This window comes from Aquarana catesbeiana, linkage group LG02 (assembly GCF_042186555.1).
Source record: "Aquarana catesbeiana isolate 2022-GZ linkage group LG02, ASM4218655v1, whole genome shotgun sequence".
Classification (NCBI taxonomy): Eukaryota; Metazoa; Chordata; class Amphibia; order Anura; family Ranidae; genus Aquarana; species Aquarana catesbeiana.
The window spans coordinates 451,991,214-452,109,031 of NC_133325.1; the positions used below are offsets into that span (position 1 = coordinate 451,991,214).

A 117,818-nucleotide genomic window follows, 5' to 3' on the forward strand; every position below is an offset into this window, starting at 1 on the left:
ATAACAGATTTGCCAAACGTTACCCCTAAACTTCTGGGGTGCTGCCTTGTGGGAATTGCACCAGTGGTGGATGTGATGTGTTAAAGAGATTAGCTATTTGTCCCCGGATAATTCAGCCTCTTTAAAAGATTCAGTTTTTATAAGAATGGATCTCTGGAAAGTTTTAACTCAGTGGATCTGGCCTATGGTTCATAGTTAGCATTGCCTTCGGTGGGAAAACCTTTGCAGTCCTGGGTCGTCAATATTGACATGGCGCTGGGAACAGAAGTGAAGTCCTCTTCCATTCTGACGGTCTTAAAAGAGCTAAAGCTGTCAGCGTATTTCATTGCTGAGTCTGCAGTGGATTTGGTTTGTCTTTCAGTTTGCTCATATTGTATTCTTTAATGGTGCCGCAAGTTTTGTGGCTCAAGTATTGGAATGCAGACTATGAGACATCACCATTCATATAACCCAGTGTTTCTCAACCTTTTTTCAGTTAAGGCACCCTTTAAATGTATGCATCTTGTGGCACCCCATTCTAAAATGTAAAAAACTAAACTAATTATTTTACATAATGCAGCAACATCCACGCATGTAGGACTCCCAACATGAGGTGATTTATTCCTCCACCTTTGCACACTGGTACTGACTAGTATTCCAGCTTTTCTCTTCCCCCCCAGTATCTCTCCCTCACTCAGCTAATGTGACCCCCAGTGCTGACAAAGAGGGGCAGGTGAGGACCAAACAAGGATGCTGTGCAGGCGCCTGAAGTCACTATTATCAACAGATGATGTCTGTGGTTGGTAGGTTGACGGTGGCTGGAAGATTGTAGTGGTGCACAAAACCTGTGGCTTTGTGTAACTAAAAGGGAGGCCCGCTGGCTTTGCATATAGTTTTTGGGCAATTTTTAGGCATTTTACCAAGGCACCCTTGATGAAACCTGAAGGCACCCTGGTTGAAAAAGGCTGATATAACCTTAGGCTTACCACAAGGAAATTACATGATAAGCTCCCATGAATTGCAGTACTCCAAAGGGACGACTATCATATGGCATATCTGCAAACCCCCACCAAAACAGGTTGGGGGCAGCATCACAGGCATTGGACTATCCAGAGGGGAGACAAAGGCCACGACCAGCCAGTCCACAACAGCTGCAAAAATAAAAGACCTCAAAGGTCTATCTAGTAACCACCATATTAGCATAGTAATACAGAAACTCCCAATATCTAAACGCACTGATAACCACACAACCCACCACAACACAAACATCCACATGAAATTTCACAGGTCCCAGAAGGCTGCGGGACCATTCACAAAGCACAGCCTGGCTTGTGCATGTGCAGTGGGAAGCTGGCTGTGAAGCTGTCAGAAGTCACACCCGGCTTCATTAGTGAACACGCTGGTGCCAGTGACACAAAGAACTGGCCCAGGTGAGGACACATCTGGATCCCTGGACAGGTAAGTGTCCTTTTATTAATTTATTTCATTTTTTGGGGAGAATAAAAATCCTCTTTAACCACTTGTTACTACTCTGCCTTCCAGACTTCAGGACTCAAAAAGACTGGCGACAAGGATGGCTTTCTATCTTTACAGCAACCTGCTCCTTTTCTCCATCACCCTAGTGAGCCTGCAATAGCCTTTACTGCTCAGATTTGTATGTTTGAGAATTGCATACTTGCTGCTAATCACAAGGACTTAGCGACTGCTATAAAGTGTGATTTATTTATTCAATGCTTGGAAGTATAAAGACAGTGTGTTTTCTCTACTCTAGCAGACGACACTTATCATTCACCTGTCACTGTATTATTGAACTTTTTTTTACCTATAAATGTGGTTCCAGAACAATGGAAATTCTGACAATGTGAATAGCTTAATGTCAAATCCACAGTACATTTTATAGCAGTTTGTGGAATCAAAAAAAGGCTAACCGCTCCAACCTTCAAAGCGCTACCCTCGTATACTGGAATCAGGTGCTGGCTTGGAGTCCACAACTTTCCACGCATAGCTAGGAAAATTATGTCTTCACAGGTAAAACTTTTATCAGACGACAAGCTTCACCACATGGCCACCTCCCAGACCACCCCTTTTAGGAGGGATGCTGTCACACGCATTCCGCCACTTCATCCATTGACATTTCCTGATTCTGCTTGTAAGAAGCTTGCTATTGATACTGTAGGTCCATTTACAGAGGCAGATGTGGATTGCTGATTTGCTGTAACATTTATGGATCATTACGGTAAATGGCCAGAAAGTACATTTGATTCAAATATATGCTCTGCTATTGTAATTACATTTCTTTCCATAGCATTCAGCACTCAGCAGGCAAGGTAACTTAAAGGAACAAGTGTTTGACAATGGAGCACAATTTGTTTCATGTGAATTTGAACCCTTTCTAAGAGAGAGACAGTTCATACATAGGATATCCTGAGTTTTTTTTTACCCCCAAGCAAACGGAGAGATTGAGAGTTTCAGCAGAAGCCTTATGAAGCTTTTCAGAATGCAACGCTTGTAGGAAAATCTTAGAATGTTATGACTACAGAGTTCTTACATGTCTACAGAGCACCTAGACATTCAACCACACAAGCTTTACTAGCTGAACTACTATATGGCAGACTGAGCACTAAACTACATGTTGCAGCCATACAACTCCTATAAAGTCATAAGTTGCTAAGACTGCTAAAAATCAACAAGATAAAAAGTATAGCATATACTGATTGGAAACGTGGACACTATCAGCCTGGCTCTCTAATTAGGGTTAGGAAACCTAGCTTATTGAAACAGGGACAATCCATATTTTCCAATCTGCTTGGAGCGACAAGTCAACCAAGATCTTACACCTACAGTATGACCTGTCTGATGGATGCTCATGGAATGCTAATTATCTTGCTCAGGACTCTTTAACTTTCATTTGATGAAGTACATTTTCCTTTTCCTACTGATTACAGCTAATCTGGAGATCAGGAATCGCAACTACCTAGACATATTCAAAGAATCAGAAGTCCTTTTGCGTGACCTAAGTTATATACAGTATGATGTGATTAAAATGCATAGTACTCCTTTGCGATATTATATACACCGTTGTCTGTATTTTTCAATTTAGGTAAAATACTCATTTGTACTATGAAGGGAATATGTGTTGTGCATACCTCTGACCTATATGCAGGTATATGCCCCTATTTGGAGTGGTTATATGTACTATACTTTGTATACTTGTACGAGTTAGTTCGGGTTTCTGTTCCTGTTATAGGTGGCTGAAACTGGTAATAAAACACCCTATAATTACTCTATTTATTAGACTACAGGACTGAACACTATGGAGTCAAAGGGGTCAGAGAGTTGACCCGTAGTATGCTGACAAGTGCATAAGCCAGAAACGAAAATATATATATATTTTTTTAGGCTGGAAAATGCGCAAAAATATTTTATTTCAAAAACCTGATCTTTTGTTGCACTTTTTATTAATCTGACTACAATGTTTAAAAAACAATAATTGTATACAACAGAGAAACAAGAGATTCTGCCACCTCCATGCTGCAGTTGGATTATTATATTAATGAAGCCGACAGACGGCGTGTGACCACTATGTCATAACTGAAATAGTGAATACTCTAATTGCGTCCCAATAATCAGTGGGAAGCATAGGCATGCGCACGAGGTGTGCCTCGGCACACACTAATTCGGGGGGAACCGATCTGTATTTTCCTTCTGCTGTAGCTGAAAGCCTGCTTCTCCTTCTCTCCCTGCTGCCAGCATTCAGCTGCCATGGGAGAAAAATACAGGTGATTGGTTCTAATAAATGCCACCTCTTCTGTCCCTGTTTCTCTTCTTTCTGCTGGCTGGGCCTCCATGTGCTGCCTTTGGTTGGTTGGTTTAGAAATGAAAAGCATTAATAAAAAAAGAAATATTAATATACAAATTGTGGGAATTTTTCAGAGCTGCCTGGTGCGGAAAAGCAGTCACACAGCTGCAATGGCAATTATGAAAAAAGACAGTCCGCAACTCCTTGTTGCTCTTTAAAATCTTCAGAATTTATTGGTTCTCTATAAACGATACAGTGCTAGACAGCAAACGTAAATGGGTTTCAGCCTTGTGGGCCTTGCTCACTACCAGTGAGCAAGGCCCACAAGGCTGAAACGCATTTACATTTGCTGTCTAAAGCCTCGTACACACGCTTAGATTTTCGGACGACCAAACGTTAGTTTTTTGTGGCATGCTAGTCTCATGTCAAAAGTGAAGAGGTTACTCACAATCTGAAAAATTTTGTATGACAGAATACACACACAAGTGACGTAATATGTTGAGTAGTTTTGTATGTATTTTTTAGTTTCTGAGCATGTGTAGTCTTGCTCTTATGATTTTGATTACTGATTAGAAATTAGAAAAGAAAATCGGATTTTGAGTTTACATCCAACAAAAATGTTATGCACATCCAGCTTTTGTCTGACGAAAAAGCAAAATCGGCTGTCAAAAGCAACGTACTAACAATCCAAAAGCTTGTCGTACGAATTTTTCCATCCGATTTTCGTATCGTGTGTACGAGCTTTAACACTGTGTCTTTTATAGAGAACCAATAAATTCTGAAGATTTAAAAGAGCAACAGGGAGTTGTGGACTATCTTTTTTCAGAATTCATGTAGATCTTTTGTAATCCTTTACAGAAGATCTGAGACTGAGTTAGATGGAAGGACAGTACTTTGTGCCAGTGAGGCTTTACTACATGCACATGCTAAGAAAAGACCTGAACAGTTAATTACTGATCCTTCATTGTCTAATCACAAACTTAGATCAGGGGGTAACCAATTTTTCTTGCTTAACTGCAGTGGAGGAAGTAAGGTCACCAACCTGGCTGAGCTGTCTATAGGGTTACGTAGCTCCTAGGGCTGGCTGAACAAAATTACATGTCGTTTGTGGGTAAAATAGCTTCCATATATGTATTTTTCTGTTCCACTATTGGCCTGGAGTTAAACTTTAAATTTATATTAAGTCTACAATGAAATATTCTACCTTTTGAATATAAACATATTTTCTTATTAACCAGTGCTATGTTTCCATCAATTTATTGGACAGGTGAGCTGTTTCTCAGAACAATGGGTATCAGTTCTAAAATACTGTCTTATTCCCCCAGGTGTGATATGCAGGGCATCTTTCCACAGTCTTGTATAGTCTTGTCCTGACTTATGAAGTAGTATTGAACACGCACAACACTATTTTGTTTCTGCTGAGTAGCCTGTGAAATTTTTATGTCACACAGATTTATTTCTACATAGCTGTGCACTAGTTTCTGATGTTGTTTTAATTTTTTTTTATTCATAAATATGAGATTTGGGGTGCTACAAACGTGTCTCTGCCATACACCCCATCAAGTTAGAAGGAATTTAATGTTTTTTCTTTATATATTTATTTAGACGGGGTCTTCTACTTAAAAAAACCTTAAAGCCAGCCATACATGGATCGAAATTCAGCCAGGTCAGCAGGGACCGGTGGAATTTTCGATCCATGTTTGGACAGGCTGGTTATACAGAAGTCGATATACCTATCGACTTCTGTACAACAACCTGCTGATTGAACGAAAAAAGATGATCAATGTATGGGCAGCCTTAGGCTATGGCTGCTTACTGTAAACTTGCTTTCCACACCTTAAAGCAGTGGTCATCAACCCTGTCCTCAGGGCCCACTAACTGGCCAGGTTTGCAAAATAATTGAAATACATCATAGGTGATATCATTTACCGAAGGTAATACATAAAACCTGGCCTGTTAGTGGGTCCTGAAGACAGGGTTGATGACCACTGCCTTAAAGTACAACTATCGCCTCCCATTAGAAAAATCTGCCCTTACAGTTTTCTCTCAGCCCTTTTGCAAACTCCCACAAATACCTGTTGATCCTTCTAGTAAATGCAGTTTGCAGTGATCTTTTGGCAGAGTCACATGGAGTGAACCATATGTGCCTCCATACCCAGAGGTACCAGGTATTAGTTCTTGGCAGCTGAATGGAGTGGGATGGAGATGTATTTAAGTAAACTGGTTTCTTTTGTTTGCAAGAGCAAAGCACGGGTTTCCTTTTAAGTTACTCTCCCATCAGATATACAAAGCAATGCATCCATATATTCAATAATACAAAATTAAATGTCTTTTTTACATTTAAGCAGTGTACATACTGGAATTTTATTTGGTATCAGCCTTTTGCAGTCCCCATCATGGCAGAGCTCAGCTCATGTATGCTTTGTGTGCATACAAAGCCGCTGCTCCCATTGTCATTAGACAGTGAAAGGGTTTTAAAAAGCCACTGACTACTAATAACTGAGGGCGTTATTGATAAGCTATTATACAGACCAATATTTTGTACAAAAAGGGCAATAGATTTGGCAAATGTTTGCTGCAGCCTGCTGTGGACAATATATTCAAATATCAAATTCCCACACCTATAATACACACCATATGGGCCATCTCAAGCACCCTCTGTCTGTACTTTATTTCACTTTTTTCAAGAGTTCCAGCTAATTCACTAAGATAAATCCAAATATATGAAAATATGAGTTTAAGACAATCCATTTTATTCGACTGTCTCACAGGATTACACTATTGTAAATTACTCATACTTACTTATTCATAGTACCTACTGTTCATACAAAATTAATTGAATGCAAATACAGAATTAAAAATCTGTAGATTGTACCACATGCTGAATCAGAAATCCAAACATACAAAAATACATGAAAATTCAGCTTCGCCTCTCAACTGAATCCCCATTCCCATATAACTCACATAACAACCTCTTTGATGAAAAAGCAGACACTCCTCCCTAAAATGTTACTCTAAGCAAATGGCTAAATAGTTGAAATACAGATACACAGAATTACTGTAACAGTCAGTGGGAAATATTAACATAAACTCTTAGCAGATATGATTTATCTTCTGTTAAGTCCTTTCAGTACATCAGTACAGCCCAGAGCACTACCGCTGCTTCTCCACTTCTCTTTAGGCCTCATTTGGAGTTTGGTCCCGGTGCATGAGGTTCTGATGTTTAGCTGTGGCTGGAGGGCACAGGGCACTGTCCAACCCCCGCTGGCAGCAGCCTGTTAAACTCTTTGAAAGTCTGACAGTTGCTGTGGCAGAACAGGGGCTGGGCCCAGTATGTATGAGGCCTATGATGAGGTATATACCGCTCAGCCCCATCCAGCCAAGCATACTAGTTACCTCCATTCCACAGTGCAATTCTAAAAGGTCTAAGGATCTTTTCACTGGGTTCCAACATTGTCCTGTGGGGGTATGTGTATATGTATGCAAATAGCGACCATCAGAAAGTCGCATATTGATTTTAGGGTTATGGGAAGTGCTGGAGGCACTATCGTAAAGGTATGTTTTATTTTCTGTCAGCTCACTGACCCTGTTGCATGTTTATTGCCCCTTCACAGGTTTTTGGGCAGGGTCAGAAGCTAAGGTTCCCAAAGCACACATAATGGCACACACAGAGACCAAGAAGAGTTAACAGTTCTTGTATTTGAGCAAGTGGTAAGACAGGGGAGTTACAAAAGTACCTGCAACAACACAGTTGGTATTAGCACTCGTGGGAACAGGCACAAAAACTGGTGCAGCAACACTTTCAGTAACCAAGGGAGCAATACTTGTAGTAACAGAGGCAAAAACACTTGCAGCAACAGATAGGATTAATGATTCTTTCACAGAACAGTCCATAACAGTATGCAGATGCAAGCACTAATGGTCCAGAGGTAGCGTGAGCAGTAGTGGTGTTACCGGTAATCCCATCAGATCACATAGACATTAACACATACAATATATGCGGAGGTATTCCAGACACTGTTAGGTCACTATCAGCAAGGCCTACCTGACTGGGACTACATCTGCCGGTGGGGTGGCTGACTGGCAGGGCGGCAGATTCACCTGCAAATTCAGGGAGGCTATAAAGAAGGTGGTGGCAGAAGCTCCAGCCACCGGTGTTTAACGATATCCCTACAATTGCCCTCCTCGTACTGGAACCTTTCCCTAACGCTAAATGACTGTCCCTAACAAGGGGGCTTCTGTCCCTACTCTATCTACACACAAATGCGTGCCTAATCCCAGCAAGGTCTCCTATTTAAAAGAGCTGCCTCATCCAAGATGGAGTCTCCACTCCATCCACACAGCTGCAAGACACCACCGACTAAATTGAGTGAGAACTGTACCTGCCACAAGTTTCCTGTACTGGAAGCCTGCCATTTCTGACCCTAAAGTGCACTTGTTTGTTGAAAGCATCAAACCTGGCCAGCAAATTTGAATTTCAGCAAAAGGTTATCAGTGCTGTTAATGGGTTTACTTTAAACTACATTCTTTTATACACATGTTTTTTTTTTTTAAACTGTCCAAATAGACATTTCCTTCTTTTACATGCTGTGGTGCCTTTATTTGCTCAGTTAGAGAATTCTAAAGTACCTACTAGGTGCCTACTTATTATTTTAAAACGTGTATGACTGAAGCATGTAAGTGTAATTTCAGTGTCCAACCTACAAGATATGGCTGTATCAGATGCTGATTAGGTGATAGTTGTACCAAAATAAACCATCCAATGACTTATATAAGCACCTTCAAAAAAAACCTTAACTAAACACTATAATTTTTTATATATATATATATATATATATATACATATATATATTTCGTATTACACATAAAAAGAAAAGATGAGTCCATTCAATCATTATGTACTGTATAAGTACGACAAAACAGAAATATACAAATATTACTTGACATAGCAGTGTTTTTATAAGTCCAGATCTGTGTTACAATACAGTATGAAATTAATTTCAGGAACAGCGACACTGATAATTTTTCTGGAGAGTCAAGTTGCAGAGCATGTTCAGAGTTCCTACAAGTTTTCTGCCATATAATTGGTAACTTAGAGCCCAAAGTGTGAGCTTGAATTTAAAATGTGAAAGCAATTTCAGTGTAAAACAAATTCTGTCACCAAGCAAACAGCACCTGTATGAATGTTTATAAATGTGCATATTTTTGCTAAGCCCCTGCCTGGATTAATGTTACAACATAACAAAAAATCTACTTGTGGTGTGGACTGAATCTTAGAAACACCGTATGGTATAATGATATTATCATCCCTTGCAGTAAAAAGCAAGGTTCACGTATAATGCAGGGGCACTCCCCTCCATTATCAATCAATTGCTGTTAGTAGGTTCAAAATGTACCTGTAAAACAAAAATTTGATTTATACTTACCTTATCCCTATATTCTGCCCGAGCCACCTAGGAGAGAATGACTTTAATTATCTTCCAGGGACTTCTTGGGGAATACAGAGCAACCAAAATCTCATGAGAAAATGATCTTGCAATCGACTGGAGTATTGTCTAGGGAGATTGGACCTGCTCTCATTCCCTAGGAATTTTTGTGGAATGATGGTGATATCACATCAGCAATGTGATGTCACCATCATGAAACTATTTTTTTTCTTTACAGGTACCTTTTACACCTTCTAACAGCAAGTGATTTTTAGAGTTAAATAACTTTTTATTCGGACAAATACCCAGGGTAAAAAACATACATAAGGACATAAATGTCAAAACTTTTCATAATAAGTCATACTGTCAGGACTATATACGAAAAAGAGTGCAATGGAAAGATAATGTACAGTATATGGTACCCAAAAACACAGTACAAAATAATAAGCTGGATCAGGATGGGAGGTAACAGACCCTTTTTTTATGCTTTCACAATGAAAAACAGGACAGGAAAAGGGAAAGAGAAAATAGAAAAAAACAGAGAAGCCCTCAAAAGCCACCACAAAAAGGGAATGGTACATGCCCCAGTGAAACCATAAGAAGAGTGGACACACTATCCCACTATTTGATTTTGGAAAGTGACGGAATTGCTATAGGCCTGCCAGCACATCCACGAGGTGCGTACTTTCTCGGGGTCCAAACTATCCTCTGCAACCAGTGTTTCCATAGCCATGATGTCCTTAAGGATCTTGGCCCATTCCAAGCAAGTAATTTTTACAGAGTGGGAAATCTTCCTCTGCATAAGGATTGGATCAAAAAAAGTGTAGCGCCAAAATTTTAAGCAAATCAGAATAGCAAAAACATAAATCAGCTAAAGACAGCTGCCTGTGTTAGCTGCCTTCATTATTATTATCTTTAACACAGCGCAGAAAGCTAAATTTTTTTACATAAGGATTAGGGTCACCCTCTACCCATAAAACAGCTTTGGGTTTTTTTCTCATGCTGTCTCACAAATGGGTGAAAATTACCTTGCACTTTGTACTACACAACCCTAACCGTTCCATAGTCGGATCTGATGAATTAGGAGACCATGGAAATGAATTGACTTCATGCTGGTGTTCACAAAATCACTCCTAAATCTGTATAACAATGTCTATAGGAGTACTATCATGACTGCTATGACTGCTGAGGAGCAGGGGCACAAAAGCTAATCTGAAAGAAGTTGTTTGTTCAATAACATCACATAAAACAGATTAAGGCCCCTTTCACACAAACTAACCGTCTTTCCGTTTTTCTTCCATCCGTCAACGGACGACAATGCATTCCTATGGGCAAACAGATGACCATCCGTTAACCTCCACTTCCGATTTTATCCGTTTATTTAAACATACAAGGCTATGTCGAGATCCGTGAAAATGGATATTAACTGACCTCTACGGATGATGTACGTCAACATCCGATCAGTTAAGATCCTTTTTGAAGAAATTTTTTTTTTTTGTTTATCTGTGAACTCAACCTATGACCCAGGCAGTAGTTGGACAATAGGAAGTACATCCCCAGTACATCCCCAAGGGGAAACATGGCCAGAGATGTTGCCCAAGAGGAACTAATAAACCTGGTGCAAGAAAGGCCAGGCTTGTGGGACTCAACCTGTCGGGGCCACAGTGACAGAGTAAGATGAAATTTCTAAGCTTGTGACACCAAATTGGTCCATCATGACTCCTAAACAGTTTGATCATGCTCTCTTGTCAGTGTTTCTATGTAATCATGAGATTATGGAAATAAGTGAGTAATGTACTGTTCAGTCTCTTGCTGCAGCAGAGCCAAACCATGTGGCACTCTGCTTTGTATGTATTGTTATTTACCGTTTGTAGTAATGCATGCGAATTTGAGGTCAGTGCACATCCTTTCTGGCCTCTCTGAAGTGTATGCACCTTGTCCCAGAAGGACATAATTTTGTGTCTATTGCTGTCCTTGTTGCACACTCAATTTGTGGTGACCTAAGCATAAAAATATTGCTGTCCATCTGAATATGTTGATATCATTCTGTGCACATTTTTAATATTGTGAATAGGCAAGGGCATGCTGACTCCTCAGACTATGGTGTTCTATTGGTTATAGGTTTTTTCTTGGCCACTTTACTCAAAATCAAAATCTTTACTCAAATTCTTTCTCAATGTGTGTTTACAGGATTCGAAATTAACAGAAGGTGGGGTTCCCCGAGAGCCCGTTTTCAAAGAGATTTGAATGATGAGGCAGAGTGTGCAAGCGGTTCCGGAGCTACCACAAAGAAATAATCAGTCTTCTTTGAAATGTTGTCCTTCCTAAGGAAAGTCATGGACGTTAGACTGTAAGTGACGTTTGGATGTTCCATCTAGACAGTGAAAAAACTAGGTCTCCATATAGTAAAGTTTTGTGACCAAATGTTCCTCCTTTTTATTGTAGTACATCATCAAACATCTCAGAGTGTGAGGAGAACACTGAAAATAATGAGACAGAAGCAGTGCAGGAAGGTGAGCAAGCCACAAGAGGGAGAAGGCCAGTCTCAGTCTGTGGATGATACAGCACGTCCGCATGCACGTCCAAGCTCTTTGCAAAGATCCGTACATGTAGGCATACTATTGATTACTAAGCTTTATCTGATGTACACCAAGGCATCATTTAATTTCTCAATCAGCATATTATTCTCTACAGGTTAGTCATGACAGGCAAACAACATCACGATCCTTGCGGCATGGCAAAAAAGCCTAAAAATCCAGAGATGGACAAAGCCATGAAGTCCTTCATGGATGAGATGACCTCCTTTAAAAGACAGGAGAGTAAGGATCCATTCTGTGATCCAAATAACTCAAATACATCCTTCCTGGGGACAATTTGTCATACACTTCAAAAAGCACCAGCAGAGAGGCAGATGGAGATACATATGTGTATATTTAATTATGTGGGGGATGTATTAGAGCTGCTGAGTCAGGAATGCCATTGCCCACTATTAGCCAGTATGAACCCCCTCAGAGGTCATACCGTCAATATTCCTATGATTCCCCATGCCTTCCAGCCCAGCCATATCTACCGCCCTATCCACAGACCCCTGTGCGTTCATACAGCTCAATGCACAATTCCCAGATGCCTGCTTATGCTTCCTCTCCTGCTCATTCCTCACAGGGAACATATCCTCCAAGTGTAAACACTAGCTCAAATTCTGCCGATGTTTCTCAAGCTAATAGCCAAACCAGCTCTGGTTCTTCTTCCCAAACTTCTACTTCATATTCCCCACCCCCACCTCTTTTTATCAGGATTTGTAACCTGGTTTTTATGGTAAACTAAGAATTTTTTTAAAGTTTGCATATTTTACGCTTTGTTCAAATTTTGACAAATAAAAAAAAAGTTAAGTGAAAAAAACCTTTATTTTAAACGGGTTATGCAGAATAATAAAACTAAAACCGTTTTGAACATATCATGTGCTTTTGTGTCTTTTTATGCTATCAAAACAGAATGAAATAACAAAAAATAGCAAACATAACACAAGTTATTTTCATATGGCATCTTTGGACATATTTGTACACTTAATGAAATTTGCACTGCATTATGTATATATATTGATATTGCCATGAAACATCTCCTGATGGAGATAGTAGTCGGCAAATTGTTCCCGCATGGCAATGTAGGATCTCCTTGTGCGTACCCTGCTGTACTGTACGGAGGGCAGGTGGAACTCTTCCTCTTCCTCAACGTGGATGCCCTCCTTATCCTGGACAATATTATGCAGAATGTAGCAGGCCTGAATTACTAACTCAGCATTCTCAATACTAAGTTGCATGGGTGTTTTGAAAACACGCCATTTACTGGCCCTTATTCCAAATGTACATTCAATGAGGCGTCTTCTTGTTGTCCAGATAACTTCTGGCATAAGGCCTAAGCAGATATTGAGAAAGTGTGAAGGCCTCATCTTCAACAAGCACGAAAGGCAGGTCTGGTCCTTCAGTTCCAGGCAGAGGCTGATTAGATGGTATGTTGAATCGCCCTCCTCGCAGTCTTCAACCCATTACAGACTCACGGAACAATCTGGAATCAGAACTGCTGCCATATGCCCCAATGTCCACAGTGATAAATTTATAATTGCTATCACAGATAGCCATGAGGACCAATGAAAAATATTTCTTGTAGTTATGAAATCTGGACCCGGAATGTGGAGGCTTTTGGATACGGATATGCTTTCCATCATGAGCTTCGATACAATTTGGAAAGTTTGCTCGATTCTAAAATCCATCTGCTATTCTTCGCCACATGTTTCCATCTGGTAATGGCATCACTGCTGGACACAGCTCTTCCCATATGGCTAAGCAAGTATCATGCACTATTTCCAAAATAGTTGAAATGCCCAGTAAAAAATAATGGTTTAAAGAGGTATAGGACTGGCCAGTTGCAAGAAACCTAGAAAAAATTGAACATCTTTTTAGCTTTTTAGGTAAAACAACATTCTACTGGCACATAAATGGATACAATATTAATGATCTATACGTACTGTTTATACACACACACACAGTAGACCAGGGGTAGGCAACCTCCAGCTGTTTTGAAACTACAAATCCCATCATGCCTCTGCCTCTAGGATTCATGCCTGTGATTGTCAGGGTCTTGCAATGTTTCATGGAACTTGTAGTTTCACCACAGCTGGAAGGCCGACATTGCCAACCTCTGCAGTAGACATCTTACCTCAAGGTCACGAAGAGACGTTCATCTGCAGGTACACACCTTCTCATGTTGGTATGTCTCCGCTGCAGCCATGGGTGCAGCTAGTCCAGTAAGTAGTCGAATGTGGCTACGGTCATCCTGGTGAAGTTGAAAAACTTAGTGGGATGCTGTCGGAGATGAGCGTAGTGCAGAGCCACAAAAACTTCAGAAGGCCGCTTCAGTAGCATTGGGTGGGTCCAAAATCGACGTCTCCTAGCCACAATCTGCTTTTTCTTATCGTACGTCACGGGACACAGAGCCATAGTAGTTACTATGTGGGTTATAGGCCACCTTCAGGTGATGGACACTGGCACACCCTAAGACAGGAAGTCCACTCCCTATATAACCCCTCCCACTGCTGGGAGTACCTCCGTTTTTTCACCAGTGTCTAAGGTGTTGGTCACGAGTAAAGATGTGCTGTGCTGAGCTGCACTGGAGCAATCATTGCTGGGGCTAGCTATGAAGCTGGATACATTAAAAGTGTCTTTTAGGCCAAATTGAATGGTACCCGGGCTTCGTGTCCGAAGAAATAAGGTTTTACCTGTAACGCTTCTCTTTTCAGAGAGCTGGACCCCGGGATCCAGTACTTTGGTATTTTAGAGCCATAAAGTTTTACTGGTGGGGTGCTATTACAGGGCCAGGAGTGTGGGTTCCCCAAAGGTCCCCAGTTCCTGAAGGTTTGTTAACGGAACCCACCGTGAAGGGTAAAGATTGGGTCTGCCGGTTTTTACCACAGAAAACCCTGCAGCGGGAAAGGTAAGTGGAGTTTTTCTAAAAATTTTTAAAAATTTTCTTATGAAATGTCTCCTTTAAAAAGTAAAATGTTGCCATGCCTAAGTGTCATTACTGGGGGCTGTATGGAGCACGTACTTTCTCCTGCTTTCCTCAGAGATCACGCTGTGTCACAGAAGCAATAGGCTTTTTTCCTCCGGCTAGCAGGCAGACCTCCGGTAAGTTCGGGTGGGGATTTTGCTTCAAAAGACACCCCCCACCTGGGCTGAACTTTCCCCCTCTTCACGAGGCTGAACATTAGGAGAGCGCCAAAGCACGATCGGCTATGCTGTTTTTCCTTTCACCGCCCCTAGCACGGCTGCAGCTTTCAGGTCTCCTCCCCGCCATCCCTCCCTCCCACGCAAGCCGATCCCAGCGGACCAGAGTCCCGCGCTCGCGCAGGAAAACTCTCTTTTTAAAAAGAGAAAGGAGGGGGGGTGCAATGCGACGGAGGGTGCGGGGCTTAGCGCGGCGTTGGCATCCTCCAACGCCGGTGTGGGAGTGTGTTGTAAAAACTCCATTTGTGCTGGCTGCAATTTGTCGGAGGGACACAAGAGCTAAGAGGGGCATGAAAGAGGTTTGGTGACACAGGCATTTCCTATTTGACACATTTAATATTTGCATCAGGCTGAGCATTAATAGCAGCGGCAGTGGCTGAACTATTGCTCAAGCAGTGGATGCGATTTCTTCTGATAGTACCTCTGCTTTTGTGCATTGGGCTAAGGTCAGAAGGGGGGTTGAAACACCGCCAAAAAGGGCTAAAAGGGTCTCCCTCAAGCTCTGGAAAGCCTACTCATCTCTACAATGGCATCCTGCCCTGAGAGGGGGTAGCTGGTCAGAGTGAGCATGGGGGCCATGAAATGTTTGCAACTGTTTTCAACACAGGTCTTTTTTCCTCAGCCATGATAGGATTAAAAAAAAAAAAGGTTAGCGGCTTTAATCGCATCCCAGTGTGGGGCAAAATGCGACAGGTTCTCTTCCATTACCCAGGACCCTCAAAGTGAGGAACTAGGGGCAGGAGAAGATGAATTCCCTCAGGGGACCGTGGTGATGCTAATGACTCCTCTTCTGAGGTGTCAAATGTGGGTGGATCAGCTTTCACAATCTGTAAGATTGATGGTGTAATTTCTTGCTGAATGGTCCGCTCCACATTTATGTACCCTTAACTGAGTGTTTGGGTTCGCTAAAGCCTCCTCAAGCTGTGTATACCTTTCCTGTCCATTCATGGCTGGAAAAGCTTTTTTGTATCTTAATGGATCACCCAGATAAGCATTTTTTCCCTCCTAAAAAGTTTTTTCACACTTTAACCTATGGTGGAGAAAATTCACTAAAAGTGGGGTATGCCAGCAATTAACACTGCTATATCCTCTGGGAATAAGAGTTTGACTTGTCCGGCAGACAATGCTCAAATGCTTAGTGATCCAACCGATAAAAAGTTGGAATTCCTATTATTAAAAAAAAAAAAAAAACACTTTTTTTCTCTGGCAGATTGAGTGTCTCAGCCTGCACTGATAGTGATTGGTTAATCACTGAGAGACCAGTTTAAACAGGTGTTCAAGGTTATCCTGCTCAGCAAGCTCAGGATATGGCAAGCTACTAGAAGCTTTATGTTTGCAAAAGTTGCTATGAGAAATTCTATCCTTCAGGCCTTGCGCCCTTCGCAAAGCACCATGCAAGAAGCTCCTGGCTAGTCTTCCTTTTGCGATAGCTATTTGGGGATGATTTGGGTAATACAGCCAAAGAAATTCTAGTGGAAAAAGTACCCCTTTGCCATTTAAGAAAAGGAGTAAATGTATTTTCATTTTAAAAAACTCCAGGTAGTCACGACGGCCTCCGCCGTCAAGTTCAAAAGGTAATCCGCAGGGTCAACCCCAGGGACAAGGAGGTCTTGAGGAAACCTACAAAATACTGAAGCCTCCTTATGAGGAGGTGCCCCCGCTCGCTCAAATAGGGGGAATTCTTCTGCAGTTCTCAAGGATCCGGGGAAGAGTGCCGAGACAGATGGGGGACTTCCTCAATAGCTCCAAGGTACAAACTGGAGTTCTGAGAGTTTCCGTCTCCTCGTTTTCTCAGATCAAACGTTCCTAAGGATCCAGAGAAAAAGAGGTCTTTCTCTCAAGCGTTGGACCATCTTTTGGCAAAAAATGATCATGGTGGTTTCCATGCAAGAGCAGAGGTTGGGGTTTGGTTCAAACCTTTTCTTCCAAAACCGAATGGACATTCTGGATCTCAAAAATCAACCAAACTAGTTTTCTGGTAGCCATATCTCCTGCAAGAAGGGTATCAGAGTTGGCTGCTCTTTCTTGTAAAGAGCCATATTTAATTATTCACAAGGATAAGGTTGTATTGTGTCCTCGTCCTAATTTTCTACCTAAGCTAGTCTCAGGTTTTCATTTAAACCAGGATATTGTTCTACCTTAATTTTTTCCCCAGAACCCCGTTCTGCGGAAGAAAAGTCACTACATACTCTTGATCTGGTGAGAGCAGTCAAAATCTGTTTAAGAATGACTGTTCAGATTCGAAAAATGGATGTTTTGTTTGTGTTACCTTAAGGTCTTAAAAGAGGACAGGCAGCATCGAAATCTAATATTTCTAAATTATTCAACAAGTGATTGTTCAAGCTTATGGTTTAAGGAGAAAAGTTCCACCTTTTCATATTAAAGCACACCCCACTAGGGCTGTTAGTGCTTCGTGGGGGTGCATCACCAAGCTTCCATGGTTCAAATCTGCAAGGCCTCAACTTGGTCTTCAGTCCATACATTTACCAGATTTTAGGCATGAGGATATCGCCTTTGGCGTAGTGTGCTGCAGGCAGCAGTATAATTCCTCTAGTCTCAAGTTGCCCTAATTCTGTTGTGTCTCCCTCCCCTCAGCTGGCATTGCTATGGGACATCCCACATAGTAACTACTATGGCTCTGTGTCCCGTGATGTATAATAAGAAAATAGGATTTTTGTAACAGCTTACCTGTAAAATGATTTCCTTTCAAGTATATCACGGGACACAGAGGTCCCTACCTTCTTTCTAGCATACACGTGTATTGCTTTGCTACAAAAACTGAGGTACTCCCAGTAGTGGGAGGGGTTATATAGGGAGTGGACTTCCTGTCTTAGGGTGTGCCAGTGTCCAACACCTGAAGTTGGCCTATAACCCACATAGTAATTACTATGGCTCTGTGTCCTGTGATGCACTTCAAAGAAAGGGATTTTACAGGTAAGCTGTTAAAAAAATCCTATTTTCTTGCTCTCCATTCTCCTCATATAGGCAAATACGACAAACAATGTCATGCTGTCCCAAAAATTGTTGGGATCCATCGCACAATGCAGATAGCACACACAAGGACAAGGACAAAGGAGGACACAGCAAAAACAAGTAACTAACTGAAAACTGCAATGCAGCATGGGAGGAACACCCTTTCTAGGTAATGTCATCAAAGCCACAGAAACTGTTGTAAACGGATCAAAATGGATGCGAAAATGGATGCAAAAACGGATGTAAACGGGTACATTAACGGATGTAAACGGATGTTAACGGAACGGAGGCCAGATGAAAACGGAGATTAACAGAACGGAAGACGAATAAAGCCGGATGAAGCAATGGATAAGAACTGATACGTTTTTAACGTGGCTAAACTGGCTGTGCCCGTGTGAATGAGACCTTATTAGAAAGGGCTAGACCATGGTGGTTACTGTGAGCACACCTGGCTGATAAGACAACCATAGCAAAAACAAAGAAAAATTTCCCAGAACACTTACCAGCTAGCCTGCAAAAAAACAAATGGTCCCTGTCTAACAATTCACATTACAAACAGTTGGTTTCATTTGCACACATTTGCAAATATTTGTGTAAGCTGCAGTGCTTATGTCAAGGCTCCTCTGTATACTGTGGTCCTATCTCTATAGTTTTGAGAGTCTCCAAGTTGGAGCACATATAGCACTTGATAGATTAAAGGCAGGTTTGCCTGGAGGGAGCTCACTCCTCAAAGGCACAGGGACACATGAGAGGCTCAGCAAGAGCACAATGGCAGCTGAAGGCATCCAGTGCGTTCCCACATCAAATTCAACCAACTTTACAAACAAGTGGCAACCACCCCACCCAAACTGTCCAGTGCTATATGTGCTCCAATTTGGAGATTCTCAAAACTATAGACAGACCTTGTTAGACAGGGACAATTTGTTTGTTTCTTGTTTGTTTTTTTCAGGCTAGCTGGTAAGTGTGCTGGGAATTTTTTTTCCTTTATTTTTGCTATTAAATTTGTGAAATGTGTTTTTTACATTTTATAAGTGCAATTTTACTTCTGTGACAATATTTCCTTTTCAGTTTTCAATTTGACAATCCTTTATAATAATTCATTACTTAAATGTGCCTGTTCCTTCATACTATTCGCCATCAGTTTCCCTCTCCAGTGCATAACAAAGGTACAAAGAATTTGTGGGTAGGTAGGACTCCCTCTCAGGAGTAAAACATTGTTTCATGCAAACAGTCACTCACACATATAAAGAAATAAATATACATATTTTTTTAAATTACACAATATAAAGCAGATGAGCTACTTCTTCCTGGTGCCACCCTTCCTTAAACCATGACCTCTATACAAGAAGGATCTGGGGACTTCCCATGTTTCTATCTCCTCTGTATCAGTTCTTGCTTGTTTTCTTTTAGAAGAAGACTTGCGCGTTCCTTTCTTTTTTGGAGGCTTTTATTGCTCTTGGCTTTTGGTTGTATCTTGCAGATAATATGCAGGTTCTGTGAATTTGGGCTTAGCACCTCTTCCAACCCAGTACTCTTCAACAGTTGCCTCAGAGGTATTCTTTTGGGATTTTCCTCCTCTTTCTCATATGCAAAGCTTCCTGGAGGCATGTTTCGATACTGTGCTGAATTGCAGGCATTTTTGTGAAAGTCTCTTTCTGGCATTGCCCTCACTGGAGACATTGTCGTTTCAGCATTCTCCAGGATGTGTTCATTCTCAGTGCTGATGCCAGATGAATGGGAAACTGCATTTCCTTTATCGCAGTCTTCCCTTTCTGTACCTGGGTGATTTTTGGGTATATATTCAGGCTGCCTTGGATCTGTCTGGGTTTCTTTTGTTTCAGTTCTTCTCCCTGGACTGGCGTAGTCCCTAAATCGTGTGGCATGGTAAAACACAGGGGATGGTGGATGAGGATTAAAATAAGGTCTCCGGTCCCCCCCCCCGGTAACCTGGTCTAGAGATGCAGTATGGATTGTTGGGCAAGGTACCAAGGGTTTGGGAAAGGTAGTTGTGCTGTTGGTTGTGCATAAAAGAAGGGCCTCTGCTGCGATGTGGAATACTGCCCACTTTCAGGAGGTGGTACTGAACTGTTCATGTTTGAAACTGCCAAAAGAACAGTTGAAAGTCAGACTGTTTACACACTGATTACATTCCAAAGCACAACTAACTTTCCACCGTGTGCTGGGAAATTTTTGTTTGTGATGTTCGTTGCCCTTTCATGTGCACCTTACTGCAAAGGCTAGTAATAGGTTGGGGTGGTTGCCACTTGTTTGTACAGTTGGTTGAATTCATGTGGGGAAGCACTGGATACCTACAGCTGCTATTGTGCTCTTGCTGGGCGTCCCATGCAACCCTGTGCCTTTAAGGAGGGGTGGGCTGCCTCCAGACGAACTTGCCCTTAATCTATCCACTGCTATATACTATATACTCCAAGGCATAGAGGTAGGCACTACAGCTTACACATATATTTACAAATGTGTGCAATCTAAACCCTCTGTATTTAATGTGAAATGTTAGACAAAGCCATTTTTTTTTTTTTTTTGCAGGCTAGCTGGTAAGTGTAAATATAAGAAATGGGGTGATTGGCGCTACCCTATAACCACTGAGTAAATAACCAAAAAGTTATGGAAAATGTGCAGGTGCTAAGCTTAAATATAAATAAAATCAATAGCTTCCTTACACAGGTAAGTAAGAGCGAAAAAAAACGCAATGAATATGAGCAGGAAGAGCCTGTCCGCGGCGTGCGTACCATCTGCGTTCCAGGCTCTGTGTTTCCGGGTGAGATGTAAGAGTGTGGCTCCGCCTTATTTATATTTTTTTAATAAATTACCATTTTAATACTGCACTGTCACTTTCAGAAGAGGGACTTGGACTTTTTACTTATATACATTTTTATATTTAATATTATTTTTTGGTATAAATGTGGACTTTATTTGCACCTTATTTTTAGTGGTGCGGTTACTACTTATTTGTCACATAGTTTGTGGTATTAGGAATTGAGATATCTTATGGATGATGGCTGGGTATATGGTCAGTTGATTAAGGGAATATGTGTGCCTTATCATTAACTACCTAAGTGCCTTTTCCAGCCTTACCTAGTTACACATTTAGACATACTCACTTTATATATTCTACTTTTATTTATTATTATTATTTTATTGTTACTCACTGCTTGATGATTTCAGTTATGATTTGACACACCTATCACATGCCCACTTTGTTTACCACATCCACTAGTGGGGCACATACATATACAGTTTGGCTCATAAGCTTAGCACCTGCACATTTTCCATAACTTTTTGGTTATTTACTCAGTGGTTATAGGGTAGCGCCAATCACCCCATTTCTTATACTTATACCTATAAGTTCCCTTGGGAACCTAATAGGGGAGGCTGCAACCCACTTTTATCCCAAGCGCGGAAATTACTATATATTTATAGCTGGTAAGTGTGCTGGTATATTTTGGTGTGTGATGTACATTGCCCTTCCATGTGCACCTTACTGCAAAGGCTAGTTGTATTGTAGATTGAGGCGATTGCCTAAATGCCTAGGAAAAAAATCAGTAACCACAACTAACTGCTGGTAAGGTGAAACTGTCAATAACGAGTGACAAAAGACAACAGACTAGGAGAGGCAGACAGAAACTCAGTGGGGTTGATTTACTAAAGTAATAGAGACTGATGACTTAGCAAACTTAATGCTCAATTAGGTAAAACTGTGGAGCTATGCTCACTTTAAATCATGTGCGAAGGAAATGAAAAAAATTGGTTTTGCTTGCACATGACTGTGTGACTGAAGTGAACACAACTTCATCTTATTAACACCAAATAGAATCTCAGACCCTCCCTTTCAAGTAGCAACCAGCAGGGCTGTCTTAATGACAGGGCACACCTAGGGCAGCAGCATGGGGGGCCCCTGCACTTTCCCCAAAGCAGCTGGTCCTTGAGCCCACGCTGCCCCGAAATTGGGGGCCCCGTGATGGCAATGAGAGTGATGGACACACAGGGGAGGCAGGCTGGCAGCGGTGCGCCCCACATCCAGCAGGGAGGGATGGGGACGGAGCGCCAGTGATGCTCTGACCCCGCCCCATACAGCTTGAATGCTCGGGACTCGAAGGTTGCGGAGTAGGAGCTGGAGTGGGAGCTGCTGAGTGGGCAGCACTGAGAGCCCACCTGCGGAAGTAGCATCGTGGATGGTGTCATGGTGAGCCCAGCTGTCCAGCACTGTTTGCATCGAAAGGCTTGGAATGCCCGGAGGGATGCTCCCTCCTCCGCCCTTCCTTCTGCCTGGTTGATTGGTATAGGTGAGTGCAGTGCTGGAGGTGGGCACAGAGCCAAAGGTCTACATGCACTGTTTCTCCACTGGATCTGGGGTGTATAGTGGGTAGCAATGCTTGGGTGGCTATAGTGCTAGAAGTATCAGGGATGTAGAGAGGCCACAGTGTGGGGAGTATCAGGGATGTAGTGGGGTCACAATACAAGGGGTATCTTATGATATATGGTTACAGTGCTGAGGGGGAATATCTAGGCTGAAGAGGAGTCAGATTGCTGGGGGGATATCTGGGATGTACAGGGGTCAGAGTGCTGGGGGGATATCTGGGGTGTAAAGGGGTCAGAGTGCTGAGGGATATCTGGGGTGTAGAGGGTTCAGAGTGCTTGGGGGATATCTGGGATGTAGAGAGTTCAGAGTGCTGCGGGGATATCTGGGGTGTAGAGGGGTCAGAGTGCTGGGGGGGGATATCTGGGGTGTAGAGGGGTCAGAGTGCTGGGGGGGGGGATATCTGGGGTATAGAGGGTTCAGAGTGCTGGGTGGATATCTGGAATGTAGAGGGTTCAGAGTGCTGGGGGGATATCTGGGGTGTAGAGGGGTCAGAGTGCTGGGGGGATATCTGGAGTGTAGAGGAGTCAGAGTGCTGGGGGGGATATCTGGGGTGTAGAGGGTTCAGAGTGCTGGGGGGGATATCTGGGGTGTAGAGGGTTCAGAGTGCTGGGGGGATATCTGGGGTGTAGAGGGGTCAGAGTGCTGGGGGGGATATCTGGGGTGTAGAGGGGTCAGAGTGCTGGGTGGATATCTGGGGTGTAGAGGGGTCAGAGTGCTGGGGGGATATCTGGGGTGTAGAGGGGTCAGAGTGCTGGGGGGGATATCTGGGGTGTAGAGGGTTCAGAGTGCTGGGGGGGATATCTGGGGTGTAGAGGGTTCAGAGTGCTGGGGGGATATCTGGGGTGTAGAGGGGTCAGAGTGCTGGGGGGATATCTGGGGTGTAGAGGGGTCAGAGTGCTGGGGGGGATATCTGGGGTGTAGAGGGTTCAGAGTGCTGGGGGGATATCTGGGGTGTAGAGGGGTCAGAGTGCTGGGGGGATATCTGGAGTGTAGAGGAGTCAGAGTGCTGGGGGGGATATCTGGGGTGTAGAGGGTTCAGAGTGCTGGGGGGGATATCTGGGGTGTAGAGGGTTCAGAGTGCTGGGGGGATATCTGGGGTGTAGAGGGGTCAGAGTGCTGGGGGGATATCTGGGGTGTAGAGAGTTCAGAGTGCTGGGGGGATACCTGGGGTGTAGAGGGGTCAGAGTGCTGGGTGGATATCTGGGGTGTAGAGGGGTCAGAGTGCTGGGGGGATATCTGGGGTGTAGAGGGGTCAGAGTGCTGGGGGGATATCTGGGGTGTAGAGGGATCAGAGTGCTGGGGGGGGTATCTGGGGTGTAGAGGGATCAGAGTGCTGGGGGGGGTATCTGGGGTGTAGAGGGGTCAGAGTGCTGGGGAGGCATCAATCTAGCAGATATATTATATGCACAGGACAGCTTTGTTACTTTATGTGTGTAGTATTTTCCCACTGTTTCTTTGCTGTACAGAATGATTGTTCATGTAGTTAATGCGGAGCTCCACCCAAAAGGGGAAGCTTCGCTTGTCTGCCTTCTACCTACTTGATGTCTGTTTACCTGCACTGTCTCCATTGTAGGGGCCCCAAAGCATTACTTTGTCCCGGGGCCCATGGTGCTATTAAGATGGCCCTTGCAACCAGTCAAACCCACCAAAGTCATAGAATGATTAGGGTACATAATTGATTTCTTTATGTAAAGCCAGACATAGACGCTTTGAATCTTGGCTGGTTCAGCAGGGACCATGAATAGGCAGGCTGATTGTAACCAAGTTGATTGACAGATCAACTTGGGTACAACCAGCCTGTTAAATTTTTCATGCAATTATTGTCAGCAGTTATAGCCACTAGCAATATTCACTGTGTTCTCCTGGCCAGGACAGCTCCCCTTGACCCCCCCCCCCCTGGGCTGGGAGAACACTATAGCTCAGCGGGAGGGATTCTCCCATCAACATCGACTGTGTTGATGGGGGAATCAAGCAATTTTCTTTCCTGCAACCCGTAGAAAGAAAACTGCGCTGTCTATGGCTAGATTTCCACATAAGTTTAGAGGACGCTCATCTTGGAATATGGGATACTCATGAGGCAACAATGTTTGCACCATAGCGTACATATGGTCCGATAAAATGGGCTTTGATTCCTTGTCTGTTATGTCATTACTGTATACAGAGCAATCAATAATCCAATGACCCCTAAGGGATGGCTGCCCATGCCATGATTCCCTGTTTTGCTTAACATGTCAGCAACAGACATTGGGGTTCATTTATAAAAGAAAATAAGATTGTTCACTTTACAAGATGATTGTTCCCTATAATGCCCCGTACACACGATCGGACTTTCCAACAACAAAACCGTGGAATTTTGTTTGAAGGTTGTTAGCTCCAACTTGTCTTGCATATACACGGTCACACAAATGTTGGCCAACAATTCCGAACGTAGTGACGTACAAGACGTACGGCGAGCTGATAAAAAGGAAGTTTAATAGTCATGTTATATCTCTATTACGAACGCTAGTTTTACAAGACTGAGGGCTTCTGGCTCGTACTTGAGTCCGAGCATGCGTGGACTTTTGTGCGACGGACTTGCGTACACACGATCGGAAAGTCCGACAACAAAAATTTGTTGGCGGAAAATTTGAGAACCTGCTAGTCAACATTTGTTGGTGGAAATTCAGACAACAAATGTTCGATGGAGCATACACACTGTCAGACTTTCTGCCAACAAGCTCACATCCAACATTTGTTGTCGGAAAATCTGATTGTGTGTACGGGGCATAAAAAATGAAGAAAAAATGTGTTTGTTTCAATTAACCAATCGTGTTAGTAAATACCCTGTTTAAATCTTCCTCATGTGTGATAGGGTATTTGAAGTGTAAACAGTTTCACCTTATTTACTATCATATGCTTCTTCAAGTGAGCACTCAATTTGCTAAGTGAAGAAACATTTCTCCATTAGTAAGGCAATGTCATTGTGTGTTAAATACATGCTAGTGTTTAGAGGTTTGAAACAGAGTGATCATATTACTTTTTCCGTTGCTCTGGGGTCCAGGTTTGCTGATCTTTGCACCAGGTCATGCATCTTTGTGAACTGGATACAAGAAGTCTCTAAACAGTAACCTGCCATAAGTTCCAGCTTTCAAAACACTGGGTCACAAGTTTAGTTATATTGAAGACTATGGGGGTTATTTACTAAAGGTAAATCCACTTTGCACTGCAAGTGCACTTGGATGTGCAGTCGCTCTAAATCTAAGGGGTAGATCTGAAATGAGGGGAAGCTCTGCTGATTTTATCATCCAATCATGTGCAAGCTAAAATGCTGTTTTTTATATTTTCCTTGCATGTCCCCCTCGGATCTACAGCGACTTTACTTCCAAGTGCACTTTCAAGTGCACTTTCAGTGCAAAGTGGATTTTCCTTTAGTAAATAACCCCCTATGTTTGTAGTATTTAGTTCCCATCTATTCTTCATAGGGTGTGTAACAGATGGTAATGTTACTGATTGCAGAAATCTCTTTCTGCTACAAGATGGCAGTAGCTGATATGCCTTGTTTAGCCAGTGACTGACCTCAGTGGCACCATGGGAGATGTAGTCTGCAAGAGTGCAAGAGGTTCTAGACTGCAACCATGACTGGGAAACAACTACAATGCCCAGGAATACCTGAGGGCAGGAGAGGTCATATAAAAGGAAAAGCCTGGGAAGGAGTGGGGTAGTTGGGGAAGTGAGCCAACCAGAGTTGAAGGGAGAAGAAGTGCTGTGCCATGCCGAGCTGTTCCTGTGCTAAGTTTCGCTGGGCACTGCCACATCCTAGACCAAGAGGCTGAACTGGGCAGTGTTCCCTGCATAATCAGCCATTCCGGTGCCCACTCTAGGAGGCTCGCTATTGAATCAGACCACCACGGCCCAGACTGAGCAATCAACATGGTGCTCGTCATCTTCCCTGCTGTGGTAGTGGTCAGCTACAGGAAAGGGGGGCCCCCCCACCCTTCATCTGATCAATGGTCATCAGAGAACTACATAGGAAAGAAGTGGTGAGAGGGTCATAGAGCCACTGTTGAGCTGTACCCATTTGCAAATAACCTGCAGCCATAGACCCTGTACCTGCTGTTGTGTGAACTGCTTTTACTGTTCTAGGTCAGGCCCAATGCGGCTAAGTTATTTGATCTTCTTTCCACAGTACAGCAACTGTGTACACCCTTACATCTAACTACTGCAACCGTGTATACCTTAGCACCTGAATGCTGCAACTGGGCCTGCCTCTTACTAAGTATTCATCTGTACGCAAAAAGCTCTTATTCAAACCACTCTATTCTGAGGGCAGATTTTCCTCTAACTATAAGTCTTAATCCCGCAGGCCTAAATTTAGCCCCTTTGTTTAAAAGCTCTCAAGTGCCATAGTTGAGCTACATTGTTACTATTGATTGGTCACTTGGGATGATTTATCTCATATGGAGAGCTACTGTTTATGCCCTTGGGGTCACAGTATATGCTGGAGTCTGAAGCGTCTAGAAGAGGACCTATGAAGTTAATCATACAGTCATTTTTGTTCTTATGCTGATTGCCTTAATGTGCCAATATACTCTGTTATACTATTATGACCTTAACTTGCCAATACAGGTTTTTGTCTTTTATAAAGTTGTGAGTCAAGTTCTTGCGTGTGCCTGCTAAGACTTACACCAAGGTTAACCGGTTTTGTCAGTAAGGGTGAGGCCTTACATCGAGTGGACCAGAGCAGAGGATCCAAACTACTAGCGGCTCCTAGAGGGGTAGTGCTACGGGTGCTTCAAGTTGCAACCACCGTGCCACTGCACACTTTCTTCATGTTAAGCTGTCATTTTTCAGACATTTTACAGCTTTTTTGTACCTGCAGTATGGGCACTGACAGTTTGTTTTGTGTTAGCTAGCTGTCCCAGATTACTCTGAAAACTTACATGTTAAAGTTGTTTTCATCTGAAAAGCTGGTGATCTTCCACCTCTTTCCTACCCTCTTCCTAGCAGTCCAAAGTCAAATATTTCTGTAAAAAGATTGTGGAAAGATAATTTATAGGATACTTTATCTTACACAAATATATTGCCCTAAAAATCGTTTAAAGGTGAGATTTTGTATCTCTTTTTTAGCCAAATGAACAATGTTTTCACCTTTTTTCCACCTTAAGATATTTCAATGTACTGTTTACACGTGCACATTTCCTTTTCTTGGAAACATCAGGTTCATATTATCTGGCACCATCCTATGTGCATTTATTTTGAACAAATTTTTGGCAAGAAGACTATTTACTAAAAGCGGTATTAAAGTGGTTCTAAAGTCTTCTTTCACTGCATTAGGTTAATAAAAGTTTCATTCGTTTTTTTTTTTTCTCCTGCCTCCACCCCCTTTTATACTTATCTGAGTCCTATCTTGATACAGCACTCTGTCAATCTGCAGGGGCCCTGGTCTCTTTATCAATCCTCACAGGCTCAGAGACAGCAGCAGGAGCCATTGGCTCTTTCTGCTGTCAATCAGTTCCTGTGAGGAAGGAGCAGGGGTTGGGGCTGAGCCATGCTGTGTTTGTCAATGGACACATGCAGCCTGGCTTTGGAGTGAGCCCACAGGTGTGCCACCATAGGAAACAGCCCCCTAAGGTGGAACACGGAGAAGACAAAGAGCCAAAAACACCAGCGGGGGGCCGCAGGCTGCACTACACAATACCATTACAAAGCAGGTAAGTGTACAATGTATATTATTTTAATATTAAAATTACAATTTTTAAATTTTGAAAATTTTTGTAAAAAATGGCCCCCTGCAGTTGTATGCCATAATGTAATAGTATGTACTGTATATTAGCACTTTATAACAAACTCACCTGTCACAGGATGCTCTCCACTGATGCGCTGTCAGTGCTCATGTGCTTCCATCTCCTCCTGTTCTTCCTTCCGGGTATCTCCGCTCTGCCGTTTGAAGGGCCGGTGTTGCGATGACGTCACTCCAGGACATGCACACGCGAGCCACTTCATCATCACACAGAGTGGGTGCTGTAAGTGTACTCTGAGCTGCACATTTGCGGTTCAGTGTACATAACTGCTGACAGGCAGGGGGAGCAGTTATGACAGAGGAGACCATTAGGGGCTCTTTTATCATTAAAAAAACCTGTCTGTCAGCGTCTTTTAAATTGTGAGTTGAATCCTACTTTAATGTAAAAATCTTTTGTAAAAAGAATTATACCTAATAAATACCTTAAAGAGGAACTGCAGTCTACTTACATAGTTTGTAATAAAAACATCTTTGCCTTTCTTAAGCTTCCCTCTAACCACTTTGCATATTATTTTATATATACTGTACTGTGATTCTGTACTTGCCAAACATGCTGCAGAAATCTCCCTCCACTGAGTTTGGCTGCATCCATTTTAACCATGGGCAGCTGAAGCTGCTGCCTTCTCGCTTTCTGGATTTACACAGACACACAGAGGCACGCCTCCAGCTCTGCAGCTCTCATTGGCCCTCTTATGACTCACCCCCCCTTCCTTCCTGGCAAAATCTCAGGAGAGTGAGAGAGAGAGCTGTGCATGGTGTTATAAGCCTAGGCTAATGACCAGACAAGAAACAGGAAGTGGGCTGTATAAGGTATTTACTGGCAGAAAAAAACAGTTTTACTATCTAAAGTTAAAGCAACAAGGGCAGAGGATTTAATAGATGTAAAGATGAAAAAATGACTGAAGTTCCTGCTTTAAGAAGTACTGTCTAATTTCTATAGCTAGCTTTAGTGTGTAGGGTATTATGCCGCATACACACGGTCGGACTTTTCGTCTACAAAAGTCCGACGGACGCCGACGGACTAAAGCTAGCTGACAATCCGATCGTGTGTGGGCTTCCCCGGACTTTCAGTGGACTTTCAGCGGACTTTTCCAGCCTCAAATCTGACGGAATTTTGATTTGAAACATGCTTCAAATCTTTACGTCGTAACTATGCCGGACCCAGAAATCCGCTTGTCTGTATGCTAGTCCGACGGACAAAAACCCACGCTAGGGCAGCTATTGGCTACTGGCTATCAACGTCCTTATTTTAGTCTGGTGTACGTCATCACGTACGAATCCGTCGGACTTTTGTGTGATCGTATGTAGGCAAGTCCGTTCGTAAGAAAGTCTGCCGCAAGTCCGCCAAAAGTCCGACAAAAGTCCGACAAAAGTCCGTCGAAAGTCTGTCGGACAGGCTGTTGGACTTTTGCAGACGAAAAGTCCGACCGTGTGTACGCGGCATAGGTGTTTTTAGCCACACCATAGTAGATGTTTGAACAAATGAAAATGTATAAGAACATTTTTAGTACATTTGATGACTTGCTAAATGCCATTTGAAAGTACTCCAAAATCTTGTTTGCATTTCCATTCAATTTTGGAACAAATGGACTTCAACAAACAAAAATCACACACATTGCTATAAATTTATTCGAGAAAAAATTTCTAACCTGTTCCTTCGAATTTTCTTGTAAATGCAGTCAAAAACAAAACATGTTTATGGCATCTTCGCCCTGGGTGCTAGATGGTCTTGTCCTGGCACTGCCTCCAGCACTAGGTACATCCCAGGAGGCTCTGGGAGCACAGACATGTCGTTACCTACACAGGAACAGAGGCAGCTAGCAGGCTGAAACTTACTCTTTAACCACTTCAGCCCCGGAAGGATTTACCCCCTTCCTGACCAGAGCACTTTTTACAATTCGGCACTGCGTCGCTTTAACTGCTAATTGCGCGGTCATGCAATGCTCTACCCAAACGAAATTTGCGTCCTTTTCTTCCCACAAATAGAGCTTTCTTTTGATGGTATTTGATCACCTCTGCCGTTTTTATTTTTTGCGCTATAAACGGAAAAAGACTGAAAATTTTGAAAAAAAATGATATTTTCTACTTTTTGTTATAAAAAAAATCCAATAAACTAAATTTTAGTCATACATTTAGGCCAAAATGTATTCGGCCACATGTCTTTGGTAAAAAAAATGTCAATAAGCGTATATTTATTGGTTTGCGCAAAAGTTATAGCGTCTACAAACTAGGGTACATTTTCTGGAATTTACACAGCTTTTAGTTTATGACTGCCTATGTCATTTCTTGAGGTGCTAAAATGGCAGGGCAGTACAAACCCCCCCCAAATGACCCCATTTTGGAAAGTAGACACCCCAAGGAAATTGCTGAGAGGCATGTTGAACCCATTGAATATTTTTTTTTTTTGTCCCAAGTGATTGAATAATGACAAAAAAAAAAAAAAAATTTACAAAAAGTTGTCACTAAATGATATATTGCTCACATAGGCCATGGGCTATGTGGAATTGCACCCCAAAATACATTCAGCTGCTTCTCCTGAGTACGGGGATACCACATGTGTGGCACTTTTTGGGAGCCTAGCCGCGTACGGGGCCCCGAAAACCCAGCACCACCTTCAGGATTTCTAAGGGCATACATTTTTGATTTCACTCCTCACTACCTATCACAGTTTTGAAGGCCATAAAATGCCAAGATGGCACAACCCCCCCCCAAATGACCCCATTTTGGAAAGTAGACACCCCAAGCTATTTGCTGAGAGGCATGGTGAGTATTTTGCAGCTCTCATTTGTTTTTGAAAATGAAGAAAGACCAGAAAAAAAATTTTTTTTTTTTCTTTTTTAAATTTTCAAAACCTTGTGACAAAAAGTGAGGTCTGCAAAATACTCACTATACCTCTCAGCAAATAGCTTGGGGTGTCTACTTTCCAAAATGGGGTCATTTGGGGGGGTTTTGTGCCACCTGGGCTTTCCATGGCCTCCGAAACTGTGATAGGCAGTGAAGAGTGAAATCAAAAATTTACGGCCTTAGAAAGCCTGAAGGCGGTTCTTGGTTTTCGGGGTCCCGTACGCGGCTAGGCTCCCAAAAAGTCCCACACATGTGGTATCCCCGTACTCAGGAGAAGCAACAGAATTTATTTTGGGGTGTAATTTCACAAATCCCCATGGCGTGTTTGAGCAATATAACATTTAGTGACAACTTTGTGCAAAAAAAAAAAAAAAATTTGTCTCTTTCCCGCAACTTGTGTCACAATATAAAATATTCCATGGACTCGACATGCCTCTCAGCAAATAGCTTGGGGTGTCTACTTTCCAAAATGGGGTCATTTGGGGGGGTTTGAACTGTCCTGGCATTTTATGCACAACATTTAGAAGCTTACGTCACACATCACCCACTCTTCTAACCACTTGAAGACAAAGCCCTTTCTGACACTTTTTGATTACATGAAAAAATTATTTTTTTTTGCAAGAAAATTACTTTGAACCCCCAAACATTATATATTATTTTAAAGCAAATGCCCTACAGATTAAAATGGTGGGTGTTTCATTTTTTTTTTTCACACAGTAATTGCGCAGCGATTTTTCAAACGCATTTTTTGTGGAAAAAACACACTTTTTTAAATTTTAATTCACTAAAACACACTATATTGCCCAAATGTTTGATGAAATAAAAAAGATGATCTTAGGCCGAGTACATGGATACCAAACATGACATGCTTTACAATTGCGCACAAACGTGCAGTGGCAACAAAATTAATACATTTTTAAAAGCCTTTAAAAGCCTTTACAGGTTACCACTTTAGATTTACAGAGGAGGTCTACTGCTAAAATTACTGCCCTCGATCTGACCTTCGCGGTGATACCTCACATGCATGGTGCAATTGCTGTTTACATTTGACGCCAGACCGACGCTTGCGTTCGCCTTAGCGCGAGAGCAGGGGGGACAGGGGTGCTTTTTTTTTTTTTTTTTTTTTTTCTTTATTATTTTTTTGCTTTTTTATCTTATTTTTAAACTGTTCCTTTCATATTTTTTTTTAAATCATTTTTATTGTTATCTCAGGGAATGTAAATATCCCCTATGATAGCAATAGGTAGTGACAGGTACTCTTTTTTGAAAAAATTGGGGTCTATTAGACCCTAGATTTCTCCTCTGCCCTCAAAGCATCTGACCACACCAAGATCGGTGTGATAAAATGCTTTCCCAATTTCCCAATGGCGCTGTTTACATCCGGCGAAATCTAAGTCCTAAAATGCTCGTAGCTTCCGGTTTCTTAGGCCATAGAGATGTTTGGAGCCACTCTGGTCTCTGATCAGCTCTATGGTCAGCTGGCTGAATCACCGGCTGCATTCTCAGGTTCCCTGTTGAGACAGGAGAGCCAGAGAAAAACACGGAAGACGGTGGGGGGGGGGGCATTCCCTCCCACTGCTTGTAAAAGCAGTCTAGAGGCTAATTAGCCACTAGGATTGCTTTTACATGAAAGCCGACCGCTGGCTGAAAAGAATGATACCAAGATGATACCTAAACCTGCAGGCATCATTCTGGTATAACCACTCAAAGTCGTGAATGGCGTACCTGAAGACAAAAAAATGGTTAACAATAAAGCACAGTAAACGGTAAAGTATAAAAAATTGCATACCTGAAAAGCAAACATGATAAAACATAATAACAATAAAACATTGCAGAATAGAATACAGTAAAAAAGAGCAGAACACCAGAGAGAGAATAGAGAGAGAGAGAACAATAAAACGACAACTATTTTTTTTTATTTTTGTTTGTGTTTTTTTTTTTTTTTTACACTTTTTTTTTGTAACTGTAACTTTTATAACTGTAACCGGTTCCAGGTTCGGGTCTCTCAAAATGCGATGGCATCTTGGGAGACCCTGTGAAAGTGTGTCCTAGTCTGTGCAATGCTGTACCCTACGCTAATACTCAACTTGTGAATGGTAGCGTTCAAAACATTCACCAATGCAAAGACCAGGATTATCAGGACAGGAGGGACAATAATAGCGGGTGTCACGTCTATATACGCGCTTGCTGCAGACACATCTTTTTTGGGGGGGTTCGTTGGGTAGGGGTACTCGGGAGGACATATAAATGCCTCTCATGCAGCCGACTGCATTTGGTTGGGGATGTGAATGGGGGAAATACGGGCGCTGCAGAAGTGGTGGGTTCCCAATTAGGATTGGCGAATGCAGCAGGAAGGGCATTATGGGCACGACGGGCCTGTGTTTGTCTTTTTGGTGGCAGCGGGACACTACTTGTGCTTGCCACCTCACCAGCTTGAACTGCACTTATGGGACTCGCCACGTCACCAAGTGTTACTGCAGTGCTGGTATGACTACGACTGGGGTGTACTAGGCCGCTGGCGCTTGCCAGTTCACCAAAACGCTACAAAAAAAAGTGACAGTGATCGATCGATACTGCACTTGGGTGGGCTGGGCTGGGCCGGGCGGAGGGGCAAAACGCAGGTGCTAGCAGGTATCTGGGCTGATCCCACTAACACTGCGTTTTTGGGAACCCTAAACTGCTGGGGACGCTAGTATAGATCTGATCGGATCAGATATTGATCCGATCAGATACTATACCACTAAGGGAGGTGTACGGTGCGTGCGTGGGTGTTAGTGGTACTGGCGCTAATCTGACGCTGCTTGGGGCTGGTGCTTGCCAGTTCACCAAAATGCTACCAAAAAAACTGTTAGCGATCGCAGGGATCAGGCCTGACTCTGCGAACGCTGCAGTTATGCGTTTAGTGTTTTGTAAGTGACAGTGATCGATCGATACTGCACTTGGGTGGGCTGGGCGGAGGGGCAAAACGCAGGTGCTAGCAGGTATCTGGGCTGATCCCGCTAACACTGCGTTTTTGGGAACCCTAAACTGCTGGGGACGCTAGTATAGATCTGATCGGATCAGATATTGATGTGTTCAGATACTATACCACTAAGGGAGGTGTACGGTGCGTGTACGGTGCGTGCGTAGGTGTTCGCGGTACTGGCGCTAATCTGACGCTGCCTGGGGCGACGCATATCACCGCCGGGCGATCAGGGGGCTAAACCTTTATTCAGTAATAAACGGCGGGTGCCCTGACACTAAAAAAAATAAACGAACTAACCAGCGTCACCCGTAACAGTTATACGGTGATCAGTGGTGAAAGGGTTAACTAGGGGGCAATCAAGGGGTTAAAACATTTATTAGGTAGTATATGGGGGTCCCTGTCGCTATAAAACGCTGACAGCGAACCTAAATATTTACGTTCCTAACTAGCGTCACCAGCGACACTAATACAGCGATCAGAAAAATGATCGCTTAGCGACACTGGTGACAGGGGGTGATCAAGGGGTTAAAACTTTATTAGGGGGGGTTAGGGGGGTACCCTAGACCTACAGGGGGCTAATACTAACTGTCCTACCACTGCTAACTGTCACAAACTGACACCATGCAGTAATCAGGAAAAAAACAAAACAAAACAAAAAAACCTGCTTGCTGTCAGTTTGTGACAGGGGGGGGGGTGATTGGGGGGGTGATTGGGGGGCGATCGGGGGTGTTTAGTGTGCCTGGCATGTTCTACTGTGTTGTGTGTGTGTTGTGCACTTACATGTCTTCTCTCCTCGGTGCTGGAACGGAAACTGGCCAGCCGAGGAGAGATGACATCACATCCTCTGCCTCTGTGTACTATACAGAGGCAGGGGATGTTTCTCATTGGCTGGGAGCGATCGCGAGGGGGGGGCCACGATCGGATGGTCTCCCCCTCGTCTCTCAACTCTCCCAGCCAAACGCCGACCGCCGATGGCACCGGGGGGGGGTCCGATCGGACCCCCCGCCCGCGGGAAGGCAATCACGTACCAGGTACGTGATTTTGCCTGCCCGTGCCGCTCTGCTCACGTATATATGCGTGAGGCGGTCGGCAAGTGGTTAACCTTCCTGACGGTATTCCCAAGTGTGGCTCGGGGTTAAATTTCAGTACCATTAGCGGTGACCCCGAGCCACACTCGGGATTGCATTGCAGGGTCCTGGTGCGGTATACTTACCTTGTCTCCAGGATCCTGTGATGTCCCCCCGCTGTGTCCGTGGGCTCTGTCCTCCGCCCGAAGCCCCCATGTGCTGGGCTCTGTTCCCTCCGAGCGTTGTGATGCACGGGGGCGGAGCCTGACGGCTAATTCAAAAAAATGTTAAAAATCATAACACAAACAGTACACTGTAATCTTACAGATTACATTACTGTATAAAATTATTTCACATCCCTTTTGTCCCTAGTGCTTTGTCCAGTGCCCTGCATGCAGTTTTATATTATATATACTGTTCTTTCTGCCTGGAAACTGGAGATTGTCCATACTCCATAGCAACCAAAAAGTGTCTCTTTACGTCAAAAGTGGTTTTAGACCAGCTAGAAAACAGCGATAGTAAATTAGAACACTTGCAGAATTGAGCGATAGTGAATCGTAGGGAAATTAATTTTATTATTATTATATTATTATTTTTTATAATTATTTATATTTATTTATTATATTATAATTTATGATTTTGTGTTTCAAACTTTATCATACCCGGGATATCTACTAGACTCTTGTTTGGACAGATTTAAGTGTGTTATTACTAAGAATTACAGGCCTACAATATAAAACGCCAAATTTCTATGCAAAATAATTGTAGCCCCTTGAGACGCAAAAATCTGACATAAGGGAGGCTACGGCAGGGGTAGGCAACCTCAGGCATGACTCCTAGAGACAAAGGCATGATGGGATTTTTAGTTTCACCACAGCTGGAGGGCCTTGGTTGCCTACCCCTGCCTTAGGGGCTCACTACACTAATTTTGCCCTGTGAAGAGCGCTCTGTAGTTCATTTATTTTCAGAGTGCGTGCAACAGGTGGTGAAAAACCCCTAAAATCCTGCACTCATGCATTGCATGCAGTTGCGTGCGGTTGTGATGCAGCCTCATGTACTTGACTGGCCTTAAAGGGTGGGGGAATAAAATGGAGCAAAGTAGGTTTTATGAGTGAAGGTCCTTTTTTAGCTAGTGAGGTTGATTTACTAAAATTGGAGAGTGTAAAAATCTGGTGCAGCTATGCATGATAGCCAATCAGCTTCTAACGTCAAATTAACCTTTCTGGCGGTAATCCGTAGTGTGGCTCAGGGTTAATATTCAGTACCAAAAGCGGTAACCCCGAGCCACACTCATCGCAGTATCCTGGTACAGTTTACTTACTTTGTCCCCAGGATCCTGCGATGTCCCCCTGCTGTATCCTCCGCTGGTTTCTCCGCCTGATGTAGTACTGTTCCGGGCTCGGTTCCCTGTGAGCGTTGCAATGCATGGGGGCGGAGCCCGGCGGCAAATTCAAAAAGTGCAAAATACATAACACATACAGTACACTGTAATCTGTAAGATTACATTACTGTATCAAATCATTTTACCTCCCTTTTGTCCCTAATGTTTTGTCCAGTGCCCTGCATACACTTTTATATTATATATGCCATTCTTTCTGCCTGGAAACTTGAGAATGTCCATGTCATCCAAAAATCTTCCCTTTACATCAAAAGCAGTTTTAGACCAGCTAGAAAACAGAGATACTAAATTAGAATCACTTGCAGAATTGATCGATAGTGATTTGTGGGGAAATTCGTCATCAGACACTGAAAGTGACGACAGCGACAATTCTGCGACTGAGCAAATTTCAGTGTTTTTGATTTGATTACATTATTGAATATATTTAATTATTATTATATTATTGTTTTTTTATAATTATTTATAGTTATTTATTATATTATAATTAATGATTTCATGTTTCAAACTTTATCATATCCCGAGTTGTCTACTAGACTCTTGTTTTGACAGATATAAGTGAGTTATTCCTAAGAATTACAGGCCTACAATATTAAATGCCAAATTCCCATGCAAAACAATGTACCGCTTTGACATTCAAAAATCTGACATAATCATACCGCCAGGGAGGTTAAGCTTTGACAAAACAAAAAAAAACAAAAAATGGAAGCTCATTTTGCAGTCTCTTCTTTTAGTAAATCAACCCCAATGCCTGTCATTAGAATTAGAGATCGTTTAGCATGATGCTCAGTCTTTGCACTGGGGCATGGAATTCTTTCCTTACCCATCTAGAAAGGGAACAATCCTTACACTCTGCATGCTTCAAGTTAAATACTGCAGAATATAGGAATTAAAACCCCAGCAGCTTAGTTTATGGTGATTGTTGGGATAATCCAATCCAACCCTAATGCACTATGATGACCGTGCATGCAGTACCATTATATCCTCAATTAACTAAAGGAATTATTTTTTTGATAGGGTGGATGGATGGATGAATGGATTGATTAGAGGAGAGTGGTGACAACTGACTGTCAATTTGGAAAATTATAACTTATCACCCTGGGTGAAACTTCTTTCCACCCAGTTTTCAGCATGAGCCTCCACCCTGCATAGAATACTTGTGATTAAGTAAAAAGTCAGCCCTCTGGCCATCACTATGTGGTAAATGCATGAGATCTACTAGCAGAAACTTCAAAGAACAGCATAGGAGGGGTATGAATCCATTCCCACTAACTGCAAAGAAGAGTCACCAATCCCCCCCTTCCCCCTTTGTGTGACTTCAAGTACTTCCCCAGGCAATAATAATTAGAGTAATAGCACACACTGGAGGGGGAGCGGAGTGCATCTTCTGGGGATCTTACACCATCTATTCATGTACTCTTGTTACATTGTATTGATAACTTGTTAATGACATAATATACATAGTAACACTTTTCTGTATAATGTAACAAAATCAACTCCGAACTATGTTTTTATATATATATATATATATATATATATATATATATATATATATATATATATAACTCTTCTGTATTATAGAAAGAATAGCCTAGCACAGCTCTTTAGTCCCGACAATAGTATACCTTGATTGTCACTGATACATAAAGATTGTTTCCTTTATGCCTTGGCTTTGTTCTGATCATCACCTTGTATAACACATCTTTTTATTCATACTATAATGTAGGTATGCATTTTTTTCTGCAATCCAGGCAACATTTACCGCTCCTATGGATTGTCCTGTTGGTTTCTTAGAAAGGCTCCTAGGTGTGATGGGACATTGATTGTCAGTTCTTGTGCCCATGCCAATGATGTGGGAGGCTCCAATTTAGACTATCTAAGTTGGATCGCCCTCGGATAATGTGACATGCCCTGGGCTAGATCAATATATGGTGCCCCAATACTATAGACCTTGTTAAATGTCAATCCCAGTCATGTTGACGTTTCAGATGGTGGTAATGGGATGTATGTTGAGCTTCTCAGTGCTGAGTTGTGTTCTGACATAAAGATGCATAAAGATGGGATAGCATCTGCTTTTGTAGATCCCAGGTTAGACCCTGATGAATAAATACGGAGTAATAACTGTGTTGATTTGAGGTCTAACCAAATATGTGCGTTACCCATCCCTCCGATAGGGAAATCTAGGTTGTACTGCCTGTTGGGGTGGCCATCAAGCCTCCGGATTGTTAGATGTGACTGTGATCTGAGTGTGTTGTGGTTGTGTACAGTACAGTTGACTGTTGTATGTCTTTGTTCAGACTCCTAAGTCAGTCTATGTAATGGGATGTCTTGTGTCAGTCTCCAGCTGGCTCATTCAGTGCAAATCATTCCCAGAACCCCAGCTTCTGCATATACTGTCATCTGCCCAGCCACTCTCCTCCATCCTGCTTTGTCATTTCTTCTCATTATTACAAGACCAAAGTTTCAATCTCCCACCCTTTCTTCGCCTATAGACACTAAATTAAATAAAAAGCACAAAAGCCTGAAAAGAGTGCACCATGTCATATTATTTAAAGGGCAGGCATTATGTAAGTGGTTCCCTGTCAATATTACAAACACTATCTTCATGCAGATGGGATCTACATCCAGCACCATAACTGATGCCACGAGCACTATTGTGTGTGTAAATAAATAAAGATCCCTTGTCTGTTTCCACATTTGCAATCAGCAGGAGGGAACAGTGGGGAGCAGACGAGCTGGCTCTTTAATGCGCGCTCCTGACCCCCTGGCGCGCTCCCGTGCCTATATCTGGAGTGCATGGAGATGCCTTAGGCTCAGAATGAGAGTGAGAGAGAGAGGAGGGGGTTGAGCTAGAAGAGGACACAGTCTACAAGCTTCATTGCTGCAGCCTGGGCTCCTTCCTTGGATATGACAGGCAGCTTGTGATTTAGAGGAATCCAGTCACTCTACTCTCACTGATCTTCTACTTTCTTCTTTCCCATCGGATCTTCTCCCCAAGTCTGCACTCATGTTAGTCCACGCTTACTCAGCCATGGTAAGTTGTAGGAGGGGGGCTATGGAACCTGTCATCAGAGATGAAACTTTATACCTATTTACTTAGAAAGTACAAGCCTGACAGATGGCTGCTCTGTGTTTTGTGGTCTGATCATTTTTCTTTAGGGAATTGGGAGCGTGAAGAAAAGGGGTCTTATTAAGGGAGGGAACCCTGGTAGTGATTGAGGATCTGGATGTAAGGTATGTGCTACAGGCTGTAGGTGTGGATGCAGAGGGGTCCCTTTAAGGGAGGGAGTCCTTGTAATGACTGTGAAGCTGGCAGGTACATGGTACAGGTGGAGGGTGTGGATGGAGATGGACCTCATGAAGACAGTCCTTGTAGACAGTCCTTGTAGTGATTGAGATGTTGGCTGTTAGGTATATGGTATCTGTTGTAAGTATGGATGGAGAAGAGTTTAATGAAGACAAGCTGGCTGTAAGAATAATAAGAAAGGGGTCTTGTAATGACATAGAAGCTGGTTGTAAGGTATATGGTGCAGGTTGTAGGTGTGAAGGGAGAAGGATCTTACTAAGGGAAGGAGTCCTGGTAGTAACTGGAAAGCTGTCTGTAAGGTATATATTATAGCCTGCAGGTGTGGAAAAAAGGGTCTTATGAAGGTCATCACAGGACAAACTAGCTGTATCATAACAGGGGGACTACACTCTAGAGACAAGAAGGAAGGGGATACTTTCACCCCACTAGATATCATAGTATAGGCACTGTATGATAGCCTTGCGAAGCTCTGGATGTGTATAGGCACTGTATCAGATCTCTGTGTGCTTGTAGATGTGACACAGCATGAGATCCCTGTGAAGCTCTCTGGGCTCATGTGTATAAGTACTTATGAGATTCTTGTGAAGTTCTGTGGGCTAATGGCTGTGCGTAGGCATTCTGTGGGCTCGTGGACGTGTATGGAACTGTATGAGATAATTGTGGAACATTGTAGGATCATGTCTGTTTATGTGCTTTGTATAAGATCCTTGTGGAACACTGTGGGCTCATGGGTGTGTATGGGAACTGTATGAGATCCTTGTGGAAACTGTGGCCCCAAGGATGTGTATGAGCACTGTATAGGATCCTTGTGGAACGGTGTGGGCTCATGAATGTGTATAAGCATTGTATGAGATCCCTGTAGAACATCGTGGGCTCATGAGTCTGTATGAGCTTTGTATAAGATCCTTGTGGAACTCTGTGGACTCATGAATGTGTATTGGCGTTGTATGACATCCTTGTGGAACTTTATGGACTCATGATATATGTATTGGCATTGTATCCTTGTGGAACCCTGTGGACTCATGGATGTGTATGGATGCTGTATTCGATCTTTGTGGAAGATTTGTGCAAGGCTCATGGATGTGTATGAGCCTTGCATAAGATCCTTGTGGACTCATGGATGTTTATGTTTTTTTTCCACTAAGATCTTTGTGGAACACTGTGGCTCATGAATGTGTTAACATTGTATGACATTTTTGTGGAACTCTGTGGACTCATGGATGTGTATGGGTGCTGTATGAGATCTTTGTGGAACATTGTGGGCTCATGGATGTGTATAAACTTTGTATAAGATCCTTGTGGACTCGTGGAGATATATATTTTTTTAGATGTCGCCTTGTGGAAAACTGTGGACTCATAATTGTGTTGCTTTGTGCCTTGCAGGATCGCTCTGATGCCCTGAACGGGGCTTCCAGCGGTGGCCGATTGTCCCAGCTTTCCTCTCTGAACCAAGGGGCTTATTCCTCTGCTCCCCCACTCTGTCACACCCCAGCATCTGACTTTCAGCCCCCATACTTTCCTCCCCCCTACCCCCAGCCACCTTTATCCTACTCACAGAGCCAAGAACCTGGATACCCTCACCTGGGAGACCCATACTCTGGCATCAACCCCATCCACCAGCACCAGCAGTCGGCATGGCACACACAGAGGGGGCGGCAGGACGATGCTGGTCTGCTCTCTCAGGCTCACAGGGGGCTCAGCCTGGACCCTCGGAGGGACTATGGGGGAGTACCACGTCTGATACATACTCTTGGAGATGGTGGCCACAGCCTGGCAGAGAGTGCCCTATCCTTACACGCACTATCACACCACAGTTTGGAGGACATGCAGGTAAGACAGCTCAGATTTACATCTCTCATTAGATCTGTACCTGAATGTGTCCTGATCACATCTCCTTTCCCCATCTTGCAACCTGTCAAACTCCTATTATTATTTCCACAAAAATAAGCTGTTCATTGTACATGGATAATCACTTCTAGTCCTGAATCAACCCCTATCCATTGTCACTCCATAATGTCACCTTCAGTGGCTTTGATGCCCAGGGCTGCCCCCCAACATAATAGAGTTTACAGCTTCTCCTATTCATCATCATCATCATTTGTCATGGAAGACACAGTCAGCATTTAAATCCGTCTCATTGTCCACGTCTACAGGACACGATGGAGCATTACAGGCAAAATTAAGATTATTTCCAGAAGAATTTTTGCACTTTAGCCCTGTAATCGTCAGAGAATGCATTGAAACTGAAATATATATATCTCTATCTATAGCTATAGATATAGCTATAGATATATACATATATATATATCTATATCTATATAGATATAGATATAGATATAGATATATTTATATAGATATAATGATACAGATCTCACATATTTATAAAAAAAGCCATATATGGGTTTGAACAGTCAGCTATGCAGCAAAAAAATATTTTGAATAGAATTTTGGAAATAAATAGCCATATTGTAGTAATAGGAAATAGATACATACTATTACACTCAAATGTATCAGATATACATTTGTTTCTGTTTAAATTGTAGAGCAATTTGGATTTGGTCCCTCTCTTATCTATGACATTTTATATATCTGTAATTTTTTATCTATCTATCTATCTATCTATCTATCTATCTATCTATCTATCTATCTATCTATCTATCTATCTATCTATCTATCTATCTATCTATCTATCTATCTATCTATCTATCTCTCTATCATTCTCTTGTTGTCTTATTATTGATATTAAATAATATAATATTTTCCTGGCATTGTGGAAAGATGTCAGTTTCTGAAAACTTCTCAGCCCCACAAGTGCCTTCTACAATGAAATGTCCCCCATATGAGTCCTTTCCTTAGAATCATTTTCAGAAGAGTCCATTGGTCTGAGTAATAAATGTGTTTTATTTAAAGATCAGAAATAAAAAGGAATGCATTAGGAAGTGGCACTTGTGATTCAATAAAGGAGTTGTTACTGTGATCTCTGCTTTCTCTGTAATTATCTAATTGGTTTGGGATTTCACAGAAAATGATTTAACCTTGATCGCATTTCCTCTATGACTTTCCCATTGACCCCTCGGGCAAAAGATGTTTATTCAACTTAATGAAGCACATAACTTTCGTTTTTATAAATATAATGTGAAGCAATCCGCGGTGTCTGCTACCTGTAGCGCCGACCCTGTACTCTGCGCTACTACATCGCGCTGCCGTTAATAGTGTCAAATACTGCAGGCTTATCGCCTGAAATGCCTTGTTCTTTGATAATGTTCGTTGGTCATCACAGCGTTATTATATTTTCTGCTCATATGCTTTTTTGTATGCAGTCGGCTAATATTTTTGTTTCGCATTCCATATATATGCTTCATTTATTATATTTCAAAATATTTCTAATATAAATGCTTAATAATATCCTAACTGTTTAAAAAAAGTGTAATTGTTTGATGCTCCTTAAATAATATCGATGTACCTGTGTAGCCATTTGCTGCTTTTGAATAAAAAATACGGTTTGTAGCTTTTGGGCTGAAATTCTTTTGTGATGACTTTTTTAAGGCTAACATCGGCCCACTTCTATATATTTCAGGGTATCCCTTGTAATCGTTTATAATAGAGATTACACGGGGCTTTATCATGCTTGGGTGTCCAAAAATCGACACATTTCCTTCCTTCCCTTTTTTTTCGTTGTATTTATTTTACCATAACAAGCAAAGCATGATGTCTTGCTCTGCACTTAGAATTTGCATTATCTTTTTTGTTTAATTCAAAATACCAGCCTGTATTATAGCTAAACATGTCCTATTAATTATGCCATTAAAATATTTGGGTATTTAAATGTACATGATATAGATATATATATATATATATATATATATATATATATATATATATATATATATATATATATATATATATATATATATATATATATATATATATATATCTGCATGTGTGTCTGCCCTTTTGACATCTACAATTAATTTAATCCCACTCATGCAAGCTTTATAGACATCGAAAGCAGGGATGTTTTTAATCAAACACATCTTTTTCATTTAGGAATCAGTGGAGCTAAGCACTGAATGGGGTCTAAAAGCAATTTGTAGTGCTGTAAATAAAGACTGGGTATTTGCCTTTGACTATAGGCACTGGTCTTTGCCTGATAGCCTGAATAATTTTCTATGCAGTTATACAGGCACACAGGGACACGTTCCTGTTAGGAGGCTGGCCATACATTATACAATTTTCTTGTACAATTTTCCTTTAGATTTAGCAAAACTATGTACTGTAATATGAGGTCAAACCTATTTGTATGCAATCATACAGGTCCTTGCACTACATAGTTGAAGGTAAATCTAAAGGAAATTGAATAAGAAAATTGCTAAATGTTTATGGCCAGCTTTAGTTCCAGCTACCCCATCAGATTTAGGTGAATACAACTACCAAAACATAAGAAAAGAAAAAATAATAAAAATAAAAAAAAAATTTTTAAACTTAAGTTTATATCTATATATATATATATATATATATATATATATATATATATATACACTGTACTATACTATATACAGCATACTGGCAAATGATCAAATCAGGCTGGATGAGTTCACCATTTGTTAAATATAATTATATAATTATTACTGACTCTCAAACCCATGTGCAGTATACTCATTCTTTTAGCAGCTTGGCCAACTGATAAGTGATTAAACAATTAAACTGGGTACACACTATATATATATTTTTTTTTTTGTGTCAGAGATCCCACCATTTAGAACATTGCTATTAATAATTGTGTAGTGTGGGAAATAAGTGACCACTATCTAGAAAAATATTGTAATACGATAACCTAATCCTGTTAATACATTTGATGACAGTATTTTTTTCATTTCACATTCCTTCAGTTATATATTATTGTTATTATACAGGATTTATATCGTGCCAACAGTTTTCACAGCACCCAACAATATAAATATATTTCTTTTCCTCCACATTTACATGCAGACCAAACTGTATAGTAAAAGTGACAGTGGCAGGGGTTGGGGCAAACTATAGGACTGCCAGGGGTGCTTCAGCGGTTGCAGTGACAGTTTTGGCTTTTGCCCAGAAGATTTAAACCATGTATAAATAAAAATGAACTGTTGTAAGGACCCCTGGCAGTGTTACAGTTTCTCACAACTCCTGTCATTGATTTTTTTTTGTTGCTCTGCATGTAAATGTGGATAAAAAAAAAAAATAAAGGCACATACAAATCATATACTGAATTCTATCATGACAAAAAATGTTTTAGTTATATATTTGTCAGAATAGTGGTTCAATAAAATAATACTGTTTTTGGATGTTTCAAATATATATCTGTGGCTGCTGTTATGTCCCAGTATACCTGGTATATCTGTGTTTCAGTAAAGGAGAATTATAAAAAAAAAAAAAAATCCTGTGGATATTTTGAAATAATTACTGTCAGGAGCTAAAGTCTTGTAGGTTTAGGTGCATGGCAATTGCAACAAAAACAAATCTTCTGTTGATATATATATATATATATATATATATATATATATATATATATATGGACGTACTAAACTGCATATTGGGATGATGGGGTGATTGGATTAATCCAATCATCCCATCATCCCAATATGCAGTTTAGTACGTTTATATATATATATATATATATATATATATATATATATATATATATATATATATATATATATATATACACACACACACACACACACACACATACAGGCAGCTTTTCTGACCACAAAGACCATGCTAAGACAAAACTGGTGCTTTTTGTTAGTATTTATTTACATTTTCATTGCTAAAAAAAACAACACATGTAGCTGCATGATGCCAAATGCTTATCAAAAATAGCCTTCTAATAGCTGTTATTTCATCCAAAATAAACAAGTTGTTTATATTAAGTATAGTAATATAAAGAAAAAATGTAAGTAGCTTAATTTTAATTAAAAAACAAAACAAAGGCTCAGTTGCATGGACTGGTAACTACATACAGCATCAAGGTATGTCTGTATAGTGGACAGAGCTAAATATTAGTTTCCCTGGGTTATGTATAGATGTACATTTAAAAGAGATATGATGAAAGTGTGTTGTCAGTCTATTTGTTGCTATAAATGCATATATGTATATGAGTTGTGAAGTAGGATTAGGCATTGAAGATGTAGCTTGACATATGTCTTGCAAATATTTGTAAAAATAGGCAATTTAGAACTCTGTATCAGACTGATAGAAGCAGGTTTGAATTAGTTCCTCTTTGCTGGCTAGCAAGGCTGAGTGTTAAGGGAAATTATTTCTCTTATAGAATAGTGAATATACTCACTGTTGTGACTGTACAATGTATTACTGATGATGGTAGGGGATTTGTGTATGGTGTGTACATTCATTTAGGGGAGCAATAATCTGCTAGCCAAAACTAAAAGGAATTTTTGTCATTTGGCTCACCAGGAGCACACCGCTTCTGTATTTGTTTTCTTATATAAAAAAAGTCTAGGCTTTACTAAGGTGAAGAAATCGAATGATGAGTACGGTTCTAGTATTCATATCCATTCCCACTATCAGGGAAGAGAAAGTGGGAGCACACTGTTTGGCATCTGTAAATTATTATTTATCTTTTTTTAAAATTTTAAAATAGTAACATGAGGATCATTTACCACCTACATCATGGCAGGTGATTTAATAAAGGGTGTCATTTTATGACAAGTTTGTAAAAATTTGTTAGCTTTAAAGACCCAGTCCTTTTGGATTTTTCAGGTTTTGGTAAAGAAGATGATCAAAATTAAGATAACTTAGAAAAATATTGTACTCTGGGGATTCATTTTCCAAATTCATAACATTTGATTTCCTGCCCAGCCACATTGTAGAATTCTGCAGGCAGGCTCTACTAAGCTTGCTTTATCCTAAAATGACTGATAACATAGAACAGTTAGCTGTACTTGTCTTCCTAGCCAGCCTCATTATAGCAGCAAGCATGCTAAGGTTTGCATACACATGGGACATTTACATACACATTTATGTATAATGTTAAAAGTTATTTTATATCATAGGGAATCTGTCCCAAATGAGGCAAGATCTGAGCATCGCTGAGTAGATACTGCAAAAATACATTCTACTTTTTACATTTTGATATTTGTGAGTGCTGAGCAATCGAAAAATGCTTTTGCTGCGAGTGAATAACTAAACCCTCAACGTGGCTCTGTACCTTGACATTGCAAAGCGTTATTCAACATGGCCACACCCACAACATTTTTTTTTTATTACAGCGTAATATTATTCTGATCTCTGATATAGAAAAAAATATTTTTTCTTTGTAAATGTGTGCATTGCTGCATATGCAAGCAGTTGTTTTGAATGGTGACAGGTTCCCTTTAATAAATCTATAGGTACAATAATACTATAATATTTAGATTTTCAATAGCCTTGCCTATATATACACATAAGAATGTCCCTTAGTGGTAGCTCTTTGATTTAGTTATATTACATTATTATATTGCATTATTGCATAAGTTGTTAATTGTTGCACGTGCAAGCAGTTTTTTGCATTGTGTCAGGTTCCCTTTAATATAGCTAAAGGTACAATAATACCATAAAATTTCGATTTTCAATAGCTTTGGAAATGTAATATATTAGTCTATATATACGCATCTATGAATTTCCTTTAGTGTTAGCTCTTTATTTAGTTATACTATATTAACCTGTAAATTGATTTTTATTAGTTTAAATACAACAGGGAAAGTTGAGAACCTATGCTGTTTTTTTTGTTTTTTGTTTTTTTACTACTATCTAAGGCTCAATTATACTTAGGCTGGCTATACATTATACAATTTTCTTATTCAATTTCCCTCTATGTAGTGCAAGGGCCTGCTTAATTTCATGCAAATTGACAGCGTTTGGGCTTAACCTCATATTATATGGTTTTGTTAAATCCAAAGTTAAACTTGTACAAGAAGATTGTATAATGTATGGCCAGCCTTACTATCCCAGTGACAATAATTTCACCAGACAGGAAGAGAGGAAAAATCTTCAAAAAGGAGACAGACAACAATAAAAAGCTCACAGGGGTTCTAGCCTTTCCTTACTCCATATTAAAAAACAAATTTTGGTTTTTGTGTTTGATCCTAAATCTGACGTGTTTTCTAATCCTAAACTAAACTAATAAAAAAAGATCATTTTAGCTGGGCATTCACTTTAAACCATGCCAAATCAATAAATGTAAACATCAGTTATATATTATATAACATAAAATATGAGGGCCTACCTTCACAAATCCATTCAGACTTTATTTGTTCAGGTATATTTTTACACTACCCAGTTGCTGATATTTTTGCTGAAAGATTAAATCTTGAATAATATCTCCCAGTGTGTATGGCCATCAATAGATGTGCTCCTGTAGTTGGTTTTACAGGGCCCCCAGTGCTGCAGTTTCATGATGACATCATGCCGTATCTGAAGCTTAGTATGCTGATGCTGTTCTATGACGGGCCAAGTGTTAATTGTTCTTTTTTACTTCTAGATGGATGACTCTGGAATCAGTTTGCTGGACCAGTCAGTGATAAAGAAAGGTAAGTTCTTGCGCTGCTATCACTTACATGCCATCTCATCAGTCCAATAATGTGACATATGCAGTTGTTCCCACTGTAAACTATTGTTTATTTATTCTTTTGAATTCGTAACACTTTGGGGTGGATTTACTAAAGGCAAATAGACTGTGAACTTTGCAAGTGCAGTTGCTCCAGAACTTAGTAAATGAGCAGAAGCTCTGCTGACTTCCATCATCCAATCATGTGCAAGAAAAAATGCTGTTTTATTTAATTTTATTTTCCTTGCATCTGATTGGGTATTGTTTGCAAAGTGCAGCTTTACCTCATTTGCTAAGCTCTGGAGCAACTGCAAAGTGCACAGTCTTTTCGCCTTTAGTAAATCAACCCCTCTGTGACTATGTTGAAGAAATACTACTGTCATTGGCTACTGCTGGCCATGTTTGTAGTAAAACAAATGTTTATTATACTTGTTTTAATGAAGAGATTATAATGATCATTTCAATCTACAAATAACCGCATTCATCAAAAAGAGACAAATTGTCCTCTAAGAAAATCCAATCAAATTAGAAACAAATTGTATTAAGGGACTAGATGCTTGGAATCATCAAATCTATAATTGACCATTTTTTATCATTATGTGTATGGCCAGCACAAATACAAAGATACTCGGGTGTCTTTTTCTCATGTCACTGAGCAATTTAACCTCTTGTTAGCAACTCTTTCAAAGCTGTAAGTGAGCTAACGGTCAACAACAGGTTAAATCTCTCAGTAGCGAATCTATCCACTGCCGTTTAAAACATTACAAAAAAAAAAAAAAATCTCACTTTTCTTTCAGCTACTATTGTAACTTGAGCTTAAATCTAGCATGTCTCACCAACAAAAGCTGACTTGGACATGTGGCTATTGAGTAACGTGGCAAGTATTTTGTGAGCCTGTCATTGTCCAGACTAGTGCTACCATATAACAATACATTAGGGAGAAGTCATGTGTAGTATGACTGTTTCAGCCATTATAGAGCTTGCATTTACTTTTTGAATTAAAGTGTATCTCTTGGAAGAACCCGTTTTTAAATTTTCAGATAGAGTGTAGAAAGATTAGACCCTCATCATGTTTTTATTGCTGTCTGTGCCCCCACTTTTTGTCCTGCTAACCATTTTCACAGATAAAGATAATAAGAGAGAAATATTTGGGTTGTCCCTAGAACAAGCAATTTACCCAATGCTACATAGACCACAAAAAATAAAGTGGCAGGGCTTTTAACTATTCCCTACTTTATCCAAAACAAAAAATAGGTTTGGCTATACATACACTTTAATTACTAAATCAAATTAGTATAATCAACTGTGGAAATTCTTTATTCAGTGCTGTACCTATGTAGTCTAATGCCCCGTACACGCGATCGGACATTCCGACAACAAAATCAATGGATTTTTTCCGACGGATGTTGGCTCAAACTTGTCTTACATACACACGGTCACACAAATCTTGTCGGAATTTCCGAACGTCAAGAACGCGGTGACGTACAACACATATGACGAGCCAAGAAAAATGAAGTTCAATAGCCAGTGCGGCTCTTCTGCTTGATTCCGAGCATGTGTGGAACTTTGTGCGTTGGAATTGTGTACACATGATCAGAATTTCCGACAATGGATTTTGTTGTTGGAAAATTTGAGATCCAGATCTCAAATTTTGTGTGACGGAAATTCCGACGGAAAATGTCGGATGGAACCTACACATGGTCGGAATTTCCGACAACTAGCTCCCATCAAACATTTTCCGTCGGAAAATTTGACTGTGTGTACGGGGCATAACTGTATAGATGAACAAGGATTGCGGGGGTTGATTTACTAAAACTGGAGAGTGCAAAATCTGGTGCCACTCTGCATAGAAACTAATCAGCTTCCAGGTTTTTTTTTTGTCTAAGCTTAAAGAAGTTGTAAAACCTGAGAAAAAAACCCTGTAAGACAAAGGCATAATGAGCCAGTATGCATTGCATATTAGCTCCTTATGAAATACTTACCTTAGAACGATGCCTTTCAGAGACGCCCGCACACCACTGAGACAGCTGACATTTTCCCCGGGGTTTCTTCTGGATTCGCGGGCTCCAGCGCTGTGAGTGACCGGAGCCTCGATGACGTCACTCCCGTCCATGCATGCTGGAGCTGCCATTTACGGCACGGGCAATGAAGGTCTGGCACGGTAAGCCAGACCTTCAGAGCACATGCACCAATGCCGTCATTGGCTGCATGCATTCTGAATATCTCCTAAACTGTGCAAGTTTAGGAGATATTCACAGTACCTACAGGTAAGCCTTATTATAGAAGCTGATTGGCCACCGTGCAGAGCTGCACCAGATTTTGCACTCTCCAGTTTTAGTAAATCGACCCCTTTATGTGCTGTAAAAATGTCTAACTCTCACACTATACAATTAATATAAGCAATGGGGGTTATATACTAAAGGCAAATCCACTTTGCACTGCAAGTGCACTTGAAAGTGCACCGAAAGTGCACTTGGAAGTAAAGTCGCTGTAGATCCGAGGGGGACATGCAAGGAAAATAAAAAACAGCATTTTAGCTTGCACATGATTGGATGATAAAATCAGCAGAGCTTCCCCTCGTTTCAGATCTACCCATAGGTGTGCGCAACCTATTGCATTAGGGTGTGCACCCAAAGCTCAAACACACATGAGTGTGTGTTTGTGTTTATATATGGCCCTGGCACATTGATCTCCCTGCTGGCACAGTGAAAGAGGAGTGCGTAAACACTTCTCTTACGGCAGAGCAGGTAAGAGGGAGATCTTTCCCATCTCCCCGCTGCTACACAGAGTGATAATGCTAATGCACACTAGGTGATTAGGGTGTGCCCATGCACACCCGGCATACCCTGTGCACACACCTATGGATCTACCCCTTAGATTTAGAGTGATTGCACTTCCAAGTGCACTTGTAGTGCAAAGTGGATTTGCCTTTTCATAAATAAACCCCAATGTCTTTTAGATCTGCTATCAACTATGTAGTAGAAGGGCCTATTTGATTTGATATCGATTTAAAATATCCTTTAGGTTTGTCCCCATATATATAGTTTCGGTAAATCTAAACAAGTTTGTACAGTCAGACTATATAGTGTATGACCAGCTTAAAACTCACACACATGAGGGCGCTGGTCTTAGTGTAGCTTATAAATACATTTATGAAATGAGAAAGACAAATGGCAAATGTGGCAAATTGAGAACTAAAAAGTGGCATAAATCATCTTGACCAGCACTACTGTCATTGTTTGCAGTTTTATATTGTGTTGTATTATATCCAAGAAAATTAGTGTAATTACATATATATACCGTATATATATATATATATATATATATATATATATATATATATATATATATATATATATATATATATATTTATATGTGCAAACTATATATAGTAAAACGGATCTCTTTCACACCTTTTTTTACCAATTAGAAAATAAAAAACAGAAGCAATATTATTTTGCGTAGGAGACACTTGAAACCAACAACTAGCATGCTACTTTTAACTTTCACACTTTCGCTGCTTTGAAGATGTAGTGTAAATATCATCAAAATGAAGAAATACACATTTAAAAGAGTGTCCAACTCTTCTTGTGCTCCACAGAAGTGTAGTACAACACTGCTCTGTCCACGCACTCTGCAGAGATTTATTAAACATGGCAGAGCACATACTGAAGTTGGTATTAAATAGCAGCTTTTATCCAGACAGACTTATGTATGTCTAATTAGTGAACTGCTACAGGTCTAAACACTCTTTGTTTGGAGACAGAGTCCCTTTAATTTATGTTTTATTAATGCTATCTTTCATATATTATTCATTAGAAATGTTTTCATACTCATAAGGTAGACAGCACAATATTTAGTAGATTCATTCTAATAGGAATCTTGTTTTTCTAAGTGAATGCCTTCATATCCAGTAGGCTGTTGAATTCAGGGCTTTGCCTTTTAATGTGGGTGGCTGGTAAAGTCATTATTCTATAAAAGTATAAATTGGATATACTTTGTAATAAAATATTAGACTTGTGGTGGCATACAGTATAATAGTTTGATTAATCTTCCTGGGAATTTTGTATATAACACTAGTTCACCAGATTATTTTAGCATTTAGCCCAGCTAGTTCGAAGTAAACATCAACATTTTATATTTTCATTGTTCCTCAAATATCTACATTAGAAATGGTCTTTGGATTTTGCTTAGCATTGTTTTACTGCTTCATTATTAGGAATACTATTACAATATAGTTGTCTTTGTTATTATCATAGCGGTACCTGTAACCTCTTATGTTATGTGCACACAGTGTGGTTGATTCACTAAAACTGTTGGATTTTCCTTTATGGATATTTTCTGTTGCACCATTTGAAAAAAAAAAAAAAAAAAAACGTAATAAAGATTTTTGCAAAAAACAAAACAAAAAAATGGAGAGTGCAAAATCTGGTGCAGCTGTGCATGGTAGCCAATCAGCTTCTAACTTCAGCTTGTTCAATCAAGCTTTGACAAAAAAACTTGGAAGCTGATTGGTTTCTATGCCGATCTTCACCAGATTTTGCATGCTCCTGTTTTAGTAAATCATCCCCAGTACTGCATAAAGCAAATCAAAGAGTTTTGTAGAGAAGGTTCAAGTACTAAATAAATAACTGTTGCTTAAAGGTATACTGTTACCGAGTAAACAACAGTGGAAATGTGAATATGTTTCAACAGCATAAATGTAATTCTAGTGCTGGACTTTGCAGTCAGGAATGCAGTATCTTTAGCTGCACACAGGCGCAAAAAGCGGGGTTTACTAAAACTGGAGAGTTCAAAATCTGGTGCAGCTGTGCACAGAAACCAATCAGCTTCCAGTTTTGTTTTTTTTTTTGTCAAAACTTAATTGAACAAGCTGAAGTTAGAAGCTGATTGGCTACCATGCACAGCTGCACCAGATTCTGAGTGCTCCATTTTTAGTAAATAGCCACCACAGCCACAGCAAATTAGACAAATTAAAGGCAAGTGGATTTATGCTAGATAGGCACCTAATACTATTAGCACCTTTCTTTATAACCCCCTACTGGAATTCCACACTCATGCATAGCTATAGATAATCAAAAGTAACTATCTACATCAACCCCATGATTGTAACTAAAATTTGGGCATTTCTGTCTGGGTGCATTGGGGGTGATTACTAAAGGAGTAGGGCATGTTCACTTTGCATATGATTTTTTTTCATTTGAAAAGTGAATTTCCACTTAGCTATATAAATGAGCTGAAGCCAAGTGAAAATTCACTTTGCAAAAAAAGCCCAATCAAACGCAAAGAAAATAATAATAATATAAAAAAAAAAAAAAGAAGATGAATACTTGCACATGATTAGAATATTCATTTTACAAAGTGAACATGCTCCACTGCTGTAGTAATTTACCCTACTGGGGGGGTGGGGGGTGCATTCTATGTACTAAGGTAATGATTGCATTGTCATGTTTTCCAGTATTAGAATCACAGAACTCCACTTTCATCCAAGTGTCATCATACATCTAATGTGGAGTCATCCAAAGTCCCCCAAGCAGATATCTAAAACAGTTTGCATGATTTCTTGTCACATATCACAGCCCAGTGATGAAACCCTAAATAATTATTACTGTCCAATTTTACACAAATACACCGAGATGTGATGTGGGAAGTAGCATTGCTATAGCCTCATCCATACATCATCCCCCTCCACCACCAGCACCGTATGCTTACAGGCGCAGGATTTTAGGGAATACTTTTCCAATCTGTACTGTCTGCTTCAATTTCCTGCCCAGCCATATGATCAAACCTCTGGCCTCTCACAGGGTCCCGGATTTTTCTATTAAAACTAATTATGGGAGACCAGTCTCATATCCCCAGATCCTCCTTTCTGTTCCTCTGCATTTACTGCCTCATAAACCACTAACAATGTCACAACTAAGGACTTCCAGAAAGCTGATTAGAGGATACTAGCAAAATGGCGGGTTCTTTCAGCCTGTTAACCCTTGTTTTTTACCAAGACGGGACATCTCAGGAATACAGCCATCATACCCCCTGCAGAATAATGATTGTCAGTAAGGAGGATATAAGAATCCAGAAGGGCTCTTAATACCTAAATTCTTGGACTAAAAAGGCCCTATATAACAAGTGCAACCCAAATATTGTAAACATTAGCTCCAAATTGATGTCAGGAAATATGCAGGTCTAGATTTGGCAGTTTGGCCCAAAAGTAATTTGAAAATTGTTCTTGGCTCAGGAAGTATGAACCACAAATGTTTATGGGTTCCTTGTGCCACAGTTGTGCTGTACTAACTGACTGCAGTCAAATACTTCCAGCTTAAAGTCAGGGAATCAAATCATCTATTTTGCCGTTGTTTGTACAACATTCTATTGCAGTTTATTTTTTTTTTATTCCTATAGATCTGTTTCAGTAATATTTGATCAAATTAAAGCTAAAGTGAAGGTGTGAGCAAATCAGCCAAATAGAGACGTTAAAAAAGGAGAGAGGGGAGTGTGCATGCGACACACAGATGGGTCTATTTAAAGTGGAACCAAACTCATTGAAAACAGTTACATTCAAGGCATGCTGTGAATAATAACTTTATCATTTGCTTATGTTCTCAACTGAACTATCAAGCTATTAAATGGTTGGTATCATAACTGATCACATGTGTGGCACCATGGAAACTGCGATCAAGCAGAGGCTAAGATGGCAGCTTCCTTGGTTGAAAAGGATAGTAGGGTTTAATTCCACTAGAACTAAACCCTCCTATCCTTTTTTAGCCAAGGAAGCTACCATCTTAGCTTTTGTTTAATTTGTAACTGCCATGATGCTGCACATTTCAGTTATGACACCAGCCATTTGATGTTTTGACAGTTTGGTTGAGGGCACAAGCTAATGTGACAGTTAGCATGCTGGGAATATAACTGTTTTTTGAAACTGTTAAATTGGTGGGTTTAGATCCATTTCAAGGCTCGGCTATATTTTAAAATCTCCTCTCTAGTTAGCATGAAACTCCCCCATGTTGATCATTGCATCAGATTAAATCAACCAGGCTGTTAGCTAAATGAGTAATACATATTCACTAAGATAAAGTACTGTTCACTGTAAATGCCTAATAATTCATGGAAAAAAACAGGATTTTTGTTTGCACACGATTGGCTGTTTGAAGCGAACACAGAGTCGCTTTTTTCACATTCATTACGTCCTTTAGTAAATCAACCACCTAATATTGCAAATGAAAGAGGAAGTAAACTTCCTTTACTGACTTTAACCTATAGTTAAACCTATACTAAGGCTTACCTATAGGTAGTGTAAATATCTCCTAAACGTACATCGTTTAGGAGATATTTACATTACATGCAGCCGGTGACAAACGGCCCCCCCCATTTATTCAGAGCCCTGTGCTGTGAGCGGTGGCTCCCGCACGCATGTGCAGGAGTGACATCATCACAGCTCCAGCCAGTCACAAGCCAGAGCCCCCGAACCCGGAAGCAAGATGGGTGAAGATAGGAGCCGCTGCAGCGCTGACGTTGCGGTGCTGGAACATTTTTGTTTAAAGGTAAGTTTCACATAATGTGCTAGTATGCAGTGCATACTAGCACATTATGACTTTACCTTGCAGGGAAAAGAAAAACGTCCAGCATCTTTAGATGAAGTGGCTGCATTCATTTTCATTTCCCAGGCTAAGAAAAGTTTCAGCAAATACAGAAAATACCTGCTGATCTTGCCAGAAATGCAAAGTCTTTGTCACTTCCTGTGAGTTTACAGAAAGCACAACGAGCCTTCTCTTTTGTGTGTAAACTATGATTCCCATCAGTCCACAATAAAAATGAAAATGAACAAAGGGAGACTTTTTTGAGGTTCAACCATGGTTCCCTCCATAGATGCAGTGGATACATTAGTGTAGGCAGGGGGTACAGGAATTATATTATTCACATGATCATCAGGTGAAAATAAAGGAAAGAAAGCCTACAAAAAAAAAAACTAATAAGAAAACTAATGTAGACACCAGAATATTAAAGTCCCTCCAGGCGTAAATAAAATGCTGCCCTTTGCAAGGTTACCACTGCATATTTAGCTGATTATATGAGGGTTCTTCAAAACGTTTCCGCACTTTTTTATATTTAATAGAGTTAAAAAAAAGTGCAGAATCTTTTTAAAGAACCCTCGTATAAACCAATTACATGTTAATCCTGCTGTTCCCATGAAGATGTCCTTATTTCCTGTGGCAGTCCAACAACACCACTCAGCCACTAGTCAAATGGTTGATCCCCAAAGTGTTGTCAGGACCTAGAAGTTGCGGCTCTTCAAGATTCATTAATAAAGCTTTGTCCTTTGTGCATGCACCGCTATTCTTTCTGAGCTCCGACAAAAGAGAGTTTGAACATGATGTTTTTTTGTTGCAAAAGGGACATACAAGTCCTCCCTTCTTCCGTCCTTGTCACTTCCTGTTTTTATGTCATTGATTTACTTCTGCTTGCCACTCGCTAAATACAGGACCAAAAATAATGGGTAGCAATCACATATAACAACATGCAAAAAGGTATGCAGAAAAAAATGCAGATGAAAAAAAAAAATGAAACATGAAGAAGTGTACAAGTAATGTTGGAGGTAACATTTGGAGTTAATCTGTTGCTTTCGTTCTACTTTTCTATTTTTTGTGTTTGAGTTTACATACACTTTAAATTTTATATGAACCCAAAACGTATTATGTAATTTTTTTTTTTTTTTTGTGAATTTTTGCCAATTTTCTTACCTGGAGATCCTACCAGTAACTGCACTTCCTGTGTGTTATCCTGACTACATTAAGCAACTGCCTCACTCCCTCTGTTGACATTGTACTTCCTGTTAGGTCAACACACGCCTCCTGTAGACCTGATAAGCAGCCCAGCAGCCAATTAAACAAGTGCACATGGTATGGTGACAACACTGCTGCTACGTGCAAGGCAGTTGTTTAACATTGTTGGCTTGAAGTGCTGTTACTAGATCTCCAGGTAGGAAACTTTGCTACAGTCACAAAAAATTTTTTGCTCAAAATAATACAAAAAAAGACAGTATTTGCTATTAACTTTGTACCTTTTTAGTTCTATAATATGGCGTCTAGATTTTTTTTAAATGAAAAATATATAAATATAAGCATAATAAGCTGTATCTATGTATTTCATTGAATGGATGTATACTGCAGATGCAGTATAAATTGTTTTAAAGCAGATGTCAGGAACCTACACTTGTAATGACCAAAATAATATAATAATATAAATAAATAATATGTGTGTGTGTGTATATCTATATATCTATATATATATAGATAGATAGATATATGTACAGTGTAAACACACACATATATCTATCTATCTATCTATCTATCTATCTATCTATCTATCTATCTATCTATCTATCTATCTATCTATCTATCTATCTATCTATCTATATATATATATATATATATATACACACACATGTATATATATATATATATATATATATATGTGTGTGTGTGTGTGTTTACACTGTACATATATATATGTACATATACATATATATATATGAACAAAGAAGAAAAATGATTTATATTGGGGAAAAAAATTAAATGATGTATACACAGTATTAATATATATATACAATATATATAATTTTCCTTCCTTATTAATAAATGAATATTTGAAATATCAAATCATATCAATATGATTTTGTTAAATAAAAATTTGATGCAGCATTTAACTTTTACTTAAAGATTCATTCCATAGTGCTGTGTATACCAAGTTAAAACAGACCCATGTGTATTTACTAGATGTGTGTGTACAGACAGATAAGCTTTGTCATACTAGTGTTGTAAGTCAGACTTTATCAAAGTTTCCTTAGTCTGTCCCAGAGCTTAAAAGGGCTTTCTTTGCCCTTGATAATTGCTTCCAGATCCATAAACCAATTAAACACTTTATAAAGGAAGCACAAAGTCTCTGAAACATATACAAAGCTTATAGAATGTTCTCTATCTGGCTTGACTTATGTACCTATTTTAGCACAGACTTATCCAGGGCCTTGAATGATGGGGTCCTTCTTAAAAGGAGAGGAAATCCTCAGATTGTATCTTCAGTCAAGATGCAATTGCTTTCTTAACATTCCTTTTTATCGCTGTCACTTACTAGATCAGGACCTGAAAAATAAAACAAAATTCATACAAACTTGTAGTTGTGAAGAGAGATAAATTGCTATATACAGTTGATGTCCAGTCCTGTTAAGTTCTTTTTTTTTTAAAGTGGAGTGATCTATAAAAATTCAAACTTCACATGGACTGACAAGATATGAACATTTTCAGATCATGCTATTGATTTGAGTATTACTTCTACTTTTTTTTAACTTTTTTTTTTTACCCTAAATGAAAAAACTTTATAGATAACCTCCAGTAGTTTAGAAAGTCTTTGGATAGCACTGTGTTACAAATTGTTAGAGATTGCAAATAGTTTTACTTTTTAAACAGATAAACCCTATGTAGCAGCCTGATGGTGAGATTTCAGGATCATGTAAAAAATCAGTCTTTGTCTTTGCATGCATTAAAATAGTACAGGCTCTGTAGACCAATGTGCTATAGATTAAATTAATCCTCTTGAAACCATTAACAGTAATCAACAAAATTACAAATAATGTAAATAGTTGAATATCTGTTAATAAAACCAATTTAATTTGTATCTATTGAGAAAAGTTCAAACACTGTAAGAGAGGATTCACACTTCCCGCAGAGAAAAAAACATTCTCTCTTTCTCTGCAGGCAGTGATTGCAAATGGTGATGGTGCCTTGTGTTTTTACAATACAAGGCACTATCCCCCCCCCTTTTTTTTCCCCTAAGTTTTAATGTAATATCATTCCATTGATTTCTATTCATGGCAGCTTATCTGGGTCACACAGATAGCTGCAGATCAGTGTAGAACAAATGCAGACATGTTGCATTTTTTTGCTCCGCTCTGCCCCGCAGTGTGAAAGTGTGAATGGAGCACACAGGAAACCACTGTTTTTTGTGTGCCCTTGTGGTGAGCTGTGTTTTTCTTTTGCAATATTGTAAACTGGCCCTAAAGGTTACAGGTTGAAGGATCATTCTAGAGCTGAATACATTCTAGTAATAACTAGCCTGCCCAAAAATTGTATTGTATGACAGTGAAGTCAGCGTTTTTTAAGGGTTGAAGGAAAGAAAATTGTTCTAATTGTAATGTATATAATATAGTTGAATATCTGTTAATAAAACCAATTTAATTTGTATCTGTTGAGAAAAGTTCAAACACCATAAGAGTGGATTCTCACTTTCCACAGAGAAAAAAAACATTCTCGCTTTCTCTGCAGGCAGTGATTACAGATGGCGATGGTGCCTTGTGTTTTTACAATACAAGGCACTACCCCCCCCCCCCCCTTTTTTTCCCCTAAATTTTAATGTAATATCATTCCATTCATTTCTATTCATTCCAATTATTTCTATTCTATTGAAGGATCATTCTAGAGCTGAGTAAGTTCGAGTAATAACTAGCCTGGCCAAAAATTGTGTTGTATGACGGTGAAGTCAGTGTTTCCAAGGGTTGAAGGAAAGAAAATTGTTTGATTCCCCCATCAACACAGTCAGATATTGAACTATTGTATTCTGACAGCAGGAGGTTTCCCATCCATCAGAAGATATGATTATTACTGGCGGCCATAGATACCAGCAGTGGTCGAACATAAAAATCCGACAGCCTGGTTGTACAGAAGTCGATTCATAGATCGACTTTAGTAAAACCAGCCTACCCATAGAAATCCAGCCATTGATCCCTCTTAGGCTGCCTTTAGGAACGTAAAACCCATGTAAGTTGTTATTCTTTCGTTTTTTTTGGGGGGGGGGGGGGGGATTTTTCTTCTCTTGCTGTCATGAGACACATCAGAAAGTGAGAGGAGATCCCTCCAAAGGAAATGAAAACCTTTCTTAAGCTGGGCATACAATAGTGGAGTTTTGAATGAGCATTATTATAGACATTCCTATAAGATATTCCTGAAACATTTGCTGACTTGATGAATGTCGTTCAAAAGTACTTCAACATTTTCCATCATGCTCCTTCGAATTTTCTCATCAGTGTGAAAGCGAATGTCGAATTACCTCACAAGCGACTAGAAAATCAAACAAACTTCTATTAGTGTATAGCAAGCTTTATACAGCAATCACTGGAACAAGTGTCCTCGTTGGATGATTTGCCCTCAATTTCTGTTATGGTAAGTGCTCAAAATGTTGGATTGTCCCTCAGTCTCCATGACAGATGGTCACCAGCACAAATAGGCCTCTTGCACACTACAGCTTGAAAAAGTTACTGATCTGGAATGTAGCCCATTGTTTACAATGTACCTGTACACACAGGCACGTAAACAAGTGCTGCGTAAAAAAATAGAAAAATCCGTGTTCCTGGTTAGTATTTTGCAAATAGGTGCATATGAGAATAAATATGGATGAATTTTCCCTAGGAATGTATTGCACGCAAAGGCGCGCAAATATACGCATAAATAAGCATGAATATGCGCAAAACAAACGCCTGAAATGACATCCAAAAAAGCAGATGCTCAAACATCAGTACCGTATGCAAGAGGCCATAGAGAGGATGAAGCTTCTTAAAGGGGACATAGACAGCAATAAAGAGATTGGAGGAAGGAGCGTCAGACCCAAACTGGTTGAAAGATTCCAAGATTTTACTTGTTGGTTATAAAAGTCATATAAAAACAGCCAATATGTTTGGAGACAACACTGCATCCCCTTCATCAGGGCTACAAAAAAGCCTTGATGATGGAGTGGTGCCCCCCCCCCCCCCATAATCCTATTTTTATAGGACTTTTTTGGTCAAACTGTAAGTTTATTTTTATAATTGTTCATGGCTGAGTATAGTCTTCAAACACACCAAGATGGTTGCAGTGTGATACAGACATGTGACTATTAGTGAGGAGGTGAAGGCTGCACTGGAGGCCCACAAAATGTTATAGGGATGATCATGTGGATGGACTTTGTCTTTCTGCTTGTGTTATGTAGTTGAATCATGCTTCACTCACAAGTCGGCAGATCTCAATTTACTTTTGTATTGTAGAAGGGATAATTAACGCTTGACTGGCATTGCTTTGGTCACAGCCGGTCCTGTTCAGACCCATTCCAGTGGTTTACAAAGTTCTTTATTTGTAGCCAAAGGCAGATCAAATGCATTCCCAGCTCTTGCACCTACCTTGGGACTTTTTTTGGCACTCCCCTGACCTGGCCTACGTTCACAGCGCTAATTAATATTGATGGCACTAAATTTAAGAAGAATTTAGTGTCATCAATATGAATAAAAATCATTATAAATAATACAGATAATGAAACAGAAGAAAAGTACACTCTGACAGGAAACGTTTATTGTATCACAAGCAAAGACAAGCCTTTATGTAAAAAAACGTAGACATGGCAGTTGAAAAGCATGTGACATGATACTCAAACACTGTACACTGCATTCATAGTAATCACATCAATACTTTACAGTATAGTATTGTACAGTATTGAGAAAATAACTAGCCTCTCTAAGGGGCCTATTTAGTTAGAGATCTCTATGACTTAGGGCACATTCACACCATATGGGTGCTTCTGAGCCTGCTGCATTTGGCATGTTCCCGCATGGCATGTTTTCGGCAGCCCATTGATTTCACACTGAAACTTGTAAAAGGTGCGGCAGGTACAATTTTAAAAATTGCACTGCACCATAGGCGTGCGCACAGGGTGTGCCGGGTGTGCACAGGCACAGCCTAATCACCCTGTGCAGCACAGATTCCCCCTACTGCCCTGGCTCCCCACTCCTTCCCTCTGCAGCACTTCTGGCTTCCCTCCTCTCTTCTCCTGCTGGCTGTTGCTGTGGAGATGTTTTAGGATGAGTGAGGGAAGGGGGCGGTAAATATGTATTTATCAGCCCCTTCCCTTTCTGAATGAACATGGTGAGTGATGTGAGTAGTAGTGAGTAGTGTGTGTTTGAGCTTTGGGGTGCACACCCTAATGCAATAGGCTGCGCACACCTATGCACTGCACCAAGCCGCATGGTAATTCAGTGCTAAGTGCTTTGGTGGCAGTGAATGCATCTGCAAGAGGGCAGCTCGTTTTAGTGAACTGTGGGAAACACGTAGTGTGAACCAGTGTTAAATTCGAAGATAAAAATATTTTCGTTGACAAAAATAACACTATTTTAGTAGACTAAAATACAATTAAAATGAAAACAATTCAGATAACTAAAATACGACTGAGCTAAATAGCATATTAGTCCGAAGACTATGACTAAAACTAAATTGAAATTTGACGTCAAAATGAACACTGGTGTGAACAGACCCTAAGCCGTATTGGGTAAAAAGCATTAGAGGGGACAGTCCTTCAGGAACGGACTGGTACCTATGGGCTGCCTGTGCACTAAACATCAAGTACGGTGACATCATTGGTGGGTGGCAGATGTATGCTTCCTTCCAGTATATTTGGAGCACAGATGGCTCCATGGGCCAGCCAGCACCCAGTGTTCGGGGCACAGCGGGAGGATTCTAAAAAGCAGCTTGAGAGCAAAGAAGGAAACATTGTTTAGGGAAAGAGTTAAATTGATGGGTTTGGTTCCTCTTTAATGTGGACGTAAACCTTCCTATCCTTTAGCGCAGGGGTCTCAAACTGGTGGCCCTCCAGCTGTTGCAAAACTACAAGTCCCATGAGGCATTGCAAGGCTGACAGTTACAAGCATGGCTCCCACAGGCGGAGGCATGATGAGACTTGTAGTTTTGCAACAGCTGGAGGGCCGCCCGTTTGAGACCCCTCCTTTAGAGCCAAGGAAGCTGCCATCTAAGCCTCTGTTTAATCTACAGTTGCCATGGTGCTGCAAAGTGATCGGTTATGACACCAATCATTTGATGGCTTGATAGTTCAGATGAGAGCACCAGCAACTGTAATAGTTATCATTCTTGGCATGCCTTAGGCCCCTTTCATACGGGCTTTCCGATGAGGTCCCCCTGTCAGCTTTTCAGGTGGACCTGATCGGACGCTCCATTCACCTCTATGGGGCAGTGGATGTCAGCTGTGACATATCCGCTGACACCTGCTGCTATCCGATTCATGTCAGCTGTGACATGTCCGCTGGCACCCACTGCTATCTGATACAATCCTGTCTGGCATATCGGATTGGATAGGATGAAAATGGACAGGCAGTGATCAGCGGAGTGATCCCCCCGATTAGCAAAGCGGAGTCCGTCAGGGCGGGCTGTCCATGTGAAAGGAACCTTAAAGTGTTCCTAAACCCAGAACCTGCATTCCCTACATCTGGTCTCCCACAGTACACAGAACATGGAAATGCAATTATTTTAGTAAATATAAACTGCTAAATACCTTTTCTCATCAGCAGCATATAGCAGTCTTGTGACTTCTATTAGTGTCCGGCTGAACACTGACTAAAGCATATAGAAGGTATTTTCATTCTCCTCTGACTGTCCTGTGAGGCTGCATGACTCCTGATCCTCTGTCTAGACAGTGCTGATTGGCTCTGTGCTGATCACAGGCACCCTCCCAAAAAAAAACAGCAATACTCACCAAACTGAGCATGTGCAGAGTGCCTCCTAGGGATCTGTTCTATCAGCAGATGAATTAGGGACATTAAAAGAAGGGGAGGATCAGGGAAGACAGGATCACACAGCCTTTTTATACAATGCGCAGTATTTAACCCCTTAGGTTCCACAGCGAGTATAACAAGCATGCTTTACTACAAGAAAAACAGAAATGGAAGGCGCGCACACCTAGTGCATTACAAAAGTAAATTTAATAATACAAATGTTTTATATAAACGTGGGTACTCACAAAATGCAACTGACAAAAGGCCATAAAAACAATGCATGGACATGCACAGAACATGGGGTACAGTTAACGCGTTTCGGGGGGTGCACCCCCTTCCTCAAAGCATGCTTTACCACTGATTTTACTGTTGTGGGTTTAGTAACGTTTTAAATGTAACAGTTAATACCTGTTGCCAACGCATTAAAATGCATGTTATATGCATTTAATACGTTGCCATGGGCCTCCTAACACACTAAAATGCAGGAAAAAAATGGGCATGTATTTTTCAAAACATACTGCACTGTAGCACTGAGAAGGGAACAGATATTACCTTTATTATGGGTTATCACAACACATGCAATTTAGGATGATGGTGTGCATGCGTTTTTGGCACATGCATTCCAGCATCCTAAATTGCATGTGTTGTGATACCCCATAATAAAGATAATATCTGTTCCCTTCTCAGTGTAAATAGGCCCTAAGTTTTGTGACTATAGATGGATTAAATCTTTTCATTTCCTACTGGTACACCACTGTAACATTTATATCACCTATTTGATTGAGAGTTATTTCATGATTAAAATAAAGAAAATGTATAAGTATTTTTGTTCCTGCTGGTTCATATTTCCTGCATTATATCAGAGGATATCACTTCTCTTTATTTCCCTGGAGGCTCTTGTTAATCGGAGCCCCTCCCCTGACAGATGTAGCAATGCCAATGGCGGAACACAGCGAGAGAGGGAGTTATTTCTCACATTACACAAACTCCTGGGATCAAGATGTATCAATTAAAGCAGTGCGCACAGCACCTGATGTAATGTGCCGGCCTCCTCCTACTCCCAGACCATGCTGAACTGTTTAGCTAAGTGAAAATAATGCATGACACATACAGTGCATAATGATGGAGGGCACCCTTTCACACTAAATAATCCTCACTAGTACAGAATGGCTCTTATGGATACATAAAACGTAGCTTACCGTAAACACATTCATTTCTCGAGTAGAAATGTGTGGGAAAGAACTGTTCCTTATCATACAAAAGGGAACATTTGACTGGCTGATACCATTCTTTGAAATTAATCTGAAGTTTTTAGGGCTGTACATTGTGCACGTTTATTTATAAATCACATCTTTGGTTAAGTCATTTCAATGTAAACTCTTTTATTCTTATCTTCACATCACAGGTTAGAGGGAACATTACAATGTTATTAAACCCACAACAGTAAAATCAGTCTGTATATGCAGTAAAGCATGCTTGTTATACACACGGTGGAACCTAAAGAGTTAATCCTCTGCATTGTGTAAAAAGGCTGTTTGATCCTGTCTTCTCTGATCCTCCCCTTCTTCCACAGTCCCCAGTCCATCTCCTGATAGAACAGAGCCTTGGGGGCACTCTGCACATGCTCAGCTTGGTGTGTATTGCTAGAGCGTTTTTTGATTTTTCTTGGGAGAGTTTGTGTGATCAGCACAGGGCCAATCAGCACTGTCCAGACAGAGGGTCAGGGGCCCTGCAGCGTTATAGAACAGTCAGAGGAGAATGAAAACTCCTCCTACAACCTTTGACCAGTGCTTGGCTGGACACTGATACAAGTCACAAGACTGCTATATACTGCTGATGAGAAAAGGGATTTAGCAGTTTATATTTACTAAAATAATTGCATTTCCATGTTCTGTGTACCGTGGGGGATCAGATAAAGTGAATGCAGGCTCCTGGGTTTAGTAACACTTTAACCCATTGGTGCTGGCTCCCACCGGCCTTTTAAGGGGTTTTGGCATTCCGGGAGGCAGGGGGGGCTTGTGACCATGTAACCGCCATGATTGGCTGTTGCGGTGGTCACATGATTGAAAAACTCCAGATCGTAAGAAGCAATTGGGAGCTTTTTGTGAGCCGCTGGTCACTGTGCCGGGCGCGTGCTTTCGGCACAGCTCTATCGGCGCTAATGCCTGCAAATATGTGGCCCCTCGGCACCAAGGCTCAGGAGTTAAATGGCAGATTCAGTCAAATGGCAAATTATACAACAACAGACAGGAGTTGGTTTTCTTCTCACACTTCAAATACATGCTGGTAGGTTAATTGGCTCCTGTCTAAATTGGTCCTAGTATGTGTATGTATGAATGTGAGTTAGACTTCATACACACTATTAGATTTTCTGCAGATTTTTGTCTTCAGATTTATCAAAACTATATACCGGTAATATGAGGTCAAACCTTAAGAGTTTCCATTTGTATGCAATCAGGCAGGCTCTTGCACTACATGGTTTTGGTAAATCTGAAGACAAAAATCAGCAGAAAATCTAATAGTGTGTATGGGGCCTTAGGGACCTTAGATTGTAAGGTCCTTGAGAGCAGAGACCGATGTAAATGTACAATATATGTATGTAAAGTACTGCGTGAATTGTCAGTGCTATATAAATACCCATAATAAACACTTATTTAGTACAAGCGTTGTCAAGGAAGTTCCCCTTGTTATATGCCCACTAAAGTTTTGTCCTATTCCATTAGAGTCTGCATAGTGAAACCTCTGTTAAAAACGTCTTATTTTGTGAGTTAGGAGAGGTCTGAAAAAAGCCCGTTGGTGATCCGAGCGGCAGGGGAGCTTGTTATCGTGTTATTAAGGATGGATCGGAGTCATCTGGTGTAATAAACATCGAATTGCTTTATTTCCCGCAAAAAAAGACATGTTTCATGTTAGGTCAGTGTGAGTGCTAGTGCAAAGTGGGGAATTCAGTTGCAAACCCTGTTAAAGCTCAACTCTATACAAAATATGTATTTATTTATTTTATTTTCTACTGTTTTTACACTTTTCTATGACACAACTGTGGCGACTTTTTTCATATGTGGTCACCTGAACTGGAAGTAAAAAGAATATTTTTAACAAGGACACAGCAAGCAAGGGAAGCATTAGAGTGGTGAAGGGTTTTATTACTTGTTGTATGCCTTCTGGGGAGATTCTTCTTATGCGTTGAAAGAAAGCAAGGAGAAATCTACCCACAAATGGCAATAAATATCTGACAGGGATTCTAACATTTACTTATTCTATTCAAAACTGAAGAGCTTGTTTTCTAAAGCTGTAGTTTAGCTTCTCTAGTCTCTAATAAGCCGACCCTCTGAAAGAACATGCTTATCCACTATTCACTGTATGCCATGTAGTACAGCTGTCCTATAGCCCTTGCTCATATATACTGAATCAGAAGAGAGCATGAGGAGATCAAGCTAGAATTTCTAACTAATTAATGGCTCAGTTTTAATCATGATCTTTATCTGTACATGGCCTTTTTATACATGCCCCTGCTCCTTCCAGATTCATAAGCTTCCTAACTGGTCACCTAGGTTGCCCATCCCAATAAAGGGCTAGCAGAAAGTCTTCAGACTATATTTGGCAGTTTCATGACTATCATCCTTGGTATGCCCTTGGGCTCTGTACTAGATAAAAGCCACAGTGTCCAGCCACTGATGTTGACTTCAGGACAGGCTGACAATGGGATTCTGTAGGCATGTTGTGTGTTGGTGTGTTGTCCTGCTTTCTCGATACTGGAGCTGGTATGGCAGGATGACAACACTATGACTGTATTAGGAGTCCTTTTCCACTCTTCCATGATGACATCACGGAGCTGGTAGATGTTAGAGACCTTGTGCTCCTCCATCTGTTTGAGGATGCCTCACAGATGCTCAATAGGGTTTAGGTCTGGAGACATGTTTGGCCAGTCCATCACCTTTACCCTCAACTTCTTTAGCAAGGCAGTGGTCATCTTGGAGGTGTGTTTTGGGTCGTTATCATGTTGGAATACTGCCCTGCGGCCCAGTCTCCAAAGGGAGGGGATCATGCTCTGCTTCAGTATGTCACAGTACATGTTGGCGTCCATGGTTCCCTCAATGAACTGTAGCTCCCCAGTGCCGGCAGCACTCATGCAGCCCCAGATCATGACACTTCCACCACCATGCTTCACTGTAGGCAAGACACACTTGTCTTTGTACTCCTCACCTGGTTGCCACCACACACGCCTGACACCATCTGAACCAAATAAGTTTATCTTGGTCTCATCAGACCACAGGACATGGTTCCAGTAATCCCTGTCCTTAGTCTGCTTGTCTTCATCAAACTGCGGGCTTTCTTGTGCATCATCTTTAGAAGAGGCTTCCTTCTGGGACAACAGCCATGCAGACCAATTTGATGCAGTGTGTGGCGTATGGTCTGAGCACTGATAGGCTTACCCCCCCCCCCCCCCCCACACACACTCCTTCAACCTCTGCAGCAATGCTGGCAGCACCCATAGGTCTATTTCCCAAAGACAACTTCTGGATATGATGCTGAGCACGTGCACTCAACTTCTTTGGTTGACCGTGAGGCCTGTTCTGAGTGGAACCTGTCCTGTTAAACCGCTGTATGGTCTTGGTCACTGTGCTGCAGCTCAGTTTCAGGGTCTTGGCAATCTTCTTATAGTCTAGGCCCTAGGCCGTCTTTATGTAGAGCAACATTTTTTTTCAGATCCTCAGAGTGTTCTTTGCCATGAGGTGCCATGTTGAACTTTACACCGTTATACAAGCTGTACACTCACTACTTTACATTGTAACAAATTGTCATTTCTTCAGTGTTGTCACATGAAAAGATATAATAAAATATTTTCAAAAATGTGAGGGGTGTACTCACTTTTGTGATACATTGTGCATATATATATATATATATATATATATATATATATATATATATATATATATACATATATAATTATGGTGAAGTATTTAGCTAAAAAAAAAAGGGACACATTAAACAATTAAACAGAGTGCATGATTTTGGTTAAGGTACATTCTAAGCTTCCTCTTGTATCATTTTAAATCAGATTTTTAACACTCGCTAGAGAAAAAAAATGTGTGATCTGACGTCAGATGGGCAATATTACAGATATAGTCTTTGTGTTGCAGTAAACACTGCTGTCCGTATGAATTCAGCAACATATTTACCACATTTAGAAAAGTCAAAGACAGGAGATAAATGTCTGTTAGTCAAAGTGTAAACTACACTTGCCTGCATTCCAGGAAAGTGTTTTGCATGCCTGTTACCCGGTATTTAAGATCTCACAGTAAGTATATTGCAGCCTCTATAATTGTTAGACATAATTAAGTTGCTTATCCATTCTCATATTGTTCTTGCATCATCCCCACTCACCAGTCTGTATGAGGACATTCATAGTTAGAGACGCTATGACAACTCGTTCAGTTGTATGGAAGTATGCTGGTTCATGGCAGAGAAGCACATTGACAGAGGACCTCAACGTTACATTTTTAGTAAACATACATACCGTATTTGCATGTTTTTTTTTTTTAACACTTAAAGTGATTGTAAATGATCACCTTGTAAAACAACCCAATCAGTTTTTTAATAGAAATGAAAGGCAAAAGATTTTTTTTATAGATATAAAAAATCATTATAAATACCTTTATTCCCTTTTTTTTCTCCTCTTTCAGGGATCACTGGGGTGCCATGCAGAGTAAGGGGCAGGGGTGGCTGGCTCAGCCTCTCAGTGGCACACTGAGAGGCTGAGCCAGCTGCATGTAAGGCATCTGGATGGATCCCCACATTATTGTCAGGCTTCCTTCAGAGTCTGGAGCAGTTCTGTTACATCAATTACATCAGCCAATAGCGGGTTATTCTGGGTTACAGGAGAGCACAAGTAAGTGCACTCCTGTGACCCACAAGAGAAGTATGGCCAAAAGAGCTTTGGCCGTAATTCCCTTTTAAACTCTTCTAGCTATTTTAAAACCTACTTATCTGGCTCTCAGGCCCGAGACAGTGGTAGATATATCGTTTTGTGTCCCTGTGTGAGCATGGCTGTTATCCTCTTCAAAAAATTGGTAAAACCATTGTAACAAAAATGCACCATCCATCGATATATCACTTCGTTCTAGGTCTTGTGCTGAGGTTGGATTTATTCATGAGGGACAGTTTCAAATGCTCTTCCAAATGTCAGGCAAAAAAGGGGTATCATTGTTAAATAATGGCTTTGCTATATTAAAGAAAAGGCTGATTTTTTAATTTGCAGATTACAAATGATAATGGTGTACGCAACTTTGCTTCAGAGCTTGTGGAGAATATGACTGTCTCCATGCAGAATCTCAAATGGTTGCTCTGGATGCTTTGAGGTACTTAATCCTACGTTAACTGGAGAGACATGTGAATGGTCAGATCTGCTGTGCAGAGTTTTAAGAAAGCCACTAGTGATATTAGAAGAGTCACCTATGGCTGTAAGTGGTGTAATTTCTAATATTGCTAATATCACTATATAAGATATATGAGAGATAGGGGAAAAGATGCCCATAGGCAGGGATTTGTCGTTGAATGATCCTGCCTTAGGTATACACAAATAATGATACGCTTTAGCACAAGCTACATCTATTTTATTCACCAACAATGTTAATGGATTACAATAATAAAATAAATCTGGATTTGTGACTGGTGTAATATACTTGAAGGACATGCTGCACATTACTTTAGCCACCTAGAGCCTTGTGATGCCTTTCAGCAGGCCTTAAAACCCATGTAAGAACGAATAAAAAATATGGAAAGCACACCGTACTCTTTGCCCCCCATCAAGGGACAAAGATATAGGATCTGCAGCAGGTATATGCAATAGGAACAAACAGTTCTTTGGGAAGGGTAGTGTTAAATGTATTAGCAGATTTAGATACACTAATAAACTGAAGCCAAACTCCAGCTCACCCTATATATGCAGTTACTGCAACAGTTTTTTCCTTTTGGGATAAAGGATGAATAAATCAAAGCCGATCATTTTAATCACCCCTGTCAGTGTTAAGTGGTTTGTCTCAACCCTGCAAACTGATACATTCTGCTTGAGAGTTTGAGCTTTTGAAAAACAGTTGGCTGGATCAACAGATGAAAACAGAAGAAATAAAGCCTAAAGCCTCGTACACATGCTCGGCTTGTTGGCCAACAAAGCGTCAGACTTTTGTCCGAAGGGTGTGTACCGTGAACTTGTCTTGCATACAAACGGTACACAATTGTCGGCCAACAAACACGAACGTAGTGACGTACTACGTGGAATTTCAGCTCTTGAGCGCCACCCTTTGGGCACCTTCTGCTAATGTCGTGTTTGGTGAGCATTGATTCCGAGCATGCATGTTTGTACTTTGGACTTTTGTGTGACGGACTTGTGTACAGACGATAGGAAAATCTGATAACAGACCGCTGTCCGCCGAAAATTTACTAGCCTGCCATCCAACATTTGTTGGAGGAAAGTTGGACAACAATTGTCTGATGGAGCGTACTAATGATTGGATTTTAGGCAAACAGTCTGTCATCACACAATTCCCGAATAAAAATCCGATCGTGTGTACGAGGCTTTAGGCCTCATGTACACTGCTGCTGGTAAACGGACTTTTAGGAGCAGTTGGGCTTTTTTTTCAGCTGCCCCTAAACTCTCTCGCTCTATGTTATCTTATCTGTACATGTATACAGGGTCGCTTATAGTCGTTTCTAGGCAGTTGAGTTTAGAAGCATTTTTTGGAACGCAAAAAAATGCGTTCAGGACGGATGTTCAGAGGCATTTGAAACGCTAAACACCTGTAACAGCTTGTAAACGCAGTAACTTACAGGGGGGCAACTGCCCTCTGCTACTGTAAAGGATAAATATTTTACAGGAGCAGTATCTAAAAATATTTATGTACATAGAGGGGGGACACGCTATTAAGCTGGCCATACACTGTTTGATTTTTGTTTTAACGTTCATAGAAAATTAATTCGGCAGATGATTCTTTCCTGCTATAACTGAGCAGGGGCGGATCCAGAGTCTAGTCTCGGGAGGGGCACTGCCAGAAAATACGTTTTTTGGGGGGAATTTATCAGGGAAATGGCTGGTGTTGGCGCTTCAATCATCACAGCACCATGGTTGTTATGGTGTCAGGATGATTGAAGCGCATTTTTTCTATTATTACATTGTTATATAAAATGAAATAGTTCAACTCACCATAATGCAGAATCAGTGGGAGCCCTGAGCGTGTTGCTTGCCACGTTGCCTGCCACCAGATGCGGATTGTCACTTGCCACTTCACCTGCCACACGTTGCAGATTGTCACTTGCCATGTCACCTGCCCCTAGATGTGGATTGTCACTTTCCTGCTACAATTGTCACTTGCCACATCGCCTGCCACCAGATGCAGATTGTCACCTTGCCACGTCACCTGCCACACATTGAGGATTGTCATTTGCCACATCCCCTGTCACACATTGCGGATTGTCACTTTCCACGTCACCTGCCCCCAGATGCAGATTGTCACTTGCCTGCTACAATTGTCACTTGCCATGTCACCTGCCACCAGATGCGGTTTGTCACTTGCCACGTCACCTGCCACCAGATGCGGATTGTCACTTGCCACTTCACCTGCCACCAAATGCGGATTGTCACTTGCCACGTCACCTGCCACCAGATGCGGATTGTCACTTGCCACGTCACCTTGCCACAAGATTCGGATTGTCACGTCGCCTGCCACACATTGTGGATTGTCACTTGCCATGTCGCCTGCCACCAGATGCAGAGTGTCACTTGCCACGTCGCCTGCCACCAGATGCAGATTGTCACTTGCCACGTCACCTGCCACCAGATGAGGATTGTCACGTCACATGCCACACATTGCAGATTGTCACTTGCCATGTCGCCTGCCACCAGTTGCAGATTGTCACTTGCCTGCTACAGCTACAATTGTCACTTTCTGTTTCCCAGAGGGTGAGGCAACAGATTACCAGTCAGGCAGCAGAGAGATGATGTAATCTCTCTGCTGCCGTGGCTACCTGCACAGTGAGGGTGGAACTGCAGGGATGCAGGGCGGGCGGTGAGAGATGATGTCATCTCTCTGCTCCCCCGCCTGCTGGCTTCCTGATTGGCCAGCAGCCCGGTCGCTCTCTAAATGTCACCCGCCCACTCTCTGACTGTCACCAGCCCAGCCGTCCGCTCTCACCCACCCACTCTCTGACTGTCACCAGCCCGGCCGTCCGCTCTCTCACCCGCCCACTGTCAGTCTTAGACTGTCACCAGCCCCCCCGGCCGTCCGCTCTCTCACCCGCCCACTGTCAGTCTTAGACTGTCACCAGCCCCCCCGGCCGTCCGCTCTCTCACCCGCCCACCCCACTGTCAGTCTCAGACTGTCACCAGCCCGGCCGTCCGCTCTTACCCGCCCACTGTCAGTCTCAGTCAGACTATCACCAGCCCGGCCGTCCGCTCTCTCACCCGCCCACTGTCAGTCTCAGACTGCCACCCGCCCGGCCGTCCACTCTCTCTCTCCCGCGGACCCAGCTGCCTGCCCTCTCACCAGCATTCTCGGAGGGGGCAATTGCCCCGTTGCCCCCCCTGGATCCGCCCCTGTAACTGAGTCAAATAATTTCATTCCAACGCCCTTAGAATTTTATGCAGACCTGTTAATTGAATGGAATCCCAGACATATTAAACAGGTTTCATTACAATAGGTACCGTTTTTTACCAAATGAAAACCAAACTTACAGTAAGAGTTTTGTTCACTGGAAAAAAAAAATTCCATCCTGCTTCTGGAATTTCTCATCACTGTAGTTGAAAGTGAACGCCAATTTCACCCCAATAACCGTCTTGAAAAAAATTATACTAGTGTATGGCCAGCTTATATGTACAAATGTTTTAGGACCAGTTCACACCACATGCAGTCCAGTGCGTTTTATTTCTGCATCAAAAACACATGGAAAGTAGGTTATATGGTTTTCAATGGCATAGTTCACACCAGTGCTTGCAGTTCCAGGGCTTTCCAGTTTCCAAAGAAAAAAGTAAAACATGCTGCATTTTTCCTTTACTGGAACGATATAAAACACATAAAAAACGCACAGGAATGCACCTGAACGCACCTAATGGCACCAAAAATGTACTGGAACACAAGTGTCCTTATTTTAAGGTTAGGAAAAAAGAGGGGGAAGTAAATGCACTGAAGTGCATCAAAAACTCATCAAAAATGCACTGGAACACATCAAAAACGTTTAAAAACTGCGCATGCAGAAAAGCATCTGGAACGCATCCAGACTGCATTTCTATGGTGTGAACTGGCCCTTAGAGTACTTTGGATAAACTGCTTTGCAACAGGGGGTACCTGCCAAACATTTGATGTTCTATTGGGCAAACACAGCTTTTTATTACATCCAAAAATGAAATCATGAACAGTTGATTTGGCCTCAAAGGCAAATCATCCAATCATCTGTGAACATTTGTATGGATGTGGTTTTTTTTAGACCTCATGCACACAGGATGTCAAAAATGCTGCGTTTACAGGTGTTTGACTTTTTTTTCTTTCTGCCTCTAAACGCCCCTCTATGTTGGCCTTTATGATTGATTTACTAAAGGCAAATAGACTGTGCACTTTTGAAAGTGCAGTTGCTCCAAGGCTTAGTAAACGAGGTAAAGCTTCACTTTGCAAAGAATACCCAATCACGTGCAAGGAAATTTAAAAAATTAGCATTTTTGCTTGCATGTGATTGGATGATGGATATCAGCAGAGCTTTTGCTCAGTTACGAAGCTCTGGAGCAACTGCACTTTCAAAAGTGCACAGTCTATTTCCCTTTAGTAAACCAACCCCTGTGTGTCCATGCACACATAGGCAGAAAATGAAACGCACCGACACGTTCAGGAGAGAGGCTTTTGAGTGGAAAAACCACCAAAAGCACATTAACACTAGCGAGGTTAGGTGTGTTTGCATATTAATGCATTCTAATGGCCAGAGAAAAAAAAATATATTCTGGCCAATAGAATGCATTAATGCCAAATGCGTGGAGGTGAATAAATGTGTATTAATGCAAAACACATATTTAGGTGCATTTTTTTTTAGCTGTGTTTTCCTCTCCTGAAGGCTTCCTGTATGCATGAGGCCTTAGGCTGACCATAGACGGATTGAAATTCAGCCGGTTCAGCAGGAACCGGCCACCTTTTGATCAATCTATGGGCAGGCTGCTTGTACTTCTGTACATCCAACCTGTCAGGTTTTTTTCATGCAACCACTGCCGGCAGCGATCAATGTATTCTGACGGCTAGGAAACCTCCAGCTGTCAGAACACAACAGCGCAGCAGGAGGAATGCCCCCATAAACACTGACTGGGTTGATGTAGAAATCAAGCAATTTTCTTTCCTTCAACCCATGGTTAAAGGGAAGAAAATTGTATACTGTATGCCTGGCTTTACATATGCAATGAAGAGTCAAATGAGAGAGAAGAATTGCTAGAAGGAAAGGGAGTTCAGATTGGTGCTTTTGTTTCTGGTAAACATAAGGTCTGCTTCAATGATCTGTCATGATATTATTCTCAAGGGACCTTTATTGGGCCTCTGCAGACTTCATCTTTAATTATATGCCTAGGAAACTATCTAAACTCCCCATATGACATTTGATATTACCTCCATAGGTCTGACTTTGGGTGCCAATATTATAGGACTTGTGCACAGTAAAATTAAAATATTACCACCAGTTTTATACGGACAGATCTGTTTATGACTCTAAACTGCAAGAAAATGCACACTGTTATTCAGCAATGAGTTTGAGCAGGAACCAACACTGGCAAAACCCTGAATAAATATAACAGTTTAGGCAGGTATGTCATTTTTGTTACCACAATACAGCCCAGCCAGGACAGGCGATATGCATCCCAAGTATGAAGGAGGCCATTAAGCTTCCAGAGGAGGGATAGGTAATTAGCCTCAAAGTGGGACAAATAGTCTCTAATCAAGAACACTCCCAAATATGGCCGTTTCCCACTGGTATTGGAATGTTTTATGAAGAGACTGGAGTAAAGGGGGAGGGAGGGGTAGGTTCAAAGCTTTTGATTTTGTGGGATTGACCTGCAGACCTGAAAGCATACCAAATTGAGCTAAGATATTGTTCAAGTTAGGTGGTAAAATAAGCTGATTCCCGCAATAATTGTGTGAGGGGCTCTATAATAAAAGGGAACAGAAGAGGAGATAACAGGCATCCTTGCCTAGTACCTTGCCTAATGAGAAAAAGGGAGGGGGGGGGTGAATTAAAGCCTACTTCACATAGGCCATCAGTGAGTTATATAAGGCTGTGAACCCACCTGAGGAATTTTGGGCCAAAGCCCCACTTTTCTAGAACATAGCACAGGTACGGCCAGGGAACATTATTGAAAGCCTTCCTTATGTCAAGAGAAAGGAGTATAAATGGCATCCCCTGATGCTTGGAGGCCTCAACCAGGCAAGCAATTTTTTGTATGTGGTCACTGGCTTGTTTAGTAGGCATAAAGCCAACTTGGTCTTTGTGGATAAAGCCTCCAATGCCTTGAATAAGACCAATGGAAAGAATTTTAGTCAAAAGCTTGATATCAACATCCAAAGAAGATATTGGCCGAACGTTAGACCAATGGGTGTCATTTGTATTAGGTTTAGGAATCATAGAAACAGAGGCCTGGAGGACAACTTTACTTTATATGTCTCCATGATTTTATCCATGTGCACATTAGTTTTAGTAAATCATTGCAGAATTGTTGACACTTAAATCTGTACTGTATACAGTTGATGGAGCTTCTACTGATGATCACTACTGTTACAGCTAAACTCCAGGTGGATATAAAAGATACAAATTATTACAGCCCTTTATTCATTAATACATTTGTACTATTTCAAATGTTAAATGTTGATATACACAATTACATACTTCCTAGACACAGTCTGTGCAGGCAGTATGGCCATTTGGTGACTTGGCAGCTTAACTCTTAAGTATTATAATAATAAGTCATTGAAGTTGAATCTTAGACAATTTTATTTCAGATACGTGCAGTGTAGAGAATATTTTTCCAGTCTTTTGAAGTGTAAGAAGACAATGACTTTCCTAAGCCCTGTCTTTGCTTGTAAAGTGAACAACTAAGCTCAGCGGTAAAGTGAGAGACATGGAGTTTCCTATTTAGGGAATGTACTAACTAGCATCAAACAGGAGAGTAACATACCCAGGGCTCAAAAAACAGGCTACTTCAGCAGCACAACATCATTAAATATATTTTTTTTCAATGCAAGCAGTGCAAGTACTCACATTAGATTTAGAATCACTTGCAGTTCCTGTGCAGCAGAACTTAAACTGTATAAACAACACAATTCAGTTGTGCTGCAGTGCATGGAATATGCTGATAGGAAGAGAGAGCAGAGTGACAGAGATGAGCTCCTCAGTGTGCTGCTTCTCTTTTCACTGTCCTGCCCTGCCTGTGCTCTGTGGCATAACTGTGTAACTCTTAGAACTGGTTAGACAGAAAAAACAAATTTGTTAGCAAGGTAAACAGCTCATATATGTGCTTTTTATCTATAATTGTAATTGTAGTTGTTTGCCTGGAGTTCAGTTTTATTATGTTCATGTGAGTTTGTCATATTTTTTTACAGTTACCATTCATGTCAACACACATATAGTATAACATCACTTACAGCAATTTATATAAATACTGCCTACGTCTAGAAAAAATTGCATGTGTCATATAAAGGGGGCTTCAAAAAGCAAATTTTTCACATGAACCATTTTAACACCACAAAATATATTATGTAACATATTACTGAAATATTATTCTCATTGCTACAGGGCTATTTTAAATTTAGGCAGCTGATGAGAAACCTGCTAAAGGCCCATTTCTGTCAAAACTCTTCTTCTGCATTATATGGGTGAAAGGTTTGTTCTCATTTCTGTGGAAAAGGAGGAATGAGCTGTAATTAATGCCCTACTCCAGCCAAAAAATATATTTGCATAGAGATTTGAAGGGGTAGACTTCAGGTTCAGTGGGGATCAGATGAATTGACATCATAGTGTGGTCGATCATTTGATTCTGTCGAAGGGACATGCTGGAAAATTGGTGGGTGCAGCTGTCATAATGTAATTTCCTCACCCTGGGGGGGGGGGGGGATATTTTCTCTTTTCCCTGGGATAGAGTAAAAAATTCAACGTTATAAAAATTAAATTTGGTCTGCAGTCAGGTTTTTAGTCAGTCAAACTTCAAACATTCATTGCACTAGAGTGCACTTTATGGCAATTGATCTTAAAGTAGAACTATAGGCAATTTTTGTTTTTTTTTGTTTAAGTAAGGAAGGGTTATAACCCCTGTCAGTTTTTTTTTCTTTTTGCCATCTGTGTCCCATTGGGAAGATTTACCTTCACTTCCTTTCCTGTAGTCAGAACAGGAAGTGAGAGGAAATCCTTGCAAATTAGGGGAATCTCTTGGCCCCCCCCCCCGGTCACCAGAACTAGTGTCCACATTGGAAGAATTCCCCTCTTACTTTTCTGGGGAAAATCCAAGGTTGGGATTTTCTTTTACCTTTACCTTCAATGATAATGGTAAACAGGACCAATAGAGAGGGTGAATCTCCCTATTAGGGGCACAGACAGTGACAAAAACCTAATAGATGTTCTAATCCCTCTCCACTCTATCCAAAACTAAGGAAAAAAAAAAATGTTACCTTAAGTTTTACTTTATTCATCAGATGTTATTCACAACTGTACAGAAATAAAGGTAATAATTAAAAAAAATAAATAAAAATAAAATAAATTGGGGCAGACTCAATGGAACACTTGTTTTTTTTTCTGCTGTCACTCCTCTATGTTTCGTGAAAAAATTGGGCCGTGTATGAGCTGCCTTAGTAATGTTCATTATCCTTATCTACTAACTAACTAATCAGCGGTATTGATAATTACTGCTGGATTTTAATTGATTGCTGTAGGCCTCCCCTCCCCTTTGCTCCACTTTTAAAATTCAGGCTCATAGTGTGCATTACTATATCACAAAGATATAATCAGTGTAATGTATTAAGTTTTAACAAAGGGCAACAGAGAGATAGCATTTCTTTCAGCACACTCTTTATTAATATTATCTCCTTTTCACTTATGATCTTTCTCTTTTCACTTAATAGTTCCAATTGCATCCAAAAACAATGGCAGCATGATGTCCTCCCTATCTCTACATAAAGAAAGCCTCATAGGTGGTGTGACCAATCCAAACGAAGTTTTCTGTTCTGTCCCTGGGCGCCTATCACTACTCAGTTCCACATCGAAGTACAAAGTGACAGTGGGAGAGGTCCAGAGACGGTTGTCTCCTCCTGAATGTCTCAACGCATCCCTGCTTGGAGGAGTTTTACGGAGGTCAGTGAAAAATAATACTTCATTTTTATATGTATGCCAATGTAGCTAATATCTAGAAGGAAGACATTGAATACTTATAATAAGTATAAACCAGCTTATTGTCTTTGATTAGAAGACTTAATTTTTTTTGTTGTCAAAGGAAAATGATATTTTTAGTTAAATTATACTTTCCATCGTCTAAACTCTTCGATTGACTAGCTGGAGAGCTGACTAAGGGTAACTGTGCCTGTTTAGCTTTCTCCTTTACATTATAATAGTGAGGTAATTTCCTTCCTAGGAGATGGCCTTTTTTTTGCAATGCAGAAAGCATGCAGGAGCATTACTGTTGGCCCGCCTGCTCAGAAGCGCTAAGAGGCCACCTTCAGCAGAATAGTCCACAGCATTTGGAAGATGATGATGTGAACATCTGAAGTATGTTTTGGGGCATATGTAGCTGATAATAGGGGCATGTTAAGCATTTATTTAAAAGTTATAGGAATAGCTGTGAAGTTATTAGGTCTCAATTGCGCAGCTGTATATAATTTCAGGCATATTATTAGGTAACGTATTTCGGCGAGCAAGAACCTCAATCTTGCCTGGGGATTCTTGGATATATATATATATATATATATATATATATATATATATATATATATATATATAAAAAATTGATATTCAACTTTTTTTTTTCAGGGCAAAATCAAAAAATGGTGGTCGCTGCCTTCGAGAAAGGTTGGAAAAAATTGGTTTGAATTTGCCTGCAGGGAGACGTAAAGCTGCCAATGTTACTCTGTTAACATCATTAGTGGAAGGTAAGATGTACCCCAATAGGAGATACGTTTATTCTGATCCCTTTTTAGCCTTAAAGTGGAAGCTCAGACAAAAACTAACTAACTCCAAATCTACTGGCAGCAACATTCTAAGACCAACCTTTTCTGCAGCCGATCCAGTGTGGTCTCCAGCGGCGGATGCTGTGTGAAAGGGACAGCCAACAAGGGCTGGGAAATGCCTGGGAAGTGACGTTACCCATAGAGTTACTATGGGAATTCCGTTGTCGGCTGCCTCTCCTGCACACACCTACACAGAGAAGCTGCCACTGACAGCACAGTGTGGAACTGGACCGAATCAAAAAGGTTTGTATAGCGATTTTTGCTTTACAGGCCTAGACAGATTAGTCTTAGAATGTGGCTGCCAGTAGACTTATGCCTTGTACACACGATCGGACATTCCGACAACAAAATCCATGTTTTTTTTTCCGACGGATGTTGGCTCAAACTTGTCTTGCATATACACGGTCCCACAAAGTTGGTCAGAAATTCCGAACGTCAAGAACGCGGTGACGTACAATATGTACGACGAGTTGAGATAAATGAAGTTCAATAGCCAGTGGGGATCTTCTGCTTGATTCCAAGCATGTGTGGAATTTTCTGCATCGGAATTGTGTACACACGATCGGAATTTACGACAACGGATTTTGTTGTTGGAAAATTTGAAAACCAGATCTCAAATTTTGTGTGACGGATGGAAACTGTCCGATGGAGCCTATACACGGTCGGAATTTCTGACAAAAAGGCTCCCATCGAACATTTTTTGTTGGAAAATACAACCATGTGTACGGGGCATTAGAGTTAGTTTTTGGCTGAACTTCTAATGTAAAGAAATTTAAGAGTAGAAAACTATATCAACTCTATTATTACTCTATCTATACTGTATAGTCGATTCTTTATACTGGGATGAATAGCTTGCTGTACCAGGAAACACTTGCATTTCCAGTACATGTGTAAAGAGAAACTGTAGGTTTGGGTCCTGGCAGTAGCAATGCTGCATTCAAATTGTTTTATGATGGTGGGCAATTATTTTTTTTTAGAGTTTGGATTAAAAAATTGCTTTTAAAGTGTATCAAAACCCCAAAAAGAAAAAGAGTAATATATTCCAGCTTGCCAGTCAATACATGAGGTACTTTTGTTACTTTTCTTTCTTTCGGGTTGTTTTCCCTTTATTTTCTTTCAGTAAACCTGTGACTAACACACTTCCTGTCCCTGGTGGCTATGCTTACTCACTCTACTGTATCTATGGATGAAGACATAGTTGTCACACAGGCTGGACATCAAACATGTCTGACTTTATTCATCTCCATTACAGTACATGGGGGATGACAGCAATAGTAGCTACACAAGATGTTGTTTTTGCTACCAGTTCATCTCACAAAAAGTGGGTAGTGCATTTCTAGCACGATCAACAGCTATTTTTTGCACTTGCTAAAAAATATTCTTGGCCTTAAAAATTAAAACATATATAAGTTTTCAAAACACCATAGATCTAAACATGTGGTGTGTTATTGTAACTGGTCCGTTCTTCTGTCTAGGGGAGGCTGTGCACCTTGCTCGGGACTTCGGCTATGTCTGTGAGACAGAGTTCCCAGCTAAAGCTGCAGCAGAATACTTGTGTCGGCAACACTCGGACCCAACAGAGCTCCACACAAGAAAGAATATGCTGCTGGCTACCAAGTAAGTAGCAGACTCTTAACCCTCTTCTACTGTCATGGGGAATGCTCTCCTTACAGTGCATCTGCCAAATTTCTGCCTGCAGTAAGCAAATGGTTCAAAGACAATGACATTGTGATTCAAACAGTACATTAATAGCGGCATTCTGCAGAGCTGTAAGAAAAGAATATGCAAACAACTTGCTCATAACAGGTTCGATCCTAGGTGCTCCCAAAGTAAAAACAAGATCTGATTTGGGCACCTTGGGAGCTGACCCTTTTCCTTGCCCCCAGTTTTATGGAATATCCTGGTTAGAATTAAACATGCAGACTAGCTCATTTGACATGATGATGAGGATAAATGTGAATTGCTGTAGTTTATAAGACAGAACCAGAATAAATCTTTCACTGATCTGTCTTCAGTAAACTGAAATTTGATTGACTTGTATGGATTTCTGCATTTCTTATATCAGTGTACTATAGTCAGTCACCACAGCCAACTGTCATGATATAAGCATTATGTAGGGCACAGAAAATACAGTATATATATATATATATATATATATATATATATATATATATAATATTTTTTCAGTAACCTGCTATAACAGCTTGCTAGGCAACCCTTAAATACAATTATATACTCCTTAAATATATGTTTACTTGATTTAAATGTGTGGGGTCAGCTCAGCAGATTCCAGTAGAGTAGAGCTTTGCACCATGTTGGCCATAATTTTCATAAAGTGAACAGATATTCACAAAGTGAAAGTGATTCTTTCTAGTGATGGGTGCTGACTAAAACTCAGGGTAAAGCAACATATTTATTTAAAAGTATGTGCCCCCCCTCCTTGTATATACTCACCTTACCTTTGCCACCCCTCCCATCCCACCCCCGCTGTTCACTGGCTTACTCCCCTCACTTCCATGTGACAATTCTGGGTGCCTGGGTGTATAGTCCTTAGCCCTGTGTAAACTCTATCCAGAGAGACTTGGAGGATACATTGAGCTTCTCTTTGTTCCTGTTGGTGAATGTATTGGTGGAGAAGTGAAAGAAACGTAGCTATAAGCAACTGCACAAGAAAAAGTTAATGCTTACTTTACTTGACCTTGGTCCACCAATGCAGTTTGTCAGGAACCTGGTCCTTTCAAGTTATGGAAGTACAAGTGACACTCTACCCTTGTTTCCATTACTTGGTTTGTTTGTGCAGTCAACTGTAAGGCCCAGTCATTGTAATGTGGTGTTTAGGGGGACTGGGAAGTACATATATATCCCTGACCAAGATTAGACTTTGTAAAAGCATTTTCTTGAATCTGTCTTCTAAGAAAAGGCCTACTAAAATGATACAAGCACCCTAAGCACTGTTTACATCTATAACACAAGTCCAAAATAATTTCATAAAAATAACAGGGTAAAAAAAAAAACTTGCTGTACTTCATGCAACTAACATCCACACATGTGTTTGTAAGCGTGTCGGGACCCCATGGGGCCAAGGACCGCGCTATACCGCAGATGGACATCGGCGGCAAAAAGCGCACTGAGGCGATTCAGTTCACATAGGTAGCGCTATGCAAGTCACTCATTCATTCATTCAGACATGTGCAAGACACATGTAGGTAGGTTTAAGCACATCATGATTCCTACTGGTTTTCAGTGATGTCAAAAAAGGTTGGACAGGGACAAATAAAAAGTTTGATTTTAGAAGTCAGCTAATTTATTAGCAACCCTCCTGGCAGAAATTATGACAGCATTGCTAATTGGTTATAGCCAGAGATACAGTGCCTTGAAAAGGTACTCATACCTCCTGAGATTTTCCACATTTTGTCATGTTACAACCAAAAACATAAATGTATTTAATTGGGATTTTATGTAATAGACCAACACAAAGTGGTACATAATTGTGAACTGGAAGGAAAATTATAAATGGTTTTCAAAATTTTTTACAAATAAATATCTGAAAAGTGTGGCGTGCATTTGTATTCACCCCCAAGTCAATACTTTGTAGAATCACCTTAGGTTGCAATTACAGCTTTTGGGGATGTCTCTACCAGCTTTGCACATCTAGAGAGTGAAATTTTTGGCCATTGTTCTTTGAAAAAAGCTCACGCTCTGTCAGATTGGATGGAGAGCGTCTGTGAACAGCAATTTTCAAGTCTTGCCACAGATTCTCAATTGGATTTAGGTCTGGACTTTGACTTGGCCATTCTAACACATGAATTTGCTTTGATCTAAACCATTCCATTGTAGATCTGGCTGTATGTTTAGGGTCGTTGTCCTGATGGAAGGTGAACCTCCAACCCCAGCCTCAAGTCTTTTGCAGACTCTATCGGGTTTTATTCTAAAGCCTCGTACACATGCTTAGATTATCGGAAGACCGATCGTCCGTTTTTTGGAGGCATGCTAGTCTCACGTTGAAAGTGAAGAGGTTACTCACAATATGAAAATTTTTGTACGACAGAATACAACATCAGAAGTGAGGTAATGTGTTGAATAGTTTTGTATGTATTCTTTCATTTCTGAGCATGCGTTGTCTTACGATTTTTTTCATACGAAAACCGTACTATAGAAACGAAAATCGGGCATTGAGTTCACATCCAAAAAAATTTTTATAACCTGCACATCCAGCTTTTGTCTGACAAAAAAGCGAAATCAGCTGTCGAAAGCACCGTACTAACAATCCAAAAATCTGCAGAAAACTCGTCGTACAAATTTTTCCATCCGATTTTTGTATCATGTGTACGGGCCTTTAGTTTTCCGCCACACATAGCATTTTTCTTTTAGGCCAAAAAGTAAAATTTTGGTCTCATCTGACTAGAGCACCTTCTTTCATATGTTTGCTGTGTCCCCTACATGGCTTCTCGCAAACTGCAAACGGGACTTCTTATGGCTTTCTTTCGTCAATGGCTTTCTTCCTGCCACTCTTCCATAAAGACCAGAATTGTGGAGTGCGCAACTAATAGTTGTCCTGTGGACAGATTCTCCCACATGAGCTGTGGATCTCTGCAGCTCCTCCAGAGTTACCATGGGCCTCTTGGCTGCTTCTCGGATTAAAGATCTCCTTCCTGGCCTGTCAGTTTAGGTGGACGGCCATGTCTTGCTAGGTTTGCAGTTGTGCCATACTCTTTCCATTGTCAGATAATGGATTGAACAGTGCTCCGTGAGATGTTCAAAGCTTGGAATATTTTTTTATAACCTAACCCTGCTTTAAACTTCTCCACAATGTTATCCCTGGCCTTCATGATGCTGTTTGTTAACTAAGGTTCTCTAACAAACCTCTGAGGGCTTCACAGAACAGCTGTATTTATACTGAGATCAAATTACACACAGGTGGGTTCTATTTACTAATAAGGTAACTTCTGAAGGCAATTGGTTCCACTAGATTTTAGTTAGGGGTATCAGAGTAAAGGGGGCTGAATACAAATGCACTCCAAACTTTTCACATATTTATTTGTAAAAAATCTTAAAAAAACATTTATCATTTTCATTCCACTTCACAATTATGTGCCACTTTGTGTTGGTCTATCACATAAAATCCCAATAAAATACATTTACGTTTTTGGTTGTAACATGACAAAATTTGGAAAATTTCAGGGGGTATGAATACTTTTTTTAAGGCACTGTATATGCTTCTCTGCCAAGTGGAACTTATAGCCAAGTTTTTTCTTAGAACCATAGGTGTGCACAGCCTATTGCAAAGCTCAAACAACCATACGTGTGTAAATATATATATATATATATATATATATATATATATATATTCGAAGCCCTTCAACCGACAGATATGAACCACATAAACACGCCACAAGACTCACAACATAACTTAGAGCTGAAGTGTGCCCTGGTCTGCTGGCCAGTATACCAAAAAGGGGGCATACCCAAGATAAGTAATGGATGACTGTGGAGAGAAATGTGCTAAGAAGTGCATTGAAAAAGGGGAATAGGTGGGAGGGTATCACGCACCGGAACCGACAATGACCACAGGTGAGTGGTCTGCTTAAATACCCCCCGGGCTCCTCCCGTAAATTCAGGCCACCATACTGGCCTTCTTATTTATGGTTGAAGCCCTTCAACCGGGACAGATATGAACCACATAAACATGCCACAAGACTCACAACGTAACATAGACTGAAGTGTGCCCTGGTCTGTTGGCCGGTATACCATAAAGGGGGCAAAAATACTTGGATAGGGAAGTAACTCTTTATTGGTCCTGTGACATTTATTGAGCAAGCTTGGTGAAGGCTTGTGACATTTCTTCCTCAGGCTTTCGGAGTGCATTGAGTGAAGCAGGCGGATTTCCACCTGCCCACCTTTTACAGACATGGTATGGTACCCCGTGCTGAGATGTGGCCGAGGCAGATCCAATCTGAAAGGAGTGGCCAGAATAGAGGCTGGGGTCAAGGCTTAGGTTAACCAGGAGGATCCTAACGTGCCTGACGAACTGGCTGCCACTCAGGGGGCTGGTCGGAAACGTTGTTGGTCGGGAAGAGCTTGATGACGACCCCGGGGGCCAGATTGATAGGTTTAGACATTACGAGATGTTAACAAAATGATCTTGATAGCGAGCCAGGTGGCGTCTCCAGAGTATCTGGCAGCCAGAGCCACTAAGGTAAACTCGCTAGGCCACAAAAGCCGTGGAAGGCCAGGTAGATGGCCACTTGGATGACCAGGCTGGACAGAAACCCAAACGGGGAACGTGAAAGGATGGTCGACATGTCCCTGAAGATGGCACTTGTGATGGGTAATCGTTTGTAGTCGGCTATGGGCTGATGCTTCCGGATGCCGAGTTGGATGGATTTTGACTGTATGAGCTGTATGGCTTTCCATGGTCCTGTAAGGACAAAATGCGGGATGCCAGCTAAGTATAGCCTGGTGGTGTTATGAGATAGAGCCAGCTGCGTGTGGTAATACGATATAAAGGCTAGGACGTGCTTGATATCTCCTGTTGCTACTCCGGGGCATGATGCTAGAAACCTGTATTAGGCCTTCCAAGCGGGGTGATAAGCCTTCTGTGTGTTTCGGAAGAATGCCCGATTAACGAGATGGGTTGCGTTGTAAAGGTGTGCCTTTAACACATGGTCAGCTGCGACCAAGATGGGATAGGAGAAGTGGTTTGGTAGGCTCCGGGTTTCTGCTGAAGGAATAAAGTAAAGTTAAGCGGGACATTGCATCTGCTGCGATGCTGTGCCTGCCCAGGATAGAAATGCAGTGAACATTAAATTGATGCTGCAGGAACAACCACACCTTCCGCGTAGGAAGGACATGATAGCGAGCGACTTGGACCTGCCTTGTTTATAATTTCGGCCCTGGCCTGGTTGTCTGTGGCAAGCCACCGTTTGTCCTGTCCAGGTATGGCCCCAGACCTGAGTAGCTGCTACAATGGGATATAGTTTGAAAAGTGAGGATGACTGACCAAACCAGGGATTTGGAAGGATTTATGGTGGCCATGGTCCTGCTAACCAGTGATGGCCAAAAATTGCAGCAAAGCCTGTGGAGGCTGCGGCATCCGTGACTACCAGAGGTGACAAAGCTAATGCTAGCGGAATAAACATGGATGTGCCGTTCCAGTTTGCAAGGAATTCGTCCTACATTGAAAATCTGCTGTAGCTGCTGGGTCCAGCCTGACAACTTGATCGGGGTCTTGCACCTTCCAATTGATGCCATGCCACCGCCAGAGAGATGACTCAATGGGCAGTAATTAAGACGTGTCTGACATGTCCGCTTTGGACAGCCATGCGCCCGGCAGCTGCAGGAGATTCCTGCACTTGTGGGTTGAGTGGGGTGGAGTGATGAGGTCGGTGTGAAACCCTGACATAAATCTGAGCACCAAGAAGACGGTCAATGAGGGAGTTGGGTGTGAGGAAAGGTAAAGCCTCAGTCACCGGACATCCACTTGGCCTAGCCATGAAGTGTTGTGCTGCTTGAGGTAGCATGTCCTTAGGATGCGCTCTGTGGCCCATGACCCAAGGTGAAGCAGCCATCATTGGCTAAAGTTGCGAGTCCCATAGTTAAAATTGAGTTGCATATCGTCTAAGATTTGAGAGTACCTACGAACATACGAATGGATGGACTGAGTAATGACTGGTGGCTCGTGGCAGGTGCCTCACGAAAAAACGGGCTGCAGAAGCTGTGTGACAAATGGAATGGTGTATTGTCGTGCCGAGGTCGCGGATCGTTGCGCCACGGACATGACTAGAGCTGAATTGGGCAGTAGGATGTGTGAATGAGCTGACAGAGTACGTGAAGCAGAGTATCGGCTGAGTTATGAGTACGTACGAACATACAAGTGGATTAGTCTGAGTAATGATTAGTAGCTTACGGCAGATGCCTCACGATAGAGACCGAATTGTAGTAAGCAGTGTGATAGATAGATCAGTGTGATAGATAGATCTGAGATGTGGTGCAGAGAAGATGAACCGTTGTGCCACCGGTGCGACTGGATTAGACTGCAGGGATGCCTGCTGGGTGTCGGGCTCCGCTCACGCTGGCAGTGGGGAGAGCATCCTGAAGAGCTTGGCTTTCCTGGCTGTGGCGGGGTAGGGGACGCCCCCACGCCACGGCTCCACTGTGAGCTTGGGGATGGTCTATCCCCTGAGAGAATGCACGCTGCTGTGCTCTGAACCCACAGAGGGTGACAGAGGGGTGGAGGTGCGGTCTTGGCTGTCGGCCTGCGACATGGCCCCAGCTATAAGATAAGGTGAAGGGGAAGGAGCTGAGGAAACACTATAGAACCCCAAGATACCTGCTCACATCCCAAATGTAACTAGAATTAAATTTCTAATTGCAATCTCCCTCTAGCAGCCATGAGGCAAGGAGTGGGGGGTGCATGTGTAAGAGGAGTCGTAAAAGGTAGGATAGTGAGTGGAGTTGTATACAGGAAAAAAAAAAAGATAGGAAGGAAAAGGAGAAGGACAGAAAAAGGAACGACAGGCGTAGTGAAGAAGCCAGTTTGTGTACGAATGCTGTTGAGTGGAAATTTAGAAAACTCAAAAGAGTGCGTGGCAACCGAGGTGAGCCAGGAGGCGACTAGCCAGGTAACCGATAGCTCAGGTGCCCATCTGTGTCGAGCACACACCTGTGAAACAAGAGCCCCGGGGCGTACTGGGGCGAGAAGCTGAAGTCTGGTATGGCCTAAATAGGAATGTTGCGTTCTGTAGTTTGTGAGGTGTGCTCGGCCTGCCAACACTTGCACTGTCAGCAAACTCAACGTTTTGGCGGCCTTGTCTGCGTAGGTGAAGGGTCGCCCTTAGAAAACAGAGTATAATGCAAAGGAACATGTGACAGTAACTAACGCCCAATGAGCAGCCCAAATCGTGTATGTGAAGTGAACGTTTAGTGAAAGAGTGCTGCAGGGTTATGTGACACCTGACTGGTGCCCTAGATGCAAAGTCCTTGTTGAGGTGGATAACCCAGTCAACCGGAAACCTGTAGTAAGAATGACATGGAAGTCCAGTTTTTTTGTTTTTTTTTAGAGCTGCCCTGTCACTTGATCCTTGATGTGACTGACCCCCTGGTGAAGATGCGATCCCTATGTGTGTGTGTATATATATATATTTTTTATGAAAGAACGTTTAACCTGGTGCAGGATGGAACAACCTGACCTCGACTGACCGAAGGGAGAAATGACAGACAGAAAATGGTGAGTGGCCGATGTGCCACTGGAGGCGGTGAATGGCTGGATCGAGTGCCACTGGAGAATTGTGTTTACAACGATTGCAAGAAAGTAGCCTTCTCAGGAAGGCGAAAAACAAGGATAGCAGAGAATTGAGTATGTAGGAATGACTGACCGTATTCAAACGTACGAATAGATGAAGTGAGATGTGGATGCAGTGTGCATGAATTGTGTCATGTTGCGCCGAGGATTCGAATTGTTGTGCCGCCGACAAGACTAGATTCAGATCGGGCTGTGGGGTAAGTAAATGACGAGGGTGAGAATTGTTAAGCCGCCGACGTGACTCGACCGGCCTGTAGAGTGTACGAATGGACCCGATACAAATCGCTGTGCCGCGGATGTGACTGGATTCGAATCGGGCTGTAGAGTGTATGAATGAAACGGATACAAATTGGTGTGCCGCAGATGCGACTGGATTCGAATCGGACAGTTGGGTGTGTGATATGAATTCAATGGATGTATGCAATAACCGATACACATCGTTGTGCCGCTGACACAACCGGACTCGAAACAAGCCGTGGTACAGTGAAAGCTGGATACACACTATACAATCTCCTGCCGTACCCCTCCCCCAGATTCACCAAAACCATTCCACACGAGGCCAACCCCAAGGCTTCCATTTTGCATGCAATCAGGCGGCCCCTGCACTACATGGCTCTGGTGAATCTAAAGGAAACCAGACAACAAAGCTGCACAGTGTGTATGGGGTCTTGGGGTTGCTACATCACCTCTGCAAACCGAACACATACCAACCACAAAGCCCCCGAGACTAACTGAATGCAGACAAGGCAGCAGGTGGGCTAATTACCACCTCAATGAGCCATAGAACCTGTGCAATCAATACCTGCTCAGCTCCAACCCCATGGACCGTGAAACCTGCAACCAGCAACGCCTGTGCTGAGTGATGTCGGAAAACGACTGACAGCAACTTGGTGACTTGGACCTATGAATGAATTGTATGTACGTAGATGGGGGAACAAACAAACTAGTCACGTCGGCGGCACAACGATTCGAATCCTCGGCGCAACATGACACAATTCATGCACACTGCATGACAAACAAGGAACCTACAAATGCACTGGCCTGTGCTGAGTGACATCGGGCAATGACTGACAGCGACCTGGCGGCTTGGATCTACGAACAAATCGTATGTTAGTAGATGGGGGAACAAACAAGGCAGAGGGAACCTACGAATGCACTAGGCCTGTGCCGAATGATGTTGGGACACGACCAACAACGACTCAGAAGCAGCTAGCTATGAAAGGGATGCAGGATAGGAAACGAAAACGAATCGCAACTTGCGTATGATATGAAAAGGTTTGAATCCTACCTGCAACAGCGAGCGAGAACCGCCGATGAAGACTGCGAACGGAGACGCCACAACACACTGAAAATCGAACACATAGACTCATGAACCATGAGGTGAGCTGGGAAGAGCCAGCCTAGAGATGTGAGCCATCACACACCGGAACCGACAAATACCACAGGTGCGTGGTCTGCTTAAATACCCCTCCAGGCTCCTCCCATAAATTCAGGCCACCATACTGGTCTTCTTTATATATATATATATATATATATATATATATATATATATATACACACACACACACTCTTATAAATAAATGTAAAAAAAAAATTTAAGTTGTATTAAAACATGGACGGTGTCGGTAGAGCAGTAGACTATGTCAGTAGGGCACTGGACAGTGTCAGCAGAGCAGTGGATGGTGTCAGTAAGGCTGAGATTGGTGTCAGTAAGGCTGAGATTGGTGTCAGTAGAGCAGTAAGCGTGTCAGTAAGGCAGTGGAGGGTATCAGTAGGGTAGAGATTGATGTCATTAGCTAGTGGACGGTCCTAGTAGGGCAGAGATGTGTCAGTTGGACAGTGAACGGTCCCAGTAGGGCCGAGATTGTTGTCAGTAGAGCAGTGGAGGGTGTCAGTAGAGAAGTGGAGGGTGTCAGTAGGGCAGTGGATGGTGTCAGTAAGGCAGAGATGGGTGTCAGTAGGGCAGTGGATGCTGTCAGTAGGGCAGAGATTGGTGTCAGTAGGGCTGTGGACAGTGTTAGCAGGACAGAGGTTGATGTCAGTAGGACAGAGATTGCTGTCAGTAGAGCAGAGATTGGTGTCAGTAGAGCAGTGAATGGTGTCAATAGAGCCGTGGATGGTGTCAGTAGTTTTTTATTATTTTTTACAATGTTATTTTTTATTATTCTTTTAAGGAGCCCCATTGGGGGGCTTTGGTGAAATATTAGGGGTCTATACAGACTGCTAATGTTTCACTTTAGAGACAGAGAAAGGAACTGAGGACAGAGATTCTCCAGTCCCTTCCTCTGCAGCCTCAGCTGCACTGAACAGTAAATGAATGGGAAGTGCTCTGTGCTGAGCGGCTTCCTGTTCATTAACGCCAGTAAATGGGGGTAAATAAACCCCCCCCGTACCACATTAGCTGGGGAATCCCCTCTTCTCTGGACACCTGGGGGGGACAATCCAGCCGGAGGATTACTCCGATGAGTATATCCGATGAGCTGGCAGAGAAATCCAGAGCCCAGGAGAAACAGCCTGAATCCGAACACTAATACCAGACTACTGATCTAACTTTCCAGACCACCGGGGGACAGGTGCACAGGATGGATGGAGCTGCACTTTCCAGCCCTTTCCCTAGGCACACCCAGCACACCCTGTGCGCAGGCCTTAGAACATATAGTAGCTCTTTTAACTTTTTTTACAGGTAACTTTTCTAATTTTTAATGTTGCATTTGGCGTTGGCATACTGTTAAGAGCTAAGATTACATATGGGTTGGTGAAAGGCCCTGCAGTTTGCGTAGTGACAACCAAGCCTATTGTTATGGGTTGGTTTGAGATTCTGTGGGATGCTTAGTGTCAGCCAAGCCCAACCTGGCACCCAATACAGTTTACATTGCTTGTGCTTAGAAAAAAATAGTAATGTACACAATTGTGGTCTGTTATGCTTAATTCATTGAAATTTCATTTAAGCGATTCATAGTCATGGATTCAGTGAGAAAGATACCAAACTCGTTCATAACTCTAATCTTTACCTTTCAGGCAAATTTGCAAAGAGTTTGCCGACTTGATGGCTCAAGACCGTTCTCCATTGGGAAACAGCCGTCCATCTCTTATCTTGGAGCCAGGTGTACAGAGCTGCCTGACTCACTTCAGCCTAATCACACATGGCTTTGGAGGTCCAGCCATATGTGCAGCACTTACTGCTTTCCAGAACTACCTACTTGAGTCACTTAAAGGCATGGACAAGATCTTCATGAATAGCACAGGGAATGGACATTCAACAGGGGAATCTAAACCTTCGGAGAAAGACATTAAACATAGGAAATAAATATATGTGACAGCCACAGTGGGGCCTGGAATGAAAAGAAGACTGCTAGACAGCCAAGACAGGCTTGCCCAGTGGTGCACCTGGGAGCTAGACCAACAATTCTGCATGTTTTCAGCGTATGGAGTTTCACATAAAAAAATCTAAGCCTACTGAGGAGGGTTGATGGGAAGATGATGACAGAATCTCACTAAGGTGAATTAAATAGCAGCTTTGTTTGCCAGGAACACAGACTACTATACAGTTACCAGACTCATTGCAACACTCTTGCACAGTATGTATGAATATCTTCCATCACAAACAAATGGGTCCTCTGTAACATAGGAAACAGCTATTGCAGGGATCACACACCTCAATCATATGCCTTTGCCTAATCTTCAATTGTACAACCAAATGTTGGCATATGTTTTACTTTAACTGAGATATTCCGATTTAACACAAAGTTGTATCTATGAAAAATGAAGAAAGCGGAGAATGTTTATGACAATCTACAGTCAATCAGAGTTCTTAAACTCTACCAAACTTTTTTTTTCAGGTGTAAGCTATAGCATAAAGGCAGCTACTCGTGTTATAATTGCGGTATGGAAATGGTGAGGTTCCTGAACACATACTGTATGCTTTAGGTTTGCTGTGTCAGACACAAGCATGGGAGTAGTTCATACGTCCAATACAGCAATGCTAACTTTCTAAGCTGTGGTCCTTAAAGAGTCTGTCCACTTGGTCTACAGTTTTTGTTCTGGAGAGACCCTGATTAAATAAATTACTGAACAGCCTCTTAAAGACTCCAGTGATGAGAACTACGTTCTTAGTGTTCCCAGTCTAAATAAATGAACAACAAATAAACATTATATGGTCTTTATTTTGCTTGCAAAAATGTTTGGTTATGGCGCACTTAAACTTGTGTGTGTTCTACCTATAGGACCTATAAAATACACATCCTAGAAAGTCTCAGTAGTAGTATTGGGGAGGCTTTCTTTCCTTAGGCAATAATTTCCTGCCTGCAGTAATTTAGACTCAATGAATAAAATGTTCATTATTAATCTTCTTTATTAACCAGAAACCAGGGACCACCTCCCCCAATCTGTTCCCTCAAAGATTTAATTAACATAATAATAACACAAATTTTCCCACTTGTACAACAGCTAAATATATTATCCTACATATTGCCTCCAATAAGTTTTGACCACCTAAAAACACTGCCATCATTTATTTAATTTTATTCAGAATCATTATATAAAATACAAGACAAGATCAAATAAGTCGACTGGCAGTAATTTATTTCCAATGCGTAAAATAAATGAGCTGCCTGGATAACTAGCACAATAAAAATGAGATTCCCTAAATTAGTCCTCTACAGAATGTGAATGTAAAGTTAAAACAGTTTTTTTCTAGTTTTGAATAGTGTATGGAATGGTTGAGACCCCTGAAAGGTTTTTTGATTGTGGTCTGTCATATCGCCAAGATTTCTCATCACTTCTGGCCATAGAGAGAAAATAAGAACTGACCAAGAACTAAGAGGAAACTCTTTGAAGTTAAGGGTAGTTAAGGGAAGTTAAGATTTCCACTCACTTTCTGGTGACAAATCAAAAATTCTGGATTTCCCATCACTATCTGTACCAGAGACAATGGTCACCAGGAAAGAGAAAAAGTAAATTTCCCAGGTGGGGATACCTCTCTATCAAAGACTAAGGCAAGCCATAGATGATTTGATTTTCTTTCAACCACGAGATGAAGGAAAGAAAATAGCTCGATTCCCCCATGAATGCAGACGCTATTGTGTTCTACAGGCAGAGAGCCAGCAAAACACAAAGATTATTGCTAGTGACTATGACTTTCGGCAGCAATCACATGCAAAAAAAATTTGACAGTCTGGTTGTGCCCAGCTGGTTGCTTGGGTACAACCGGCATGCCCATAGGTGGATCGAATCTCAGCCAGTCCCTGCTGAACCGGCTGAGATTCAATCCATCAATGGCTGGCTTTAACCAAAAAAGTTTTGGCTTTAGATATACTTTAAAGGAATATTCCATCTAAAGCTAATATTTTAGTGAGACTTCATAGTAAGGAATAGAGATAAGAACAGGAAGATTTTGGCCTCTGGAGTCCCTTGATCAATCCATTCATTGTCCGCTAACAATGGTAACATTTTTGGGCTGTCTCTTTTAACCAGAACTGGTGACCTAATATCAGAAACCACTAATGCTTATTATAATGTCCAATATAGCACTATTTATTGACACTAGCCTATTGTTATAATTTTACCTAGTGCAATGAGAATGATTTATTTTAAAGATGGCCTCTCAAAAACCTGAAGACCTAAAAAAAAAATACAGCCATTATTCCTACTGAAAGTGATTTTAGCAGTGACTCTGGAATGAAAAAGCTGCTCTGGATTTGTCCTGATGTCACATTGACTACAAGAATGCAAAGCCAAATTAATCAAGGTCAGAGGTCAAGAAGGCAGTCAGCCCATTCATGTATTTGACTTCCACATTTAGGAAGGAGGTTAATAAAACATTTATTTATATATTGTTTCATCCGTTATCAAAGAGTTAAAGCAGAACAGCTACATTTGCAGTTAAAATGCATATACTTTATGTGAACACTTTTTTTCTGCCAAATAATTGTAATTCTGATTAGTCACTCCTGTGATTCACACATCCCTGATACACAGCATAGCAATGAGGATGAGACCACTTTTCACTACTTCAGCTTTTTTGTTTCAGCTGCCTGCTCTTTGAATGATTATCACTTCACTGAAGAGGTCCTTCTTTTCTATTGTTCCTCCTGTAAGTTCATATACAACTCCCCTTATGGCTATCAGGGCCTGAAAACATTAGTTTGACAGCCCTGTGCAATGCAATGTGATGATTGGTTCACAGTACAGAACCACCTTAATCTGATTTCTGGGAAATGTAAAAGCAATTTAAAGATGCATTTCAGGTAGTTACATTAGCAGTATTTAAAATACATGTAATACTTTTAATGGGTAAATATCTGGATTAACATTTGGATTATATCTGGATTAACATTTGGATTATTTAATCTGGTCTGGTGTTTCCCTATAAGCAAGATTCCTATTGTGAATTATTTTGCATTACTGCTTCAATTCTTTGAGCCAATCCATAGCAATCATCTCTAGTAAATCTGAAGTCAAGATCATATCAGGTCAATACCATATCAATATTAACAGCCAGTTCTATATTTTAATACTTACACCAAATAGGACAAGCACCTGGCCTGTATATTACTAGCTTTGGTGGTAAAAATCAGACTTCCGTCCTATGCTAAAAGCCAACATAAGCATTTAAAAACACCTGTAGGGGGAAAAGAAAAGGATATTATACTTAACTTTCCTCTAGCTTTGGTAAAGAAAAGGATGACACCATCCTCCTGATGATGAGATCCTGGGAAATGCTGAGTAATCCAAATCTGGCGAGAAGACATTGCATCACATAAAGATTTGGACTACTCCACATTCCTCAGATGCTGCTGGATGAAGGTTGCACGCAGCTTTGCCTTGGCACTTTGGGCAGAAGCCAGGGAAACGTTTGAGCTGGCCATACACTAGAAGAACATATGAACTTTGAACTTTTTGTTTTAATGCTCATTCCATTTTCTAACCATTAGTAGGGTCAAATCAACATTTGCTTTTGATCTAAATGACAATAAAACTTGAAGGAGCAGGATGGAAACATTTTTCTCAAATGAATACATTTCTAACAGTGTATATGGTTTTTGTTCAGGAAATGACATTCAATCCAAAATCGAATGTTAAAAGCAAATGAAGTGTTAAAGTACTTTCAAACAACATTTGTCAAGTCATCAAATATGCTGAGATTTTTGTTTATAGGAATATTCCTAAGAATATTAGTTCACAAATATACTTGTTTATGGCTCGCTAATACTTATGTATACTATCTTACTGTTTTACCCCTACAGGTGGTGTTTCAAATATTTATTCTGCTTTTCAGAAAGGTGGGTGGGTGGGTGGGGGGGGGCACTTAATAATAAATCCTTGTCATTTTGGGAGCAAGGTCTGCTTTAAAGTGGATGTAAACCCTCACACATATACCCAATGAAGTGAACAGCTTCAGATGATACACAGGGATGAAACAAATCTCCCATAAGTTTTACATGTACTGTATATCTGCAGTCTTTCCCTTTCTATATTATTTAGAAAGTGCACATTGTGTTACAAATCTTTCTTCCTGTTTCAGCAGTGAGTGTGGAGTCTGGGCATACACTGTGTGTGAGATGATTGGAGGAAAGGCCCCCCCCCCCCTCCACATAGGCAGAGGAATGAAGAAACTTGCAGAGTTGTAGTCTGAATAGACAAACTCTCAAAATCTATTTTTAAGTTCCCTCCCCGACACAAATTTCCAGCTGCTTTTATCTCATGTATCGGAGAGCTTGTCAGAAGTCCTCATGCTGATAACAGAGGAATGGAGCAGCAGAAAGATATGGCACTTAGGGCTTTGGAGAGAGATAAGTAAACACTACAGATATATGTGCCCAGGTCAGATTTTATGAATGGGGTTTACAACCACTCTTACAAAAATAAATATAAGTTCCTTGGTTATTTATTTAACTTTCTGTCAGTGCAAAGACCCACACAATCCCTTCAGATTAGGTTGGCACTATATTAATGAAAAAAACAAAGAAATCTTTACAAAGTGTGCAATACAAAAACACAATCATAGCAAATTTATTACCTAGAGATATATAAATGTTACAGTTCTTAGTACACTGAAAAGGGTCCAGTGTAACCATTCAACTTTTCTCTGCTGCCTGGTCCCTGATTAGAATGGTACACGTATTTGCACATCAACATTACAGCATGATTAACTTAATTTATCAATCAAAAAATGGAAATAAATATAAGAACGCCACTCTGAAATGAGCAAGCATTTGTTAATATACTTTAGTTCTTGTGTTCCTAATAAATGTGTACTTAGATATGTCCTACAAAGCTGATGGTGTGCTGATCCTGACATTTTACCTGTTGGCCTACAATCTGGGACAGTGTAGTCCTCTAGTTCGCATGTGCGTTTGCTGTCACACTTGTTGCTGCCTTGAATCTGCTTGATTAGACATTTTTGATGTGATCCACACAAATCCAGACTCGAGTCGGATTGTGTTGGTTCACCTGCTCAGGGATAAAAGGCAGAACATATTGTACAAGACTATTTAAAAAAGGAAAGCATTTCAGTATTTGATGATTATAAATGTTCCGTAACAATATGCAGGCTCTCATTCAGTATCCAGAAGGTTTAAACTCCTTAATATAATCTTTTAGCTTCCCATATCCTGTCCATTTTACATATCACAGTTATTTTGATTTAGCTGGTCTAGCAGGCTGGCATTTTAAACATCTCTGAGGTATAGCAACTTTGCACTCTGGTGAATTAACATACCTATGGCAGTAAGTCACTGTGTAGTATGGTTAAACATAATGTTTAAAGATGCTCCAAGATGTGATCAACCTCTTACATGGCCCTCACCACGGGGTCCAGCAAAGCCCTGGAAATACACTTGTATGTGATGATGCTTCCTGGCCCTATTAAAGAAACTTTTGTACATATTTAATTATGTGTAATTAAATGGGAACATTTTACAGATGTTCAGTGCAAGTTATTTATGAGTGAGTTTGAGGGTATTAATATTATTATTACTATTATTATTTTTTTGGGGAAACTCTCACCCTTCTTGTGTTTTGGGGGGTACCATTGAATCCTTAAAACTTTGTTATTTCTCACACACCTCTGTTGTTGTTAAACAAAGAAAAAAAATGCATACATGAAAGAAAAAATAAAAATTAATTAAAATGTCAAATATGTTTATGTTCTTGTTTCTTTGACAACTAATGCTGGGCACACAATTATTGATATGATCACTTGATAAAACACACATACCATTAGCAGACTCTTAAAATGCTGACAATTTATACCAGTGATAAATACTTTTTAAGGGAAGATTTAGTGTTCTGTGTATTTTCCCTTTTTCCATTTTTTGTAATTTTCTTTTGTTTCTGCCTTTTTTTCCGTTTCCTTCCCATTTTATTTTTCTTCTTCCCATTTTACTTTCTTTCCTTTCTTCTTTCCTACTTTTTTCATAGTTACATAATTAAGCCTCGTACACACCACTAGGTTTTTTTTTTGTTAAACCCAGCAAATTGAACAAAAAAACTGATAGTTCAGGTCAGAGCATCTGTACTAACAACCCGATGTTAGTACAGCAATCTCCCCTGCTGTGCTATTGTGTTCTGACAGGGGGGCGGCTCCCAATGCCAAAACACTCCGGTCAGTGTTCTCAGCCACTGGCTGAGACACCTGATTAGAAACTGGTCGGCAGAGCTTTTTCGTCATGAGCCTTCTACAGAAGCCAGCAGTTCAGATCAGCTGCCATACACATGGGCCGAAAGGTTTCTATTGAAATGGTCCCTTCCAGCCGACCTTCAGCCTGTGCGTATTAGGCTTTAGTCAGGCTGAAAAAAAAAAACACTAGTCCATCTAGTTAAAAGAAAAAAAAAAAAAAAGTGTAGAAAACCTCAATATACACAGTCCTATACCTACAGTTGATTGAAGCATGATCTAATTTGCCCCAGAAGGCAATCAGATATTCCCCGGATCAGCTTCTCCTAGATGTTATCACCTATAAATGTTGGTATCAAGTTATATTTTGTGCATATAGGAATGCATCCAGCTGTATTTTAAAACAATCTACTGAGTTGGCAAAAACTAATTCTTGAGGGAGCCTATTCCACATTTTTACAGCTCTTAGGCCCTTTTTACCTGAAGGGTCCAATCAGGTCCACCTGCCAGGTTTTCAGGATTTCACCCCTATGGATCAGTGTGTATAAAAAGACTTCTGTCCATTCACACCTGCCTACTGTCAATTTATTCTAGTTCACTAACAAAAAATGGAAGGGGATCCGTCCTCCATCTAGGTGGATCGGAACAGAAGGTAGTTGGGTGTAAACGGACTTCGGAGTCTGTTTACACCCAGCCACCCATAGAGCAGAGGGGGCTCTGTCTGAGCCTGCTCTGCAGAAACTGAGAGGCACTGACCTGTCATCCACCTGCTCTGCTCTGATCAGCAGGAGATCAGTGGACAGATCCTCTGCTGATCATAACAGAGTCCGCCCCAAGTGAAAGGGGCCTTATTGTGAAGGAGCCTTTCCCTATGTGAAGGTTAAATCTCTTTTATCCAGACATTAAGAGTGCTCTCTTGTCCTCTGTAATGACCTGAAAGTGCGTATCTCTACACCTTTCATTTTCCTTTGCTTTTTTCTTTGCTTCCTTCCCTTTGTTTTTTCATTTTCGTTCCTCTCCCCTTTCCTTTCTTTTTTCTTTGCTTACCTAAAATATAAAAATATAAAAAATATTGCATGTAATATATGCACTAAAAAAGCAAATACAGGTCAGAGAAATTAACAAGCATGTCAGTCAGTGACTCTCCATAGTCAGCAAATGTGGCTCTGAAAATGTACAGTGATACATTTTAAGCAAGACTGGCTTCCTCTGAAGAACACGGCTTGCCCTGGTTACAGGGAAAGCATTAAAAAAAAGGGAAAGAAGATGATGACAAATCAATTTCAAATTGTTTAACAAAATAAGGCATCTTTAAGAATATTCTCGTGTAATATTCCTAACATGTGTTAATGTAGCCAAGCATCGGCACTGCTCCTATGTCAGATTAGCAAGGCTAGGAGGTGATGCAGTGATTACAGGATTGCTATATCATGTCTTATTTGTGTGGTAAACCAAGTGCTTGCATGACCACTGTTGTTCACCACTGAACACTAGAGAAGAGCCTGGTATAGGACCAATGTCTCCTCTGCCATTGACTCTGGGTGCCATCTGGGGAGAGTCTCACTGGGTACATAGTTCTCTTGAGATTTTGATGGCTATCTTGGACTATAAGGGATTATATATAGCCACTTCTGAATCAATGGGGTGGAGTCCACATTGTGCATAGTTTCAGAAAGGGACAGAGAGCAGCTTATGAGGGACAGGTAAGCCTTCGAAGTAGACACAGCATAGGAATGCTCATGAACACCTCTGGAGTTGGCTCTGCATCCAAGGAAGGTCAACATAAGCCTTTGCAGCTTTCTCATCCGTACAATGCACTGCACTGGCTAGGATAGCATCCTTTCAGGGAAACCACCTCTGCAAAACCTCACGGGTAAACGGTTAAGGAAGCGCGCATTGAGCATCCTCCTGTATGTAATCCCTGCATTCTTGAATTGCCTTGTACTGAAAGGTGAAGACTCAGAATGCACACCTTTTTTTTTTTTTTTTGAAATATCTCATGTTTTTCTTAGCTCCTGGGCCCAGGTGCTTAGCACTTGGGATATGTGTGCAGTGGTAAGAACTGGATTATACCAATCAGTCATAACTTTATGACCACCCACCTAATATTGAGTAGGTCCCTCTTTTGCCGACAAAACAGCCCTGACCTATCAAAGCATGGATGTCATTAGACCTCTGAAGGTATGCTGTGATATCTGGCGCCAAGCTGTTAGTAATAGATATTTTAGGTTCTGTAAATTGTGAGGAGGGGCCTCCATGAATTGGACTTGTTTTTTCCAGCACATCCCACAGATGCTTGATTTGACTGAAATCTGGAGAATTTGGAGAGCAAGTTAACACCTCAAACTCGTTTTTGTGTTCCTCAAACCATTCTTGAACAATTTTTGCAGTGTGGCAGGGCACATTATCCTGCTGCAAGAGGCCATCGCCATTATTGAATATAGTTTTCATGAAGGGGTTTACTTAGTCAGCAACAATGTTTAGGTAAGAGCTATGTATCAAGAAACATTCACATAAATTGTAGGGCCCAAGGGTTCCCAGCAGAACATTACTCAAAGCATCAATTTGCCTATGCCAGCTTGCCTTCTTCCCTTACTGCACCCTGGTGCCATCTTTTTCCTGGGTCAGCGATGCACATGCACCCAGTTATCCACATGATGTAAACAAAACATTCATCGAGGCTTCTCCTGCCTTCAGAGTGCCTCCAAAGCAAGGCACAAGGTAAAGTATACAGTGCCCCTATAGCAAGGGAAAAAAATAACTGCCTTTAGAATCACTTTAACCACTTGCTTACTGGGCACTTAAACCCCCTTCCTGCTCAGGCCAATTTTCAGCTTTCAGCACTGTCACTCTTTGAATGAGAATTCGATGGTCATGCAACACTGCACCAGATAAAATTTTTATCATTTTTTTTCCCGCAAATAGACCTTTCTTTTGGTGGTATTTAATTGCTGCTGGGTTTTTTATATTTTCCTAAAAAAAACAAAAAAAAACCTGAAAATTTGGGAAAAAAAAAAGTTTTATAGTTTGCTATAAAATTTTGCAAACAGGTAATTTTTTTCCTTTATTGATGTGCGCTGATGAGGCTGCACTGATAGGTGGCACTGGTGGGTACTGATGAGGCGGCACTGGTGGACACTGATAGGTGGCACTGGTAGGTTGCACTGATGACGAGGCACTGAAGGGCATTGATAGGGGGCACTGGTGGGACTGGTAGGTGGCACTGATAGGCAGCACTGATATGCACTGGCATGTGGCACTGGCAGGTGGCACTGGTGGGCACAGATGAGATGGTGGCGGCTCTCTGCGTTTGGAACTAATGTCAGCATGAGGAAAAAAGAAAGCCGATTGCCAGTCTTCTGTTTACATCAAGTGATCACCTGTTATTAGCTGACAGCTGATCACGTGGTAAGGGGTCAGGATCGGCCCCTTACTCCGATCTGTGGTCAGCCGAGTCTCCTTGACTCAGTGATCACAGAGTGCGCTGCGTGCACCCCGCTGGGTGCGTCCAGACAGCGCATGCTCGGGAGGACGTACATGAACGCCCTTCCAGCAATTAAGGCCCACGCTATAGCCGTCTTTCAGCTATAGCACGTGAGGGGGCTAAATTACTTCCTTCTCCTGCCCAGGACTACATGTCTCATGAGACATTGCTCCTCACACATTCAAATTCACAAATTCTCAGGCACTTACTGACATGTATGGATGGTGTACTGAGCTGTATGTGTGCTGCACTGTATTTTCTGATATGTAAACAAATAATGCATTCTGTATGCAGGCCAACTAATCAGCTGACCAACTAATTGATAATGAAAATAGTTGACAACTATATTTATAATCGATTATGTTGATTAGTCATTTCGGCTCTAATATATATATATATATATAGATATATATCTATATATATAGATATATATCTATATATCTACAGATATATAGATATATCTATATATATACACACACACACAGTATAACATACAAGGCAAAAAAATCTGTGAATTGAACTACAAACCTTTATGTGCCTTAAAAATTCTGTAGGTTATTTGCCTTTTAGGTGTGTTGTTCACATTGTACTTTCTTTTGAAACTTCAATAAAAACTTATTAAAATTAAAAGACGTAACAGATCCAGAATCCTATCATATCCTGTCTTTGATGGATTCAACTTTAAGAATTTGCTATTGCAGTGTCTGAGTTTAAAGAGCAATGGGTATATGCAGTGCCTGACCCTGCCAAATCAAATTCTGGGTAGGTTTGAAATCCCAAGCTTTTGATGTATTATTGAATCAAGAAATATTAATTGTGATGACAGGTCTATGTATGGAGTCTGAGGAAAGAATGTTATCATTATGTAAAACAAAGTGCATGATTTTAATAAACTCACCATGACAATTTCTAAAACTAAAGTTAACTAAAGTTAACACATGTGGTATGCATTAACATTGCACAGGTTTTTGGACTTTACCATCTACGTTTGTCACAACACACAGCCATTAATGTCTAAACTGCTGGCAACAAAAGTCAGTACACCCCTAAGTGAAAATGTCCAAATTGGGGCCAAAGTGTAAAAATTTTGTGTGGCACTATTATTTTCCAGCACTGCCTGAACCCTCTTATCATGTTGGAATACTGCCCTGTGGCCCTGTCTCTGAAGGGAGGAGATCATGCTCTGCTTCAGTATGTGAAAGCATTAATTCTGCCCGATTTGTATGAATGACCAGTGGATTCCTCTACAGAGCCCTGGGAGCAAACAAATGAAGAAGACACAAAATGGTCTCAAAGTATGCTCAGCTATAATGGTAGCTTGGCTCGAGTTTTTATGAAAAACTCAGAATAAAAGGCGTCATGTAGCACAAGGGGGAGGAACAAGACATCAAGCATATACATGTATATAGTATGACATTTTAGACATATAGTTCAAACTAGCAAGTAGCAACATGCATCACAGGATATTGGTGGTCAGCCTGTCCGGGGACATAGTCTCGCATTTAGTTATTTATAGGGCTCGTTTGGCCTGCGGTTATGCTATGTGTGAAAGTACAGCAGAAGGACACTTTGTTTCTCAAGCATTTAATGTTACAGCGCATTAACTCTTTCTAGCCCTTCAATCCCCTCTTTGATCACAACGTGATCTCACCATGGTTGCCTAATAACTTTTGGGTGACTTCAGTATTCAGTTCACCGTAAAAATACAGCTGATATATTTGTTATAATCACAGGAGGGGTACCATTCAGAAATGGGTTTATATTCAAGGGGACAGCCGTGCTGAGGTGCAATTTGCTACACACCCAGCACTTCTCATATCCTGATTTCTGGGCGTAAGAGTACTTAAACTGAAGCAACAACATTTTATCAGTAAAAGAGTCTGGGCTCTGTGCATTAGTCTCTCTCTTGTTTCGGTCATGGTCTCATTACTAGGGCAGCCACATATAATACCAACGGCACCCAAGTCCTCAGGATGGTAGATACAGTTAGTAATGATCCAAGTGGGCAAAAACACTATCAGTGCCAGCATAAAGAGCAGGCACAAGGAAGTCTGTGGAGAAAGTAGTGAGGTCATCTTTTTCAGAATCTCTATCACCCGTTTCACTCGCTCTTTGAGGATTTATAGCACCTGTTTCATCTCTTTTATCTCTGTCTTGCTTATGGGTCCTTTGTGGTACTTTCTTTAACCTCTCTGCTTGGATCCACGCTCCAGACTATTCTGTAAGGACAGCAGTTCTGGTCATTGCGATGACAGTAGTGGGTGGGCCGAAGGGATAGTCTTGCTTCTTGTTCCGGTTCATAATAACATTTCTGGTCGACCCATCAGAATTTCAAAGGGTGACAATTGATTAATCTTGGAAGGAGTCATAAAACTGCAGGGAACACTGTTCATTCTTTCCACTATACAGTACCCGAGCTTTGTGGGTGATAGGGAATGTGGAATTTCAACTCTATTTGCAGGGTTCTGACTAACTCCTGACATACCTTGGAAACAAAGGCTGGGCCATTATCTGAGTTAATTTGCAACAGAAATCCCCACCTAGGTATTATTTCTTGTGTCAGGATTTTTACAACTCTCCCGCTTTTGGTATACCTGGTTTCCCCTCTTTGGCAATGAGTCCAGTTTCAGGACTCAGTGTGGATAAAGTTGGAGGCGTAAGGGGGGGCATTTGGACAAAGGCTGGAACTGTAAGAGCAGCTTGTTTGGCAGTGGCATCTGCCAGTGCATTTCCCCTGGAGACATCATCAGCATGGTGTGTATATGCTTTGCAATGAATGATCGCTATTTTGCTGGGTAAGGAGATGGCTTCAAGAAAATTGGTGACTAGAGAAGAATGAGAAATAAATTTCCCATCTGCAGTTATGTAACCAGGCTTCTGCCATATTATTCTGAAGTCATTTGCGACTCTGAAAGTGTACTTGGAGTCTGTTTAAATGTTTACTTCCTGTCCGTTAAAAAACTGACATGCTCTTGTAAGAGCAAAAATGCTGGTAGGTTAATCAGTTCCTGTCTATAAAAAAAAAAATTGTCCCTAGTATGTATTTCTATGTGCATGTGTTTGTAAGCGCGTTGAGATCCTACGGGGTAAATGACCACGGAATATCAAGATGCAACTCAACTCTCAACTCAATAAGCTCTGCTGCTTGAACTGATTGATAAGGGATGGGTTGTGCCTCTATCACTATGTCAGGCCATTTTACCACGGCATATCCAGCATAGTAGGTGTGATCATCGGGATGAGAGCAAGATCCATCCACAAACACAGTGTGTGCTCCTTCAATGGGGCTTGCAAGTAGGTCAGCTCGAGGTGATGTGTCCTGATGTACAATGTCTATACAGTCATGAGGGGGGCTAATTTATGCCAAGTAAGGCATTCAAGATAGGAGCAGGACCTGCTGTAGAGGGAGTATTTGATTTGTAGGGAGGGATTGCTCATGAGGATGACCTCATACCCGCTTAGTCATTGTGCAGATATGTGTTGGGCATTAAGGTTCTTCAGTAAATATGTAACCTGATGTGTGGTGTGCAGTTCTGTAGGGTGACCCAGTGTAAAAGATGTGGCCATCTCCACAGCCATGGCACACGAGGCCAAGGCCCTCAGACACGCTGGCATGCCTTTCCTCCATGCTCTTGTGCAAGGACGTCAGCCATGGTTTTACAGTTGTCCCTTGCAAACAAATTAAACACTTTACAATATTCAGGTAATCTCAGACCGTTACCATAGCAGTTTTGAGATACACAAATGCATTAACCATTTCATCATTCCATTTTACAAGGTCAGGGCTGTCAGGCAAGGCATTCATACCTAAGAAGGTTAAAATTTCTTTCTTGGTGTGTGGACGGGGCAAACCCGTGAAGCCAAACAAAGTGAAGCCAAGATATTCAGCTGTTTCCTGACACCATTGTAACTTTTTCTTAGACACTTTGTGACCTGTCTGAGCTAGATGTTCTAACAACAAAATAGAATCTTCCTGAAAAGGACTACACAACAGTAGGTCAACAATATACTGAAGAAGGACGGAACCATGGCTGGGTGCCCAAGACTGTAAGGTGGCCTGGAAAGCTATTGAATAGACTGCAGATGAGTCTATATATCCTTGTGGAAGATGATTCCAGGTTATCTGGAGCCCTCCATAGGAAAAAGTGAGTAGTAGTTGTGTCAACTGAGACAGAGAAAAAGGCATTATTTACCGTATTTTTCGGACCATAAGACGCACTTTTTTCCCCCAGAAATATATGGGAAAATATGCGTCTTATGGTGCGAGTATACAAAAGGCACCGCCCCCCTGCCGGCGCTGGCACCACCCCCCGCTGCCGGCACTGCCCCCTGCCACAACTCGCATTGCCTCCTGGTGCCACCACCGGAGGAGAGAGCGGGGACAGACTTCCAAACCCCCGTGGGTGCCAGGCGACACAGAAAACAGGCCACTATGGACCTGATGGAGGAGGGAGAAGTTCTAGCTGTCCCTCGGGGAGCCCAGGAATGATGGCCAGGGAGGAGGAGGGCAGACTGAGGACAAGAGGAATAGGCAGGCTGCTGGGATAACATCAGGTAAAGCAATGGTCACTCTGCATTTCTATGGTAATGGTGTCACTCTGCATTTCTATGGTAATGGTGTCACTCTGCATTTCTATGTTAATGGTGTCACTCTGCATTTCTATGGTAATGGTGTCACTCTGCATTTCTATGGTAATGGTGTCACTCTACATTTTCTATGGCAATGGTCAGCCTGCATTTCATGGGCACTGGAAAATATTTTAGTACACCATGTGGTTCAGAATATTTTTTTCTTGTTTTCAACCTCTAAAATCTAGGTGCGTGTTATGGTCAGGTGCGTCTTATGGTCCGAAAAATACAGTAAATCAATAACTGAAAAACATACTGCAGAAGCAGGTATGGAGGTGATGAGGGATGGCACATCGGGTACAATTGGGGCAATCGGAACTACAAGGTTATTATTGGCTCTAAGGTCTTGCACAAATCTGTATGTTCCATCACTCTTTTTAACTGGATTTATAGGGGTGTAATAGGGCGATATGATGGGTCTCAAAATTCCTTGTTTTTAGAAATTGCTCTATAATGGGTTTAATTCCTTACTCTTTTTCTTTGGAGAGATGGTATTGTTTATAGTAAACTGGTTACTCCCCTTGCTTTAACTGGGCCTTATAGGGGGTGCAAGGGATGTATCCCACATCAAGGCTGTCCTTAGCCCAGAGGGGATGATCCTGTGGGAATGGGGAAGTAACTTCAGCTTGGAAAAACCTCCCTATGTTTGGTAATGTTGTTGGTTCCAGGCTAGGGGATATCTGACCTGTGGTGTGGATTGTATGGTAGGAGCCCCTTGGGGGGCAGTTTGTGCCGGGGGTGGTTGTTCCCCATAAATGGGAGAGCGGGATGAGGACATTGACTCCTCCAATGCCCCTCCTGTCCACAATTGAAACAATGGGTACATCTTTAGGGTCCAGAGCGGTTGTTAAAATTACCCCACTCTCCTTGGCCTCTGCCTCTACCTCTCCCCCCACGGCCCCACTGTCTAAATTCACCTGTATCATCCCGGGGTCTAGCATCCAAGGGGTTACAGTGTAATCCAGCAGCAAACATAGACTGCCTTCTAATAGATACGTCACACTGCATGGGTTCACCTGTCAACAGACAGTTTGCTACATGTCCCAGTTCTTGGCAATGGAAACACCTGATGTTGCACTAGTTTGGTTTGCTGACAGGCAATGGCTTCTCTTGTTTGGGACTCCAAACTTCAGTCCTGGCACCAAAAATCCTCCCCCCTATCTCCTTGCCATGCTTACCACCCACTTCCCCTGGAACAGTCTTACCGGTTGCCTGGGGAGACCATGGCTTTGGGTGCAAAGTCTGTGCAGCTGTAGGGGTGGTGACCAGGCTCTCTGCAGCAAAGTATCTCTCAACGAGCTCCACCAGATAGCTGAGAAGTTGAGTGCAGGTGCTCAGCGTCATATCCGGGGGTCTGCACTGAGGGGTGGTTTATACTGAAGGAGGGGGGTCTGTACTGAGGGGGGTCTATACTGTGGGAGCGGGGTCTATACTGATGGAGGGGGGGTCTGCACTAAGGGTGGTCTATATTGAGGGAGCGGGGTCTGCACTTAGGGGTGGTCTGCACTGAAGGGGGTCTATACTGATGGAGGGGTGTCTGTACTGAGGGAGGGGGATCTATACTGCAAGGTGGGGTCTGTAATTAGTGGGGGGTCTATAATGAGAGGGGGGGTCTATAGTTAGCAGAGTGGGGTCTATAGTTAGTGGAGGGGGGTCTGTACTGAGGGAGGGATCTGTAATGAGGGGGTACTATAGTTGGTGGAGGGGAGGCGACACGTTTTCAGATGATGGATTGAACAGTGCTTTGTGAGATGTTCAAAGCTTGGGATACTTTTTTTATAACCTAACGCTGCTTTAAACTTCTCCATAACTTTATCCCTGACCTGTCTGGTGTGACCCTTGCAATTCATGATGCTGTTTGTTCACTAAGGTTCTCCAACAAACCTCTGAGGGCTTTACAGCTATATTCATACTGATATTAAATTACACACAGATGGACTCTGTTTACTAATTAGGTGACTTCTGAAGGCAATTGGTTCCACTAGAATTTAGTTAGCGGTATTAGAGTAAAGGGGGCTGAATACAAATGCACGTCACACTTTTCAGATATTTATTTGTAAAAAAAATTGAAAAACATTTATCATTTTCCTTCCACATCACAATTATGTGCCACTTTGTGTTGGTCTATCGCAAAACCCCAATAAAATACATTTACGTTTTTAATTGTAACGTGACAAAATGCATACATACACGTATACACACACACACACACACACACACACACACACACACACACACACACACACTGAATATCATTGTGCCTTGGTGTTTTTTTCCTGTTTTGTTGCATTGCTATCTTGAAATTGAAATTAAATTGCACAGATACTCCCATCTCCACTGTGGATCTTTACAGCTCTTATAGTATTTTTCTTGCATCTCTAATTAATGACCTTCTTGCGGCCTGTAAGTTTTGGTGCATGAACTTCTTTTGTCAGGTTTGTTGTGGTGCCCATTTGATTTGAACCATTTTTGTTTTCTTTTGAAAATCAAGCCTGATCTATACTTATACACATTTTTTTCTCTTACCTGTTTGGGGAGCTCCCTGGTCCTTATGTTGCTTTCTTAGTGGTGTAGCAAACTCAAGGGCCTTTCAGAACAAGTGTATTGTATTTTTACTGACATCATGTCATGTGACACTTTGATTACACAAGGGTGGACCTTACATACACATCAAATTATGTGACTACTTATTTGATTAGAACACCATTTAGTGTAGGGATTTCATAGAAAAGGTGGTGAATATGTATGCACACTCTAGGTTTACATTTTTTTAAACTAAACCCCTTGCCACCGCCTGTGCCCCCATTCGGCTCCTTTTTAACCACTTGCCCACTGGGCACTTAAAGCCCCTTCCTAACCGGACCAGTTTTCAGCTTTCAGTGCTCTCACATTTTGAATGACAATTACTTAGTCAGGCAATATGAATTTTTTGTCCTTTTTTCACACAAATAGAGCTTTCTTTTGGTGGTATTTGATCACCACTGGGTTTTTTATTTTTTTGAAAAAAGACCGAAAAATTTGTAAAAAAAAAAGGATTATTCTTTGTTTCGGTTATAAAATTTAGCAAATTAGTAATTTTTCTTCATAAATTTTGGCCAAAATTTACACTGCCACATATCTTTGGTAAAAATAACTCAAATCAGTGTATATTATTTGGTCTGCGTAAAAGGTATAGAGTCTACAAGCTATGGTGCCAATCACTGAAAATTGATCTCACCTGATCACACCTGATGTACTGATGGCCCATCTCATTTCTTGAGACACTAACAAGCCAGGAAAGTACAAATACCCCCCAAATGACCCCTTTTTGGAAAGTAGACATCCCAAGGTATTTAGTAAAAGGCACTGTGAGTTTTTTGAATTTGTAATTTTTTCCCACAATTCTTTGCAACATGAAGATTTTTTTTCCCACAGAATTGTCATATTAACAAGTTTTTTCTCTCACACAGCATATGCATAACACAATTTATACCCCAAAACACATTCTACTACTCCTCCTGAGTATGGCGATACCACATGTGTGAGACTTTTACACAGCATGGCCACATATAGAGGCCCAACATGCAGGGAGCAACGTCAGGCGTTCTAGGGACATAAATTACACATTTCATTTTTTGACTACCACTTACACTTTTGAAGGCCCCGGAGCACCAGCACAATGGAAATATCCACAAAATGCCCCTATTTTGGAAAGTAAACACCCCAACATATATTCTATAAGGCATAATGAGTCTTTTGAACATGTAATTTTTTCCACAAGTTTTTGGAAAACGTGGAAAGAAAATGAAAAACGCATTTTTTTTTACAGAAAGTTGTCCATTTATAAAGATATTTCTAACACATAGCATGTACATAGCAAAAATTACACCCCAAAATATATTCTGCTACTCCTCTTGAGTATGGCGATACCACATGTGGGAGACTTTTCCATAGTCTGGCCACATACAGAGGCCCAACATGCAGGGAGCACCATCAGGGACATACATTTCAAATCTAATTTGACTACCTATTACACTTTTGTGAGACACTGATGGGCACTGTAGTGGCAAGGATGCGGCATTGATGAGAACTGATGTGGCATGGATGAGTACTGATGTGGCAAGGATGAGCACTGCTGTGGCATGGATGAGCACAGATGAAGCATGAATGAGCAATGTGTGGGCATGGATGAGCATGAATGGAGCTGGATTTTGATCACATCAAAATGTGAAGATTTTCTTTTTTTATAGGGAACAGCTGGAGATGTTGAACGTTGACTGAAGTGTAATTCCTGGTATGCGAGTGTGCCTAGGCACTTGCCTCATAGCTGTATACTTGCAGATTCCAAGGCTCTACTGCCTCAAACTGTTAATCTCACAAGATGCAGACTGCGATTTGGTGATTTCACTGCTGTGCTGCTTGCTGGAGTGGAATCTATAACTGAGGACCTGCACTGCATGCATCATGCTGCTCCTTTCTTCAATGGACCAGTCCTGTGAGGATCGGAGGAATGGGTGGGTATATCTCGGCTTAACAATCCCCTAGACAAAAACCAGCAGTTAACCCATGCGGTGCGGGCACAACCCCACTGCATTAGGAAAAAAAATTTGCCTGGAGTTCAGCTTTGAACAAGGAAACAAACAGGCCTGCGTGCTGAAGTCACTAAGATCATGAAGAGTTTGATTCGGCTGAACTCACAAGGGACAGCCACAATTACTCATTATATAGAAGACAGGTGTGCTTTCTGCTTAGAAGTGCTGCACAGTTGTCATGCAAGCTTCCCTTTTCTCACTGTAAAGCTCAGACTGACAAAGAACAAACCCTCCAGGTATTATTTAGACATATGCTTGCTCACTGAGCCAGTAATCCTGAACGATGCAGCAAGAATGCCTCACAGATATACTAAAGTTAAGTAAAGGTGAATGCGATATGTGTGTGTGAAATGCTTGAGCCTATCTGGCTTGGGACCATAGGCAAAGTAATACACTTAAAGGGAATTGGTAAATACGCATATGACAGTTATCCTTTGACAAAGTGTATTAAAATGACACTGTTCACGATTTGACGTTTGCTCGATGACTCTTAATGAAAAAAAAAAAAAAAGCTAGGCTTTAAGAATGTTCAAACGTGCTGTGTTGCGCTGCTGAAAAATGTAAATTAATTTTTCCTATTAACTTCACCACCGTTTCTTGTGCATTGTTTTCACAACCATACAAATTCTAATTTAAACCAATAAACCTAATCATGCATAAATGTCCATAACATCTTTACACGCGTATGAAAGGTGATTCCAAATGCAATCTTCAGATAGTGATCCCAAAATCCCAGTGCCCTTCAAGCTTATGTGCAGCACTCCGCTGTGAATAAGGATGTGCCCTAACTGTAATAAAATATAGGTCAAGATGCGCTTTCCCCATGACGGGGGGGGGGGGTTATGTGGAACGCCCTTCAAATTTTGGTAGGTACTCCGCTCGCCAACTTTATATTTCAAGGTTACTGTGTATTTAAAACTCTGAAACTCTGCTCCACTTCTCTGTAAGGTTAACTGAAAGCATGGCAGGAGCTGTGTCCCCCTAATGACACTGTACAAGGCCAGCTAAGTTCCTTCCCCCACTCCCACACTCAGGGCCAGGACATGAGTTGGCAGCCTGGTGCAGTGAACTGTGTTCAGTAAAGTCCAGGCAGCGGTAGAGAGGAGTGAGCGAGCGGGGTGTGTTGTGCCCTCCTCCTCCTGTCAGTGGAGCACTCCTCCACACAGCAGATCACACAGGATCGCAGGATCGCTGGATCTGGACTGTACACAGTTTGGTTACCTGCCCCCTGCACACATTTCCTGCTACCAGGGGATCGGCAGTCCTTGGAAGAGATAGGGTGCGGGTAATCAAACTGTGTACAGTCCCGATCTAGCGTGTGTGTGTGTAACTTACAGGCAGGGAACATAATGTGGGAGGAGGGGAAACTTAACAATTTGTGTTTTAGGTAGAGAGGTGGCTATTTTTGGGATGGGGGGGGGGTATGTGCCAGGAGGGGGGGGGGGAATGTGCCAGAAGAGGGGATTGGGGGGGATGTGCTAGGAGGGGGAATTTGGGGGGTGATATGTGCTTGGAGGGGGGGGGGAATTTTTGCTAGGAGGTGGTGGAATTTGTGATAAGAGGGGGTGGGGGGGATAATTTCCAGGAGGGTGAATTTGGGGAACATGTACAAGAAGGGGGAATTTGGGGGTATGTACTAGGAGGGGGGATATGTGCTAGGAAGGTGGATTTTTGAGAAGGATATGTGCTAGGAGGGTGGATTGGTGGGGGATATGTGCAAGGAGGAGAGATCTTTGCTAGAAGGGGGGATTGGGGGTGGGAATTTTTGGTAGGAGGGGGTGGGAGGATTTGTGCTAGGAGGGGGAATTTGGGGGTATGTACTAAGAGGGGGGCATATGTGCTAGGAAGGTGGATCTTTGAGAAGGATATGTGCTAGGAGGGTGGATTGGTGGGGGATATGTGCAAGGAGGAGAGATCTGTGCTAGAAGAGGGGATTGGGGGTGGGAATTTTTGGTAGGAGGGGGTGGGAGGATTTGTGCTAGGAGGGGGAATTTGGGGGTATGTACTAAGAGGGGGGCATATGTGTTAGGAAGGTGGATTTTTGAGAAGGATATGTGCTAGGATGGTGGATTGGTGGGGGATACGTGCAAGGAGGAGGGATATGTTCTAGACGGGGGGATTGGGGGTGGGAATTTTTGGTAGGGGGGGGGTGGGAGGATTTGTGCTAGGAGGGGGAATTTGGCTGGGGAGGGAGGACTTGTGCTGGTAAAGTAATTTGGAGGGGGTTGTGCTAGGAGGAGGGATTTTGGAGAATTTGTGCTAGTAGGGGGTAATATGCTAGGAGGGGGTTTGGGGAATTGGATTTGTGCTAGGATGGGAAATTTGAAGGGGAAAGAGGATGTGTGCTAGGAGGGGTGATTTTTTTGGGTGGGAGAGATTTGTGTGGGAGGAATTGGGAGGGATTTGCACCAGGAGGTGGGATTGAGTGGCAAAGATTTGTGCTGAAAGGAGGTATTTGGACTGGGGGAAGGGGGAATTAATGCACTGTTCGAGGAGACATTTGGTTTGCGGAGGGAATTTATGTTAGGGGGTGAGCGTGCCGATCATTGCTGTTTTGTTTTTTTTGAAGGGGAGGGATTTATGATGAGACATGAAATGAGGGCACTCAACAGATCTCCTTCTCCCCACACAGCACAAAGCTGAGATCGGCTTTTCTTACAGACAGATCTGCACAGTGTGTAGCTGGCGGCGTTGCAGTTCTGAACTGGGAAGTTCCCTGATCAGAATGGCAGCTGCAGTAGCCAGCTACACACTGTGCAGATGGATGCAGTGTCTGTAAGGGAATCCGATCTCAGCTCTGTGCTGTGTGGAGTGTAGGAGCTCTGACTACTCAGGCTGTGTGCAGTGTGGGGATGGAAGAAGGAGATCTGCTGCTAGCAGTGACCCAGTCCTCTTCTCTGCTGACCACTGTCTTGTGCCCTGCTGACCCCTGTCCTGCATCCTGCTGACCTTTTCTACACCCTGTAAACTGTCCTGCTGTATACTATCCTCTGCTCTGATAACCCACTGTACATTGTCCTACAAACTAATGGCCTCTGTAGACTGCCTACAAACTGCTGACCCTATGCTTTGCCCTGCTCACCCTCTGTACACTGCCCTACTGACCTCACATCCTCTGCCCACCCCCCAACATTTTTTACTGCACACCCACAGGCAGGCCTTGATCCGGGCCCTGACTCAAAGCCACATAGGAGACACCATAGTAAATAATTAAAACCACCATAAAATGCACTCACAGAATAAAAAATATAAGACCGTATTGAGTATAATCAATTACTCGGGACATACACATCACCATTGATGCACTTCCGGTCCTCGGCTCTGGCTTACCTGGCTCTGCCCATTTTGTGGCAGCTCATTAGTGTTTTTGTTCAAAATTATGTTTTAAGAATGGCTGTTCCTATTAGCAATGCTTTATATACAAATCCACGATAGTATATTTAGAAAGCAGAATCATAAAGCTGAACTCTGGGAGAAGCAAATATCATCTAAATAAAGAAAGCATGTGTACACATACTTGAATCTTGGTTTTCTTTGTGTATTTATTTCAGATCTGTGCGGTAATCCAGTGTGAAAGTTTGCCTTTATAGCTTCCTGTAGCAAAGACCAAGCACTGTTGCTCTCTCCTTGTGTATAGAGACTGGTCCTGTCTCCGCCCCCTCCTGTTGTTTTCAGTAGACAGCTTGTAGTAGGTGGAGCTCTCCTGGGCCCTTTCCACAGCTCTGCTCTCTGCAAAGACTATGAGCAACACAGTGATGATGTCACGGCTATTTTTACAAGGTAATAACTGGTTTTGCAAAGGCATTTGGTGAAAACCAAGTGAATTTATATCATTTGTAGCTATTGAGGAATATACTATTGAGGACGTATTTGTGTCTGAAGTTCAGATTTAAGCTAAAAGTGTATACTGTGAGTTTCTGATTGGGCAAATGGAAACCGTCATTGTGTCTCTTTCGTGCTGACAGGAAGTGAGGGGAGTAAGGTAAACACAGCAAACAAGCCCTAAAAAAAGGCAATAACCCTTCCTTAATTTATCCTAAAACAAAATAAAACATTTAGCTGGAATTGGGCTTTAATTTTGAAAATAAAGTGGCATTTTATGGGATTTTTTTTGTCAATTATGGTGTTATACAAATTTTAAATAGAAATCTAGATAGGTGTTTATTCATTGTAAATTAAACTTGACTTTTGCTTGCAACAGATATTGTATATTGCAGGTATTTAAGCAATTTAGTCATGTAGATTTGCTGTTACCACAAGTTTTCTCATACTTATTTCCAAATAGGAGGGTCAATCCTACATATCGTAAGCTGGTGCAATTGTGGGTTTTAATGAGAAATGCTGTAGCCAAAAAAAAAGAAAAATAAATAAATAACTGTTGCAGGGGATGACTGAAAAAAATGTGACTTGTATCTTAGCGCAGACATCTGGGATAAGCTATGAGCTAATCACACTAGCTGGTAATACGATTTCTGGGGAGATCTGTAAACCAACAGTGCACAAAATGGCCTCAACTGCCAACTTGCAACTTTTGAACACAAACAACCCAGGTAGGAATGAAATAATTCTTTAAGCAAAATTGGGGTTTTAAGTTTTTATCCACAGACTAGCGCTAGGTAGTGACCCCACCGGAATTTCAGAGGCTGAATATAGAGTTATCGGCATTGTGCTGATAGAAAAAAAAAAGCTGCCGCAAACGAACGATTTTACCATGCTTATGGTGTGCTTTTCAAAGTCCATGTAACTCAAAAAAGCACTTTAAAAAAGGAACATGGGTGCGTTTCTTGCTGCGTTTTGAATGCATTTCAATGGGGAGGAGGTGCCTTTTGGGTGCGGTTTTTAACTGACCAAATATGCACCAAAAATGCAGCAAGCAGGATTTCTAACACTGCAACGGACCACTGTGAAGACATACATGAAATTTAAAGGGATGCACTTTTCGTGAGCTTTTTTTTTCCACACAAGAGCGCTCCAAAAACTGCTCACTGTGAAAACAGCTTATTGTTGAAAAGGTGCCGATAATGGCTGACAATTTCATGATATTAATTAAAAATTCGAATATAATACAATTATATATAACAATACAATAAAAAAAAAAAAAAAAAAACATCAATTTTGGTTTTGGCCAAGTGCATCCTGATTTTCCTGTTTCGGCACCTGAACTTTCAATTTGGTGCACTACTAGTGATAGGTAAGGATGAGCTCAGGCGTGTTCGCAACTAGCACGTGCAGAGCCCGCCAGGAAGTCGGCACTGCACAGCACTAATCACAAGCAGTGAGACATTCCTCAATCTCTGCAGCTGCGCATCGGGACAATGTCTCACTGCCTGTGATTAGCGCTCCGCAATGCCAACTTCCTGGCGGGCTCTGCATGTGTTGTTTGCAAACACGCCTGAACTCATCCTAAGTAACAATAACCTTTTGCACATTAGAAAACATCAGTCACCCCTATACAAAAACAGCTAAGAATCTAAAAGGAAATAAGAAATCAATTTCAAACTCTTTTCCAGCAATCAAGAAAAAAAAAAAAAAAAGAGATGGGATCCAATTGACGAGGAATCTGAATTAAGCTGTAGAAAACAAAACATGACAATGGCTAGAAGTATTTATACAACTACAGTCATTAAACAGGGCCAGTCCTGACCCCTAGAACATAACAAAAATAAAAAAATCTAGGCAACACTAAGCTCAACATTGTTCAAAAAGCACAAAGAAAAGAAAAAAAAAAAGATGGAGGTTAAAAATAATCGATTGAATATTTATAGATTTTTCTCACTCTGTTAAAGCAATGAGCTTTACGTGGTGCCCACCAGACAGAGTGTGACCCCAGTTCCTCTCAGTCACTGGGGGAAGGGACTTTGAAGAACCTTCCCTGCCCCAGGCATAACATATGTTGCCTTTGCACCCTCACCCCTCCGCCCTTTCTTACTGCCATGGCGTGAGGATAGGAGGGGTGAGGGAAGTGGGTAATTATTTTATGTTTATTAATCACCTGCTGTGAATGGAAGTCAATGATTCCACCAGATCATCACTACTTAAAAAGTGTTCATTCTCGAAGCCGAGAGCAAACGACTGCAGGGAGTACCAATGCACTTCTTGTCATGTCACAAAAGTTTGATGGGATTGTAGCAAAAGTGACCTAG

General features: G+C 41.4%; 1 protein-coding gene and 1 pseudogene across 1 annotated transcript; one reads left to right on the plus strand and one right to left on the minus strand.

Annotated features, from left to right (window-relative positions):
• Nucleotides 1-19,328: 19,328 nt before the first annotated feature.
• Nucleotides 19,329-20,050, minus strand: LOC141129960 (uncharacterized; annotated as a pseudogene).
• Nucleotides 20,051-39,201: 19,151 nt separating this feature from the next.
• Nucleotides 39,202-98,512, plus strand: TFAP2E (transcription factor AP-2 epsilon). The gene is made up of 7 exons (XM_073615592.1): nt 39,202-39,420; nt 41,077-41,523; nt 48,212-48,260; nt 78,977-79,205; nt 79,878-79,996; nt 81,550-81,691; nt 92,394-98,512. The coding sequence occupies exons 1-7, from the start codon at nt 39,394-39,396 to the stop codon at nt 92,680-92,682; spliced, it is 1,302 nt and encodes a 433-aa protein (XP_073471693.1). The 5' UTR covers nt 39,202-39,393; the 3' UTR covers nt 92,683-98,512.
• The last annotated feature ends 19,306 nt before the right edge of the window (nt 98,513-117,818 follow it).

Excerpts from the sequence above, each read along its gene's own strand:
- TFAP2E (XM_073615592.1), top strand. The coding sequence starts at position 39,394 with ATGTTAGTCCACGCTTACTCAGCCATG. Across the intron at positions 39,421-41,076 it reads TCCACGCTTACTCAGCCATG|GATCGCTCTGATGCCCTGAA; the intron begins GTAAGTTGTAGG and ends TGTGCCTTGCAG. Across the intron at positions 79,206-79,877 it reads CTTGGAGGAGTTTTACGGAG|GGCAAAATCAAAAAATGGTG; the intron begins GTCAGTGAAAAA and ends TTTTTTTTTCAG.